General features: G+C 43.8%; 12 protein-coding genes, 1 long non-coding RNA gene and 1 pseudogene across 25 annotated transcripts in view; 9 read left to right on the top strand and 5 right to left on the bottom strand.

Annotated features, from left to right (window-relative positions):
* The first annotated feature begins 1,588 nt into the window (after window positions 1-1,588).
* On the top strand, window positions 1,589-8,583 carry LOC133915018 (cyclin-dependent kinase F-3-like). 4 transcript variants are annotated; one of them, XM_062358011.1, is made up of 18 exons: window positions 1,589-1,747; window positions 2,783-3,053; window positions 3,139-3,217; window positions 3,484-3,552; window positions 3,649-3,738; window positions 4,150-4,288; window positions 4,371-4,473; window positions 4,554-4,606; window positions 5,021-5,087; window positions 6,360-6,468; window positions 6,541-6,606; window positions 6,779-6,847; window positions 6,927-6,987; window positions 7,119-7,223; window positions 7,455-7,489; window positions 7,628-7,679; window positions 7,869-7,953; window positions 8,060-8,583. In XM_062358011.1, the coding sequence occupies exons 2-18, from the start codon at window positions 3,046-3,048 to the stop codon at window positions 8,166-8,168; spliced, it is 1,299 nt and encodes a 432-aa protein (XP_062213995.1). In that variant the 5' UTR covers window positions 1,589-1,747; window positions 2,783-3,045; the 3' UTR covers window positions 8,169-8,583. The 4 variants fall into 4 exon arrangements, 3 of the variants coding, with proteins under 3 accessions (XP_062213995.1, XP_062213996.1, XP_062213994.1); XM_062358012.1 differs by having other exon boundaries at window positions 1,593-1,747; window positions 2,946-3,053; XM_062358010.1 differs by having other exon boundaries at window positions 1,593-1,747; window positions 2,715-3,053.
* A 3,734-nt stretch (window positions 8,584-12,317) lies between these two features.
* On the top strand, window positions 12,318-18,281 carry LOC133915017 (uncharacterized). Of its 2 annotated transcripts, none has more exons than XM_062358008.1 (3): window positions 12,318-12,850; window positions 15,618-17,046; window positions 17,158-18,281. In XM_062358008.1, the coding sequence occupies exons 1-3, from the start codon at window positions 12,764-12,766 to the stop codon at window positions 17,643-17,645; spliced, it is 2,004 nt and encodes a 667-aa protein (XP_062213992.1). In that variant the 5' UTR covers window positions 12,318-12,763; the 3' UTR covers window positions 17,646-18,281. The 2 variants fall into 2 exon arrangements, with proteins under 2 accessions (XP_062213992.1, XP_062213993.1); XM_062358009.1 differs by having other exon boundaries at window positions 17,184-17,422.
* A 3,513-nt stretch (window positions 18,282-21,794) lies between these two features.
* Window positions 21,795-22,804, top strand: LOC133914052 (CRIB domain-containing protein RIC4-like). Its single transcript, XM_062357210.1, has 2 exons — window positions 21,795-22,287; window positions 22,374-22,804. Exons 1-2 carry the CDS (start codon window positions 22,119-22,121, stop codon window positions 22,703-22,705), a joined length of 501 nt encoding a protein of 166 aa, XP_062213194.1. The 5' UTR covers window positions 21,795-22,118; the 3' UTR covers window positions 22,706-22,804.
* Window positions 22,805-26,376: 3,572 nt separating this feature from the next.
* LOC133913980 (uncharacterized) lies at window positions 26,377-28,393 on the bottom strand (annotated as a pseudogene).
* A 2,044-nt stretch (window positions 28,394-30,437) lies between these two features.
* LOC133915015 (purple acid phosphatase 15) lies at window positions 30,438-33,188 on the bottom strand. Its single transcript, XM_062358006.1, has 7 exons — window positions 32,806-33,188; window positions 32,512-32,703; window positions 32,080-32,419; window positions 31,730-31,947; window positions 31,281-31,471; window positions 30,823-31,107; window positions 30,438-30,757 (listed from the first exon to the last, which is right to left on the bottom strand). The coding sequence occupies exons 1-7, from the start codon at window positions 33,044-33,046 to the stop codon at window positions 30,626-30,628; spliced, it is 1,599 nt and encodes a 532-aa protein (XP_062213990.1). The 5' UTR covers window positions 33,047-33,188; the 3' UTR covers window positions 30,438-30,625.
* Window positions 33,189-34,682: 1,494 nt separating this feature from the next.
* On the top strand, window positions 34,683-38,805 carry LOC133915016 (kinetochore protein NUF2 homolog). Its single transcript, XM_062358007.1, has 10 exons — window positions 34,683-34,968; window positions 35,039-35,348; window positions 35,466-35,645; window positions 36,878-36,967; window positions 37,090-37,197; window positions 37,462-37,515; window positions 37,606-37,720; window positions 37,825-37,982; window positions 38,228-38,323; window positions 38,409-38,805. The coding sequence occupies exons 1-10, from the start codon at window positions 34,802-34,804 to the stop codon at window positions 38,493-38,495; spliced, it is 1,365 nt and encodes a 454-aa protein (XP_062213991.1). The 5' UTR covers window positions 34,683-34,801; the 3' UTR covers window positions 38,496-38,805.
* A 2,919-nt stretch (window positions 38,806-41,724) lies between these two features.
* On the bottom strand, window positions 41,725-45,260 carry LOC133915014 (uncharacterized). Its single transcript, XM_062358005.1, has 3 exons — window positions 44,725-45,260; window positions 44,088-44,626; window positions 41,725-42,291 (listed from the first exon to the last, which is right to left on the bottom strand). Exons 2-3 carry the CDS (start codon window positions 44,371-44,373, stop codon window positions 41,924-41,926), a joined length of 654 nt encoding a protein of 217 aa, XP_062213989.1. The 5' UTR covers window positions 44,374-44,626; window positions 44,725-45,260; the 3' UTR covers window positions 41,725-41,923.
* Window positions 45,261-48,890: 3,630 nt separating this feature from the next.
* LOC133915013 (RPM1-interacting protein 4-like) lies at window positions 48,891-54,205 on the top strand. 3 transcript variants are annotated; one of them, XM_062358000.1, is made up of 5 exons: window positions 48,891-49,100; window positions 49,271-49,375; window positions 52,445-52,954; window positions 53,107-53,295; window positions 53,837-54,205. In XM_062358000.1, exons 2-5 carry the CDS (start codon window positions 49,370-49,372, stop codon window positions 53,909-53,911), a joined length of 780 nt encoding a protein of 259 aa, XP_062213984.1. In that variant the 5' UTR covers window positions 48,891-49,100; window positions 49,271-49,369; the 3' UTR covers window positions 53,912-54,205. The 3 variants fall into 3 exon arrangements, with proteins under 3 accessions (XP_062213984.1, XP_062213985.1, XP_062213986.1); XM_062358001.1 differs by having other exon boundaries at window positions 48,891-49,176; XM_062358002.1 differs by lacking the exon at window positions 48,891-49,100 and having other exon boundaries at window positions 49,130-49,375; window positions 53,850-54,205.
* Window positions 54,206-54,430: 225 nt separating this feature from the next.
* On the bottom strand, window positions 54,431-60,577 carry LOC133915012 (conserved oligomeric Golgi complex subunit 2-like). Its single transcript, XM_062357999.1, has 12 exons — window positions 59,993-60,577; window positions 59,208-59,414; window positions 58,456-58,792; window positions 58,179-58,340; window positions 57,712-57,811; window positions 57,182-57,391; window positions 56,982-57,096; window positions 56,192-56,398; window positions 55,815-55,916; window positions 55,218-55,340; window positions 55,003-55,137; window positions 54,431-54,797 (listed from the first exon to the last, which is right to left on the bottom strand). Exons 1-12 carry the CDS (start codon window positions 60,461-60,463, stop codon window positions 54,684-54,686), a joined length of 2,283 nt encoding a protein of 760 aa, XP_062213983.1. The 5' UTR covers window positions 60,464-60,577; the 3' UTR covers window positions 54,431-54,683.
* A 5,305-nt stretch (window positions 60,578-65,882) lies between these two features.
* LOC133915011 (uncharacterized protein At4g15970-like) lies at window positions 65,883-69,646 on the top strand. The gene is made up of 3 exons (XM_062357998.1): window positions 65,883-66,509; window positions 68,139-68,513; window positions 68,826-69,646. Exons 1-3 carry the CDS (start codon window positions 66,228-66,230, stop codon window positions 69,309-69,311), a joined length of 1,143 nt encoding a protein of 380 aa, XP_062213982.1. The 5' UTR covers window positions 65,883-66,227; the 3' UTR covers window positions 69,312-69,646.
* Window positions 69,647-84,151: 14,505 nt separating this feature from the next.
* LOC133914051 (uncharacterized protein At4g15970-like) lies at window positions 84,152-86,091 on the top strand. Its single transcript, XM_062357209.1, has 3 exons — window positions 84,152-84,714; window positions 84,969-85,355; window positions 85,437-86,091. The coding sequence occupies exons 1-3, from the start codon at window positions 84,370-84,372 to the stop codon at window positions 85,914-85,916; spliced, it is 1,212 nt and encodes a 403-aa protein (XP_062213193.1). The 5' UTR covers window positions 84,152-84,369; the 3' UTR covers window positions 85,917-86,091.
* Window positions 86,092-88,279: 2,188 nt separating this feature from the next.
* Window positions 88,280-89,709, top strand: LOC133915010 (uncharacterized). 7 transcript variants are annotated; one of them, XR_009909278.1, is made up of 6 exons: window positions 88,284-88,346; window positions 88,494-88,560; window positions 88,743-88,825; window positions 89,080-89,149; window positions 89,244-89,290; window positions 89,419-89,709. It is a non-coding gene; the product is annotated as an uncharacterized LOC133915010 (long non-coding RNA). The 7 variants fall into 7 exon arrangements; XR_009909281.1 differs by having other exon boundaries at window positions 88,729-88,825; XR_009909279.1 differs by having other exon boundaries at window positions 88,494-88,611.
* Window positions 89,710-90,224: 515 nt separating this feature from the next.
* Window positions 90,225-92,111, bottom strand: LOC133915009 (tyrosine N-monooxygenase-like). Its single transcript, XM_062357996.1, has 2 exons — window positions 91,031-92,111; window positions 90,225-90,890 (listed from the first exon to the last, which is right to left on the bottom strand). The coding sequence occupies exons 1-2, from the start codon at window positions 91,994-91,996 to the stop codon at window positions 90,249-90,251; spliced, it is 1,608 nt and encodes a 535-aa protein (XP_062213980.1). The 5' UTR covers window positions 91,997-92,111; the 3' UTR covers window positions 90,225-90,248.
* Window positions 92,112-119,928: 27,817 nt separating this feature from the next.
* LOC133915008 (4-hydroxyphenylacetaldehyde oxime monooxygenase-like) overlaps window positions 119,929-121,896 on the top strand; it is a 2,236-nt gene continuing 268 nt past the window's right edge. Inside the window, exons 1-3 of the mRNA XM_062357995.1 lie at window positions 119,929-120,523; window positions 120,820-121,260; window positions 121,343-121,896. The exon at window positions 121,343-121,896 is cut by the window's right edge and continues 268 nt beyond it. Coding sequence (XP_062213979.1) covers window positions 120,002-120,523; window positions 120,820-121,260; window positions 121,343-121,896 — 1,517 coding nt within the window. The 5' untranslated portion in view covers window positions 119,929-120,001. The remainder of the gene's footprint in view (window positions 120,524-120,819; window positions 121,261-121,342) is intronic.

Raw genomic sequence — 121,896 nt, 5'->3', positions numbered from 1 at the left:
TGTGAAATTTATGTAACTTTACAGATGTAATGCGTGGATCAATATAACTAGGCAATAAAACAAGTGATTGTGGTGTACTACCTTTAATCTCAAATATAAGTTCATTTAGATTCGTCTTAAATCAAACCCTGTTAGTTTTAACCATAAAAAGCTAAAAAAATCATATATAATGACAACACAAGATTGTTGTTATTAGATTTATCATGAAAAATAAATTTATAATATATAACTCTTCCCATTTAAAATAATATATATTATTAATCAAAATATCATATTAGTAACCGTGTCGATATCCGGACAAACTTATATTTAGGATCACAGGAAGAATCCACTTTTCTGATGGTGTATTCTCTTCTTTTTAAATGATTGGCAGAGCTTGGATTTAGAAAACAAGTGATTCTTTTGTCCATGTTGTTAGGTATTGTAAACACTTAAATGGTGCTATAAACGCTTTTTGGTCCCTTGCAATATTATGAGATCGGGTCTTAGTCCCCTGGACTTAAAAACATTGCGATTTTTTGGAGACGAGACCCAGAAACAAGGTCCATGAAACTTGAATGAAACTGCTTCGTAATTGTGACATACCCTCTTTGAAACTTGCAAACAAATAATTTAGGCTTTTTGGATGAAAGCTGATATGAAACTTCAACCGAGCTGCCATATGGATCCAGTGGCTAGTTCGTTTGTTTATGCAATTATCCTATTTTTCTTTATAAGTCATAACTATTTTCATGGACATTTGGAAAAACAAAAATCTAACCTTGGGTAGCGTATCAAATAAACCGCATTAAGGCATAAGTGGGATGGGTACGTAGAGATAAAATAGAACTCTGTGCTAGGCCGATCAAATCATTTTATCTTAAAATTATAATGAAATTAAAAAAAAGATGATGTTTAGCATTACATGTAAAACCTAAAGATCTTTTCATTACACGAAGTTCATAATAATACTAGCTAAATGCCTATACATTGCAACGAAAATAAAAATATTAAATACAGTGGCATCAATTACAAACTTAAGGGGCGATGCCGTAATTTGACTTTTGATTAGATCTGAAAAAGAAAAAGATTCTCCACTATTTTCTATTTTCTTCATTTATTTTCATCAGTAAAGCATGTCACATACGAGAGTAAAACGTCAGAGGATGAGGGTAAATAACAAAAGTAGATAAAGTATTTAAATTTTAGAGATTTTATCAGATAAGGGAAAAATAGAAGAACAAATAACACAAAAATCAACTCATATTTTGTAAAATAGAGAAAGAGATTATTTCCACCGTCTATGACAATAAATCCAACGGGAGGTATACCGGGTCAAGTTTTCAAACGTTCCACTGTTCCTCCTCGCGAGAAAGGTTCAACACTCACACCAAAAGAAAAGCCAGGCGTACCACGGTGGTTGTACCTAGCGGGCAGCGCGACGCCGTTACGCGCTCAAATGACCAAACCACCCTCTTGGACCTTATCCATTCGAGAGCATCCTAGCCACAACCCTCCCGGCTCCCTTCGTAACTTTCCCTCACCTCTGGGGGTAATACCGTAATAACGTCCCCCGTCCCCACCATTGCTTCGCCGCCCGCCCATATCTTTTCGTCTCGTCTCGTCCGTCTCCTCCTCCTTGGCTCAATTTCTCGTCGCGCTCCTTCCAAAATATCGCCCACGATCCCCACCTCTCCTCCTTCCTGCACCCCTTCGCCGGCGCGCAGTGGAGATCCATCCGGGCGTGGATCGGCGCCTTCCTTCTCCGGTAAGGAAGCCCTGTCTCGGTTGGATGAGTTGTGGATTGGTCGTTTTGTTATGCGGTATGCTTTCGTTGCCGCGAGGACTTGAATCCAAGCAATTTCGTCCTGCCGTCGATGCGCCAATCCGTCCAGTCCTTGGAGGATTATAATTGTTGCGCGGCGGAGTGCTAATTGCTGCCTGTTTGTTCTCCATTTTTTTGAACCCCCATCCCCCGTTAAGCAGTCCCTGTTTCAAGCAATCTAATCGAATCAGGAAGCAGTTAATCTCGTCGCATTTCACGAAAAATATTTTCCCTCTGTTATTTAAACATTTCAACCGATCGCGCGTGGTGTTCGTCTTTGTTTGCTATTTGCGGGTGCCGCTTCGTTCGCGAATTCGAATCTTCTAGAGTAAGTTCTATGCGTCTTGTGCCGCACGGCCTGTCTGTGTCGCGTTAGATTTGTTCCCATGTACGCGTCATCACTTTCATTTTTTTTTTTTTTACTTTGTTTGATAGCTGTTACTGTTCGAGCACCTTTTTGCATTGTTCACGTGTTTGGAACCCTGCTGCATGTAGACTTGTATGCGATGCATATTGGGAAAATTGCACATGCTTCTAAATTCTAATATTCCCCCCTTCTTACCGAATTTGTAATTAACCAAACCTGGTAAACCTCTTGATAATGTCCAGTTATGGGGGAATCGGATTATCTGGAACAGGCTAGAAAAGTAAGTCGATTGCTGTTCGTGGCTGGTAAAGTAGTAAGTTGTAATGGAATGTAGAAAGCAACGCATTTCAGGGGTCCCAAAAAGGCTGTTAGTGTTTTGTTATGCTCAGTAGAGCTACTGTCTTGTTTGCATTTGTCGCACGAAATGATAAACTGATGCATATGTTCATATACGACCCATTGTTAGTCTGTTGCGTTACTGTTTTGAGGGTAACATCATCGGCACTGGCAAGTTTTGAAGCAAAGTTTTCTTTTCCATTGCAGATTTTCAATGTACGTTAGGCTAAAAATGCTTTGGTCTGAAACCTACCTGCTCTTTTTTCTCACCAAAGATGGTCTCAGCCAACATATATCAACACTTGTGATGATACGTCACTGAAGCTGCAATAAGCATGCCTGTTGTGCAAATAATGATGCTTAACTATTCATGCTGTGACACCCTCGAATGGAACTTTCTTCTGATGCAACCGTGTACGACCAAACTGTGTATTGAAGTGCCTGCGATGAGTTTTAGTGGTGGTGAGGGATCAAAGGTGTGGAGTTCTATTTGTGTTCAGTGATTCTTGGCAAAAGCTCTTTGGCAAAGCTTACAATCATGGAAAGGTAAGTAGTAATTATTTTGAATATTCTATATTATATGGTGTGCTGTGTGCGCGCTTAATTTTGACATGCTTCCTATTTCTTGTAGGTATAAATTGATAAGGGAGATAGGTGATGGAACATGTGGAAATGTTTTCATGGCTTATAATATAGAAACAAATGAAACTGTAAGTGCAAGGACTCACCAATGAAAACATATTTCTGTCATTTGGTATTTCTATGCTCAAGTATTTCAAATTGGAACTTTCTAGCATTGTACATCTGTGAATTATGTACAGTTTTCAACTGGTGCATGATTTTAAGGGCTCATTATCACCAACAACTCATTCAACCTATTTAAGTGAAGACTCATTTTTATTAAACTTAGCTGACACGTATGGGTATGACCACTTTTGTTGACTAACTATTTTAATGTTTTCTTGACTTCATCCAGGTTGCTGTTAAAAAAATGAAGAGACAGTTTTACCAATGGGAAGAATGCATTAGTCTGCGAGAAGTGAAGGTATTTTGTTTCGTTGTTACTGGATGTATCATATATGTATTCAACAGGCGCTGTTTTGCTACTTGTTTTCCTTATCAAAGAACCATCCCTCTGCAGGCTCTTCAGAAGCTAATTCACCCTAACATTGTGAAGCTGAAGGAGGTGACGATGGAAAACCATGAGCTGTTCTTCATCTTTGAACACATGGTTAGTCCTTTACTAATGGCATATTTTTTACCTGCGTTATGGAAAGACATTTAAATCAAAGGATAATTTACTATGCTATTGCTGCACACTGCTGAGATGATGTAGGTTTTTGTGCTGGCTAGCACCAGAATGATACTACATAGCAACATGAACATATTGTTCGCCAATGTAGTGTGTATTCACATTGGTGTATATTAACCACAAAATCAATTTGCATATGTTTCTTCACTAAATGTTGAACCGCTGTTATTTCCTTAGATTGTGATATATTATGGCTTATTCGGTGAGATATGTAAGCTTTCTGTCAGCTGGAGCTTTGGATATTTCTAAGCTGCTTTTCCTACCTGGAACTATGTGTTTTTTCCCTGTAGTGTGTCAGGTACTGAAGTGTCAACTTGTTTTCCTTTTCAGGAATGTAATTTATACGATGTCATTAGAGAAAGGCAAGCTGCATTTTCTGAAGGGGATATTCGGAGTTTTATGGTCCAAATATTGCAAGGTCTTGCATATATGCATAATAATGGATATTTCCACCGTGATTTGAAACCTGGTAATATGGCTGGCCTATATTATGTTGACTTATGCCATCTCCATACCTACAAAAAGTAATTGGAAATTTTCTGGTTGCTTAGAAAATTTGTTGGTGACAAATGGTATTGTTAAAATTGCTGACTTCGGGTTAGCAAGAGAAGTATTCTCCAGTCCTCCTTACACTGATTATGTTTCTACCAGATGGTGAGTTCTTGTATGAAATGTGCTACTTTTAGATCCATTGAACATGTGACTAACACGTCAAGATTATCTTTATTCTTTAGGTATCGGGCTCCAGAAGTTCTGCTGCAATCGTCAGCTTACACACCTGCTATTGGTGATTTCCTTTTTTTCCCATGCCCTGCCTGTTGTTGTTCTATTAACTTTCCATTTTCTTTCTCTGTGAAGCCTGTTTGATTTGCATTACCGCGATATGCATAAAAAAGGACTCCTCTTTTGCTGCAAATGATCATTAGAAAGGATTCGACGTGGGTTGCAAATCATTAGCCTGTCATACTTGTTGGTCGTTGTAAATCACGAGCCTGTCATACTCGTACCTTACTACTTCTCGTATTCATTTGATTTTACCCAGTATTGCATAAATTTCATCGCAACAAGGAAAAACGACATTTTGGTTCTTCCCATCTCGAAATGCATATAAAAACATTTGTTTATTTGTGTTTAATTAGCTTCCCCTGATGAACATTTACAATGGAGTGATATTGTCATTAATAGATGTGCAATTTCACAGACATGTGGGCCGTCGGTGCAATTTTGGCTGAGCTTTTCACATTGTCTCCGCTTTTTCCTGGTGAAAGGTTAGACTGTAATGCTGATGTTTTGTGTACTATTGCTCTATTTCTTATATATATATATTAGGCATCACATATTTATTGTAACAATGTCTTAATGCATATATGCTTCCAGCATGGCCATGTTTTCTGTTATGATCCTACGGGGATAAACATATGTCGGGAAGCGTCAGCTGCTAGGGTAGGGATTCGACTATAGATTAGGGAGACTTAGATTAATTCTCATTGCTTTATTACAATGATGCGCGGTTGCCCTTTATATAAAGAGGGGAAATTACAATCCTAAATCTACTCCAATTCATAACTTACCAAACTTATCTCCTATTGAATTGGAAACCAAATCAAATTTCTCCTAACCAAATAAAATCTAATTCTTACGAAACTTATCTCCTAATTAAACGGCAAGCCTTCGAAGCCCCACGTCGACGAAGGGTTGCAGCGTCATCGTCCCATCACAGGAGAGCACCAAATTGTCCAGATTCCATTGCCCGTGTTGTTGCTAATGATTGTTGATGAAGGCTGTAGCACCACGGTCGGTTCCGGTGGTGTCGCCCATGGAGATAGAGGTTGACGTTGGCACAGTCGCACCAAGGATGGTCTCGATGGCATCCCCCATGGAGATAGCGGCAACGAGACCATCGGTGGCACCAGCGTTGAAGGCAATTGGCGATGGACAACGAGGTGGTGTAATCAACATCACTGTTGGCCCTATTGGCGTCACCCATAGGGATGGTGATGGCGAAACCAACAGCAACGATGAAGATGAGAGCGTAGCTGAAGCCATGGGTCGGGATCAGCTGTCTCTGATACCAAATGTTATAGTCCTAAGATCATTAGGGGATAAATATCCGCCGGGAGGATAGCCGAATGGCATCGGCTGCTAGGGCAGAGATTAGACTATAGATTGGGAAGACTTAGATTATTGGTGGATACTTAGATTAATTCTCATTGCTTGATTACAATGATGCGCTGTTGCCCTTTATATAGAGAGGGGAAACTACAATCCTAAATAAACTCCAAATCATAACTTACCAGACTTATCTCCTATTGAATTGGAAACCAAATCAAACTTATCTCCTAACCAAATAAAATCCAACTCCTACAAAACTTATCTCCTAATTAAACGGCGAACCTTGATCTCCTGCCCATAACATTTTCATTGAATAATCACCCGTTTAATTTCTGCTGCAGTGAATCAGGCCATGTTTACATTGATTTCCCTTGATATTATACTATCACAGTGGTTCGGATTGCTTCTAATGTTCTATTTTATCACAGTGAGACAGATCAGCTTTACAAAATATGCACTGTGCTTGGGACTCCAGATTGTACCGTCTGGCCAGAGGGAATGAACCTTCCTCGTTCAAGTAGCTTTAAGTTTTTTCAGGTGAAACGAGTTCCATCTGCAGTCATTGGATTAATTGTTTTCCAGGCACTGATGGATTTTTCTTTTTGACAGATTCCTCCAAGAAATTTATGGGAGCTTATTCCTAATGCTTCTTTGGAAGCTGTTGACTTGATTCAGGTTCATTGATAACTTTGCTTTTATTTGTTTCTTGATGGGAAGAAATTGAGGTTTACCTAAGCATAAATTCCCAGTTTATATTCTGTGGATAATCTAGTTTTGTTGCTTATGTTATTTGTCCAATGATATTTCTCAATACTAACATGGTACCCTTTTGTTGTCATTTTGATAGCAACTTTGTTCCTGGGATCCACGAAGGAGGCCAACTGCTGAGCAAGCACTACAGCATCCCTTCTTTAATGTACTAATTTACACATGGGTTGCCTTTGGGGTACCTTTATTTGCATTTCTAGTGTACCTGACACTTGTGAGTTGTCTAGGTGTGCAACTGGGTGCCAAGACCTCTCCATGATGCTTCCCGTACAATAACAAATGAATATAGTGAGTCTTTTTTTTTATCACAGCTAATATTTGATATGTCTTAAGAATATCTGTGAAATATGAAATGTAACTTTTTGTAAATCAATGAAACATAACTGTTTTTATACTGAGCTCCCATTTCAACTTTACAGAAGCACATCCGAAATTGGAACTGAACCTGTGGGATTTCAGCACAGAACCTGATGACTGTTTCCTTGATTTGACTCTCAGTCTGAAGCCAAGTTTTCCTGGAACAGGTACATGAATATTTTGTCCCTGTCAGGTTCCTCCACAGTTTTTATCTACTGTCTACTATTGGTTGGAACAACATACTAAGGTTCAAAAATAGAAATTGGTTATGGAATGTCAACTTTTAATCTGATTGTCTTTAATGGTTTGGAGACGGGTTTCCACCACTTTCCTCGTCATTGCTAGCATGTTAACTTGCCTGCTGTGGCCTGCTGTTTTACATCTCTTTTTGGTTGCAGACCTTGCTAACCATGTTCCTCAACATACAGAAGAGGTGAGATATGATTTGAGTATTTGTGTAGACGATATGGACACAAAATTTGCAATAGAAATTTGTGTAGACGATATGGACACAAAATTTGCAATAGAATCCTATGGATGTTATACTGATGTTTGCTATGTTAACATGCAGGAAATTCTACTATACCCAGGATTTGAGAATACCCCAATCCCAGGGAAGTCGGGTATGTCCAAAAGTATATAATGTAGGATTGTTAGTTGCTTCCCCCAGAGAGTGTAAAATGGCAAAGTGATAACTGAATTTCTATGACTGATATTTGTCACATGTTACTTTGAACTAACTGGCACACGTATTTAGATGCCATTTTCAACGAAATGAAGATCACGTGGCTTCTTTGTACAACCTGTAACAGGTCTTTGGCCTCTCGTGTCATCAGATCGTCCCATTGGTGATGTTCCAGCCATGCCATCCTGGCCACAGGCATACATGGTTGACAGGTAAGCATGGCCACATTTATCGTTTGTCCTTTGCTAATTAATCTAAACTCTTTCGAAGCCAGAGTTATATACAATAATCACTGTGAATACTGTTTCTGTATTTCAGCCAAGCCTCATTGTCAGGATTATCCGGTTCTCCATTCGGCCTGTCCTTACAGCCGAACCTGTTGGAGAACCATTCACTAGCACCTATCCGGCAGGTCAATTTCTTCTGACCGAAAACACAATTAACAGATTGAGCATTCATACGATTCTTCCCTTCTCCATACGTCCAGCTTCTTGCTTTATACACTAGACTCAAATAAGTTGCGGCAGTAGAGGAAATGTATATACTATTCGTAGCTCTTGAATTTTTCTTCTTCTGGTTATTCCATATTATGTACATAACATGAGCATCTCCCAAACAGTTTTGTATGACGTTATTCCAGTGATCTGGATGAGTGATGCCTGACGAGTTCGTGAGCATCTATCTATGTGGAGTATTTTTCCTTTGTTTATGCTACTATACTGTTATAGTGGTGCTATCGAGATAGGAGTATTTCCCGGCGCAGTAAGCGAACGTCACGTCGGAGTCTTTGAGTATCATGTATGATATGACCTGACAGTTTTGATGCTACTGTATTTGGGTTAGTTTAAGGGTATTTTTAGCATTTTCTATTTAAAGTTGGTATTACTTTGTTAGGGCAACTCCAGCAGAATGTGCAAATCCAGTGGTACAGTAATTTTTTTGCGGGCTACTGTAGCGTCAGGAGCATGTTTATCCGTTGCTACAGTACTGCTACAGTATTTCGAGATAGCGCGGGTACTGCAGCAGTACACAGGGTTTGGGTCGAGAAAAATACTGTGGCAGTACTGTTTACAGAGGCTGTTAGTGGGTTCGGAGTGAGAAAAAGAGTAGTAGAAATAAGTAAATAGGGTAGTTGTTGGAGATAAAAAAATAAAGAATGTTGTAATAGTGATAAGGGATATTGTAATAATATTTTTTAGATAAAAATTTAAGATAAATGCTGGAGATGATCATAATAAAAGTGAAGTATTGAAAAGCGGAGGGAGTACGATTTTATTATCATGACCCACCCACCTGACATGTATTGGCAGCAGCAACATGCGGCGAAGGATGGACGGATCGCGGGGGTGCAGTGCAGGAGGCCGGGCGTGGTCCGCGCTGCGTGCGGCTCACCTGGCAGCTGTAGCCCGCAGCCGGGAACCCTGGCTGCGGGCAACGGCCATTGAGTATTCGATTCGATTCCACTGGCACTGGAAGCAAGAGACGCACGGCGCATCACATGGCCGAGAAGCCTTGGCAGATGCTCGGGCCAGGTAGATGCACGAGGTGAGCTGCCACGGGAAAAGCCGTGTCTTGCCCCGTCGTGTTTCTGAGCTGGCCTGGCGTAGAGAGTCTGATCAAAGTTGACACTGGAAGCCCAGGGGCGACTGACAGTAAGTAACTCTAGAGTGAAGAGCACTGACTTGAGATAAGAGTGGACGTGAATGCGTATTTCGGTATTTCCCAAAAGAAAATGAGAAAAACAGATGAATTTTGCTGCCTCCCTGGGACAGAATCTTCCCCATAAAAACACAACAGTGCTTACTAGTACGACTATTTTGCAAGGAAAATTCAGAGACGAAGGGAAAAAATTGGATGTTTTCTGGCTGGTATCATGTGGTGCGGATACAGTATCAAATTGCAATTTTTTACGAGCCTGACACGGCAAAATCTCTGAATGAATTTGATAATCGTGTTTGGTACGACGCGGATCCGCAGCAGACCAGTGCTCTCTCTCGAGCCAACAAACATGTGTTCAATGCGGTCTGAAAGACCTGCACCCGTACCCTTGACCAAGTCAGCTTGTAATCTGTCACACGCCAAGCATGCAGGCAAGCGTCTCTCTCCTTTTGTGTTCAATGTGTAGTTGTGTTGCTTCTTAAACTTTTCATCTCTAATTATATTTCTTTTATTTTATTTTCTTTCTAATTCCTCTTCCAATTCACATGAGAGAAAATCCCTTTATAAAAATAATCATAAAAAAATCGTTATAGTACTAAAAAGAACAAGAATCTTTTAGTGAAAATAACGAGGCTCGCGAAAACAAACTAATAAAGATAACCTAAACAGAGCTCAACTATCTGTCCCAAAAAACACACACACAGCTCAACACACGAAGCGTGTCACTTCACACGTGCTACATATCACCGTTGGTTTTGGCAGTACTACTTTGCTAAGATGCAGCAAAGTTGAAACACATTTTAAGTGAAAACAGACGTTTCGATGGAAAAAGGAAAAAATCTAAAGAGTTATGCCACGGAACACCCGGTTCACAAATACGTTGAAAACTGGTCGAAAACCTAGTCAATTCAGTCCACATCGAATTTTGAATTCGACCAGTTTTCGGATTTAAATTAAAAAAATAAAAAAATCACAAAAAATCTAAAAATTCTAGAGACATTCTAAAACCTTCTGTGAAAAAAATAATAATGTCCTTTGCATCACATTTCACGAAGAGGAAGTTTGGGGAAAAAAGAAAAAAAAACATGATTTAAATATTAACCTGCAAACATTTTTTTAAGGTGTACTTTAAGATGATCTATAAAATTAGTTTCACTTCATTTAGAGTTTATTAATTTCCCCATAATTTTTACAAAGTTCACAAGCATAAAGTGAACATGTTAAGAAAAAACACTATAATTAACTTTTTCATGTTTACCACTATTTTTCCAACACAAAGCATTTTTTAAGTAAACTAATAAAAGTGGTTTCACTAATTTTGGGGTGTGATGGGTTAGTTATGAATTAATCTAGTTGCAACATATTTACTCAATCCTACATGTCACAATAACTATTTCATGATTTCATGTATTTTTAAAAGATAGAGGATCATGTAATAATACTAAAAAATTGGTTTCATGATTTTTTTATTAGCAAATAATTAACTATGCATTTAACTAAGTTTAGAAAATAATTTTTCTCACAGAAAATATAATTTTTTTCATGATTATAAATACCTTTATCTGGTAGATCATGTTACAAGAAAACCAACAAAATTTGTTTCACTTGATTTGAAACTCAGATGAATTAGTTATCGATTTTACAAAGTTGAGCTATTTTATGTTTTTTCTTGAATTTTACTGAAATTCGATAAAACCGAACGGTTTTTGATGCAATTCGAGCGGTTTTCATAGAAAATCGAATGGTTTTTTACTACAAATGAAATATGAAAAATGCAGTCAGTTTTCGATAAAATTCAGTTAGTTTTCAGCTAAATTCAGTCGATTACCAAATAGCTGATTCCACCGAATTTTGCCTTTGTCAAACCAGTTTGACCGGTTTGAATTCGGCTAAATTCTCTCTAAATTTCCATCGTATTTTCCAATATTCTTAAAAACCATGAATTTGTCATATAGCGAATTCCGACCCTCCACCGTATTTGTGAACCCTGCTAAACACATGCAAGGGAGGGGTGCCAGTGACCGTACATGAAGCTTCGGCTACTTAACTAAAACCATTGGATTACGGTTTCCTTAGAAAAGTTAGTGAAGCAGCCAAGATATTACTTTCTAAAGAATAATAAGACAAAATAGCGCATATATATCTCCGTTTAAAAAAATACACAATGTTTATAGTGCTTCTCTGAGATGACACTTCACTTTAAAAGTAGCAACTTAACTAGTAAGGGTATTACTATTTTCGCACTGAGCGTTGATAGAACCGTAAATCCATTGCGGTGTATCCTATCATGTCGCATTTGCACTCTACTAACTAAATGTGGATGTGAACTATAGTAATAATGTATTCGGAAGGCTTTTACACAACATTGCTGATCAATAAATTTCCTTGTTTTCACTGTCTCTTCTCTTTGTGGCTTTTCCATGTCTTACGCTACCGCTACATCCACATGCATTATAAAAAAAAGAAAAACTACATTCACATACATCCTCCGATCATAAATACTTATAACTTTGATTAAGATTTGATCAAACTTTTAAAATTTTGACTGTCAATAACATTTTAACTATTTAGTTTGGAAAAAATCATATATATATATATATCTTAAAAAATACTTTTATATTATTATATTTTTATTAGATATTATAACTATATTATAATAGAAAATAATGGTCAAATTGAACATAAAGACTAAAAAATAAAAAATAATAAGTATCTATAACTAGAGCAAGTAACATGTTAAGAAATCTTTGTGGCAAGAAAATGGGGAGGCATGAGAAAATGACTAGCACAGAAGGGCTGGAAAAGCATGAAGCTAACAATGGAGCAAACAATAAAATAAAATAAAACCCGAAATAACACCACCATATGTTTGGGTGGGTTCCCCTTCTCCGGCTATATATGCCCCTCCCCGGTGTCCTACCTCCGGTTTCCTCCCCCCTTCCCCCGTCCCTCACCTCGCCCTTGTTGCGGTGGAGTGCCCCCAATCCTCCTCTCGTCTTCCTCCTCAACCCCACTCTCCCTCCAAATCCAACGCCGCGGCGCGGGAAAGGCGGAGCAGAACGAAAATAAGAAACAGGAGACCGGATAACGCTCGAGGTCTCGATTTGATTGGGGTTGCGGCTGGGCCGGATTGGATCCTCGGATCCCCCGCTAGGAGGGGAATTCGGGGCCCAGATCCCCGCGATTCCGGTGGCGGCGGCGGCGGGGATGAGAGGCCGGAGGGCATGGTTGTGGTTGGCCCTGGCGCGGGAGGAGTGAGGCGGCTGCGCCCAGCAGCAGCAGCAGCGGCGGCGGCGGCAGGGGGACAGCCTGTGGTTGAGGCGGTTTGGCGGTGGGTGATCCCGGGCCCGAGACGCCCGTGCCATGTCTCGCTGCTTCCCGTTTCCGCCACCAGGATATGAGAACACCGCGCGCCCCGACGCCCAGCTAGCCTCGCACCTGCTCGACAAGGTGGAAACCCCGCACTTCTCCCGCTCCCCGCACGCCGGCCCCGTCCCTAGCTTGGCTTGCTCATTCACTGATCGCCCCCTTGGGGTCGCCCGCTGCTAATACAGTACAGACTTTTGAAGCATTAGAAATTTAAGATGGTTGCTTATAGAATTTTGGACTTGGCGTTAGCTCACATTTGGTGGGGGAATAGGAAGTTAGGGCAAGTTAGTTAGGGTCTCTGAGAAATTTTAGCACTATTTGAGTTCCTCCAGCTGAGATCGCCACCGTTACAAGATGTCCTAGGCCGTTATATAGGGGATCCTTGTCCGGTGAGCTCAGTGATTGGGGGGGGACTCAGGGAGCGTAGTATTGCTGAATCAATGCTTTCTTAAAGAACATCCCTGATTACACGAACTAGATAATTAGGGCTGCATGTTAGGTAGAGGTGGATGTTTCATCTCGATGAATCAACGGAAGAGTAAGTACTGCTGTGCGGTGGTTTTTTGGTTATTGATTAAGGCTTCGGCCATGCAAGGTTTGATTACGTTGAAGGGGCTAGTAGATTATTTATCATACCAGCTTGGTTTCTGAGATATGCTTTTAAAAAACTGCGACTTAATTGCTTTGCACCGTTCCCATAGTTGGAAAACTGTCTACATGTTGGTAAACAAGGATGTGAATAATGTTATGGAGATGTTATTGCTGGTAGCTAGTGACTACAGTTGAAGATCACATGAAGATCACATATTCGACCCATCAATAACCACCTTGTGTCCATATCTTGCAACTATAGTTGAAGATCACATGAAGAGTTAGATCGGTTAGTTTTTGTAATGTATTGTCATTGCATGACATGATGGCTTATGCTTTAGGCATTTTACCAGTATATTTCCCTTTTTGGATTTGTTATCTGTCCTTGTTTCACCACCAGGGCACCATGGAGGTTAACATGAAGTTGTTGGTGTCATACTACATTCTGAAACAATTGTGACTCTATGCTGTCTAGCGGGTACATCTGCTGGATTCATTGGCTGATGTGCCTTCTTTTTTTACTTGCATATAGGATTCAGTGCTGCTAACCAACTAAGAGAATAACAACTACGGTACTGTAAACACTATGTCCAGTAAGTTCTCAAGGTTCGTAGAGGGAAAAGAAGGGTAAAAAAGGGGTGGTGGTGGAGGGGTATGCTAGAGCCTAGGGACCTTTTTATCATTGTTCTTATCAAGTCGAGTTATGTTTCCTTGCATCATCATGCTTACAGACAGTTCTATCCCCAACAGACAGAAGGCTTGCCACTGGTTTTCTTCTTGTTATATGTGATTTTTATGTGTCGGTGTTCCGGTGATTGGTTAGATTAAAATGAAGTAGAAACATAGTATGCTAGACATAATACTGTCTGGATTGCCTAATGTGAAATACTACGTTTTTTAAAAGCTTAAGAGTGCAAACTTTCCTAGTATAAGAGTTCCTTCGGACACTACAATAGGTAGAGATATTTCCGTCTTTCCTTAGCCATTATTATCATCAAGTTGTCGATTGTTAAGCATTAACTTCCCGGTTCCACTGACGTCACCCTTAGATAGAGTTACTCAATTGATACAGAGATGCGCTTAAAGTGGGGGGTGTGCTATCCCTATCGGGCTGGGCCCTTCCCCATAAGGCCCCTCCGTTGGGGCATAAACGCCCTCCTGCTACCCAAATGCACTTAGGTAGAAGCAGACAGCCGATTTGAACCTTTCTTTATTAGGAGGTTACGGAAAACTGGGCTTTCTGAAACAAATCACTGGAAGCACCCACACAACAAGCCCATGAAATGTAAACATTGCAGGTCTGTAGCACTTAATAAGGGGGATAAGTCTTGGCTGGAGGTCTGGGTCATTAGTTTCTGTTATAAACAGTTCTTTGATCATGTTTATTATTTGTGCTATGATTAGCCTTTGCTGTAAGCTTTATTTAATGTTTCTTTTAAGTTACAATCCGTTCCAGAGTTACGACGCCTACTTCATCTGGTGTATAGAACTTGTCTTTTTCTTGCACAAGTTTAGATGTGTAAAAGTATGCTGCGTTAGACTGTTTAGCCGACTACTCTTTCCTTGTTAAATAGATTGCATGTCCTTCCAACCTTCTTTACACGTTTAATCCTTCCATAAAATCGAGTGCAATTTCACAATAAAAAATTGCGATTCTATTGCCAACTTGATTTGGGATCATGTTTTTGAGCAAACACAGCGGTTAACTTAATGTGCGTCGTTAATCTTAAAGGATATTGACTTGAGAGCGCAGAAAATACTATAATTATCTGGTTCCTCTCAGATTTATCGGCAAAATAAGCTGAAGCTGTGGTCAGAAAGCCAGCTTATTTGCTTATCTGTTTGCAATTTTTGAGCAGTGGGCTCGAAAGTAACATTTCTGGTACAAATATAATAAGGTTAAAACACTAAAAGTGTACCAGTGTTGTTCAGTGATTATATTGGTTTTCGTAGTGTGGGTACAAAAATAACATCTGATAAAAAATTAATGGACATAATTACTACTTACTAGTTAGTAATTTGTCGTTTAGTATGCCTTTAGGCAGCAGTAATCCTGAATAGTTGTGTGACAAGTTTATCTCCTGTGTTCATCCGGGAAGATTACTGTTTATCTACTTGGACATTTTAGTTAATTATTATTTTTTAATTTTGCAATGTATTTCACTAGTACTATGCTCCCTGCATTTCGTTTTTATTCATTTGTTAGCTATTGTATGCTTGAAATTTTCTTGACTTGAAAACAATGTTCTCATTTCAGGAGAAACACAAGGAGAAGAAGCATAAGAAGGACAAAGAGAAAAAAGACGGTAAAGAAAAGAAGGATAAAAAAAGGAGTAAAGATAAGCACAAAGATAAGAAAGATCGAAAAGAAAAACACAAAGACAAGAAAAAGGACAAGAGCAAAGATAAAAGCAGGGAATCAGGAGAAGGAACTGAAAGACATGGTGAGACTCTCCATGATCAGAAGTTTGAAGAGAGCAGCAGGAAGTCCGGAGAAATTAAGGATCCTAAATTCAGGGAGGACTTGGTCAGAAAGTTACAGGATGAGAAAGGGGTGGCGAGTCGACCTGTTGAAAATTTTGCTCTTTCAAATGATCGAAGCCGTGGAGGCTTCAGTGCTTCACCTGCAATGGAGAATGAAAGAACTGCAGTTAATAAAATGCATATTCACTCTAGTAATGCTTCAAGGAAAAATGAGGGATTGGGACAACAGAGGATCAACATCAATCAACAAAAGAATGGGATATCAATGCGACATTGTGAGAACAACACCAGTTCAGCTCAAAGAACTCCTGATGGCTTTGTACCAGGATCTGCGATGGAGAAGGAAAGAGTCAGAGTCGCAAGGCCACCTTCGAATACTGAATCCGCACCCAGGAAAGAGGGGATGGGACAGCGAATCAGTAACATTAGCATACTGGTTCAGAAGAGAACTGAGAATACAAACAAAGAGATTGCGAAGAAAGAAGTTGGCACTGCCTCTCCATTGCTTCCAAACCCTTTTAATGCTATGCATAAGGGAAATGGCAAGGTTGGTAGGCCACTGGAGAACACACCAACATCCACACAGAGTTTTGACAGTCTGTCAACATCTAACCCAGCGGCAGGGATGGATAGAGGACTACCTAGGCCAACAATCCCAAGCCCAAGCATTACAATTCGGAGACCAAATGGGATGGTACAGCCACCTCAAAACCTTTCTGTTTCTGCTAAGAAACCTGACGTGGGAGGCCTTTCACCTGCTACGGGGAAGGAAAAGGAACAAGGTGGAAGGATGCTACAGACTAATATTTCAACTGATCAGAAACTGGTTTTGTCAAAACCTCCAGCTGTGGAGAAAGCTGCAGATGGACGAGCTGAAAGGATGGAGAAAGTCAGAGATGGGGCGCCTGATCTTGCTAAGAAAGGGGACAAAAAGAGTGACCGGCATGAGAAAAAGAAAAGGAAAGAGAAAGATAAACACAAAGAGAAGAAAAAGGAGAAAGAGGCAAAGAAGGAGAAAGAGGAACATAATGACAAAGAGCATGATAAGCTAAGAGAAAACAATATAAATTATCCAATAAATAGTCTTCGCATGAAGCCCTCAGTCCCTCCTTTAGCCCCACCAATTGATGATGGGAAAGCTATTCTACCTGAAGAAAGCCTGAAGAAGAGAAAGAATCATGAGATGAATGGTTACTTACAAAGTGAGTTCCTAGCTTTGCTTTTTTTGCACTTACCAGCATTATGTAGTCTTGTAGGACACCACTATACTTTCCTGCTGTGCTTTATATTATAAGACTTCTGATGCTGTACAGACCATCATGATATGCGGCCTACAAAGTTGCCGAGACCAGCCCTCTCCAACAATCGTGTGGAGAATGGTTCAGCATCTCATGTAGCCGCGCCACTCTCTTCTGTGAAGCCAGATGCCATGAATGTTGAAAAGGCTGAATGGCTCCATAAGAAGGAAGAGAAGATCAATGGCAACCAAGAAGCTCAGCAATCTCCAGTTGATTCAGGGCCATGGGATCCTGTGGTTGCTTATGAGAATGGCACACCTTCTAGGAAGCCGCCTCACCCAGACGGCAAGTATCTTAGCCAGATATACAGCATTCCTGAAGAACCTCAAATGACGGAATGGCCTGAGCATGATGGTGAGGACTGGCTGTTCAACCAAGGTAGCACCCAACCAAGGAAGCCCAATTCAGAGCCTGAGTCTGATGGAGCGCCCCAAGTGTGGGCTCAGGCTCTGAAAATGGACCCGGCTGATGTCATTGCTTTACCATACGTCATCCCTTTTTAGTTAAATGCTGCTCAAACCGCTGGGTGACAATTCTCTGAAGTAGCTGAGCACTGAAACATGAAACCACACCACTGCTTGTTTCTGCTACTGCTGCTTTGCTACAATTTGTGTAGCTCGGCCCGCATGTAGCTGTTCTTATAACTGCATGCACCCTTCTAGGTTGGTGCATGGCACACAGCACTTGTGAGAGTTGACTTGGCAACGAGTGCTGCGTGGAGAAACAGTGTTGGTTGCCACAAGAGGTTGGATTCTGTAACGGAGTGATTAGCTGTTATCGCTGCACAATTTTGATCTGCACGGTGTAAAAGATTTTTAATACCAAAATGTACATTAGAGGGGGGCGAGGAGAGAAGAGGGAGTCTTGAGATTCATTTATAGTAGTCCGATTGATTTGAGTTGCTGACTGAGAAAATCTGCTTCTGCTTGATTTGTTCCAAAGTTGGCACTTCACCGTGACTTGTCTTCCTGTGTATATAGTTCTAGTTTACATAGATGATTTGGTGTCCTGAGGTTGTAACTTTACTTATTCCACGGCATTAATGTTGAAGAGTCATATCACCTCGTGTCACATTGCGAGGCGTGATCAGAAGAGGATGACTTGTGAATTGATTTAGTATACCATTTGACCTTTTCGCATATCATATTGCTTTACATGGTTTGGTTGCCTTGTTCTAAACTGTTTGCATGGTTGGTTGGTCTTATGATATTTGCTCCCCCGGGAATAGTCATTTGATGTAGCCACTGCTGTTCAGATACCAGTTTCCCTTGCCCTCTGCGTCTTTCCTTTTGAACTGCCAATGAAATCGTGCTGAAAGTTGTCGATCTTGCATTTCCCTTGTATAATCAGGAGTTTTTGTCTATATCCTTTCAGTTTGCATTTCTTTTTTGCAAGGAGCGTCTATCATGAACTGAGCCTGGCTTAAATTTTGATGCCTCCGTGTCTTGCAAGTTCATGTGGCACATGACTGCTGCTCTGTACAAGCATCTGTTTCAGATCAAAGAAAATACCAGTATTCTCCAGAGTTCAAAATGAAGTTGCCACTCCCTTCTTCCCCGCACGTCCTGTTCTTCCAATGCTATGTGTATGCGTCGATTTTACCAGGCATCTAATAGTTGATCACATGCGTAACATCAGGAATACCGATACCACGCTCTGCAACATCAGCAGCCACAAGAACATTGAACCGGCTGATCTCTCTCTCTCTCTCTCTCTCTCTCTGGTCTTGTGACTTCCCTCCATGTGTTGCAGAACACAATGGCTGTCTGCTAGCTCGTCTCCCAGATCCCTGAGTATCTTGTTGAACCGTCACATATTCTCTGACTCCTTCACCATGATCACGTTCTGGGTGCGATTAGATCAGTGGCCTTGCCAGGCGTACCGACAACCGGGTTCTGGAGATACTTCCTAGCAACTAAGACGCTCCACAGCAGGCGGCATGGTGGCGCTGAACATATAAGTAGCTCTGCAAATTAATCCTCTTGTCATCAAGTTCCTCGTCTTCGTTCTCAGGTTTCAAGTTACTCGGTGGCATCGCGTCAAGCCGTCATTTTTCAAAACTCATATCAACCATCCTATCAGCCTCGTCAAGGACAACATAGTTGAGCACAACACAACACGCCTCCTCTCCAAGCAAGCAAGAAGCCGACCAGGTGTTGCAATTACAAGCCAAGGCTCGTTATTCCACAGGCCGGCGGCTTGTTTGCTTCCTCGTCTCGTAGCTTGGGATAGCAAGGCAACAACCCAGAACCGATCCATCCGTCTGGCCGCCCACACGTATCTGTCCATCTCTGCATGCCATGATCATGCATGCAGTGGCATGTCCATTTCTGCAGGCGCCAAAAGAAGTAGCAGTACCTTTTTTTCTTTCTTTTTTTTTACCTTGTACTACCGAGAATTCATTGAGTGGACCCTAACCACCGAACCTAGCTTCAAGTGCCGATTTTTGTAGCATTTGTAAATTGACCCACATGTATCATGCAGTATGGTATGCCTACTTTTGCTTTCAGCGGTAGCTAACAAGCTTATAAAGCTAATGTAATATAACCCTCAGCTCCAATCGTCTGTACATGGTTGTCTCTGTCAGTGTTAGCACGCACTGATTAATCAGGAGTGTATATATACTCCCTTTCTATTAGATATTTTGAAGAAGTATGTACATATTAGTATATATATCTCAGAAGAAAAAAATATTTCACTTATAAAGAAATATATACATATCAGAAAATAGCATATATATATATATCATTTCAGTTATAATATGATCAACTATGAATCAAATTAGGAGTATGTACTCTTAGGGGTACAAATTAGTTTTCATAGAGAGAGAGAGTGAGTAGTGACAGTGAGAATCGATCGGTATCTCTGTACGGGATCAGTGTCGACGTGCTCACTGCACCCACCTCCACCAACAACCATGAACCATCTGCAGAGAGAGAGAGTATCACGCTCACACCGCTTTACCCAAGTCTTTTCGTCTTCAGCTCGGCTCCCCTTTTTGCGAGTGCCCCTCCCTGCAGAATCGCTTGCACCCCACTCCAGAAATCAGTGCCCATCTCTCTCCTCCCCTGGGAATTGGAAGCGGTTGGTTCCTGCAACCAAGCCTGCACCTGCAGCAACGCATGCAGCTGCAGTGCAGCCATTATCCATTTTCTGCATGCAGCTGATGCAAGCAAGCGAGATATATGAACAATTGTATGAGCAGGTGTGAAGCGAAGTGAAGCTGCATCGATAGATCTAGCGTGCACGGCTCCAGTGGATGCATACATGAGAGTGCGTGTGAGAGCTTTTTGCCTTGCCCTGATACTGGCTTGGTCCTAAAGGCAAGTGAGAATAATAAGGGGACAAAATGGGTCCATGTGGCCATTTTTCTAATCCTTTTACTTTCCTTGATAGGTTTGTGCAATCAGATTTGGTTTAAGTTCATGCGAACAATCTCTTTCTCATTCCTTTGCTTTCATTTTCTATGGGCAAATGGAAAGCAGGTTGTTGGAGAAGAGACCTATGAACCTCAGCCGAATCCATAGAAATATGAAACTGAAGATTGAAAGAAAAAGGTTTCATGCGCGTGGCCATTTTTCCATCTCTTTTTCTTGCTTAGATTTGGTTTAAGTAGATGCGAGCAATCTCTTTCTCATTCCCTTTGCCTCCTTTTCTTATACGTACCAAATGGAATTGGAAAGCAGGTGGTTGGATTGGAGAAGAGACTCGTGAACCTCAAGCCAAATCCGGTACCAAAAAAAAAAAAATGAAATAGAAGCGTGAAAGATTATGAAATGGAATCTAAAGCAGATGATTCGTGACTTCATGACACTTTTCTCTACACCTGCTTGATCTTACTAGGAACTACTGTGAAGGGTTCATTCTACAACCTACATCTCTGGATGTTACCTACGTAATTAAGCTGATAATATAAACATGGACGCCAGGTATTCATGCATCATGACTCAAAAGATACACTTCTTAAGCTCCCAAGTCCATAAGTATTAGCATGACACGTCGATCGAAACAATGCATTAGGAAGATACTTAAGCATACCCAGTGTTGTCCATCAAAATGTGTGTGTGTATATATACAGAAGTGAGCAAGGCACCACGAGATGAAGATGCAGAGACCACAAAGGGAAAGGAGTAGCAAATGATTCTGTGTCGGTCGGTCAAACCGGCCTAGAGTTAATTAGTGGACCGATTAAGCAAATCCACCTCTTACTCCATTTGGAAGTGGTCAATGCCCCTGTCCTCTGAGCTCCAGCTACTGTGTATAGTTTAGACAGAAATTATATATGTTGACTAGTGTCGAACACAATGAGGTACTCGATTACGTATGCAGATAATTAAGAGGGCATGTTCATATCATCATATCCCAGCAGCAGCAATAAGAATTCCTAATGCCAAGTACAAAGCGTTAAAGGCATGATCCGAAAGGATACTACTGTTACCGTAGAATGCAATTTGGTAGGATTGATGGTTGTAATCTCTCTGACATGTTTTCATCTTATCTCTAGGATCGCTCGTGCGTAAATAAAACCTACCATAACAGATCCTACCCTATAACACGGAGATCATTTGGATCAAGATTGAGAATATCATGTCATGCCAGTCTCTCTCTCTCTCTCTCTCTCTCTCTCTCTCTCTCTCTCTCTCCAGCAGCAGCTACCACTGCACTTCTTTCTGTCTTTCTCTCGCACCAAACATTGCCCTTTCCCATATTTTCTTCTTCCTTCTGGCCCCTCTTTCCATATATACTGTCGACTGTCGTCAATCATGCGTTCTTGGTAGCAAAGCCAAAAACACAAGCCCAACCCCAGCATCCATTAATCTGCAGCCATATAAACAAGAGAGGCAGGTCGGCCACTTGTGCAGCGTCTCTTTGTCTTTCCCTCCTCCTCCTCTCCCTTACTCCTTGCTCTCCTCTCACCCTCTACCATTCATAATCCCCTTCGTGCCGGCGCCTCTGCTACTCCACCTCTGCCTCCCATGAAGGACCGCCGAGGCAGCGGCGACCGCTTCGCCGTCTTCCCCTTCTCCATGGACTGCATGTCGCAGTCCGCCGTCTCCGTCGCCGACCCGCACGAGAAGAAGACACAGAGCGACGACCCCTCGTCGTCCTCCTCCTCCACCACCGCCACCACCAACACAACTCAGAGTAAGTTCTTGGCAATGATCAAGACCAGCTGGAGATGATAGATCGCTCGATTATGTTCATGCTGACAAAGGTGTAACATTCCAAAGGTTCAGAAGGTGGCGGTGAGACCATGAAGGCGAAGGCCGCGACCACGCCGGCGTCACCAGGAATCGTCGCCGCAGGGGTTCAGAGGCTGATCAAGGGGATGAAGAGCCTGTCGCAGATGTTCACGGTGTACGACGACGACGAAGAAGAGGAGCGGGAGATGGTGATAGGGTACCCGACGGACGTGCAGCACGTGGGGCACATCGGGTGGGACGGGCACGGGCTGAACAAGGTCGGCGCCATGGGCATGGTGAACGCCTTCTCCCTGCCATCCTCCCTCTCCCTCCGGCAACTCGAGATGGCCATGGAGCAGGCGGCGCATGCTTCAGCTTGACCGCAACACTTGAAATCAAGTTAGCCTGAGTGATGGTGGTGGTAAAATATTAACATGGGTGGCGATGATTTGCATTGAAAATTACATGCCTTCGTTTTTTTTTTTTAACTTTTGGTGAGCCTGAGATGAGAAGCATATCAATTTGTGTATATATGCATATGCCAAAACCTCTATAGATTGTGAGAGTTCTCATATATCTCCAACAAACACTGGTGTGATGCTGCTTGCTGGAATATATGTTTGCGTTGTGCGCGTGAGTCATATGTGTTTTACTTTTAATTTGGACCCAAAAAAACCAGCTCATGGCTAATTGGCTATGCATGTGAGCAGAGGAGGGATTGAGTATTCTTAGCATGTTCTGCGGGTGTTAACAGGGTTGCCTGTATACGGATACTGGTGTCGGAATTCAATTTAGATTCAGAGTAGTCAATTTTGAAAAAAAATAGATAAAGATATCTAGGTAACACGGGTAGGCAACAGCAGTACATGCCATCAGTGTTGTGATGTTCGTAGTGACGGTAGTAATAAATTTTCTTTCGAGTTTTTTTTTTGGCTTTATGAAAGATTGCAGTAGTACGTTCAAGTGTTTGCTGGCTGGCTCAACAACTTTAGTTAGTGCGCTCATGCGTACACGCATACTGACTGTCAGCTGGACAATGTACGGTGATTAGAATCATTAAGACGGGTTAGGATTATTTAAGCAAGGCCGGTACACGTAGCAACAATTCTAGAAAAAAGGTGACTACCACCGATACTTATGCACGCGTACATGGTGACGGGTAAAGCAACTCCCCTTTTTTTGGTTGCTTATCACGTCAAGAAAATGACAATTGGCAATAGACCACTGTAGTATTAGTACTCAGCTTAAAAAACACATCGCTAATGAGGAAACTCAGCTTAAAAAACACATCGCTAATGAGGAAAAGTATTAGAAATGAAATCCCTAAACTCAAGGTGACAGCTTAAAAAACACATCCCTAAATAGTACGTGCCTTCCTATAGCTAATAGCTTATGTTTTTAAACACGTATTATTAGTCCAATCCTGATAATAACGATGCCAATCTCTTCCCCTGTCGAGCCAATCCTATGTTTTTAAACACGTATTATTAGTCCAACCATGAAGTTATTGATGTTACTTTGTCGGTGCTAGAGTCATCGCTTCTATTATCTGTAGTATGTGTGTTGTGCCTTGCCTAATGTCTGCTTGGCGCGATGGTTTTGAGTTGCACGGTGCTTCTAAATTTATATAAAAATTATGTTACTAACTTTTTTATTTTTTATTTTATTTTATTTCTAAAATTGTATTTGATATGAACCCTTTCTTTTTATATTGTTAATCCTAATTTAACTATTATGAACTGTATGTTACATGACTCTTTATTTTGATATATTTTGCTTTTCAATCCATATCGAGATCAACTACTAATTTTTCATTATTTTTTAATCCAAATTTTAGTTATTAATTAATTATATTTTACATGGACTCTTTATTTAAGTATTTTGCTTCCCAATTTGTATGAAAATCAAACTACTATTTTTTCATAATTTTCATTCCAAATTTAGATATTTATTAATTATATTTGATATGGACTCTTTGATTTAGGTCACGTGTGGCATAGCTTACCAACAGATTTTGCTTCTCAAAAATCATAAGTTGTGCCAAACAGTCTGAGTTTATGCTAACTTTTGAAAAGCTGATAAGCTAGTTTCTGATGAAATGAATTAAAAGCTGATAAGCTGGTTGAGAGTGGTTTTTTCTGAAAAGTTGTGTGCTGGGAGACTAAAAATTAAGGCTATAAGATTATAAGCTAACAATTTTTCTCAGAAGTCATAAGCAGCTTTTTAAAAAAATAGTTTTTCAGCAAAAACCCATAAGTTTCAACTGTGCAAAATAGATTAGTTTGCACTCTCTAATCTGTCTATTATCTTAGTAAAACAGAGTTAAAAAAGACAATACATAAGCTGTTAAAAACTAGAAATTACCATATTAATTGAAAAAAAAGCTGCTTATGGCTTAGAGCTAATAGTGTTCGTCGAATCAAGATATTAGTAGCGTCCCACGACCAACGGATGGTAGCTCAGCAGGGGGGAATCATAGCAATTGTGAATTCTCGTTAATTAATTTATTAATTAGTCTCACCAGCGATGGATTAACAAGATGCAACTGTTTTTTTTAAGTGCAAACTGTCGGTACGTGCCTCTCTACAGCTAATAGCTTATGTTTAGGAATTCAATTCCATTTCAGGTTTCGGACAAATTAGCGCACTTCAGAGATTCTTGATAAATCCATGCAACGAAACAGATTTTTCGATCCGATGCTTCGTTGTTTTCTGTGCTAAGAGTAATAGTTAAGGTAGTGTGATTTGTCTACATTTTTAGAATATGTTGTTCTTTTTCTAAAATCTTTAAAAGAAGATTACTCAGTTGTAGTAATAGACATGATTTACAAAAACAATTAAAAACAAAACTATATCGATGCATCTTTTTCTATAGTGTTTCCACGTCACATACTGGCAGTAGCACCCAACCAGAAACCATTCATTTATCTGCTTATGCCTTATGTGGAGGAATATGACCCCACCTGTCATCCCCTGAGCTGTTTTGTCAGTGGGAATCTTAAGGTTCACCGTACACACATAACTGTATGGTTGTTTATCATAACAGCCTAACAGGATTGGATTAAGTGAGAGTGATTGGTCAAATGTTGTTTTTATGAGCTTAATTAAATGGGAAGGAAACAAATAGCACAGTGGGGGCAGAGGGTTAGCTCTCAAGCCCTTATCGTTTATGGTGAACTTTGTTATGGACAAACACAAAAAGCCAGTCCGTGACAACCTAATTGCATCATCATCACATTACTTCATGGTTGTTGATAGCAATGTATAGGGCATGAAGCTTTAAATAATTCTTGGAACCAGATCTGCTACTATTATTGCCTGTTTTACTTTCCAGGGTTTGGATGGAGGCCTTAATTTGTAAGCGTTGTTAATTTCTTATAGAGAGTAGGAGTACTTGTTCTACAAAATAAAAAAGGTTGTGATTACAATGATGCAGTACATGCCTATATTTTTGTACAACTCGTGGAATATTCGTGAATTCTTGGGTTGATGGATAAACTTACAAGAGCAGCTAGAGAGTACTTGCTAGAGCAGCCCTCCTGGAGAGCCATGAAGGTGTACAAACTTGCAAATCTGATGCTTGAGCTTACAGTCATTTCAGACTGAGCCTTCCATTCTGAAGAGAACCAAAGAGGAAAACTGAAAAGAAAAGGAAGTAAGGAACAAACAGCAACTGTTACTAGCCAATTTAATTGTTTTCTTGAAGAGAGAGATACAGAAAAAGCAGGATATTATTACATTCCAAGGCACGTCAGATGAAAAGGTTGCCTCTTCAGCAGTTCATGCTTCATACTTCAAACTCGCAAGAGATCACATGCCATACCATAGACCCTATTCATACTTTGGCGTATATTGCAGCTTGACAACTCTTACTTCTCCCAAGACGAAATGCAACCTAATTATTTGGCCCAAGTGGTTAGCCATTTGTTTTACACAGCTATTGTTCATATCCATCAAACAGAGCCGATTGTGCTCTGGACTTGGCCTAAACTATAATTCTGATCTCCTACAGTATCTCTGCAACATAGTCTCTTGAAACAACAGAACAATCATCACACGATGCATACCAGAATGGAATTGAGCTCGGCATCGGCTGCTCCACTGATTGTGATGCCATGGTATCTGACATTCATTAAGTAAGACAGTGAATCATTTGTAACTACCTCTTCTGGGATCAGCACTGGGATACCCGGTGGGTAAGGGCAGATTAGCTCACCACAAATAGCGCCTAGGCTGTCCTCAATGCTCACTCTCCTCTTCTTTATAAAGAAGGCTTCTCTTGGAGTCAGATGCACAGAGATCTTCTCTAATGGGCTACAAACATGATTTTGCTTTATTAGTTTAGAGCTATTTGCGAAGAAATACTTTTCTGATAGATGCTCTGCACACTTTACAAGCTTCTGGACATCTTGCAATCTGGTTCCTAAGTTGACTGCAAATGTCACTGCACGTGTGCCAACAAGCTCAGATATGATTTGATGATCTTCACATAAAATGTCATCGGTTTCGTATCCTGATAAAAGTAGATCTGAAGCACTGAGTGTGATACGCAATGGATCAATAGCAGGGAAATCAGAGGCAAAGCATGGCAAGTCCAGAACAGATATCCCTGGGAATATCCTCAGCTGGTCTTTTGTTTTTGATGCTATAGCTGACGGTTCATCAAATATGCTTGCATTCTCGCTCAACTGAGCTCTTGCAGCATCCAAAGATGACAGTAGGAGGTAACTTGGGCTCGAGCTCTGGAGGACTTGGAGGCACTGGCTTACTTTATCTACATCCACAAGATCTCCAGCCATGTGAAGCATTGAGGACTGTGTAAGGGAGCACAGGACCTTGTGCGTGGACTGCACAGCCAGGTCAGCACCTTGCTCAATTGCAGTGCTTGGCAAACTGTCATGGAACCTGAAATGTGCACCATGAGTTTCATCAACTATAACAGGAATGCCTCGCGGGTGACAAACACTGACAATACCTTGCACATTGCTGCATACGCCATGGTAGGTTGGCGAAGTAACAAGAACAGCGCCTATCCTCTTTCCATCCTCCAACTCTTTTACTGCTTTATCCACCTGTAACAGGGTGATACCACTAGCAATGTCCCACCCAGAATTATACTCTGGTATTATGTACTTCGGCACTGCACCGGACAAAACCAGTGTAGAGATCACTGAAATGTGTCAGTTACGTGGTACAACGAGGTAATCACCGGGACAACAGGTAGCCATCACTGAGGCCTGGATTCCACAGGTAGTTCCATTGACAAGGAACCAAGTTTTAGATGATCCAAACAGTTCGGCTGCTCGTCTTTGAGCATCTAAAATCACACCTTTTGGGGAGAAGAGAGCATCGAGTTCAGGTAGCTCGGGTAAGTCATGCAAAAATACCCCCGAGCCAATAAGTTTCGACAAGGAAGATGGAGCAGCTTTTCCTCTATAGTGTCCTGGGAAGTGAAAGCAGGAAACTTCTTGACTGGCAGTTGCTTCAATTGCTTGCAGTGCGTGAACCAGAGGGGCGGTACCTCCTTGTCTACTGAAGACCAGCTGGTGAAACTTTAGTATCGGATATTCTTGGCGTGTTCGATGAAGTGCAACATTGTACAACAGCGTGTTGTCTGGGAGATTCCTAGGAGGAAAGAAACTTCGTATCGTCACATAGAATAAAAATAACTCGACTGAACATATGGTTTAGTTGTCAACAGGCAAATATTCCAAAGTAGATATTCATATTCTAGTTATGGTCTGTTCTGGCAGAGAACTAGAAAGCATCTAATATAAAAGTTTCAGTACAAAGGACAATGAGCATGAGTAAACATTATACGGTAAAAGAAAAAAACGAGACTGAACAAATAGAAGATACTGTACATGGACATACACAGGGGCGGATCTACCACCCGGGGAGGCGCCCGCCAGAGGTGGCCGGCGGAGCGACAACCGCCCCCGCGGTGAGGGAGAAAAACATCAGAAACACACACAGTCTCTCTCTCTCGATCAGCATCAGGGGGTACAAGGGGAGTGTCTGACGTACTGTTGCGACGGAGGAGCTGCGGTAGACGAAGGGCGCCGCCATGGCTGGCCTCGCCTCGTCCCGGCGATCTCTAACGGTGGATGGGCGACGCGTGCGGAAGGCAGAAGCCGTAGAAGCCCGAGAGCGCCGCCGAGATACATATAAATAGGATAATAATAAGTGGAGAGCGGCTAGACCGAGATTTTTTATATGAATGACACATTTCTAGCTCCGAAATCTATATAGGTTTTAGATAAAATAAAGTGATTTAAATATTAATTTTTTAAAATAAAAATAAGATGTCTCGATTAAAAATATTCTTTTTAAACTATAGAGAACCAGTATAAAAAATTTTAGAGCTAGAGTTTTATCAAACATGTTCAAACTAATATATTTAGTACTCCTTCTAGTTATAAATACTTGACGTTCTGTATTGTATTCGGCCAAACTTTAAAAATATTTATCTGAGAAATATAGAAATCATATGAGTAGATTTATTTTAAAAAATACTTTCATAATTTTATATTTTTATTATATACACATATTTAAAAAATATTCTCTATAATTGTAAATGTAGATCGTTTTAGCCTCCTCAACTATTCTCTAAATATAAGTTATTCTCGAACTTATATGCATTTTTTTTTCTCTTTTGTTCCCGTCTTGCCCTTGTTTAATAAATATTACCACTCTCACAAATGAATAAGTTATCTTTTCCAATACAGAATAAATAAAGGGCAACAAAATCATTTGATCTACTTTCTTAATCCTTGTACACAAGTCTAAAACGAACTATATTTACAATCAGAAGGAGTAGTTGTCAAAATTATCCATTAAAAAATATGTCAGTATCCAAAACATGAGCTTGGAACGGTAGTCATAGCTTCAGCAGAATCTGAAGTTACTGGCGTAGTTTAAGCCATATTCTAAAGCCAAATTCCTCGTTACCTTTTTGGGTTACAATAAAAAATTCATTCTAGGAACAGTAAATCTACAAATTTGTAGTCTTTTGGTAGCTATGCTAAGAACAGCTACAGAGCAATTCCGCAAACAGACTATCAACACTCCGCCACTCAGCAAAACAACCTTCCATGACAACGCACCCCAGAAGTACCAATTCTCCCAATAAATAAACCCATGTAAAAGCAAGACTTCAGTACAGGAAACGAAATGCGCACCTCACATGACAACCAAACCCACACTTATCTTCAGTGAAACTATTAAAACCAAGACGAACACACGGGTTCCAAAATAAACTAAAATTAGCGGACGATGCTAATGAGACACAAAGCCTGATGTGAGTAATAGCAGACCTGATCAAATAGATCGTCCGATACTACATTAGCTCGAACCCATTTAGGCACAAGCCCGTTAGACCCATTAGCCAAGCAGGCGTGCTGAGTCTTTGTCCAGCCACGACCCATTTAAAGGCAGGGCGGTATAGTCCGATCGGACTATAGTCTCAATATGGCCTAATCTAACGAGACATGTTATGATTGAACTATATCTATAATAACGGGTCTCATGTCGACTTAGTAGATACAGTTGAGTTGACCAACTTTAAATAGTAGGAGACTACCCAGTGAGGTGGACGGAAGGAGAGTTGCTGCCAGGACGACGACGAACCATGAGCAGAGCGACAAAAAGGGAGCATGGGCAAAACTACTTGGAAGGAAGAGGGTGCGGCACCTAAAAAACAGAAATCACAGCTAAACTCATAATTTTACTTTTAACGCACCCCTCAACTTAAACCCTTGCACCTACTCAATCTAATCTTGTGGGTTACACCTTCCTCTATTTCGTTCTAGCTTCACTACTCGGAGGGAGAGCCGCTGCCGGTAAGGCGATGAGCCATGCTCGCTAGATGTCGCTGCGCTGCACTGGTTTGGCGAGAAACGAGACGACAAGTCGAACCGAAAGGAGGTGAGGTGATTAGACTGATGATGTGTAGGATAGTAATGACCCAAGGAAATGTGGCCCAAAATAACCTGGCTCCATTGGTGAGGTCTACGCTACGCTAACGCAGCATGTTTTCACGCCAGGAGAATAAGATTTGGGAGTCAACAATCTAGCATGTGCAGGTAGAGATATTGCATTGCACACTAGAGCAGGCACAAAATATTACTTATTCAACTTCATGTCGGCACTGGAGATAGACACTACTGTGGGAGTACTACCGTTGGGGAGTACAAGTACAACGTGATGATTTGTAATGTCCTTTGATCTGTAAGGTCAGCTTCCCTCTTGTAACAATCCCGATATCTGAATGCTAACTTAATTTGGTAACTAACCAACTAATCAGTAGGCCAAAATGCTCGACCTGATCAGGCATTTATCCGGCTCACGGACAATGTAAATCTCGTCCCCAACGCTGGCGTACAGATCCTGGTTCCGGTGCCATCTCCACAGTGCATGCGTCTCGTTCTTCACCTGCGAAAAAGATTTCCATTCCATCATGCCAAAATGAGCAGACAGCTGAAGAGTAATTAAAGTACCTCGAGAATGCCGTGGCCGAAGCTGCTCTCCCTGTAGGCGCTGTACTCCGGCTGCCGGTCCCAGCAGAACCTGCCGGCGGCCGGCCCCGACGTGAAGTTGAAGGCGCAGAAACCGCCCATAAAGGGGTCCGGCGTCGACAGCGGGTCCGGGCAGTGGCCCGGCTCGTCGGCGTGGCTCGTCGCCATCTTCTCGCGGTTCCCGCCGTCGCCGACCGAGATGTGCACGGGCCCGCACGGGTCCAGCGTGTAGTTGAACACCCGGTTTGATCGCTCGTACGCATGAACCTGACGACCAAACATTGTTCAGAACTTCAGACAAGTGAAGTTTTCAGAAAAGAGTTCAGAGATCATGACACTACATATGGCAGATTTTAGTTCAGACAAGTGAAGTTTTCAGCCAAGAGTGCGAGACCATCGTGCACTTGTGTCAGTGTAAGAGCCGGCATGGCGAGGCTTACATGGCCGGTGAAGACGACTTCGACGCCGTAGGAGTAGAGGAGCTCCTCCATCTCCACCCTCATGCACTCGGCTTCCCTGTAGTGAGCCTTGTAGGTGCTGTACCAGGGTGCGTGCCAACCGGCTATCAGCCATGGGGTCACTGACCTGTCCACCTTTGCCAAGTCTTTCTCCAACCATCTGTATTGCTCTCCTGAAGTTTTTGTGTGTAAGTACATGTCCTTCTTGGTTTCAAAAGAAATAAGTTCATGTCTTTCTTGCAATATATAGGTGGAATTGTGGAAACAATGATTGACATGGAGATTGACAGTATTCATAAATAAGAAGCAAGAGTTTTGAACAGTGGAATGCTCTCTTTAATTACTGAGTTTTTTTTTCTCTATGATATCCTAACTAAATTCCTCTTTACTTATGAGTTAACAATTGTTCCTATCAGATGGTGAAGCTTGACCTGATTTCTTGTAGTCAACATACGCCGCAAGCATGACGAAATGGATGCCGCCGACGTCAAAAGAGTAGTAAAACGGAGAGAAGGATCCGCTCTCCTCCGACGGGAACGCAAACCTCGCGCTGTAAGATGAAAACGTCTTGTTGTGAATCTGTGGCTCGATCTCATGGTTCCCCTCGACCACCATCATCGGAATGCTCGATGTCACGGGCTCCATGTACCTGCGCAACAATCATTAGGTTCTCGACTCTGAATCCACTCTAAGCATTCGGAACAAACTCTGAATAATTGTTCTGAACAATTGTTCAGAGTTTCAGACAGCTCAAGTGCCTCATTCTTGGTTAACTTCCTACCTTCCCCAGTAGTCCCAGCGCGGCTGGTAGGTCTCATGGATGGGCGTCGACTTGGCGAAGGAGCAGGAGTAGCAATCTGTTCCGGTGCCGTTGGTGAGGTACAGGTTGGCGTAGCTGACGTCGCCAACTAGGACAACCAGGTCGGGCTGGTTGCTCGCCATGTGGTCGATCGTCGAGGTGGTGTTGTACGTGAGGCCAAGGTCCCCGACCACGGCGATCCTCCCCGGGTAGCTCTTCGGCCCAACGGCCGGCATCGTTCGGAACGCGTGGACGTCGCTCATGGCGTCGGGGATGGCCGGGTCGCCGCACTGGTAGTAGTACTTCGTCCCAGGCCGGAGTCCTGGATCGACAGAACGCACAAAAACAGGATAATGATGAGAGATTCAGTCGTCAAATTTGCTTAAAAAAAATGCAAATTTTGCAATGGGGAACCTTGGAGGCGGACGTGGTGGATGATGCCCGAGGTGTAGTTCTGGAGGCCCTCGAATGGGTAAAGCTGGCTGTATATGAGCGACTCGCCGGCGGCCTCGTGGACTAGGGAATCGGCGGCGAGTCCGTAGCGCACGACGCTGCGCACCGTCCTGGGGTCCAGTGGCTTGACGGCGCCGCCCATCTGGAACTCCCCTGCATAATCAGCAGCCATCAAGAACCGCCCCCCGACCGAAGCCCATGCCAAGCTGGTCGTTTCCAAGAATTAGCGAAAGAAATGATTTTTTGGGGGGATACCTGTGACCCAGGAGACCCAGGCGGAGGTGGGCGCGGCGGAGAGCGCGACGGCGATCTGCTCGGGGGCCCAGCCCGTGACGCGGCGCTGCACCCGGGGGTCCGTGTCCGGCAGGTCCACGGCGTGGCCCCTGTCCCCGAGCGGCACCGTCACCGGCCGCGCCGGCCTGGATAGCATCGACCCCGGCTCGGCCACGACCGCCGCCGCCGCCGCAAGCAGCAGCAGCAATGAGCCCCAGCCCATTGCTGCGTTCTTCTCCCTCGCCTTCGGGGTCGGGGACGAGAGTGAGCGACAGATCGGTGGGTGGGGGCGGACGGCGGAATGGAGCAGGATTCGGAGGGAAATTTATAACGATCGAAGAGTGGAGGCCTCGAAGAGGAGACCGGAGCTGGAGCGTAGCCGACTCGGAATGGAAGCAAATTTTATAGTATTTGGTTTTTTTATTTTTTTTATAATAATATATGTATATTTTTTCTCTTAGATAATATGATGAGATTTTACAAAAAAAATCTAAACCGAATCCTAGCCGACCGGTCGGTTAGGAAAAAAAGTTTGTGGAAATGCGTGCCAGCGTCATGGTAATCCCTGCCTCGAAATCGATGCCCTTCTGTTTTTTGATAAACTATGCTGCGCCATTCTTGTGTATCTGGTGTTACTACAATATTATGTTTCTGGTGTTGTAAAACAGGCGTCCTACGGTTAGATGATATGCAGTGCAGCAGTGGTGATGTCAGTCAGCATGCGGGTAGTTTGAAGAAAGCAAACGTGACGTGGGCATTGCTCTTCCTCGTGTGTCTGGATGGCTGTAGCATACGAATATTCCAGCATCGCCACGGAAGATGCCCCGCCGATGAGATTGGCTCTGCCGTCCAGATGATGTTCCAGCAGCCCCCATAAGGCATGGCTAACGGCTTTCCTTTAGGTGAGAAAATATCGTTGTAAAAGATTTTCGTTTCCTTAACGATTTGTTTTTACGGTTTTTCTTAAAATAATTTTTAAAGTTATTTCTTTCAAGACAGGATTTTTTTATTTTTTTAACGATTTTTTTAAAGTAAAACGGTTGAAAATTAGAGAAAATAAAGAAAATAAGAACAGATAAGGGAATCGAGAAGGAAATAAAAAAAAATATAGTTGGAGATGACCTAAAGCGCTGCTCCCTCACATGTCACCACTTTCCAATTTTGGAAAAAAAGTTTTTGAAAACTTTTTCGAATAATTTTTTTAGCAACTTTTCTCATTAATTTTTTTCTCAAATATTTTCGTTTTAATTTTTTTAAAATCTTATTTTGATAATTTTTTTGAAAAACTTTCTAAAAAAGAAAGTTGCGGAGGAAAAAAATTTCTAAAAAAGAAAAGTTACGAGTTATTGTACTAATGCGCGCCCGTAAAATAGCACAACCCCATGGTCTGATCCCTTTACCCATACATAGAGAAGAGACTGGCTTTAGATCATTCCTGTTCGGACAAAGCTCTCCTCGGCGTTTTATGTTAATGTTTTTCCATACTCATCTCAGAGTATGTTTTTGTTCCGAGGTAGGAGCGATGCTTTTCAATAGGCAACAGGTTCCGAGGCCTGTTCACCGTGGCAGGCCATAGACTTGTTGCCTATTAGAAGAGTGATTATCGCATTTTTAACGGACAATAATAGTGTATATTTATAAAATTTCATAATAGATGTATATATTTACAATTTTAAGATTTTAAAAATAAAAAGCAAAAAAACTCCATATCATAATTCATATGCGAGGTCGGCCCGCCGGACGGGAATAGGCAGGTGGGCCTTCCGTTCGTTCGGCCGACGTGCCGGCCGTGACGACGCCGAGAGATGCTCCGTGCGGTGAGCCGGGGGCCCAACTCCATGAACGCCAGCTTAGCCCTGGCCGCGTCCGGATTCCATTTTCCATTTCCATTTCCACGGGCGGGAAAAGGAAAAAACCAAACGCCGCCGCGGAGCAGTGGAAGGGGGCGGAGCGGTCGACGCCGGCATCGCTCGATTCGATGGCGTCCAACTTCTCGTTCCCCGAGATGACGGCGGCGGAGATCGCGGAGGCGCTGCACAGCTACGGCATCGCGCCCAGGGCCAACCTCCGCGCCGAGGACATCGCCAGCCCCCAGCCCAACCTCCTCTCGGCCGTCCTCTCGCTCTTCCTCACCAACATCGCCGGGTACGTCGCTTCCCCTCGCTCTCCACTCTGGATGTGACCTGGATTCGACCTTTGGGTGGGGATTTTGCAGCGACGACCTCGACCAGCAGCTAGGGTTCGAGGCGCTGGGGGCGCTCGACAACCCGGAGTACCACCTCGGTGCCCTACAGGTGATGCGCCTCTACCAGAGGGCGCGGGAATTCCTCGGGTCCATCCAGTTCCGGAGCTTCACGCTCCGCGACCTCCTCCACCCCGACCAGCGCCGAGTCGTCCTCGTGCTCAGCGCCATCATCAACTACCTCCACTTCAGGCAGGATAAGCTCAACCTCCTGGAGCCCATCGTCGACGAGTTCCCCAACTACGATGAACGTCAAATGGAGCTCAAGGCCAGGATCGCCGAGGTCTGGTGGTGATCCTTGTTCGGTGTCTCCTTTGTGCTCTGGGAAATGCTTGGGTGAAGAGACGGTTAATGTTCCTCTTTCTGTTTTCATTTGCTGGGGTATTTTCCCCTCGTGCAGTATCAGAAGACGATTGAAGATCATGAGCGCAAGGAGCAGATGGAGGAGCCCACGGTCCAGCAGCTGGAGGCGGAGGTCAATGGCCTCAAGCAGAAGATTCAGGAATACAACAGGCAGCAGAAGGCACTGCGAGGAAAAGCCAAAGCCATAGACGACAAAAAAGAGGAGATCCTCAGCAAGGTATTGATTGCTATCTTGTGTTGCTTTTTCTTCCTTTCGATGGTGCTTAGGCTGTTCCAGATATGTTAGGAGCCAAAAGTCTGTTGTGCTTAGGTTTTGTGTGATTGATGCACAACGGAGGATCACAAAGATATGTTTTGTATGTGGCGTTGGCATTGGTATTGGTATATGTGTCAACTTTAAACAACATGTTAGCAACCAAATTGTTTTGGCTTCTGTCAGTAAACTTCTCACTTCTAGCTTGCTACGCTGATTAGGACGCTGAGTAGTTTCTTACTACCCACTAGATTGCGTGGGGCATTGCTGACAACCTCTGTCAATCAATTGTTATACATGAAACTGGAAGGCTTTAATATTCTAGTTATTGTCGTCTATAATCCTGTGCTGTCATTTGTTTCCTTGTTTAGAGTTGTTTGAGCTGGCTGATTTACAGTTCAGCGCATTTGTAGAGCTTGACGCATGCGTGTTCATGCGGGGCGCGTCCGGGTCGTCAGGGAGTAATGCGCGGCGTGATCGTGGGCGTGGGATGGCACGTCCGGCTTGAGCGGCATGACGCGCATGACCTGCCATGTTTAGGAGCTAGAGAATCCTTTATATTCCGTAATATACAACAGAAAAGCAGCAAGTATTTGCAGCGCAAAAGTTCTTGAGTTCCAGGTGCTCGCGTGTGTTCTGAGTGCATCCAGGTGATCGCTGACGTCGGGAGCTGACGTCAGCTCGCCGGGTTAGCCAACAGTTATTGCTCCAGAGTCCATCATGTTATGTTATTAGCATATGAAAAGTCCTAGTTGAGAGCAAGTTTCACCTGCATCCTAGCATGTTAGTAAGTCTATGCCTACAACTACAACATGGACAGTATTGGGGGTGGTATTAGGCTAAGTGGAGAAGCTGGAGCTATTAGGCAAGACACCCCTCTTGCTCTGGCTTCATGACTACCGGAAGCCATAACATCGTAGCTCCACTTTCTGTAGGTTATAGGTGTCCCAGGCCAACCAGGTCCTGGAGCTCTGGAAATCTGTTCTGGAAAGTGATCTTTCAGTGTAATTGGAAGATATAACTTTTTTGGCCATTTATTCCTAACAAATTGGTATTCAGCTGCATCAGCTGTACTTTGTGGATGCGGAAATTGACCGTCTGAAATTGCCCTTGTAAAAATTAAACCAGAATTTTGATATTCTATAAAGCAATACTTCATAATGTTGCATTCACTGCTTGTATTTTTCTTGTTGCAGATCTCCCAAGCCGATTTTGAGTTGATGAAACAGACGCAAGAAAATTCCAAGCTATTGTCCAAAGTTGTTCAGTCTCCAGAAAAGCTTCAGGTACGACCTTTCCTCTTCCTTTTTTCATTTTTTTTGGTTGCAGGCACAAAGTTAAGTACGAAACTGAAAATTTTTATCGGTATATGCTGTTTTTCGTTGAATTTCTTTATTTTGTATCAAAGAGGGCCCTTGAGGAGAAGAAAGCAGCTCGTGCTGAGTTAAAGAACTTAGAGAAGATGGCAATGCAAAATGTCCAGGAGAAAATCAATATCCTTGAGATGTATACAAAGGTACTCTTGTTCTATTGTTATGCTTCTTGATGTCAATTGGTGCAACATCTTACGCTTGTTATGAAATTCCAGAAAAAACAGTTTTTTCTAGTACTCTTGAGTTCCCATTTAGTTCTCTACACAACTTTGGATTAAAAAAAAAATCTTACTAATGCTGTTGGACCTTGCTCACAGCACAAAAATCATTCACTGTTGTTCCTTGTGATATCTTAGTCCTGTATAGTCCATTTATGTAGTTGCATACTAAGTACCTCCATTTTGCAGGCTAGTGAGAAACTGTCGAGGCATTCCTCTAAGATCTCTTCTCTACAGGAACAAGTATGAATAGCTGCGAGCTGATTGCATGCTTAAGTTAAATTGGTCTAACAATGAGACTGCACTAACTGTTTTGTTTATTGTACCTACTAGACCACTGCTGCCAAAACTGCTGAGAAGGAAGTTAAAGCACTCAACGCTAAGATTAGTGATGGAACTGTGGAAATGAAGACCCTTGGTGTCAAAACTGCTGAATGGCAAGCTAAAGGTTGTGATTTTGAATGTATCGTTTGTTGTACCACTCAATTACTATTCAGTCAGTTCTTATTTCAAATATTATCACATTACTGTGCATGAATTTCTTCCAACTAGTACATGAAACCGAGCAACGTCTCAAGGCAAAAGAGAAAGAAAGGGATGAAAGAATTGCATATAATAATCGGAAGATGGCTACTTTGAAATCTGAAGTTGAAGGGAAACTTCAGTGCCTTGAAGATAGAGAAAAGAAAGTAGCGGAAAAGATTGCAAAGGTGATGCTTTTATCCTGAATTTTCGGCTGGTGAAGATAAAATCCTTTTGGAATACGTTGCATGAGCTGTTGCATCTGGTGATTCCTTGGAGGGTGATTTAATACCTGTTGGCTTTATAGATCCAGAAACACAGGCTATGCATCTATTTGATTGCTAGAGCCTGTAGATTTTTGTCATCCTATCTCTTTATTGTACGTTCCTCTTTCGGAATTGCTGACATTGTTTTCCTATCTGTCAACACGCAGGATGCTGATTTATGCTCCCAAGTTGAATCCGCAGGTGTTGCTGCCAGAAGAAAACAAGACGAAATTTATGCCAAATTTGTAGTAATTTTTGAGGCGGTATGTTTTAACTAGAAGCCTATTTTCTAATATTATCAATAAGGTTCTTTTTGTTAGCTTCGTTGCTGATATAATCTTCGTACAGGCTAACCACTACATGGATACCATTGACCATTCCCTGGATCAAGTTGAGGAGGCGGAGAAAAATACTTCAGGTCAGAGCGTTGCTTGATGCCTTAACAAGGTTGTGCTGCTGTTGAGTTGAAGTGCCCCAGCTGTCGTGGTTGTAAATGCCATAATGCTCCACTTTTGTACATCCGGAGTGTGGAGAACTTTTGCAGCCCGAGCCATGTACTAGTAACTTTATTTGACAGTGGACCACGTGTATACTTGTTCTAGTGTTCTACTCGTAACGGAGTTGGTGACCTACCGGTGATCAGCAGCGTCCTCTCTTCGAGATTTGTATGATCAAATGGTATTGAGCCGGTAGATGGGGTATGCTCGTAACTTTAATGATTCGATCCTCTATTTTTGATCTCTTAGGTAGTATTTAGTTTGTGAGACGGGATAGGATGGAGTGGATTCATTTTGTTTTTAGTTGTTTGATAGAGAGCGACATGATGAAATGATTTAGAATTCAGGAATATTTTTCAGAGATTCGGAACTGAGTTGTTTAAAAAAATGGTGGAATGCAGCTGTTTCATTTTGAACGTAATACTAATGGTGCGTTCTAGATACTAAAATGAACTTGTTTCATCCTATTTACAAAACAAACATCTATATAATAGAATTATTCTATCATCAAATATATGAATAGAAATATTTCATCCCACCTCGATCTTCAACCAAACACTAACTTAAATTGTGGCCCAGACATTCTGCATCACAGTTTTTTCCTTTTACTGTTTCCCCTTCAACTATCCGTGATGTCAGATGTTCCTTCTTCCGACCTGTTTGAGTCTACTATTGTACCAAAAGAAAATTTGTGAGGTGGTATGTCGGAATGTTGACGACAAAGTATATCAAGGTTACAAATTGCATTCGGACTGGCTTGGGGCACTTGTATGTTTTCCAATTTTCTGTCCAGTGTGGTCTCAAAAAAGGAGAGAAAAAACTAGCCAGTTGGAAGTTAGAACTACTTGTCAGGTCACCTTTCCCTCCCTCTCCTCTTCTAGTCTCGACTTGCCTTCCTCGCCTCCTCCGATGCAGTTCCATCCAACCGCTTCCCCTTGCCTCCCATGTTTCCCCTCCACGCCGGCTATAGCCGACCTCCTCAACCTCAGGCATTCCTCGGTCTCCACCGTCGTCCTCTGCCCCTCCTCTCTCCACATTCCTTTTTCCTCTGCCCCTCCTCTTCTCCACATTCCTTTTTCCTCTGCCCCTCCTCTCTCCACCCAGGACAAAGTCACTAGACCTCCGGACCGATAATTCACATGCGAGGGCGGTTTCCTCGTTGCCCTCAAATCAGCTTCGCTGCCACCCAGAAATCTCACTGGTCTATCTGGCGCCTCCTTGAACCGCCACTTCCTAATCTGCCGCCGTCTCTGTGCGGTCCTCCGGCGACCAACCCCCAAGTCCTTGCCCCCGCGCCGACCATGCTAAACTCTCACCCTGATTCCACTGCCTTCTCGGGTGCAAAGCAGTCTCGCTGATCCGTGAGTTAGATATCGCCGTTTCTTGCTACACACGAGCTGAAGTGAAACATTCCATTACCTGTACGCAGTCCCACACAGACACAGGGTACATGAAACTTTTCGCAATTGGTTTTTGGTGCTCTGGTTCGTACAGTATCAGTTCAGGTTCAGAAAGAAGACGAGATGTTTTCCTTTCCCCAGAAGAACGCCGGGCCGGTGCCCAGTTTCAAAACACACGAAAGACCGTTTCTTCTCAGGATTCCAGGAACGACGGTTTCGTTCTCAATCCTCCAGTAAAAGCTTGTATAAGAATATTAATTGAGAAATCAAGTTGAAATAAATCTTAATTTATATATGATGAGTGATTGGAAAGATTGTTAATTTAATTTGTCTGAGTTTTAGATAGATTGAGCTTGATTTAATTATTTTGATTATAGATTAATTGGAGTTGAAGTTGGAAAAATGTATTTGGTTGTCTTATAGTATGTAGGTGATGGATATAATTTGACAATTGACGACAGGTGATCGGGACTAAGTAGGTGTTTAGTACCGGACGATAAAGGAGGCTGAAAGAGTTAATGGTGATCATAACTGTACAATTGGAGGTCAAGCAAAATATAAAATAGAGAATAAAGACGGTGTGTTGACAAAATCAAGTGAAAAGAATATCAATGCAAGTGACAAGACGGCTCGAGAGATCGAGAGCAGGAGAGACTTGATGACGGTCATGATCGCAAGATGAAGTATATATATCGACATCAAAGCGTTTGCTTAAGGTGCAAATAAGTGACGAGTCACGCTTTGAGAAGCGTGTAGAGGGTTTCATGATTGGACCTCCAACTGTGGAAGGATTGAAAGAGTATATGACACAATCACGAAGCTTGCGTCGAGGCGAAACTAAATCGTGAATGCGTCGTGACTGTTCAATGAACGAAATAAGAAATGTACCCAAATACTCTCGATGGTAGTTAGGATTATATTACAAGAGAGATCTATTTTGGTAACAAACTAGAAAACTTAGAGATAAAATTTGAATAGAGGAGTAGTGCTACGGTAAAGTTTGAATCGGCTACTTAGCTTTTTATATCACCTATTTAAGATCATAGTGTTAGATTTTAAAGGATAGGAAGATGAGTGTTTAGCCTATGTAATAGTTGAGAGTTTGTTTTAGAGAAAAATTCTTGTAATCCGTTTAAAATAGGTCTAACTTATTTGACTAATGAAGTTTATATTTTTATATATGCTTGAATTCTCCTCCTTCTAATCTCTCTATTAGTTTCCTTACAGGTTTGTATTTTTTGGTTGTGATTTTTTTATTAATTTTCGTTTTTATCTTTGAGCTACGATTTTTTAATCTTATGAAGTTATTCTTCTGTTTGCTAGAGATATAAATATTTAAATACTCATACATTTGAAAGGATATTGAACTTATAGAGTTGCTTCTTTCAATGACTGTTTTTTTTACTTTGTTCTTCGTTAAAGTTTAAAGATTTTAAACTTAAAAGACATATAAAATAATCTTAAATAGAGTATATTATTCATATTTCATCCGTAAAATTATATTACTTAAAACTTTCTTTCCCGTTTTATCTCTCTAAAATTTATATTTCCATTTGTATGTTTTTAAAAGCGTTGAATGAACAAAGAGCATATTATCTATTTGGTAAAAAAATTATAAGACGCCTTCACCCTCTCGTTCTCAGTCCTACTAAGCCACTTCAATTTTTTGCAAGCACATTCTGGATGCATATACTACTAAATTCCTCATGCCCAACCCATCGCCCCTGGACCCTGGTTCTTACAGTGCCTCCATACACGAAGGAAACAAGTCCAAAATACACACTACATCTGTGCATCAAGAAGACCATAATTTACGAAGAGCATGGACGCCAAGAAGCACATCGACGAGCCGAAAATTAGAACCGCGGCACATAATCATTCGAAACAGGGCAAGCCCTTGGCTCACTGACGCCATCTGGTAAGAGTCTTGCTAATGAACAACTAAAGTTGCATATACCAGCTTAACCTAGCCTCTGTTAAATAGCTGAGCCTGCAGAATCTGGTTGTCTTCCAGCAACCGGTCATACTCCAGAAGCAGCTCCTCAGACTGCTTTTGCAGGGCGTTGACATGGGCCTCTGCTGTTGATGCCTTCTTCTCGTGTTCTTCAGTCTCGGATTTCAGCTTCTTCATATTCTCATTCAGCTTAGCAATCTCCCGCTGAAGCTTCTTGATTTCGTTGGAGGATTTATCATCCTTTTCACGGAGGGATCGGTTCTCCATTTGAAGTTTCTCGACCTCCTCCCTGGATGTGCTGGATGTTTTCCTCAGTGTGATGAGCTTTCGGAGGTAGTGGTGCAACCGGTCGATTACAAATGCAAGGAATAGAGTATACCCTACAAGGAGCAATAAATTGTTTGAAACTACCATGCCAGATTTAGCTATTAATGTATATTCTATTTGTATCAAACGATAATACTGTGCTTTTGGTTGAAAAAAAATATTAAACTTGGCTAGAAATATGTTTGACACTCCCATCAAAGTATAGGTTTATTAATTTCAAATAACCTGAGCCGACCATTGGAAAAACAATCTGACGAGATCACTTTCCTGGGGCCTACTTTATCATTATAGGTCTCAATCTCCCAATGTGCAAGAAGCAAAAAGGCTAGATTGAACCAACAGCTTCAAACAAGCAGAAGAGTACTTCACTTTAAACATGCTGTCATAATACTTTATTGGTTCCCCTAAAAAATATTTTATTGGTGTCTAGATTATTCATTAGTTATTGGAAACACTCTTGGATATGAACCTTATTTATAAGACTAGTTTGTGAATTCAATCCACTTCTATATAGTTGTGGTCTACAGATCCAACAAATCCTCTGGCCCATATCGACACTGCACCATGACTTATGGATTCCCAAAAAAACATATACAAATTTTATTGTATGCCCTACAACATTGATGTCATATTATAATAACTTTAACAGACCTAAAGCCCAGAAATGTAACAAATCTACAAAACCAACACTAAAAGCATCTTAATTTTTATAAACCTAAACTCTAACCTTTTTAGGTTCTACGTGATTCCTAACCCAAGAGTGGTACACTGGTACTAAACTGAAAGCACTAACCAAAAGCAAATGGTACTAGAGTCGGTGATTACCAAAATCGTAAGTTGCTTCAGGCAAAATATACTGAAGCCCACCTTGATCTACACCAATGTGGATTCCCATATAAATTCTCTGTCATCTCCTTAATATGCCCAAGTAAAACAGTACCCTAGTCATATTTTACATACAAACTCTCTATCCCACCACTTCAAGTTGACTAAAGATAGCTTATTCTCAAGTTCTAAGTCTTATCAGTTATCACATACCACACACACCCAGCATGGCAGCATACTAAGAACACGCAGCAAGCTGAACCCTTGAGTAAGATAAACTTGTACAAAGTTGCTACTTGAAATAGGTAAAGCAGTCAGCAGTGTATGTTGTGTTTCCCATTCAAGGGGTATGTGGTGTTGTATTCTCTTCTTGAATTAATGGCAAAGCTCGTGCCCTTGGTTCCAAGAAAAAATGTGCTAATAAAACAAATCTGCCATGGATAGTTTAATTTCAGTTTCTGCTAAAACAATTATTGTTAAATTCAATGATACCAAACAATCCTTAAAGAGAAAACGATTGCTTGCAACATGCTACCCTCTTTTTTAACACCTAGGGAGAAAGAAAAAAACAAAAGTCTGCAATGTGATAAAATAGGAGGTCTTACTGTATCCTTATAGACCACTATAATCTAGTATTTCTTAACCAGTTGACCAACCAGGTCCACAACAGAGATGACGAATGCTACTAGCAGATAGTGATAAATAAAAACAACATTTCGTAATGATAAAATAAGGCAGCAGTTATCATCAGATTTGACCCTTTGCAAAATCCTGGTCGCAATTAAAAAAATGGAAGCACAACCTGTAATTTCTGAACCCCGTGAATGAACTCTAAATTGGCTATCGGATCCAAAACATTGGGTGTCAGATTGCTAAATCCTCTTAACACCTAAGCAACAATCAACAATCAGCCAATCACTATTGCATCAAAGGATCCATAGCCACTAGTCCATTGTCAATGCCAAGCTGCCGGTATTATGTTTGTCACTAAAGAGAAAACAACGAGAGGGAGACGCATGCTCACCAATGAGGGATGCCTCGAGGAGGTGCGTCCTCCAGAGCACCTGGTCCATGGGGCTGACGGTGCCGAGCTTGAGCCCCCTGTTCTGGATCTTGAGGATGCTGGCGACGCTGGACATGAGGATCACGGAGAGCGTGCATGCCAGCGTCTTCACGGTGGCCGGGCCCTTGCCTGTCTTCACCTGGTCCACGCCGCGCATCGCCAGCTCCCGCAGCGGCCCGACCTTTACCATCAGCAGCAGCGCCACGGCGCCCTCCGCGAACAGAACGAGGAACAGCAGCTGAATCATACCGACTGACTGCCGCGTTCCTCTCTACCAATCTGCTGTTCGACAACCCCACCTTACCCGCGCGCGCGAGAAAGCTGCGATTTTCGGCGAAACAGCCGGCTTCGCTTCGCTCCTTTCTTCAGCGCCAAATTCGGGAATGGCGCAGGAATGGAGGTTGCTCCTCAAGAACTCGTTTCCGCCGGCGGAGAAAACCACAAATTAAATTAAATGGGGGAGAATTGGAGATGGGCAGGAAATCACCACCTTTCTTGGCCTGCAAAAGGGTGACTCATCGGCAATCAGAAGACGCAACAAGAAAAAAGGGGAGGCAAATGGAAATCTTCAAAGGAATGGGGGAAAGAAGAAGCTCACCTTGCCTCTCTTGCCAAGAACCAGCAGAAGAACTCGGAGCAATCAGGAATCTGCGGACTTTGGGCGAGGATTATAGGATGATGCTAAAAGAAAGTGGGGACGGACGGCGGCGAAAGGCGACGGGGAGAGGGGGAGAGAGAGGTGGGGGAGTGGCAGCAGGCAGTGGCAGTGGGAGTGTGGGAGAGCTCTTGGTCCCTGCTCCCACCTCACTAGTTCCCTTCTCTCTCTTTTTTGGCTCTTTCTTTTTGATTAATAATGGCGCTTAACATGCAAACCCGAAAGTTCTCCCGACATGCTTTACTTTCAAGGAATTTAAAAAAGTTGCGGGCACCATTTGGAACTTTATTGAGACAGCCTCTTTTTTTTTGCATGTAATGTAAGCCGATGTAGTTTTAACTGTACCTTTTGCACAAGAAAAGAGAACTAAAAATGTGTTCATCTCGAAAGAAAAGGAAATTTGTTGCATGCTACAAATTAGCCGTTTCACTCAATCTGTCGTTTAGCGTTAAGCTACAGAAGAACTCATTGTTTTTGTTCGATTCTATCAGTGCATGCATTGTCTTTTTGACAAACTGGCGGTTTTTCTATTCGTTTCTGTATTATATTGTTTTTCCCCTGATTCTGTAACGTGCTCGCATCAGAATTTGCAGCGCACGGCCTACGGAATTGATCAATTCATCAGTATTACTCCTGTCTTGTCACTCTATTATCTTAATATTATTATCTTAATATTTGAAGAGAAAAAAATTATCTCTCGAGTCTACAAAATTATCATATTAATTTTAAAAATTCTATACCACTTATTATTATGAATATCTAACTATCTAAATTAAAAAGTCAACATCAAATGCAATTAATAAATAGTTAAATTCAAAATTAAAAATTATAAAAAATCAGTGAAAGGTTTGAGAATCAAAATATATAAATAAAAAATTAATAATAAAAGACTAATTTTAATTAATATTCATCGTGACAAAATATTATAACAAATATAGTTACATTGTTAATGTGAGTCGGCTTGCTAGTTTCATGGTATACACCGTGTACTCGCATGTTCTTCAAATAATGATGGTCCATTATTCTACCCTCATCGAACCGCAAGGTAGGTGCAGTTGGGACCTGATAGTAATATGAGAATACTGACCCCTCATCCTAATTCTTAGCTGGAGAAAACGTGCTTGGTGTCTGTCATTTGGGCTTCAACATGTTTAAGCCAGTGTTAAAATCTGATGCCGGACCAGACACCTACTACTAGTAAAATGGATCTTTGTTGGAGCCTTTGGGGCTCATCATGATAGACAGAGACTTTGAGGTAGGACCATGCCGGATCCTTGTGGTTAACCATTAAGAAAGTTATTAGTATTATACTATGCAACAATGGTAGGTACCCCATCCCTTGTGAGATTTTTCTACGAGACTGGAATCTGTATATTTTCATCTGAAGATGACTGCTGGTACACAGGTCAACATGTAAGACTTTGCCTTCCACCACCTCCAGCAGCTAAGCTCTTGTTACTACTGTTGGACCCTTCCTTCAGATCATCTTATATAGTTTATATCAGTCTCTAGATCAGTAGCTGGTATGTACAAATTTTAATAGAAGTAAATATTACAGACATACATCGATTAAGTATGATAATATGGTACAACACAGAGTTCATTACAATAAAAGCCCGTATGCATAATTTAACAAATCCTCACAGCACAACGAAAACAACGCAAAAACGACCCATACCCTACAGGCAGCTTGATTGCAGATGAAATAAAATCAGTTTTTCTATTCTTCATCTTCCCTTTCAACGAAGTCGGCCTCTGGATCATCTGGATCCACAATTAGCAAGTGTGAGTACATAAGGTACTCAGTAAATCTTACCTCAATGGGGGAATATTAGATGCATATAGGTAGATCAAGGGTAAGGCTGTAGAGTCTTTTAGGTTTTGCAGAAAGTTAGTTTTTGATGCAAGATTTATTTTGCAAAGACTACCTTAAAAAAACATTTCTGAATGGAACACGTAAGTTGAGTTTATGGGGGTTGACGGCCCTAGGGGATATACTTCTATCCTGTCAGTTCTCACAAGTCTTTTGCCGGTGAACACACAGTCTAGGAGCCTTATGGGACGAAGCCAAAACCCTTCTTTTCGAAAGCACGGGCACCCTGCCCACTCACACACTAAGGAGGTACTCACGCCAAAAAGCTAATTATTGTGACCAAACCATAGCATGTCTTTAACCGAGGACATGACTATCCAAATAGGTTTAACACTCTGTAGAGATTGTACACTTTACCCATAAGATATGCACAGGCTCCCACCTTAGCAACTGATGGAGCTGTTGTAACAAGACACAACGACCTCACAACGTAGTCACAATATCCACCTATGGGGCACAAAGATATCAAGGGTCTTAGAAGATTCCATGGGAAAGATCACTTAACAACCCTAAGACATAGCCCTAACAATATCACCAATCGGACCATGGGCTACGTACCACCCAAGTCTTCTCCTGGTCCCTATTGCCACTACCGACCTTCGAGTGGGTACCGAACTAAGTCGGAGGAGTTAGACCAAGTTTTGCCCATTCAGGCTATGTGGTTGTATGAGTGAATACTAAGTAAGATGTCACAGCGAACCGGTCCTTATACGACCGAGGCAAGAGTCTCTCAGCAAGAACACCACAAGAACGAACCTTGCCTCAAGGTAGTTCCCACCTTTATGGGGTACCTTACTCACCCTCGTCAACACTACTCTAGAGATTTCTCCAAGAACACAAGTTTTATCCGCACACGCACCAAGCACACATCACTTCACATTTTAGAAAAAAAAACATGATTAACATATGAAATAATCTAGTTATTTCTTTTGAGCAAAGCAATCCTAAGCATGCTAGTAAACAAGCATTCATTCAAACAATCATTGTAGTTGATGTTGGGGACCTTCTAGGGTTTCAACAGGATAAAGGTAACAATATCAAAGCATGGTATAAACAAGCTAGGTCATAATTATTCTAGCATTTCTTTAAAATCACAACTATTACTTTAATCATGTATATCCCTATTGTTTGAAACAGTGACTCTACGGGTTGTATTTGAAAACATAGGATCAATATGATCAACGGTTGTAGGACTTACCTTCGTTGAAGTCCTCGTCCACTCCTTCTTCAAACTCCGGATCCTCGGGATCTTCCTCGAATGCTCCTTCCTCTAATAACCACAACAACGACAAAGACGCACACAATCAATCAAATAATTAAAATAATGACTAAACAATTTACAAAAATTAAGAAATTTACATGATTGGGTAGATCTCGAATTTAGATGAATATTGGTGGAAGAATCGTTGAAAACGGAGTTAGGACGGAGGAGAAATGAGCTTCGAAAGTTTTGCGAGGAGAGAAATTTAGAAAAAGAAAAGGGAGAATATTCCTGAAATATTCTGTCTGAATTGGCTCGGGGCTCGGCTCATATCGGAGTTGGCTCGGCTCGGGCTCGAGGCTCAGCTCGGTTTTTATCGGTCGGCTTGGCTAGACTGGGGCCCACTTGTCAGCCATAGGAGAGAGAAAGGGATAAGAGAGAGAGAGAGAGAGAGAGAGAGAGAGAGAGAGAGAGAGGGGAAAGAGCTGGCTCGGGCGTTCCTGACGGGGAGAACGTGGGGAGGGGCGAGAGGGAGAGGGAGGGGCGGCGGGCCTCGCCGGCCGGCGGACAGAAGCGGTGGCGGGCAGATCCGGCTGGCGGGGCGGCGGCAGCTTCGGGCGGCGACATGAAGCGGCGGTCGACGGCGACGGGAGGCCCAGGTACGCCTATAGAGGGGGAAAAGAGGGGGAGGAAGAGAGGAGAAAGGGCGACGGTACTCGGAGGGTGGCGGCGGAGGTGTTCGGAGAGGAGAGGTGGAGGTGCTCGGAGAGGAGAAAAATCTGCGCACTGTTCACCCTTTAAATAGGGTCAGCGACAGGTGGACGCGTGAGGCGCGAGGTGGCGGCGTAGAGCGCAAGGGCTTCTGGCGCGGGGCGCGAGGACTACCGGTGCGGCGACGCGGCAACAAGGCGCGGGGCCACGGGGAGGGGAAGAAAGAGGAGGAAGAGAGAGAGGGGAGAAAGGGAAAAAATCAGAGATGTGACAACTGCAGTACTGTTTACAGTTTACCAGGTGGCAAGTGGCCAATCTATCTATCTATCAATCGTTAAGCATGTGGGAACCGAACCGAAGAGCCAAAGCAAAGCGCCATCACCATGATGGCAACCGAGTAAAGGCGACAGGTACAAGCCGTGCAAGAGGGGAGTGACCACCACACCCACCGCATTCAGCAGCGGCAGGAAGCGAGGGGAAGCAAGCGAGCGACGACGAAGCAGCAGCTAGCAGCGAGAATCCGACGCCATAATGGTCAAACATGACTCCTCTTCCTCCTACCTTTTCTTCCTCCCCTGACCCCTGCCCGTCAATTCTTCCCGGCTTCCTGGTCCTCTCGCCGCAGTCTCGTCTCGCCTTCCTAGTTTCCTCCTCTCTTATTGGCGGCATATTTTTCACCCTCTTTTTCCTGTTGTTGGACGCAGCAAGTCTTGCTTCGAATCCAGGCAGGCAGGGGGGAGGTGGCACCCTGAGCCGTAAAGGAGCCGCCTTTTGCAGCCGTTCTTGGAGCCTTCTCTGACGAAATGGCAGTAAGTTCTTGCCCTCGACTGCACCCCCAACTTGCTGCTCCATGCTCGCATGTGGGATTTCTTGGAATTGCCTTTGATTGGCAGAAGTGCTTCGTCGTTTCCCTCTTCTCCTTGCATACCCACTTGCTACTACAAGTTTTGCCTAGGTTGTCTTGTTTTGCTTCGTGATGGAGAGACAGATTGCATATCTGCGGAAGCAATTTCTTGTTGCCTTCTTTGGGGTTATTTTTCTTGGCCCAAGAAATGTACTAATTTGAAATCAAATTGGTTGCGTTGTCTCTTTCGCAGTTGCACAGTCCTTTCGGTTACCAAGATCCTTTTTTTTTTTCGAACGGACGGCATCACCTCTGCCGATTTTGTATTAGTAGAAAAGAATTGGTCTAGTTTACGAGGAAAGTCGGATCCGAAAATCATACAATTACGCAGTTAAATGGAAGGAGAACCGCTACAGCCCTCCTCCCAAACAACAAGATGACAAAGACAACTAAATGGCTCGCCCACCATATAACCTCAACTCTCCTACCACAGGTCACTGTTGCCAAGCTCGCTCTCAGCGTAGCAACTCTGACTTCCCACAATAGATCTTGACCGCTACCTCGTGTCATCGTTGCCGAGCTCCGTCAGACCCTATCGACGTAGTAGCTCTGACTCCACGCAGTGCACCCCTTCCAAGCGCGTCAGCCAACCATCCGAGCACAAAGCGAGGCCGAACGCTGGACCCAAGCCGTCGGCCGCCCAAACACGCGGATGGATCTCCAAGACAACGCCTCCAAGGAGGATGCGACATCGAAGACGCCGCCATCGCCTGTCCAAAATTCCGTACCTGGGTTTTCACCCGGAAAATCCTCTAGGTAGGGGGAGGCACCATGATGACGCCTCAAGGGAGGAAAGCGGCGCCAAATGCGTCACCATCCAGAGCCCCAAAACCCCATCCACCGCGCAACCAAGCCACGCGCGTGTCGCCCGCTAGGCCACCACCAGCTACAGAGCTCCCCACGTGCCGAAACCAAGGGAAGAAGACAGATTGGCAAAGGGAAGGAGCCCTTGGCAATCGGCAGCCACAACAACAACATCGGGACATCAACAGCGACGAGGCAAACGACAACCAAGCATAACTGGGCACCAGCAGAAGAAACGACGGTGAGCACCAACAGACATTGGCAGTGAGCACCAACAGACATTGGCAGCGAGCACCAGCAGCCGTCACCACAACGACGACCCCAGAACCATCGCGGCGTCACGCCTCCACATGCACAGTGCCACCAGCCTCCACGCCGCCAGGCTGCCTCGCCTCCACGCGCACTAAGTCGCGCCTCCACGAGCCACCACTGCGTCGCGCCTCCAGAGCGCCACGCCTCCACGAGCCACCACTATGTCGTGCCTCCACGCACACCGCGCCGAGCCACCACCTACACTGCGCCAAAGGGACGCCGCACCGCCGCACGCACCGCGGCGACGCGGGCCACGCTGCACGCAACCTGACGCACCCCTGGGCCGCCATTGGGCCACCGCCCCCTCGCGCCACCGCACCACTGGGCGACTCGGGCCACTCCACGCCGTCGGGCGATACATGACACACCACGCAGCCACGCCGCAGCCACCACCATCGCTCCGCCTTGGGTGGCCAAAATGTGCTTGTATCTCACAGGAGGCGCACGGATTCGGCAGACCACGCACAGATCCAGCCTTCGGGCACACGGAAGAAGCCGCCAAGGCCGCGCCACGGTCGACAATGACCGAATAAGAAAACGAGAGAGAAGGGGGAGGGAGAGGGAGAGGGAGAGGGATAGGGAGGGGGAAGCCCCGCCGCCGCCGCCATCCTCGCCACTGCACAGGCTTGCGGCAGCCGGCTCAGGTGGCGGCGAGGTAGGAGGGAGGGGAAGAGATGGGGCGGCGGCGTCGGGGGCGTGGAGCCGCTTGAGTCACCCCCAGGGAGCGGCGCCCTGAGGCAGTACCTTTTCACATTGATACCAAGATCCATTTCAAATGTGTGGTTTTGTGGTGTCTTGAGTGTTGCTATAAGCATACCTAGATGACCACTTTCGGTTACCAAGATTCGTTAAGGACGATCAAAGTTATCTCCTTTTTTTCTGATTTGCTTGTGCCCTTCATATTGATGTAGGGAGATTGTAGTGAAAATTATATCACCTTTGTGAATGCGAGATGTGATATAGACATATATGGAGTGTTTGGTTTGAGGGATAAGTTCATCTTAGATGGAATGGTGTATTATGGGTTGTCTCTTGAATTTTAGTGTGATGACACCATCCCTCAAGTTTACACTAATCATGTGCTTGTGAGGAATAAGGTGGTGATGGATCAACCCATTCCATTCCTGAAACCAAACATGTGTGATAGGAATGAGGTGTGATGGATCACCTCGTTCCTCAAACCAAACACCCTAATAGTTTTGTAGCCGTGTGTCTGGGACTTGCCAAGCTCTAGGACAGCTCCATTTAAGTAGGTTTCTATTTATTTATTTATTTTGACACGAAGTAGGCTTCCATTTAATTGTGTTAACCATGACCAAATGCTGGAAGGTATCAAAACTTTATCTTCTGCATTTCAGTGTTATGTCTGGTCATCATCTAAATGTATGTGCACTATGTAGTATTGTTCCTGCAGCCGTGATGAATAAATAGACCTGCTATGGGAATGTGTATATATGATTACAACAAACACTGCATATGAGTCAAGGTCAATTAATTGTGCTTACTTCGGACATACTTAAGTTATATTTAATTGTGCTTGCATATGAGTCAAGGTCAATTATCTTTGAGTTATATTTAAACTGCACTAGACCTGATATGGGAATGTGTATATATGATTACAACAAACACTGCATATGAGTCAAGGTCAATTAATTGTGCTTACTTTTCTGAGAATTCATCAGATGGAGTAACTCTACATCAATTTCCTGTCATATGTGCGGAAAAAACATTCTCCAAGGGACATGCTCAATTAGATTCACCTCATTCTGTTCCTGGACACCACTTAATATGCTAGGTGTTACTTCAATTAGCCAGCCACAGCCTAATAAGAGTTTACTTTTTGGTCCAACTATACCAGCATCAAGGAATTCCTAAATTTGGAAGCTGGGAGGATGAAGGTGATCACCTTTACACACAGTATTTTGAAAATGCTCGGAAGGGTAAATCGCCTGGGAGGTCTGTTAGTCGAAATGACCATAATGGAGATTCGGAGGTGCTCTCAAAGGATCCACCATCAGCTAAAGCCTCTCCTCTGAGAACTGGATCAGATCCAGCATTGCAGAAGCTCAAGGATGAAAGACATACAAACCGAGAAGATGATCTCCGTCGGCATGAGGCCACTGCTCGAAAACCATATGCGGATTCGCCTAATCATAGGTACGGTGATCATACCAACCATGGCGGTGCAGCGAGAAAAACCAGCACGGAACGTTCACCCATTCATCCTCGTCACCAAGCCAGAATTGTGAACAAAGGTGGAGTTTCATCTCCTTGGGAACGAAGGGGTTCATCAGAAGGAAACCGTGGAGCTGCTCCCACCACTCCGGGAAGGTCCAAGATGAGATCAAGCGGTCATGGAGATGAAACGGTATAGTCTTAACTTGTGAGGCGCAATATAAGTAAACTGTGCTTTTTGTTACATTGACTATTGTCAGAAGTGAAATAAATTGTAATTGCACTTTCAGTATTGCTTTTTATATGATTTGTGAAGTGATGTACTGTTACTTTTTCCACATACAGCCTGATAGAGGATCAGCTGTGCCCAAGTTTGGAGAATGGGATGAGAAAGATCCATCTACAGGTGAAGGCTTCACAGACATATTTAACAAAGTGAGGGAAGAGAAACAGTCTGGTTCGGGCAATGCTCCTGTCATCACCAACGATACAAATTATAACCGATCCAATCAAGGCCACAAATATGAATCCTCAGTGAGTCCACTTCAAAATTGTTGTTACGCTACTGGTTTATACTATTTTTTTTTATCAGATATCCTTGAGTTTTCTTGTATTTCGATTTCCTTGTGAAATTGGCTGGCACTTCATGTCAGAAGCTTTGGCCATTGAAGAGCTACATTGTGGACATAATACAATACAGCTGCTTGGTGCACCTTTACCGGTTTGACGAATCTTTGCACCCTGCTTAGTTCTGCCATAATTGAAACTCCACTAAACTCTAGCTACCTCTGATAGGCAAACTCGAAAGCACCTCTGATAGGCAAATTACAGTTCCTGACCACAATCATTGCAACATATTAGATATACTCGTAGCAGTATTACTTTTGGTTATGAACGAAAGCTTAGTACTATAGTAACTTGTCATCACATATTGTGGACGACAATATATGTTAGGATTGTTTCCAAGGGATCTAGTTAGACAGTTGCTTACAGTAGCATTCTTGATTTTTATTATGTTGAATGTGACCCACTTCTTACAGCCATGCATTACAGAATCCTGTTTAAATCGCTGTAGTGCTTACTTGCAGGGTTGTTCATGCTTCAGTTGGTTCAAGAACTGATACTCATCCTGTCCCTGAGAATTACATAAGCCTGTGGCGATTGTAGTATCATTGTGAAATGGTTGCCCCACTGTGTTGTCCTTGCTGTAATATTGTTTGGTCCCAAGACGTGCTAGAACACGACTTTGCAAACTTGAGGTTCAGTAGTTTGCCCTGTTCTTGCGACCTTTGATTCATTTTGTCTGGAAAGAATCCTGCAATCTCGTCTCATTGCTAGATTCAAGTTTTGTGTAAAATCAATTATGGATTCTAGCGGCACTCAAAATGTTACTTGGCATATGAAACGGAATTATTAATGTATGTAGGCAGGGTTATGCACAGAAGATCTTTGTTATGAGAACGGACTGAGCGTTTTAAGCTCACTGCATTTATCAGTACAATAGGTGTGGAGTTATGTATTTCCATTTTCACTTTTCAAAATTTAGGTTAGGCAACCGTAGTTAGCTTTCTCGATAGATGTTTCGTGCAAAATATGCCGGAAAAATTTGAATGAATAATGTTGAATTATGGAACATTGGGTAAATCTTCAGCGATACATGATCAATGGATAGCGCAACCAGGTCACTGAACCATTTCCCAACACAAATTATTTCCTGAAATCAGGTTTTGATACAAATTCTCAAATCTGGGACTATCCCTGTAAAATTCGGAGTGAGCAGATACAAGGACGGTAATCAAAATTCAGTGCTCTATGTGTGTATGAATGGTACGGGCTTCAACCTAAATGAACAACGCCAAACTTGCCTACGCGTATTGAGGGATCTACGGGAAACATTATATATACTGACAACGTCCTTTACATCAAAATTGAATGTTTTCTTGTTTGTCTTTTGGGGCAACACACTGCCATAGAGCTCTGTAGGAATCAATTTCTCTTGCATCAATTCCTATCGAGTGGAGATTCCGTGCATACTCCTGCAAAATAAAACGAGCAAAAGAACATGTCAGAGGCGGTGTAGAGCATTCGATATGACTTTATGCATCTACATCATGCTTAACGAAATCTAAAGACTTTGCCCGATATCTATTCAATTCTTGTAAGTACAAGGAGAATTTCTTACAGCCAACACATAGCATTTATATCTTTATGAGCACAAGGGTAAAAGGACAGCTAGCAAACCTGAATGTCAAGAAATAGCTGCATACAGATCTTGTCTGTATCAGATATGATGTTATCTGAGGCATCAGTACTGGCCCCTACTCGTCTTTGTGCACCTTGGCGCAGCCTTTGCAATGAAGACTCGGTTTTCCTTGCCTTCATATTGAAAGAACTTAATCTAAGTAACAGGTACATAGAAACGAATCCACAGAAGCAGCAAGGCATTCCTTACTTACCACATTGACAACTTCCGAGACCAATTCATAATAAATCGCAGTGATCTTGTCTGTAGATCCACGGCGCAACTTAGTTTTATCATCTTCTGATAAATAGTTAATACGCTCCCCGTCAAAAAACACCTACAGGAACAAAGAAGACAATCTCAGCATAAAATAGCTCAAAATGGAAAATAAAACATATAGACCTAATATAAGAATTTGAATTATTTAGACATCGTCATAGGCATATAAAAGAAATGAAATTGCAGAACATCACTATTCATGCAATATGACCTATTTGATTATAAAAAAAAATAACCTTCAGTTATCCACTCCGGAACTTCAGAATAAAAATAAGAAAACAACATTCAAACTTGATACAAGGATGCCTAAAGAACCAAAAAAAAAAACCCTGTTTGGGTCTCTGTTGTTAACGTTCAGAAATATTTCACTTCCTCAGGTTAATAAAAGGCTTTAAGAGGCAGGACCTCAGTTTCTACTATATTTGATTTTTGTTTTGGCAGACATGCAATTGTAGTCCAGTTCAACTTTGGTGCTTGAATTTAGATGGACATAGATAGCAAAGAAGAGCGGTAAAATGAGAAGTTCATTAACCTTTATTGGATGCAAAATCCCAGATACGTATGGAGAATGCCTCACTGGAAGTTTATTAGTCATCCTATAGGTAGCTGTTATTCCCTTCAGGTGTTTCAGGTCCTACAATCAATCCAAAAAATAGTTGGACAATCAGCAGACAAAGGAACACAGCTTAAAATTGTTGCGTTAGATAAAATAAATTACAAGTGCAGCATTAACCTAATCCAGGAAATATTTCATGCCAAAGCTTAAGACATATGTTTTCTGTTATGTTCTGCCTTCTTTTCTTTGCAAGCATAGAAGCCCTTGTCTAATCTAGTTCGGGAAGAGAAGTGATGAATTGCAAATAAACTAAGAAAATGCTTATAGCCTTTAGCTGCCGGTGGTCTACTCACCTCATTAGACTTTTTAACTATGACTCCAATCATGACATTCATAATGGCAGGCAACAGCTCCTTTAAAGGTTCAACGGCTTGCAGTATACTTTGTTTCACAAGATTAAATACTTCAATGGGGCATGATGATAGCAACTGATTTACATGTCCAATGAAGTTGCCTGATTCTGAAAGCTCGCCAATTACAGCACGTACATCATGCATTATCTGTAAATCAATGAACAAATACAATTTAACACAAAAGATAAAGTATGTCCAAGAGTCATTTCTTCTTATATATGCTTGAATGTAACAAGAACTATGAGAGCTAGAAGCCAGAACATAGGAAAGGTGCACAAAAGTAATACTGACAAGCCTCAATTTCTCCAACCCGGCAAACAATCACAAATTACAAGACAATAAGAACCAAACAGCCCTTTCCATATCAGGAAAACTTAGTGGCCATGCCCTTTCGTTGCCTCATAGTTGCCACAAACTGGGCTACCAGCTGCAGGGTTTTTTTTTCACTATACTTACCCCAGTACATGAGAGTGTGGTTAAAAAAGTGGAAGTAGTGAGCATTGCACTCACTTTTTGAGCACTTCCAGCTTACAATGGAACTAACTAATCATCTTAAGGCCAACTTAACTCCACAAACTTGAAACGAGGCATACACTTCTTGAACAGAGACACACATAATGATGTATTTAAGTCATAATCAGCAAGGTTCACAAGCAGAACGAAAAGCACTAGGTCCTCATGCCTGAAATGTCATTATCAGAATTCGGATGTTACTGTAGATGCGACTTACATATATGAAATCTTCAATAGGTACAGATAGTGACCATTCAGCATCCGCAGGCGAACTAGAGCCCCCATCAGAAGCTTTATGTGCACACACACCAGAAGAAAGCCATGTTGTATACCTTTGTACAGGAACATAGAAAATAGGTCAACTTCCACTTAATCATGGAAACGTAAGGAAAAAGATACCCTTCACAATATTTATACCTTGAAATAAGCTGCAAAGACAAACGGAGGAATTTATCAGAGTGCGAGAAAACAAGAACCTCATCGCTCCAACAGGACTGCAAACTTTCTAAGAGCTTAATACTTTGCTTCAACAGCAATGTCCTTGGCTTCCCTTGATTCTCTTGCATTCCAACAGGATTAATTGTGGCCGTAAGAGCAGAATCAAGGCCACCAGCAATTTCCTGAAATCTTGTGGTGAACAGGTACCAATCAAGTTAAAACACAGTCCTGAATTCCGAAGCGCACCTCACAACAAAATAGTTATACACAATGTTTCAAAAGGCGCTAGGAGGGCGGTCGGGGTCTGCCTAGCACCTAGGCAGTTGTACTTTTGGCATGTTAACAAAGAAAATTAGAGAAAATAGGGTGAAATTGGTAAATTAACATAGAAAAATAGAGAAATAGGGAAAGTCGCCTAGGTGCTAGGCAAAGTGGTTCTGCACCGCCTAGCACCTAGGCGCCGCCTAGAAACGCTTTTTTAAACACTTGTTATACATATTTATGCTTACCTTAATGAAAAGTAAACACCAACATTCCACTGTCGTATGAAATCTGTGTAAGCAGGCTCTGAGCGGAACTTTGTTACAGCAGACTTGGAGGAACAGTAACCTAAAGAATGATAAATCAGTCAATCATAACTCAAAATAGTCATATGCGTCTTTAAAAAATGTAGGTGTAATGCACTCTGTAAGTCTCATGTGATACGAGGAGGAAAAGGATCCATTGCAATGTAGTTTCGTTCCCAACATCACTGGCAGTAGAATCTAGTGCAGGATATATATTAGGTGCTCAAGACATCACTTTCTCAACCAAGGAACAACCCAATATCAAGTCACTGTCTTCTTAGTCAAATATGATGATCAGTCCGTTAATAGTACCAGGTATATCACCCAGCATGCTTTGGCATATAGAAGTATATTACGCAACCCACTTATTCATAACAGAAACAAATAATCAAATGGAAACATTAGAATACCTTCAAGAAAATCAAGGAACCCTAAGCTTGCTTTGTAATTTTTCAGGAACTCTTTAGGTTTTCCAGGAGAAAAGGCCCCAGGTTTGCCTTTTTGGATCGCAGAAAGGACTTCTTTGAGTATTGAATTTGCCAGAAAATCAAAAACATGCAGTCCAGAGTTTGCTGCAAATCAATATAAGATCAAGGTATCTTAGATGATACATGAATCCTTGTCTATTTGTAGCATTTGCGCTTCAACTTATGAAGCATGAAAAGTTTCAGTGGAATCTTTAATTACCTGATGAAGATATTTCCAGAATAAATTTGCAATCCTTTTCTACGCATTGCTTTATCTGCTGATAATCATCCTCCAGTTCATCAGAAGATACCCCAGCGACTGCTTTTGCATAGTTTTGAGGAACAATTTTCTGAATCAAAGGGGACACCACTGTCGTACGGAAAAGTTCTTCAGCTGAAGATGTATTGTCAATAGCAGCATAAGCGCGCAAACAGTTGTATATTACTTTCGCATCACGATGTTCTAGACCATCAACAAAGCAACGCTTCAAGCTACCATCAAGTAGTTTTGTGGCACCTTGGACCCTCTTCTCCATGTTCACAATGAAAGGAAGGTTCTGTACTGCCATAATATGACATAATAAGAATCATAAACTTAAGTTGCAACAAATTTTATATATGCACTGGTTTATATAATACAATGAAATCTACCAATATAAAACTGAAAATTTGGTCGTCCAGCTTAAGATTATCAAACAAAACTTGCAAAAAATGATAGAACTAGAAAATAGAGAGTTAACTACAAAAAACACTTGGCCAATTTTTTTCCTTACTTTATAATCTCAAATTGTATTTCGCATTGCATTATATGGTTATGAATATTGCCATTTCAGTGATGACACAAAAAAAAAGCATATTGTGTGAACTAGTCCTATTTATTTTGCGGTGTGCACCTATCTCCTTATGGATTTTTCTCAGCAACAGAAGCAAATAAAATGTACTTTCAGGTTAAAAGTATATGCTGACACAAACCTGTGCATGACTGATGTAGAATTTAAGCCGATTCATCTCGCTGGCGATTCTTTCTAAGAGAATGCTTTGAGTTTCTCTGACACCTGTCCCAGCCTCCACATTTGGTGTTCCAGTGCCATTGCTTGGGTACCCCTTATCAACTGAAGGAACTTCAACATTCAATGAATCAGATGGAGCGGTTGGTAATTCCTTGATCAATTTCTCAACCTGGATAAGCAAAAAACATCTAAGAACAATAATATGACATGGCACGAAGCTCTACCTACAAGTGCAAACGATAAGAATACACGGTGGCAAACATATCAGATACTTGTTTTAACCTTTAATGGTAGCCTTGAATCAGGCGAATATATCAGTTGACCACTCAGAGTAACTTCTAGAACAGAAAGCAGATTTTGGCATTATGATAGGTAATAGCATGCAAGTTTTTTCACATATATACATCTAAACTAAAAAAATAATCTGCAATGGCATAAAGATAGGTTACAAGTTCTATTCCAACAACGCAAGCAGCCAGGCCAGCATATCCATAAGGTCTGTAATACCGTTCAATTGGTAGGGCTAAATGCAGCACCCCTAAAGTAGTTTCCTAATCTAGAGTGTAGCTAAATCTTCACATAATTCACGAAATATGACAACCAAGTGTACACGATGGAACACTGGAACCCCAGAATTTCAAATTCGAACTTCAGCTGACCGTATACCAATGTCGAGGAAACAAGTAACATTTATAGGAACATGCTACATTGGCACATAACCAGGTCAGGAGCGGTTTCAGAGCGGACCTTGGAGACGACGTGCGAGGTGTCGAGCAGCAGCTCGAGAAGCTCGCGAGCGGCAGTCGCCGCCGCTCTCTGCTCGAGCCCCGCGCGGAGCGCGGCGAGCGCGGCGGCTGCTGCGGCGCGGAACCCGGCGACTTTGTCCCTGAGCTCCGCCAGCGGAGCGCGCATACGCGCCGCGGCCGCATCGACGCCCTTGAGGCGCGCGCTGAGCCCGACGAAGTCTGCGTAGTCGCGGTTGATGAGGCCGACAAGCTCGGCGCGGAGCGCGGCGAGGTGGGCGCGGAGCTCGGCGGCGAGGCTCTCGAGGGGCACGTAGGAGCGAAGCTCGGCAACGTAGGCGTCCGGGTCGAAGTCGGCGCGGAGGAAGGACTCGGGCTTGAACCACGGCGGGTGCGCCTCGATCGGCTCCCCGAAGAGGTCCGTCGGCGGGACCGGGGCCGGCTGCTTAGGGGGCGCCACGGCGAGATCCGCCATGGCGGAGGGTTCAGGCTCGAACCCCGGGCGCGGCTGCTGAGGAGGAGGAGCTGGATCTGAGACAGAGCGCGCGGAGATTGATGGAGATCAGCAGCAGGGGTGGGGAGAAGGGGATTTTTTATATTTATATTTCGAAAATAAAAAATACAAAACTAGATATTTATTTGAAAAAATATATATATAAAAATAGGTGGCATGTCGCTTTTACAACCTGCGATATATTTAAAAATCAAAAAAATATTTCATTCTCTTTCTATAAAAATTAAAAACATTATCGAAATTATTATGAAAAAATCTGAAAAAAGAAGACTCCTTATTTTTATGACTTTTTAAAAAGACGACTACTTTTACAATTTTTTTATTTTCGAAATATAAAAAGGTCGACAAGGGGACTCACTAAACGGTGGTTAGGGGAGTGGCGACGAGGTGGGCCGTTGGATGGCGAAAGGAGAATTTCAGAGTGGCCTGGCCCGGCCCATATTTGGTTGGTCCTCCTGATGGGCCTTGTAATATCCAAATGGGCTCATTTGTCTCTCTCTCTCTCTCTGGAATGATTGAATGGGCTGTGCATGTTGTTTCTCTCTCCAGGTTTTCTTCTTCTTCAGAAAAAAAAATTATGAGCAGTAAGAAGAAAAACAGAGCACTGGAAAAAGGAGAAGAAATACGGCATGACATGGTCTGATTTCAGCCATTTTTAATTCTCTCATGCTGTGAGCTGTAACAAATAGATATATAGATATATAGGGTGTGTTTGGTTTCTCGTACTTTCTTCAACCTGACTTAGCAAATACGTAGAATCCAAAAAAGAGACCGCGAATACGTAGAATCCTCAGGGAGAGAGAGGAGAACTGGTAGAATAGTTTGGGGACCGGACGAGACCTCTTGGACAAATGTAGCCCAGCAAAAGTATAAGGAGCGACCTCGAGTCACAGTGCCCATCATCCATGGAAAAGATGTACCAGTAGATGTGTTTACGACTCGTTCAGTTCAGTTCAGTTCAGTTGAGTCGTCTCCGTGCTTTGCTTTCGCGATGTATATGTGTTGGCACTTGCAGCGTGTAAGGTGGACTTTCGTACTATGTTATTTGTGATTTATATGTAATTCTTGCTTTCACTTTCTCTCTGTCTTTCCTGCTTTCACTTTCAGGTTCGTTGGCTTCGTCTGCACTGCACTTGCACTTGTTGTAGGCACGCGTTCCTTGTAGACTTCATGACACGCCTTCTCACTGGGCCTCTCTACTCTTGCAGCCTCCGAAGAATTACACCGTACGTCATCTTATGAGAGAGAGAGAGAGAGAGAGAGAGAGAGAGAGAGAGAGAGAGAGAGAGAGAGTACTTGTTTTGACTGGACGTCGCCGTCCTGCTGTGTGCTGTGTCTGAACCCAAAAGAAAGGAAGAAAGGAAGAAAGGAAGAAAGAATACATGTGTATTATTAGCAGAATTTGCAGAGCAAAATGGTTGAGCTGTCGGTGGGCAAACGCGGCGGCTCCAATCCAAGCGTAATGAGCAGTCAGCACCGGCACCGGCAACAAAAACAAAAGCCCCGTGTTCTGAAGCTTCCTTTTCTTCCGGTACAACCAACCTTGCATGGCTTAGCTGCTAGCTACCCTGTCCCTGTGCTTTGGATTATTTCTTCTTCTGAGGCTACCAGGAAAAGGCGCTCGGGAACAACGCGTTAGACGACCTTTTCTCTTCCTCTTTTTTTGACTTTGTTAGATCGGAGGACAACAAATCAGAAGCGATCTTCTTCTTCTTCAATCACATTTCAGGGCCCTTCACTGTCTCTCTCGTCTGCATATCGATCGTTGATTGGACGAGCTACAAGGCTGCGTATCCTGCAAAAGAAAATCTGTGGTAGCTGTTGCATTTCGCATGGGCGTAACACCTAAACAGCAGCAGCTCAATTCGTTCTCAACGCGAGCAGTTAGGGCCAAAGCCCCGTGGTTACCTGAAATCCAAATTAAGCTTTTTAATCTGCACTAAAACAAGTTAAGTTGTGTCTACTAAAATCCCAATCAAACTCTAGCAGCTAGGCCTCCAACTCTGCTGCACCCTAAATTTTGACAAAGCTAGGGGTATCTCATAATATAATAATGTGGCTAGGGGCCATGTGCAAACAGCTGCAATCACCATTCCATCATCAGCCCCGTCTCCTTTTCTTCTCGCTTCTTTTGGGGTGATGCATGGTGTGTCCAGTAGTAGCAGCAACTAATCCTCCATCGTTCATGCTTGCTTTCGCCAATAATGACCGTGCAACCACTTTAATCAATCGGCGTCAATAAATTATATATGCCGTGTGTATCTATGTACAGGATCCAACTACTATATGTATATGTATATACTAGTGTATATCAAGTTGCCAGCAAGCCTCATCTATGCTTTCACGTATGAGGTAGGTCACTGAGAATGAAGGAAACATCCAAACCCAACCCAACAGCTTCCATAATCACACATTCTCTGCTCAAACAGTACGTCAATGCAAAGTGCTAGTGATTACTACATTCCAGCGAGATTTACGGTGCAAATCAAACGCCGAGGAAAAGCAGGCAGCTTGCTGCAACTTTTCGATTGATGTAAACCGTCACAAAACGTTGGGACCACCGAACACCACCGGTCGTCCATGCCTAACTCCACGGCACGGCGGCGCCGCCCGGCCCGGGGAAAAGCATGAGGCCAGAGCCCAAGGTTTGGCACAATTAGAGCGAGCTTAGGCCCCTGTAAGATCCGTATCAGCTGGCTATAATAATGTCTAGAGTTATTTTTTTTTACATGGAGTAGAGTTAATACGACGGGAGAGAAAACATAGCTACTAATGTGTATTCGTCATATTTCAAGACACATGCAAATTTCTAATACACAATTACATTTAGATCCATATTAAATCGAAGAAAATGCCATAGCTAGTTAATTGAAATAGTTGTCTCGCCTATTCAGTTACAAATCTAGGTGCTCTTAGTTTATGTGAGCATCCCTTTAAAAGGTTCGGTACTTCTTTCTTTATGGCTCGTCTACACGTCAAACATTTCAAAGTTAGCTCACATCCAATTTCCAGTGTACTAACTTATGATCATCACCGCCACCCCATATAGCCACACCGAAGTTGGAGAAGATGACCCCGAGCATAGATCGCGACAGGTCACATGGCTAAAAATTCGAGTGAGGAGGCCAGCTAAAATGCTCAAGTGTGTTTTAGCTTTTTTTTTTCTCTTAAAAGCAAAGCTAAGGGGACATCTTCTCCCGGTGCTAGAGTTATTGTTTTTTTACCCACGAGGTACCGCTGACGTGTATGAACGCAAAAGAAGAATAACGATAAAATTATCTAAATAGTAGTTTTTTAATTTGATCTAAATTTAAACGGATCAGCCAGGGGCTCAGCCCAAGACTGGTTCCACCCCTAAACTCGTCGTATGCATGCACCGACGAATTAGCACCAGACTGAATTCGAATTCAAAGGTTAGCCGGGTGATGATCCCGGAATTGGCGGCAGGACGACGGGATCGCGTTAACCTTTTGCAGGTGTTTACGGTAGAAATAATAGAAATGGAGAATTTCGTTGCGACACATAAGCTAAGTGAACCTAACACGGCGAGTGGGTAGTGCGCCACTGCGATCGAATTCGTTTCCATGGCCTCCCCTCGCAGACTCGCCATCACGCGTGCATGGTTCACGAGGCAGCAGAAACTGAAAGCGAAGTATCATGCAAATGTTAGGATAAGTTAATCTATGGGCCGGGACGTACTAAGAATGGACACGATACCCAACGAGTGTAGTTACTGCATTCGTAGCAAACCAGAGCACGAACCTGGTAGAAATATCGGCTATTATTTCCACGTCGACCAGGGGCGGATCCTCTTACTTCTTCGCGGTCAGTGGAAGCATCCTGGCTAAATGATTCGGATCTATAACCACGGATTACAGTGCACTAGATCTTATAGCACTTAAGTAACAAAGACATAAATTAGTATTCCATATAAGAAATTCATTATAAAACCTAATACAATTAGATTAACTCTTTGTAAACAAACTTATGGTTTACGAGCTAAGACGACTCAAGATCATAGGACCTTTTTTTTTTATCATACAGGAGAAGATCTTGTATATAATAGACTTTTAAGTATTCACCATTGACGTCAATGACTGGAGTATAATCCCTGCCTAGTATCGTGTATTATTGATGGTCTGTTTGTTTTTTTATTGTGATTCTAACAATTCAGATTTTAATTCTCGCAATCTAGAATTTGTATGGTTAGAATCTAGATTATGCAATCTAAAATAAACAACACTGGATTATTAAAATATCTGCCCTCTCTCCTCCTCCCTTGCGCACAACAGGCACCACTGCTTCCATCATTCCTCCCTCATCACCGGTTGTGCTCCCCAAGCCTCTCGCCATCTTCTCTTGGTGATACCACCACTCCTGCCACTGATTGATTCCACTGCTTTGTGATCCTTCATCGGCAGTTGCTATTTTCCTAGGAGAGTTTCGACTAGATCAATTGTAGGGCGAACCTATGCACCGCCACCAAGTCCGTCACCGCTCGCCTTTGCTCCCCCCGTGCCGCCCTAAAATTTGGTACCCCGCCATCGACACTCCTTCGACTCCGACCGGATCCGCCACCTCCCAACCTTGGTGATCCCAACTTCAACTCGGATGGCGGGAGCTTGGGCGATGGGAGCTCGGATTGGCATTAAGAGGGAAAGAGCAGGGAGAGAGCGTCGGGAGAAAAAAAAGATGTGAAACGTCATGTTTGTAATGGCAATGGTGGGTAAACATACGTCATAATCCACATTCCATAATCCAAAAGCAGCTTTCCCCTAGATTATAGATTATGGTATAATCTATCTGCAGATTGCAGAATATAAATTGTAGAATCGATCTATTTATTTTTAACTCTAATTTTAAAATTAGAATTCTAGAATTATAATAAAAAAACAAATAGATCATGAGAAGAAGATGGGAGAGAGGGAGCAAATGCAGCACGGCTACAGCTCGACACGGACGACATCAACGACCGAACACAAAGCCAAAGCTATAACCTTTTGGCGGCAGGACGACGGGATCGCGTTAACCCTTTGCAGCAAGCTATAGGTTTGTTTACGACAGAAATAGAAATGGAGAATTTTCTTGGCTACATGCTTGATTGGTACCCAGCGGGGCTGATGATTGGTCGACGGTGTGCAGAAAAGAATGGCACAACCAGTTGCAGTTGGACATGATATGATACCCAAGTAGAATAGCTATTAGTAGTAAATCAGGGCACGAACCTTAGGAACATCGCTTATTACGTCCACTTCATTGGCTGGATCATCAATACGTAATCAAAACGGAGCATAATCCCCCAGAGAGAGAGAGAGAGAGAGAGAGAGAGAGAGAGAGTGCAGCACGGCTACAGCTCGACACGGACGGCACCAACGACCGAACCCAAAGCCAACCCAGGTCGCTCGGTCAGCACCTCCTGGAGAGCAGAGGAGAAGAAGAACCGCGGCCGAGTCCTGAGCCCCTGAGAAGACGCGCAGAAACACAACGAAACCCCGTGGAATCGGTGGGGCTCAGATAATCTGTCGCCGCTAACCCTTCCCTTCCATTCCATTCCATCCCTTCCCTCCCAGCCGCGCCGCGCCGCGCCGCGACGGTTGTTCCACCGGCCGGTTTCCTTCCCCACTCCCTTTCCTTTTTAAAAGAAGAGGCTCTGCCTCCTCTCCTGCCAAGAAGACAAGACGAGGGATCGAGACGTCGAGCGTTGCTGGAGAGTAGGGAGGGGTTCATGCTGGGTGCGAAGATGAAGAGCGGGGAGATGAGCAGCATTAGCCCGCTGGTGTCCTTCATGCTGGGCGCCGCCATGGCCACCGTCTGCGTCCTCTTCTTCATGTCCGCCAGCCCCGGCGGGCGCCTCCTCGACATCTCCGCCTTCAGCAACAGGAACGGCACCGCCGACCAGGAGGAGCTGCTCTCCTCCGTACAGCAGGCCGGGGTGGCCGACGGCATCGCCGAGACGACGGCGGCCGAGGCCACTGCAACGCCGGCTCCGACTCCTGCACCCGTCGAGGTACGCTTGCTTTCTTTCGTCCCCCCCCCCCCCTCCGTTTACTGGCAGTGATGATCAGGTTAGATCATAACCCTGGACAACTTCTCAACAAATCCTAACTCTAATTGGTTAGATCATTTCCGAATACTAATACTACTGAACTATAAATTCAAAACAAGGTGATAATTCTAATGTCCATCATTGTTCAAACAAAATGTTGTGTATATTCTTTCCTTCTTCCTCCTGTTGTGAACCCTTTGCCCCTGTTTTTTTTTTTTTTGAGAGAACAAAAGGAACAGAGCAAGCTTTTTTGTGGACCTGGTACCATGCTACTGCAGTAGTATTTATTTAATTTCAAAAAAAAGAAAGATCATCAGAGCCGAGAGATGCCATTTCTATGTGGCTTTCAATCAATAATTAAGTAATAGAGAAATGAATAAACCGATGATAATTCCCTTTGAACAAGTTACGTAGCCTGACGGCGACCGGTTAACCAAAAGCTTGGCTAGTATTAGCCAAAGATTAAATACCAAAAGCCGGCCTACACACCAGCTCACGTTTCTAGGCTAATGGTATGCTTTCTCAGTCTCTCCTTGTACTATTCTGATCATAAATATGTATCGTTTTAAATAAGATATAGACTTTAATATATATATTTGATCACTATTTTTATTAAAGTATATTTATAAATTCTGTTAAATTTATGGTATTATAGAATTATTTTTGAAGACAAATTTACAGGTAATTTTTAAGGCTTTTAAACTAAATATTTTAAAGCTACTGTTTGTTCAAGTTTTAAAATTTTGTTAGAACTTTTTTAAAACGATATGTATTAAACAATATCTATCACCACGATTAAATTTTAAAACCCTGATGATTCGTCACAATTTTTGTTGCCTTCTACACATGTTACCAGAGGATAGGATAAAAAAACTTATTAATGACTGGTTACTAATCCTAGTGGTATCCTCCAAATCTACTGACTATCTTGTACGGCTCATGTAGCTGCTGTCGGCATGGGTTCGGCACTGCCCCCTGCCACGTCCACACGTTTCCGACCACCGTCGCAGTGTGACGGTACACGTGGCGCTTAGTCCCATTCGTGATCGGACGGCCCCCACGCCACTCTGCCTGCCCATGCTCATGTTATGTCATGCATGTACGTTGATGGGGTTGGGAAATTTCCACAATGATACGTGGATGTATGATTTATTAGAAATATTTATTTATATTAATATTTGTGTTAGAAAAATAGTTAAAAATATAAAGTAGATAATAGAATTAATAAATAGATAAATACTAGATAGGAAGGATGTACCATCACGATAGACTATGTACGTATAACACATTACGTAGTTGTATTTTCGCGTACATGGATGGACAGGCGGAGCAGATGCAACTCTTCACCTAATGGGGCGTCGTGTACCGTGAACATACCCGACACTGCGGCCCCATGCATCGACTAACCACCTTTCCTCTTCCAAATTTTTTTTGTCAGATCACGTGCAATGCAATGCAGCACGATCCAGTTTTGCATTGTGATTAACGGAGCAATGAATATGCGCGTGTTGACATCTTAACAAACAGAATTAGCAGCGAGCGATTTTGGAGTACATTAATTCTGATGGATGATGGGATTGATTCCTGCAGGCTCCGTCGCCGTGGGGCGACCTGGAGGAGGTGCTCCGGCGGGCGGCGACCAAGGACCGGACGGTGATCATGACGCAGATCAACGCGGCGTGGACGCGCCCCGGGTCGCTGCTGGACCTCTTCTTCGAGAGCTTCCGGCTGGGCGAGGGCGGCGTGGCACGGCTGCTGGAGCACCTGGTGATCGTGACCATGGACCCGGCGGCGTACGAGGGCTGCCAGGCGGTGCACCGCCACTGCTACTTCCTCCGCACGGCCAACGGCGTCGACTACCGCTCCGAGAAGATGTTCATGAGCAAGGACTACCTCGAGATGATGTGGGGCCGCAACCGCTTCCAGCAGACCGTCCTCGAGCTCGGATACAACTTCCTCTTCACGGTCAGTACCACTCGTGTTCCTCTTCTCCAGTCGTCACCTTCATCGATCATGACGCGTACTCTTCACTTGCCTGGTCCTGCTTGGCCGGCTGCTTAATTGGTTGGCCTGGTTGCATCGGGACTTGTGTTTTGCCATCTAGAGCCGAGGCGACTGCTCAAAGATTCCAGGCACTCACAGGTAGCCGACAGACACGGCCGGCTCCACGGCGATTGCTCCCGCCGGACCCAGCGTGGCCGTGAGGCGCACACACTTGAATATCTACGCCTGGCCGTCGACCTGACTGAATGCAACTTGTTGTAATTGTTGTTGCAGGACGTAGACGTGATGTGGTTCCGGGACCCGTTCCGTCACATCTCCATGGCGGCGGACATCGCCATCTCGAGCGACGTGTTCATCGGCGACCCCTACAGCCTGCACAACTTCCCCAACGGCGGGTTCCTCTTCGTGCGGTCGTCGGAGAAGACGATCGAGTTCTACCGCGGGTGGCAGCAGGGGCGGTGGCGCTTCTTCGGGAAGCACGAGCAGGACGTGTTCAACCTCATCAAGCACGAGATGTCCGCCAAGCTCGACCTCAGCATCCAGTTCCTCGACACCCAGTACATCAGCGGCTTCTGTCAGCTCAGCAAGGACCTCAACAAGATCTGCACCCTCCACGCCAACTGCTGCGTCGGCCTCGGCGCCAAGCTCCACGACCTCCGCGGCGTCCTCGGCGTCTGGAGGAACTACACCACCGGCTCCGCCGACGAGCGCCGCGCCGGGAAGTTCCAGTGGAAGCTCCCAGGCATCTGCATCCACTGATCGAATCGATCGACCTCGTCGTTGAGGCATGCAGCTCTAGCCAGGTCCGATCTCCACTCGCTCGTTCGCTCGTTCAGGTGGCCGGCCGACTGATTACCTGGTCCACTCTTTTCTCGGCTTCTTCGCGTAAAAGCTGAGGAAATCGGGAGGTAGAATTGATTCGTTTAATTTGTGAAAGCTAGATGAGTAGGATCGTTGAGTTATACCGCTCCATATGTATGTACACAGCACAGCCTATCTATGTATCCTTGCTCTACCATGTAAAGATGAATGCAACACCGCTTAATTATTGCTTTCAGGTTTAAAAAATCTCGTGTTGGATGAGAGCAAACAAAGTGTTCAGAGTTAAGTTGGCTCTCCTATGTTCAGGGTTCATGCTGACCAAATGGATCGGTATGGAACTCTGGATTTGATTTGGCACGCAATGCTGCTGCAGCGATGAGTTTGGGATACGTTTTACTAAATACAAGTCAGACGCGCACACACTACAATGTCATCCACTTATGTCTATATAGTGTCCTACACATGTCTAAATAAGATTAGAGGTATAAGCTCACGTATCGTGAGTATACATTTTGATATTGTATCCTAGCACATATCTAAATAAGATTAGAGGTATAAGCTCACTTATCGTGAGTATACATTTTGATCACTAAACACACTCATGTATATATCTACTATTCTTCTTGGGATTTAATTAAAAACTACGTGCATCCCCTAACCAGCTGAGGTGCAAGTAAGCAGTGGAACAGCTCTGTTAAGAAAAGATGAGAGCTGTGGCAGGTTCGCACCAAATTCAGATGAGCCACAGTCGGAGCCGCCCCAGATCTCATGAATGGGCCGAATTGCTGGGCAAAGTTATTGCTTCGCTTAGTAAAGGCACAGGTCCTAAATAAAAGTAATTGCCCAGATTCTGGTGCTGGACAAGTCTCAGGATTTGATGGCCCAAAGCTTACACTAGATCCTTTAAGATGCCGAAATGTCCCTGAAATATACAAATAAAATCTAAGTAGAGGAATTAACAGAATGAACATGGCCCTGCAATACAATTAATCCAAAAGTGCTACTAGCTCTGGTCATAAATACTTGATATTTTGACTAAAATTTGATCAAACTTTTAAAACTTTATCGTCAATAGCTTCTAAAATATTAGTTTAAAAACATAAAAATCATACCTGTAGATTTATATTAAAAATTCTACCTGTAGATTTATATTAAAAATTCTTTCATAATATTGTATTTTTATTAGATATTATAACCATATTAGAATAGTAAATAATAGTAAAAGTTGCACGTCGAAGACCGTGACAAGTTAAAAACATAGTGTATTTTTTACTAGAGAGAGTATTTTGTATTGATGAGTCCTCTAGTTTATCTTATAAATGGGCTGGGCTTGCAAAATTAGGAGCTTCTAACATAGATTAAAAAGAAGTTTAGCATATTCACTAACTCAGACAAATCGATGATACTTTTCTCTCTCTCGCTCTCTCGATGGGATGATAGGTATTGTTCACATAGGGTTTTCAATCTAAGAAGGTATCAACCTATGTACTTTAGTCGCATACTCACATGTTATGTCAATATAAGCCAAAGAATCTATTAGGGAACAGAATGGGTGAAATTTTCTATGCAAACTCATCCCGTCATGCAAACGTGTAAACTAGTGTCGGAGGCCGCCAGATCTGTACCATCCCGTCGCAACCTTTTCATCAAAAAAACCCTTGCATGAATTTGTTTTGTCGCGATTTGGTCCTTCTCATCCCCGCCCGCAGCCGCAACTAGAAAACTCCCAATCCGACGCCGCTCGGTTTGGAGCTCCCCCGTCGGCGTTCTCCTCTGTGGCGTGGATCTCCTGTCGGCCTCCTCCTCCACGGAGTGGCTCCCTCGTCAGCCTCCTCTCTCCTGTCAGCATCCTCCGTTGTGGCGTGGCTTCCTCATTAGCCTCATCTCTTCCGTCGGCGTCCTCCATTGCAGCGTGGCTCCCATGTTGTCCTCCTCCATCACCGCAGATGCCAGAAGACGGCCACACGCTCTTCGATAAGCTCGTTGCGGAAGTCTGAAAGTGCATCTAAGCTCCTATGTGGTTTTTGGATAATTTATGACAAACACTTAAGGGACTAATGAGGTTAAATAAGTTTATTAATAGATATTAGTTCTGTGAAGAATTTATATGACGATAGGAACCCTCAAAAATGGAAAAGAGAAGCGACATAAGAATACCCTATAGATTTAAATTTATTTTACTTTTGAATTTGAGTTTACGAATGTTGTACTAGTAAGAGAAATACGTGTAGATATATTTGGAGATGTCTCCGTGCTCAAAATAACCTTTAGACCAAAAATAAGAGATACAAAACAGCTCACGAACACCAGAAAGTTCTTTGTTACTCTGTGTACCAGGATGTTCTGGGTGCAACTTGGAAGTTCCGAGTTGTCGGAACTTTTGGGTGGAGCTTCGAGCAGGGGTGCTCTGTTTGGTGTTTTAATTCCAACCCAGAAATTCCAGGTAGCTAGAACCTCCAGATTGAGTCCGGGCAGGGGTGCTCGGTTGTAAAGAACCAATCAAATAGTATTCTAATTAATTATTAGGATGATTATTTATTTAATCACAATCACGATGATTAACCAAAATATCATCCTGATAGTTCTGGCACGTGTTTTGTGCATAAGATCGGAACATATGCCTTTCCAACACATAATATCATAATAAAGCTTAAGAAGAGCAAGTAATTATATTATATTATAAGTTCTTAAGCATTTAACTATTTACATAATTTACAATAAAAATAAGCTAGGAGAATAAAGAACAGTTCACCTCCTAAACAAAACTAAAAATTACGCAGCAGAAGATTAACATATATGAACCAACAAAAGCTAGATGAAACTATATGTCCTTAGACTCCATCTAAAAGCCTCGTCATACGAGTAGTTTGCACTACTTATTCCCACCACCTGTATCGACGGGCATGAAGTAGCCAAACACGAGCTCCTCCTCACTGGTAGAACCTGAAAGAGCAAAGTGGGTACAAATATACTCGCAAGACTTAATCCATAATGAGTACATATAATAGCATGATTTCAAAGATTATGTATTGAGTCATTAGCAAGGAGTAGGCCACAATGTTAAGTAAATTTGCATACCTATCATCCAAAACATAATATCATAATCTTTAGCACATATGTGTGTGTCAGGACCCCGAACCCGGGTTCCCCTGTGCCTCCTGTATCAGTCCCTGGATCAAGTAGCTGATACGCACAGAATTCAACAGAATGATATCAAATACATACTTCGAATACAAATAAGTAAAATAAATACCTGAAAAGAGAAAAGATGGTCTGGTGGACAAAAATCCACAGCAGACCAGCCAGGCAGAAGGGCCTACAGCGCAGCGGAGCGAAACGACGATGCAACCCAATGCCACAGGCAACTCGGGTGCGGACGCGACCTTAGACTTCTTCTCTTCGACTTCATCTGGGTTGAGGTTGATCTCCAACTCAACAATCTGAAAGCAACAAGACTGAGTACGGAAGGTACTCAACAAGTCCTATACTACTTCAAAGGGGTTGATAGATGCATAATGAATATTTCAAGGATAAGGCTTTACGGCATAGTTTTAAGCGTAAAGCAGGTTTTATGCAAATATCTAGTTATATTCTCCACTGTTAACCTTTTTGAAATAAATGTAACAAAGCTTTCAAAACGGTTTAGAAGTAAAACGGATCAGGCAACTTCTGTTGGTACTGAGTATCACCTCAAGTCCCCAACGCATTAGAAGGTGACCTGATAGCAAAGCTGTCGAAATAGTTTTTAAAACCAAAACCAAGGTAACAAGTTGTATCTGGGGGTTTTCAGTCCTGGGAGGGGCTATACCTCACTCCGCAGTCCCTTTTATCACATCTGGTGTACCTCTAGTACCACACAGCTTCTGGCGGATCGAGCCAGGAACCACATCACACGGACATCTAGTCCACACACTCACGCATCAAAACACACGCACCCTGAGTCTAGTCAAGCGTGACCATGCCTTCGCATGTTCATGACCGCGGACACGGCTATTCGAATAGGTTTACACTCTGCAGAGGTTGTACAACTTTACCCATACGATATGCTCAGCCTCCAACCGTTGCAAGCGGAGGAGCGAATCATACCGAGACTCTCCAAACACCTTTCCTGCCGGGCTTTTCCACGAGACACGCCAAGTTCCAGAGCTGCATGTTCCGAAGGCCAGCCTCCATTTTTAAGCCTAAGCCGGTCCCTGAACCTCCAAACAGCGGGACAGATAGACCCCTGGCTGCTCGTTGCTCTCAGCCTCCTGGTATGATGCCCAACTCAGTCCAGTGAAGGAAAATCAAGTCCTGCCCATACAGGACGCATGGTTGCACGGGGTGACTAAGCATGACGGCGCAAGACTCGGTCCTTAAGCGGCCGGGCTAGGCATCTTCATGGGCAATGAATACCATCATGTAACTCAAGCCCCCAAGAGCATCCTCCCCGGAGGACCACTCTACCTGCCCGCGCCAAAACAGTTTTCACCCATTTTTACACATCACCTTCCATGTCCCACCCGACATCAAGGATTTCACCACAATCACGGAATTCACAACCATCAAGGAATCATGGTATATGAGTTATTGTTGATAACAGTAAATCTTGTCTCCGAAGAGAAGTGTTTTAAAAGCGACATCTCCGAGGAGACGTATTTTAAAAGCGACATCTCCGAGGAGATGTATTCAATCCTAAGCATGCTAGATATCAAGGCGTCGTCCATCGTTAATATATTTAACAACAGGTATTCCTAGGGTGATATGTATTCTGGATGATGACATGTATGTCATGGCAGTGTTGATAGGGTTAACTACTACAAATAGTTTGAAAGAAAATGCAATATATAGCACATGCGATAATAAGTCCGATTTTAGTTGATCATATATATTATTCGAAAACATAGGTTCAATATGATCAAGGAAATAGGACTTGCCTTCTTGAAGGGTCAATTCACGATTGGTCTTGTCGTTCACATCTTTCGGATTCTTCTTCATCGCTGGATCTTGCCTTCAGTTCCTTTCTCGCATTCTTGCTTAGAACCTTGACTTCGAGTCTACGCAGATTAACGACAAAAAGCGCACAACGACTAAGCAAATGAGCACCAGAACAAAACCAAGAAATGCCAAAACGGAAGAAAAACAACGGAGAAAACGACGAAGGCTAAACCCAGCGAAAAGACAAACGACAACTCTAATCAACACGAAGCTAGTACACAGAGAATAACGGGATAATCTAGCGAAGCTAGGCTAAGCTATTAACCTAGTTGTTTTATCAACTTAAGAGAAAACCTGAACAAATCACAATTAACTAGGTGAACTCTTATTAGATTAACTGTCGAAGGACGACAACTAGAGATTCTACGTGTAGGTGAGTGCACGTGTACATGCATAAATATATGTGTAATACTTATGTCTATATGTATGTGAGCATGTATACATATATGCATAAGTATAACTCTAGACAATTATAAGTGCTTAAGTGTGGAGATTAAATATTCTAATCTATAACACTAAAACATGGTCGTTTAGCAACTAACCTTAATTACCTAGTGTTGTTTAATTACCGCACTAATTAAGTTATACTCTAATGCTATCATAAAAGCATACAAGCAATTAATTAATTAGATTAATCTATCCTTTGAATCTAATTAATTAATTATCAAAAGGTTATTCAATTAATTAACTATTAATGTGTAAATTATTCTATCATATTCTAATGATTAATATCTATTTATCTATCATTTACACGGGTTAATTGATTACCTTAATTGAGCTAAGATTAATTGTAAGCCATCACATGAAATATCACATGAAATCTCAATTTATTCTTAAACACTTAATTGAAACAACATTTAGTTATTCTTATTAATAAAAGGAATTAATCTGCTTAAGCTAGGTTATCATAAGTGACTGATCTATGATTACAACCTAAACATCATTATCGAATTATCTAACTTGACGTTATTCATTAAAGGAGAAAATCTAAATCTAGATCAAATGCCGCAATACAAATAATTACCAAACGAGAAAATTAAACGAACTCCAAAATTTACAAGATTTGGCATGGATGAAGATTATGATTTTAGAGGAATATCGACGAAAGAATCGCCGAAATCGGAGTTGAATTGGAGGAGATATGGCTATCGGAAGATTTACCGAAAAGATAAATCTGGAAATTTAAAAGGACTACTGTTTCGCGAACTCGGTCTACGGGATTCGTGAACCGTGGTCGGCCTCGAGGGTGGTTCACCGTAGACCGGATTTGTGGACTTGGTCTGTGGCTTTTGGTGGACCGGAGGTGGCTCATGTGGATAGTCCACCACGGACCGTGGCCGGTGGACACGCCGGCCTGTGGGCCCACACGGCAGAGGGGCTAAAGGATAAGGCCGGCTGGGCCTTCGGGTTGTGTGGTGGCTCACAGAGAGAAGCGGAGGGAGGGGCGGAGACCGACGGTGGAGAGAGAGAGGGAAGGGAGGAGAGGCGCCGGCCGGGTGAAGGAGGCGGCGCCGGAGAGAGCTTGGCGACGGAGAGAGGGCCGGCGGGGGTTCTCGGCCGGGGAAGCGGGCAGCGCCGGAGGGAGAAGGGGAGCGGAGGGAGGCGATGACCGGCGGGGACGGCGCGGCGGCCAGGCGGCACGGCGCACGCGGGCGGCAGCTGTGCGCAGCGCGGCACAGAGGGCGGCGGCGCGCGTGCGGCAGCGGCCAGGACGGCTTGACGCGGCGTGGGCCGAGCGGCGGCTATGCTTGCACGACGATGGTGCGCACAACGGGGAGGGGTGGCCGGCTACGCGGCGCGACGGCGCGGGTCGGAGGCGGCACGACGCGGCGCGAGCAGGAGTGTGGCGCACACGGCGGCTGCGCTGGGCGGCAGTGCCGAACAGAGGAGGGGGGGAGGCGAACCGAGCAGGGAGCTCACCTGGACGGCGCACGGCGCGACGCGGCTGAGCGACGGCGGCGGTGCGGCACGACGAGGCGCGCGGGCACGACGGTGGCGCGTTCGGCACCGAGCACGGCGACGGTGAGCAGGGTGGCTCGGCGCGACATCGTAGCTGAGTGGCACGGCGTAGCGACGACAGTACGGCTGCGCGCGGATGAACAACGGCGCGGTGGAGTACACGGCGGCGCCACGGCGGAGGAATGCGCAGGCGCATGGGAAGGGAGCTCGGTGGGGTGCCTGTGTGTATGTATGCATGTTTGTGTGTATGTATGCTTGTGCCTGTGTGGGGAAGAGGAGGAGAGCTCCGTGTGCTTGCAGGGAGAGGAGAACGCCGATGGTGTGCTGCTGTGTGGTGTATGTATGGAGGTGCGACTGCTTGCAGGTGAAGCAAGGAGAGGAGGAGGGGAATTCGGTTTTGGCTTGCTCGGTGGAGATCAGGGAGAGATGGCCGGTGCAGAGCATGGGCTGCTGATGGCCGGCGCAGAGCATGGGCTGCTGATTTGGTCGGTGATCACATAGAGAGGACAGAGGGATGGGCTGAGAGAGAAGGAGAGATGAGAGAGAGACAACAGTGTGATGAGAGAAAGAGAGATATTTGTGTATGAATATTGATTCAAATAAATATATTGATTTGCAAAAGATGTATTTGAATTTGTAAATGAAATGTGTGATAATTCAATTAGATGTATTTGAATTGTATTTGTATTTGCAAGGATTCAAATTGAATAATTTGAATTGGTAATAGGATTTGGAAATATTCAAATTGAGATTGAGTGATTCAATTTGAATGCAATCGAATCGAAATGGATTGGTGATAATTCAAAATGAGTTTGAATTGTAAATGGATTTGAGATATATAGGATTAAACTCAAATTGGAGTATTCGAATATGAGTTTGGCATTAATTCAAATAAGGGTATTTGAATTAGGAGAAATATTTGAACTGGAAACCTCGGTATTTGAGAGAGGCTTGAATTCAAAGGAATTGAATTCAATTTGTATTTGAGCTGATAAGAATAAATATTGAGATTCGAATTTGAGAGACATTCAGTTCGAGTCGAACAAAGCTACTTGGGGATAATTCAATGGAATAATTGAATTATAGATTTGAGTTGGATTGGAAGATCGATCTTTACGAATTGATTTGGATTAGGAAATTACCGAGAAGAACTAGAATAGATTTGAACTGAGAAGCATTCAATTCGAATTGCTACGCAAAGAACCATAAGAACCAATAAACCAAAATGCATATGATCAATTCAATGCAATGATTAATTTAGAACTAACTTGGTGCTTTCTGGAATACTTAGCACAAAATAATATATTTGAATATATACATACAAGTATATATACATCAAATATATACTTCCTTGATTTTATACTAGTTTAATAATTAGAAAAAGTTTTAATTTGGAGCAAATTTTGCTATATTTTTATATGCTAAAATTCAGGGTGTTACAGTGTGAGCACCTAAAGTTAACTAAATATGCCTTTCTACTCTATAACCATTAACTTGCATATAAACGTAAATAGAATAATCTCATGAACATAACTGTGAAATGAACCATATTAAATCCCTATCATCCAACCATGCCACGCATCCCACATTCGTAACTCTACAACTGCTGTAAAAAGATTGAAGCATGCTCATAATTGAGAGTGCGGCAGTTTGAATTGTTCTTATACCCTAAGAGGGGTACAACTTTACCCATATTACTCGAGGACCATACGGCTTGAGGTGGATGAATGTACATAAAAACTCCCCCGACGAAGAGGATGAAGGAGATGAGCATGAGGAAGCCTTCAGAGAGCTCAAGGAAGTCCGTCGATCTTCAATCGTCGAGGTGGTCTCTCCCTTTCTCTTGGTGTGGGTGAAGGAGTGAGTGAGAGTGAGTGTGAGAGAGTTGACCTATTTTCTTAAGTGGAGCCTCAGCGCTGTGGCAGTCGCACTGCGAGGAGGGTCGATCAGATGACCGTGGGAAACCACATGGCAAGGCCATGCATTTGCCAATGACGGTTAGACCATGAGGATTCCTGGTTAGACAACAGGAAGGATCTTTTGTTGAAATTTCCTAATTTCCCCCTGTTTCTATTCTTCTTCTTCTCCAAAGTATGTAGGGCTTCCCTAAGGAGCTCTAGACTATCTCTAAAGTATTTGTGAAGCATGTTTAACTAAATTTGATAAATATATATGTAAAACGCAATAACATGATGACTATGTCTGCTTAATTATGTAATTAACATTTTTGGATATGACATCGGTTAGGGCCTCTGAGTTTAACCCGGAAGTTTCGGGTTGACCTGGAAGTTTCGGGTGTTGAAACCTCCGAACTGTTTCCAAGTAGAGGTCATCGGTTACTAAATCTATAGCTAAATTGGAAGTTCTGGATATGTCTAGAAAGTGCTGTAACAGCTAGTTTTTAAGGGTTGAGTATAAATACCTCCTCACCCCCACCTTGCATTTGCTGTTGAACCAACTTTGGACAAAATCATTCATTTAAAGCCCTTTTAGAAGCTCTTCACACTCCTCTTGGTTTTAATACTTGCAAGGATTTGAGAGTTGGGTTGAAATTTTGAGAAAGAGTGATAGTGGGCGTCATTCCTATTTTTGAGTACTCGAGTTCATCGTCAAGCCGTTCGACATGCGTTTGTTGCTCTTGAAGGTTTATCCTTCTAGACAGCTAGACGTCGCCCGATGAGCACTTAAGCTTGTGGTGTGCCTCAGGACGTTTGTGAATATTCATTCTCGCCCCCTAAGGGAAGATGACATTTGAGTAAGCCGCTTGATCTAGGTGGTCGCTTGGTGAGAATTAGGGTTGAAAGAGATCTAGCTCTTTGGAGCTCTTAAATGGAGATGTAGGAACCTCAAGTGGAGGTGTTCGTACTTCGAAAATAAATCTATGTCTCCTTGCTTACTTGAGTTTATATTTGTGATTTGTCCGATCTACTTGATTGTGAGCTTGTGACTGCAGCAGAACTGTGGAAAAGTCTTTAGACATTATTTGTAACATGTGCTAACCATTAGAATTAATTAGACTTGCTTAGTGGTATTTTAATTTTGAATTCATGTTCTGTACTTGGATACTCTAAGTTGAGCTCAGAACTTTCAAAATCCGAAAATTCCGAATTGAACTTGAAAGCTCTAGATTCTATTAATCCACTAGGAGGTTTTATTTTATAGAAATGTCTATTTACCCCTCTAGGGACATCTCGACCTTTCAAAGCCACAAGAGCTACGGTTGAGGCGTTGTTGGCTACTGCCGTTGCTGCCGTGCCTGCATACAGGTGAAGCCGGGGAGGCCGGTGAGCTGCACATCCCACCCAAAATGAGATGGAAACACCCTCATAGTGTTATCCTTCATCCCAGCTTTCAATTTTGCAGATCTCTCAGCCTATATAGAAAATTGAGATGGCCTGGCAACTTGAGAGTTGAACAAATGAAGCCCATGAATTCCTGGTCTGATCAGAGATTCAGAGCTGCTGCTGCTGCTTGGAATGCAACACTTGCTGGTTGTGTGATCTGGTCCGATCGTTGTCGATTTGTTTATGCAAGTCAAAACTTGCTGCTGAGAACGAGTGAAAGGATCACCCAAAGGGCTTGAGTAGAGCTGAAAGAGTATTGATGAGCAAGTAAAGTGTTTGCAGCCAGTGATCTTGTTTGTAAATTGTGGCTACCAGGCAGCTGAAAGCCAGTGATGAGCAAGTAAAGTGTTTGCAGCCAGCTGAAAGCCAAAATGCAAAATTGTTTGTAAATTGTGGCTTAGTGTATTGTGTCTTTTATTTGTAAAATCTGACTATAATCTTGTTTGTAAATTGTGGCTACCAGAATCCAATACAATTTGATTGGCATTCAATACAATTTCAGGCAGTCTCAGTGCATGTTTGTGCATGCATAGCTCCTGCCTCTTTGCCTCCTGGAGCACCAAAAATCATTCCAGATTCCTCTTACCCGAAGCCATTCACAGTGCTGGAGAATTTCGAACACAAATGAACGCACACACGAACTTCCAAACCCCATGTGCTACTGATCTTGCCATCTGCACTCCTCGAGTACATTTCAGATTCTGAAGTGGCAGTAAGTACTGCTGCCTAAGAAGAAAGGCCGAGCACAGGGGCGCCGTCCGTGCCGTGCCCCGCACCTGTAGTCCAGCGTCGGCCACCTCCGGTTGGCACACGCTGGATGCTGTCGCCGTCGAGCATGTCGCCGTCCAGGTCATGGCCGTACAGTATTCGTCAAGGCCGTCGCCGGATCGCCGCATTTGAGGATGTCACCGGCGCTCCACCCTCGCCGTCGCACCGCGCCACCTCGGGAGCTCGACGGCGCCGAATTGGGAGATTTTTAGTTGCGGCTGAGGGTGGGGATGAGAAGGACCAAATCAAACAAATTCACGTTCGGGATTTTTGATGAAAAGACCGCGGCGGGATGGTTGGATGATTTTGGAGGTGGCCTCCGACGCTAGTTTGTATGTTTGCACGTTGGGATGAGTTTGTACAGGAAATTTCACCAACAGAATGAACATCGTGGTAATCCGCACTACATCAATCAGTCATCCTTTTCTGTCGCTCTCATACAGAAGAAAACAAGGACAGTGAATAGTCCTAGTACGGATCATATAGCCTAAATTATTGTGAAGTTACCATCAAATCTTAGTATATATTTTCATGAAAGAGTAGCTTAGTATTTTATGATCCATCTTAAATGCAGTGATGGATGGAACTGGAATATCATATTGAAGAGTACCAGCTGCTTCACTGTTACGTGGATCGAGCTCGAAACAAGCCCCACAGGATGATTGGATTCCTGTTTCCCATATCACGTAATATTGTTTGGAACAACGCATTACTGCGTATGGATTCCGGAGAAATTACACTGTTTTAAACCTAAAGTGAAAAGGAGAAAATGTACTGTTTTTAGTCTAAAATGAGAAAGAAAATACATTGCTTCAATCGAAATTGCTCCGAAGTTCTTGCGCTCGGACCTGTCCCGGCGAGTAACGACGACGACAGGCGTCTCGCGAAGCAAAATTTAGACCCGTCGTCGTTGTCGCGAAAGTGCTGCACAGGTCATCAGGGTTTCCCTCTTTGGAGGTAATAAGCAATGACGAATTGATTGAGCATGGAAGAGCGATTTGCGACCTAACGCTATGCTGTTGGCAGTTTAAAGAAGTCAAGGCCCCGCTTTATTGTGCTCTTCCACTTCAGGTTACTTGGGTTAATCCGTTGCAAACTTAACAGTGGCTGCTGCTTGGTACCGACCATAACTGTCAGTAAATTGTTTGATTCGTATGCAAACATGAATGGCTGGATGTTAGTGAACACTAGACACATAAAAAAACTAGTAGCGCTTCTGCATCTCAACAGAAAAAGTCTGACTGAGTTCTGACTTGTGACTGCTGAGTTGTTGGCTAGTCGTAGTACCTGATATCATGAACAAACAAATATGTTAAGAAAAAAGGGCTCTCTTCTTCCTTCTCCTATTCTCTCTTTTTCTTCTTCCTCCCCTACCGTACCAAAAATTGAAGCCCCGGGAGGATGCAGAGCCCCTCGCCGCTGGTGGATCTACCGCTGGATGCGTGGCATGCACCTCCAGCTACCCCGATTCCTACATTAGTGCAATATTCTCCTAACCAGTACCGGAAGTGAATTAATGGGCCGGCTAAAGTACTGTACTGCATTGCACTGATTAATAGTAAGTACGAACCTTCGGTATGTAGACTGCACTAGCTAAGATGCCGCCACGTAGCACCTGTCACATCGCATGACAAATTAGCAAGTGAGCACTACTGTGGAAGAGTCCAATGTAGGGTTTATAAGAATAGACTAGGATAATATCCGCAGAATTATCATTATAGGTTGTAACTATTAACCGATGATGGTAATAAATTTATCCATGCTAGTTTATGTCTGATAGTAATAATAAGATATTATTGTCGATTGTTAACTGCTGATTTTTTATTCAACGGCGTTGAAATGTTACATGTTTTCTGAATTCGGAGGAGAAACTCCAAACATATATTTTTTCATTCCATCGGTCTCAAATCTAAACACTAACGGTGATCTAGATAGACACTAAACTTACTTGAGCTAAGTTTAGATCGGAGAAGCAAATTCTATATAATCATGTCTTATAAAAGTCTTTCTCCTATGATAATATATGTTCACTCACATATATTCTCTCTTTCAATTCAGCTATTAAGTCACAAGATTAATGATATAAATAAAATATTACAAATATCTTTCTAAATATGATTTCATAGAATTTAATTACTTAGACTAGATACATAGCAGAGAACATGCTAAAACAGTCCTTGTAGAGAGACGTGACCGCGAAAATAGCAGCACACCTGGAAAGCCATCCGGATCTGGCACGCAACGTCACTCGGTGACAGCGATACTACTACGACTTACTGAAGTTCCGAATGGAGTCAGGCTTTGATCCGTGAGCCACGCATGTCAGCATGTGCAGCCGTCCATCGGGATCTCCCCGGCACCAACTCTCAAGGCCACCGATCAGGGCACTAACAAGGGAGCAAGCCAGCTCAAACTATATCTTGAAACACATTTCTTAAAATTTATATAAATATTATTATTTTTAATTTCTTATTTCTCATAAAAGAAAAAGGTGTTGAAATGTGATCTGCTTCGTACTTAAAGCAAAAGATATCTCTTTAAAATTCATCTATATATCTGTAAAATAAGAGTTAGCAACTAACTCTTATCTTTGTCTTCGTTTAATTCTCTCCTCTCTACATCTGCAAAATAAGAACTAATAACTAGGTAAACCATTAGAGCTGTCCTGCCCTCGTACGCCCATGCATGCACAAAAATTAACATATATTAGCCTGAATTCATAGTACATTATATATATGTACGTCAATGCAGTGGACACTACTAATACTAAATACTACTTTATCCGTTTAGAAATAATAGACATATTTTGTTGCTTAGTTTTCGAAGTTAGATTTTGATTAAGATTTTCTCATAAAATATATTATTTATAGTTACAAAACCTATATAGTATTAAAATATTTTGAATTATGAATCTAATTATATAATTCTTATACACTAGATATTCTTATAATTTAATTAAATATTAATTAAAGTACACAAAATTTGACTTTAAAAAATATATACATACTATTTCTAAATGCATGTCTACAAAGAAGCTTCCGAAGCATGGCGTATTCTAGTTCCCATTCACTGCCAATATTTTTGTTTCTTCTGTAGCTGCTGCCGTACCACTATTGCAAATTCCAAGGCGCCGGCGGAATGGCCGGAATAAGGATGTAAGTGGATATTTGATGGGTAATTTTGGATCACTATTAAATTTATTTTTTGTTAGATTATTTAGATGGAGATGAATTTTTAGTTCAATTAAATGAGTTTCAGATCAAACTAGGATATATTTGGTTGGTGTTTGGTTGCATGTATAAGTTTTTTAGAGCTACAGGTACGAATAGAAGCTGATTGAGCGAATGCCAGTAAATCTTAAAAGCAGAGTGTTTAACTATTTACATCTACGGATGCAATGACCCGCACCTACGAATGCAATAAGCATGTGAATATGTTTGGTTATCTACGTGAACGAATGCTGTGATTTTGCATATAAGACTAATGTGTGGGCTCATTGAAGTATTATAGCAGATACAATACACCTACTATTCTAAACTTCATAGAGAATATTGATTCCAACATATCTACCAGACTAAATTTTAATCATATAATTGCGTCTACAAATATAGAGCAGAACAATACATAAAGTTAACTAAACGATATTATCCTTGAGAATATACACATAGCAAGAACCAGAATGAACCTAATACAAACAACCAGATACGCCATAATAAAAAGAAAATCCGAAACTTGCATCCCTGTAACCGTACGTTCTACTCTAGCTGTTCCAGGGAAGCACATCGATGGGCACCTCTCTACACCGCTAGCTAGTATGGGGAGAGTACACGTCTCACTCTAGCTAGCTAGTACTCCCTACTAACGAGCTAGCCATAGTACCGGTGCACAAATTGAAGTGCACTAGGAAGTTAAAGCCCGGCCGTCGTCGTCCATTAAGCAGCGCGTCCATGGCGAACGTCGTCGCGGAGGCCACGGGGCGGCAGGTGGCGTCGTTCGTGCTCGGCTCCGTCGCGACGCTCACCGTGGTTCTGCTCCTGCAGCACCGCCCGGAGGAGCTCAGCCTCCCCAGGGCACCGGTGCAGTTCTTGGGATGGAGAGGCCGGAACGGAACGTCGTCATCGTCACCAGCCACGGCAGCGGCATCAGAGGCAGGTGGGGTCATCATTGGAGCTGGTGAAGAGGCTGATCACCAGGCCAACGTCACGAAGCAGCCCGCTGATACCACCACAACTACTGGTACTACCGCCGCTGATCTAGGCCAGCTGGCCGGCGGCGCCGATCACGAAAAAGAGGTCAGTTTGCTGCTCAATTCGATCAGTTGACCGAGGCACCGAGCTAAACGGCCACCACGGCGCCTGATCTTTTTGTTGCTGCGATCTCAAGTCTACAACTTAATTTCATTCAAAAAATTAAGAATTCCAAGTCCCTTATTAAGCATCATATCGATCCTACGAACAGTCAACATGTCGATCGAAACAACAACTGAGTCCATAACATAGAGTAATCCTAATTCAGTAACTCACGCGCATGGATGAATGAATGGCAGGTTGATGCCGATGCCGAGGACGTGGAGTTCCGGGGCTTGGCGGCCGTGGTGGAGCGCGTGGCGACGTCGGACGACCGGACGGTGATCATCACGTGCGTGAACTACGCGTGGGCGGCGCCTGGGTCGCTGCTGGACCTCTTCCTGGAGAGCTTCCGCATCGGCGACGGCATCGCGCACCTGCTCGACCACGTCCTCATCGTGGCCATGGACCCGACGGCGATGGCGCGGTGCAGCGCCGTGCACCGGCACTGCTACCTCTACACCATGGCCGGCATCGACTTCACCTCCGCCAAATTCTTCCTCTCCAAAGATTACCTCGAGCTCGTCTGGAGCAAGCTCAAGCTCCAGCGCCGCGTCCTCCAGCTCGGATACAACTTCCTCTTCACCGTATATTACGCTCTCGAATATATCATCCTGAATCCTAATCATTTTTTTAACCTAATCAGTAATCATATCGATCGATCGCAGGACGTTGACATCATGTGGTTCCGGAACCCGTTCAAGCACGTGACGGCGTACGCCGACATGGCCATCTCCAGCGACGCCTTCTTCGGCGACCCCGACAACATCAACAACTTCCCCAACACGGGCTTCTTCCACGTCAGGCCGAACAACCGGACGGTCGCCATGACCAGGATCTGGCACGAGGCCAGGAGCAGGTTCCCGGGCAAGAACGAGCAGCCGGTGTTCAACGCGATCAAGAATGAGCTCGTGAAGGACCTCCGGCTGCGGGTGCAGTACATCGACCCGGCGTTCATGGGCGGCTTCTGCAGCTACGGCAAGGACCTGAACAAGATCTGCACCATGCATGCCAACTGCTGCGTCGGGCTGGGAGCTAAGCTCAGGGACCTCAGGAGCGTGCTCCACGACTGGAAGAACTACACCAAGATGCCGCATTGGGCCAAGCACGCCGCCAAGTGGACGGTCCCTGGTGCATGCATCCATTGATGATTGATCGATGAAACGTACATACATCGATCTAGTTGCTGGTTACACGTACACAGTTTTAAAATTTGTTGCTGTAAGCCGATTAGTTTTTGTCCCGAATTTGTCGAACACCTACAGACTTAAAGAGTACTGTACTACTGTATGTTGCTTACTGTATACCGGCCAAAAATATATACTTACTTTGTAAACTTGTGTATTGTTTCAGCGATCAAGGTGAAATTTTTCGGGTTAATTGTTCTCCACCAGCTTGCATGCAGGGTTCAAAAAACCATTGGTAACCGTCCAAAAATCACGGTTACCGACCTTCCCGGTCCGGTCCGGTTTCAAAAACCGAACGGTAACCGAAATTTGAATTCAAAAAATTCGAAAAAAATAAAAAAATTCAAAATAATTTTAAAAAAAATCTTAAAAAAAACTAGACACAATTCTAAGACCTTCTGTGAATTTTTTTTATCAAAAATAATGTCGTTTGCATCATATTCTATAGGGAGAAAGTTTGAAAAAAATGAAAAAAATTGAAGCGTGCGGCTCAATTATTAACTCACGTTAAGGAAAAGTGTAACATGCAAACACATATTTTTCTTGTATAAAAAGTATTTTAAGAGAATCTTTAAAATTGATTTCACTTTATTTAGAGTTTTATTAAATTCTCTATGATTTTTACAAAGTTCACAAGCATAAAGTAAATATGTTAAGAAACAACACTGTAATTAACTTTTTCATGTCTACTATTATTTTTTCTACGTAAATCATAATATAAATAAGCTAACGAAAGTGGTTTCACTAATTTTTGAGGTGTGATGGGTCAGTTATGAATTAATCTAGTCGCAACACATTTACACAATCATGCATGTTACAATAACTAATTCATGAGTTCATATATTTTTAAAAGATATAGGATCATGTAAGAAGACTAAAAAAATTAGTTGCATGATTTTTGGATTAGCAAAGAGTAAACTATGCATTTACCTTGGTTTAACAAATAAAATTTCTCACAGAAAATTTTGAACTTTTTTATGAGTATAAATACTTTTATCATGTAGATCATGTTACAACGAAGCCAAAAAAATTTGTTTCACTTGATTTGAAGCTCAGATGAATTAGTTATTGATTTTACAAGATTGAACCCTTTTTTAGGTTTTTTTTAACTGCGCTGAAATTCGATAAAACCGCTCGATAAATCGAGAAAACCGAGCGGTTACCGACCCAAACCGCTCGGTAACCGACCAAATTAAAAAATACGAGAAAATCGTTCAGTAATCGACCTAAACCGCTCGGTAACCGACCAAAACCGAGCGGTTACCGAGAGGGCAAAAACACGATTTTTTCGCAAAAATTCAAAATTTGCTGAATGAATTTTCTCCGATTTTTTTTGAATTTTGGACCGATAATCACGGTTACCGCGGTTTTTCGGTTACCGGCGGAGGTCGGTAACGTGAACCATGCTTGCATGACGCACGTTCTTGATCATACCCTATGCCAGGAAGGGAATCACCACAATTTTGCTAGTTTCAACGACATACGGAGTATATAGGTGTGCGTCTTGTTTTTTTGTGGGCCCATACCAATTCCGATGATCTACATTGAGGCTGGGATATAAAAATTATTTCTATCCTTCACAAAAAAAACTTATTTCTATTGTATTATTAAAAAACAATTCCGGTTATCTATAGATGTTGAGCCTAGGACATCAAACTTATTTCTATTTTATTATTAAAATTACAAATTATGATTAAACCCGAATGCCACATCAGATAGAGACCTAAGTACCTTTTAATTTACGAAATACTAGCTAACTGTCTGTATATTGTAATAAAAACATAAACATTAGATACAATAACATCAAGTATAAACTCAAGGTATAGAAATATGAATGCATCATAGGAGAGCACGGCCGAATGAATACGTTCGGAGCGATACTGTAGTTTAATTGCAGATGTGATAGAAAAAAATAGGATGCGATTATCCGCTAATTTCTCTCTTATTTTTTTTTTCATTTATCTTCATAGTAAAACAGGTCCTCTATCCGTAGCCGGTGACGAGACGGAAAGACTGAAGGACGAGAATTGATGATAAAATGGGTACATTATTTAAATTTAGGGATTTTGTTAGGTAGGAGGAGAGTAGATGAAGATGTGAGATATATGAATTTTTTGTGTCACCTGGTAAGTATATGGGCTTTTGTTTGTGTGTGCAGGGAGGTCCTGAACTGCATGGGCTGGGCCTAAAGAAGAAAGAAAACGGGCCACGTACATGTAAATGGGCTGTACGGCAAGCAGGTGGCTTCCCATTGCCGTTCTCTCTCCTGATAAAGCGATGATCCCCGAGCTGCTTACCTTCTCATCCCAAATTCTTCACGCCGGCCGCCCCCCCCCCCCCGCCTCTACCGGTACTGGATATCCGGACCCGGACTGATTTCCTCTCTTGCTGGTACGGAATCCCTAATTTGCCTGGATGGATTCTTCTAATAGTTTCTTTTGTTGCGGTTTGTTTGCTGCGCGGTGGAGTCGTAATACCTGTTCATTTTACCAAAGCTTTTTTTTTTTGGGGGTTCAATCGAACCGACGTTCCCCACAGCTGAGTCCGCCCCTGAGCTGCAAACATGGGAGAAGGTGGAGAAGAGAAGTCGTTGAATTTCTTTCAGGTTTTGCGCGGAGCGTCAATTCCTCTCCTACATGTCTGCATTAGTAGTCATGTACTTCGTTTTGCTGCTCCGCAATGCATCCGATTTTCTTGGTTGCTGATGGTCACTGGTGTGAGCTAGGAAGGTGCAGGTCCCACGATAATGTAGCTGTTTTTTGTTTATGGATAGCTTTGTCTTTTCAGAGGGCAGCATAGCTGGAGGAACCGCTGGTGTTGTGGTGGAAACAGCCCTGTACCCAATTGATACAATAAAAACCAGGCTTCAGGTCAATCATTTTTTCGCCGCACAATAGCTATTTTTATAATCTGACATCTTGAGAGAATAAGAGCAGTGATGTGCTAGCTGCAATGCTGACTAAATTCTATTCCACTCATGATAAAAAGAGTGTCTGTCTAGTTTTTTTTAAATTACTGTCTTATGCTTCTATTTCCCTTATGAATCCAGTTTTTTCTGCTCATTGTTTACCGGCATCTTAGAATTGCAACATGCATGTCTGTCTGAACTCTGTGATTTCTTCAGGCTGCTCATGGTGGAAGCCGAATTGAATGGAAAGGCTTGGATTAGCTGGAAATCTCGCTGGCGTTCTCCCGTGAGTACATAATATCTCTGTCATATTGCATCTGTTAGACCGCCACTTGTCATAACTTATAACTTGTATGTGATGCTTGTTTTCATTACTGGAGCTATAACAACACCCCTTGATGTCATGAAGACAAGATTGATGGTTCAGGTGGATACCCTTGCTTGCAATAAAAGCTGAAATCCCCATTTGTGTTCCACAAAAAAATCCACAAAAGAAGAAGAAGAAAAAATCTCCATTTGTATCACTGATCGTTTCCATGTTGGTTGCAATTTCAGGGACAAGGAAACCAGTACTCTGGAATAGTAAGCTGTGCTCAGACAATCCTGAGGTGAGGAAGGCCCTAGGGGATTCTTGAAGGTAAAGTATCACGGATATAAACAGCTTCAATAATTCTAACTACAAAAAAATAAACACTATGTGACCTGATGTGAACCTGAAGCTTTTGGATTAGTTGTCGAATGAGTTCTCGATTCTGACTTGCCAGCACAGTTCAGTTTAAACTATGTTTTGGCCTAGCAAATGATGCGCAGCCTTATCTAGTGCGTATTTTATGACGTTGGTCCTCTTGTGTTGTGCATCTGCGTCCAGGCATTGGCATCAGTTAGCTAGTTACCTCTCATGTCTGAAATTTGCATTGAGTTTTTGAATGTCATATGTGCTCAGAGTCCTGGTGCATTGGAACACTGGATTGATTCTAGTTGAATTTGTTTGAGGCAAAAGAAAGGAATCTTTCATCTATTCGTCGACGAAATGTGGCTAGATGACATGCGATGGAGCACTATCCATTCTGTTATTGATGGAGACGTAATGCAAATGCGATGGAGATACCTTGAGTACTACCGGCAGCTACTTGTAGCACAGCACAGATAAATATTATTGTTGATAATAATATTAACCCGGTACAAGGGTGAATGGTGGTGCCACGACGGTCTGAAGAACACGCACAACCACAGAATTAAGCGCGAAAAAAATGATTATTACAGGTAGCTAGCACAGGTAAGAGAGCCTGACATGGTGATCAGGCTCATTTTATATGCACTAGCTGACACTGGACTTATTTACTCCTTGCTTAGCCGGCCAGTTAGCCGTAGCAACCGGCCATGAATTAATTCGAGATGGCCGGGTAGAGGTACGCCGGCAGCCTCGGCTCGGCGTGCAGCACCAGCGGCTTGGCCATGAAAGTGTCGTGCTTCGACTCGCTGAGGTCGACGGCCGCCACCCCGGCCGGCTTGCTCCAGGTGAACCCCTGCAGGAGCCTGCCGAAGAGCATGATGCTCATGGCGGTGCCGAGGGAGGCGGCGATGCAGCCGCGGCGGCCGGTGCTGAAGGAGATGAAGCGCAGGTCGTTCTCGGTGAGCACGACGTCGGCCTTGGGGTCTGCGACGACGTGGCGGTCGGGGTTGAAGCGGAGCGGGTCGTCCCAGACGCGGGGGTTGCGGCCGAGGCCGGTGCGGCTGATGATGACGTGGCTCCCCTTGGGGACGTGGTAGCCGGCGATGGTGGTGTCGGAGAGCGCGACGTGCGGGACGTTGAAGGGCGCGACGGGGTGCAGGCGGAAGGCCTCGCGGATGCAGGCCTTCACGTAGTTGAGCTGCGGGATGTCGGACTCCTGCACCAGCCGCTCCCGTCCGACGACTCGGTCGATCTCCGCCACCGCCTTCTCCAACACGTCCGGGTTGTTCACCATCTCCGCCAGCGCCCACTCGACGGCGTTCGACGGATTGTCCACGGCCGCGAACGTGATGTCCTGCATTTCATTTGTGGCCGTGCATGCATGCATGTTAATCACTAAAACATTCTTCATGGGCATGTTCATGCAGTACAACGTGTACGACTCCATTATTATTTAAGCCTTAATTTGCTACATGCATGTTTACTAGGACGCACCTGCGACTGTGCTTTGACCTCCTCGATGGTGAGCAGTGGGTTGCCCTGGGCGTCCTTGAGCGTGATGAGCACGTCGAGGAAGTCCTCCAGCTCCTGCCTCTCGCCGCTCTTCCACTGCCTCCACCGCTCGTCGATGACCGTGTCGTGTAGCCTGTTCACCGTCTCGTTGGCCTTTTTGACGATCTTCTCGTGGCCGTCGAGGTCGAGGCCCAGCAGCCAGGGGAGGTAGTCGGAGACGCAGAAGGCGTAGAGGAGCCCCAGGGAGGTGAACACGGACTCCATGTGCTGCACCTCCAGCGGGCCAGGGCCGCCGTCGGGTTGCGGCTCGCCGAAGTAGCGCTTGTTGAAGACGAGACGGCGGATGACGTTGCCGCAGTAGTGGCGCGCAATGTGCCTGACGTCGACGGCGCCGGAGTTGGCGGTGGCGAGGTTGTAGATGTAGCGGGTGAGGTTGTCGGCCTCGTCGGCACGCTTGTCGTGGAGCCACTTGTGGCGGGAGGGGCAGATGATCTCGGAGGTGAGCACGCGGCGCATCTTCTTCCACTGGTCGCCGTAGGGGGAGAGCACGGCGTTCTTGTAGCCGCCGCTGAATGTCTTGGAGGCGAAGGTGAGCGGGCGGGAGACGAAGTTGGCGTCCTGCTTCTTGAGCACCTCCTGTGCGATCTTGGGGCAGGTGATGGGTATGACGTGGACGCCGCCCAGCTTGACGCAGGCGATGTCGGTGCCCATCTCCTTCATCATGAGGTGGATCCACCGGAACGCCGGCTTGTTGAGCATCATCTCGGGCAGATTGCCGATGACGGGCCATGGCACGGGCCCCGGGGGGAGCGGTGCGGTGCACGTGCTCTTCCGGCGCGGCCTAAGGGTTTGGACGAGGTAGACGAGCGTCACCGCGAGCAGCAACAGTTTGAGGATCGCTGAGGAGGTGAGCAAGGAGGCGGCGGCTGGTCCCACCTCCATTGCCATGTTGAAGTTCTTGCAGGGTGGGAGGTACGTAGCGAGCACGTACGTAGTACTGATGTTGAGCTCTTTGGCTTGCTCTAGCTAGCTTGGCCAAGGAAGCTCACTCAGCTCAGCTGCAGTGTGCTGCTTGACGAATGGGGCTGCTAGCCCGAGGTGACTATTTATGGTGTTGGATCCGCACCAACCACGCATGCATACAGACGCGATGCAGGGCCGCAGGGGTGGGCACGCTGCGCATCGACCATGCATGCATACCACCCGACTTGCCTGCGCGGGAAAGTGGAAACCAACTAGCAAGTAATATCTCATTTCTCATTTAGATATTATTTTAGTGTTTAATATACATAATAAGATTATAATAATTTTTTTATATGATAGGTTTAACTCTCTCGATTTATTCAACATTCAATCAATGACACGTACGACATCAATCCACCACAGTAATTAAGTTAAAACTCCACTTTTTAAAAGTCTTTAATATAAATACTCTAATAAAATATCATCTTAAAAACCTAAAATATATTTATTTAATAATAAAATCAAAATTTTAAAACGATTTTATTCTATTTAAGAATAAAATCAAAATATTAAAACGATATATATTTAAGAGGAGAGATCCGCGTGGGACTCGTGACCCACGTACGTGGCCATCTCCATTGGTCCGGTGGCCCATGCATGACTGCTCACAGCGACGTGAATTCAAAGGTCCAGAACAACGGCACGTGTAGTGTGGTGGTTATTGAGCAGCTTGACAGTGTATTGTAGTGCATGCAATACTAATTAGCTGCTGTTAAATCGTCTGGTTCGGTTTCGATCAAGACACCCCTGCCTACTTAGGCTAACTCCAGCAGTAGCTTTAAATTTACAGAATCTAGTATAATACTTTTGCGGAGTGCTACAATCCAGATCTAGTGATACAGTACGATACATTGTTGCTACAGTATTACGGGGAGGATATGGATGTAAATTTGCGGAGCTACTGTAGCATCAACAATACACTGTAACAGTACTGTAGATAAAGGCTGACAGTACGAGGAGGAAAACACAGTCGGGGGTACTGTATCAGTACTGTAGCATACTGTAGTTGTACTGTAGACAAAGGGTGATAGCGGGTTCGAAGAGAGGAAAAGAGTAGTAGAAGTTAAGAAATAGTATAGCTGTTGAAGATGAAAAAATTAAGAGATATTGTAATATTAATAGAAAATAATATATAATATTTTTAAAAATAAAAATTTAAAATAGCTATTAGAGATGACTTTATCTAAGATAAAAAAGAGAGGCATGCATGTACTACTAAGTAGGCGATCCAGCTATGTTGGCACCGGTCAGAGCTACTGTCGTGGCATGGAGAATATATGTATGTATATATTCTAGGGAGCTAGCTGGCTGCTTCTCATCGGATGCCTGAAGTATTTCATCAGTCGATGCTCTCTCTAAGACCATACATTATCAAAGAGTGAGAGTGACTGAAACAACATACATTATGATTGGAGAGAGTATGTACGTATATACTCCCTCTAGAAATAATGAATGATTTTTAAAGGTGCAATAGAATATGCGTGGCAAAAGAAGTAGTTACGGCAGACAGGAATGGACCTTTCTTAGGTTGGCGTTTGTAGACTGAATGCATGTTGTTACTCCCTACCGTCGCAATATAGGGGAAATGTAACTCCGCAAACGTCGTATAGTATACGCACCAGGTTGTTTATCTTTTTTATTTATCTATTAATTCTTTTACCTACCTTATATTTTACCTAACCCTTCAGTATAAATCTCAACGCAAATAGACAATCGAGATAGACGGTGCGTATACATCACATTGTGAAATTCTCTCTTTTACAATAGAGTATCGTTTTGGACATCAACATGATCATCAACGCACTATTTGGACCATAAATTTCTAATATAAACTACATGCAAAACATAGCAAATTTGTAATATTACAAAAACACCATTCAAGACAAATATAACTACACTATTTTTAAAAATTCAATCGAAATATTAAAAAGATATTGATGTTCAAAATTTAAACATGTTGATTGTATGCAGCCGAAAATATTACTTTTTTATGACGAGAGGGAGTACACGTGAGCATGTATAATGGTAGATCGATCTGGTCATCCAAAGATACGGTCACCAAATCTTTGAATGGATATATTATTAATCGTACGTGAATTAATACAGTCGAGTCGACCCTGATCTTCCAGTACCTACAAGAGTACAACTTGCGTATATAAGTTCATATCACATCACACTACTATACAATATGTTATTGTCGGTTCAAAAACTACATTACTATCGGTTTTTAACCGACAATAATTAAACGATAATGATAATCATGGATTATTATTGCTGGCTTAAGAACCAGCACTGATATTAACTATCACTCCCGGTTCGTGACTCCATCTAGTGATGGTGGTTTGTATCATTGCTAGTTTTTAGCTCCAATTTACCAATTAATATCCCTTATCACTGCTGGTTCCAGCTACTAACTAAAAATAGAGATACACAATCTGAAAAAAATTGAAATTCAAACAGGCATGCCATAATTATTTAAGTTTTATATTACTAAACCAAAAACCATTTTTTTTATCACACTAATAAACAACTCTATTGTACACCAAAACAAACGACGATGCTACGCACTCAAAAGAAACCCTAAGACTTTTGATTCGTCATCGTTACAAAAGGAGTATTACACCCACCGCACCTATGCCTACCCTGGTCAGTTAGGATCGGCCACGACAAAGAAGTAGTCATCATCGTCGTCCGCCTCCTCCTTCTCGGTCTCCATCTTGGTGTCTTCCTCCTCTTTATCCAAGCTCCAGCACCTCTTCAGCTTCGGCTTGTCCATGAAGAAGTCCCAAACTTCGTCGTCGTAGGGGACTTTGCCGATCCGGAGTCAGAGGACTATGCCTCATCCGAGCTCTCCGATGGCGCTAGAGCTTCATAGTCGGACGAAGGCGCGAGGTGGGTTGTGTGGCTGGAGATGGTGGTGGTGGAGGGGGCGATGGAGTGACTGGAGCCAAAGATGGTTGTGGAATTTCCATCGTGCGTGACGGCGACGACGGTGGAGGGGAAAGGGTGGAAGAGTGTGTGGGAGCAATCTAGGCTGCGAGCTGAGCGATCCGTTGATGAATTAATTTTGAAGGCTTTTGGGGGAAGCCAAACATATGGAGACTGGAAGTTATACTGGGCTGATTTTTTTTTATTTTTTCTTTTTGCATAAAAACTGGCGCTGAACAATAGCATTTGCCTAGAATTAAGTAATCCGTCTGAACAACGGCTCACGCTCTCGCACTAATACAGAACGATACTTTACAGACGAATAGAAACGTCTTTTCACAAGCGTTTGGCGCACCCGCTTACGACCGAAGGCCTGTGGAAATCACATGCGCAAAAGTGACCGCCTGTGGAAATCGATTTTCACAGGCGGTTGACATTAGGAACCGCCTGTGGAAATAGATTTCCACAGGCGGTTGTCTTAATAAACCGCCTGTGGAAATAGTTTTCTACAGGCGGTTTTTTATGTCAACCGCATGTGGAAATCAATTTCTACAAGTGGTCCACATTAGCTGCCGCCTTAGATATAAAGATTTCCACAGGCGGTTCCGTATGAGAACCGCCTGTGCTATGTATTTATTTAAAAAATAATAATTAGAATATATGTTATTCCATCTAGATTTCACACAGTTTCAATAATAATATGAATAGCACCACATATTTCAACATTTAACACAAGTACAACAATATTTACAACATCACAAGCCTATATAGCTAAGAGTCGCTCTCCCACACACAAAGTCTCGGATGGCTAGCTAATTCGCCTTCGCGATCAAAGAATCTACCGTTCTTGTGGATGACTTCGTGCATAATAAACCGGCACATGTCACGTTGAACGTTTTGGATTTCTTTGTCGGTGAGATCTTGGTTGGCACATTGGATCATCCTTGCCACATGCGGTCCTCAGCCGCACAGGGCCGCAGCCACTTTCTCAGACGGTTTTTCCTACGAACCGCCTGTAGAAATCAAACCTAGGTGTCTCGAGAAATAGTTTTTGTAGTAGTGTAGTACAAAATCTAGGACTCTAGCTATCACAGGTTTAATTTAAATTCATCTTAGCAAACAGCACGCATATATGCATTGAAGTGTACTTCTAGATCGATCGAGTGCATTTCAAATTATTTGTGGGTGGTCATTGTTTTTTTAGATATTTCTCATGCGACCGAGGGTATTTTTAGTGTAGTCCAGACATTTCTTGGTGCTGCTAGCATAAAGAAATGAACGGAAAGTCTGTTCTCAGTCACCTGAAAACGAGTGACTTTTAAGTAGTTCGCCATCGTGCGTTTCTTCGTGCGTTTCTTCTTCTAGGGGTCGGGAATCGGGATTAGGGTTTAGAGAGAGAGAGAGAGAGAGTTGATCGTTGTCAGAGGCTGTCTCCGTCTTCGGAGAGAAAGCTAGCCATGCAGATCACAGATCACGAGGCAACCTGTATCAAATATACTACTCCGTTTTTCTATTTGACACCTATTTTTTATTATAGCAATTTTGATCTTACATTTTTTTATAAAAAAATTATAAATAACTAAAGCTTTCGTATTATTAGATTCATCATAAAATATACTTTATTAGTATCAGATACTTTTTTTTAAATATTTGTAAATTTTTCGTAGAAAAAGTAAAGCCAAAATTAGTACAGTAAAAAACAGAGGTAGTACTGTATACCTACCTCGTGCAACACAAGCCAGAGGTAGTACTGTAAAAACAGTAGAAAATTGATAACAAATAAAAAAACAGAGATAGTACTGTATACCTGCAACACGAGCAAGAGAAAGAGAGATCATTACGCTTTTGTTTATCGAAAGAAAAGGACGAACTGAGTTGTCAGTTGTCACAATCTAACTTCAGCATGCACATGGATCGATTCGGGCATTCGGCCATCGACGTGAATTCATATATAGAAATTGATCCGCGTTGTCAGAGGCTGTCTCCGTCTTCGGAGAGAAAGCTAGCCATGCAGATCACCGATCACGAGGCAACATGCATCAAATATACTACCTCCGTTTTTTTACTTAACACCCATCAAATAGAGGTAGTACTATATACCTGCCCTCGTGCAACACGAGCAAGAGAGAGAGATCATTACGCTTTTGTTTATCGAAGGAAAAGGACGAACTGAGTTGTGAGTTGTCACAATATAACTTCAGCATGCACATGGATCGATTCGGCCATCGACCTGAATTCATATATAGAAATTGATCCGCGTTGTCAGAGGCTGTCTCCGTCTTCGGAGAGAAAGCTAGCCATGCAGATCACAGATCACGAGGCAACATGCATCGTGCAACACGAGCAATCGATCAAGCCGCAGCTCGGAGATTTTTCTCCGACACGGAAACCCTTTTCAATTATAGAATAACGGGATTAAGTTTTACAACCAAATCTTACAACATCAGAGAAAAGATACTGGACATAGTAATAACGATGATACAAAAACATTGTCTAGGCCGGTTGATGAACGGCACCAAACGAACAATAGACTAGCAGAACTAATTAAACGAAGACAGATCCTTCAGGTAACAGACGAAGAACGCCGAGAAGCAACGCATCGTATTATTGTAAAATGCCAGAGGCAATCAACATGAAACGAAAAGTCCCAACTTAAAGTTGACGGTACTGTGTTAGAATTAGCAGGTTCATGCTCAGTTAGTTGCGCATGACCGTTTGTGGCGTGCGTGGTGATTGCGGCACGGGCATGGTGACCGCGTCTCGGGTGTTAGTGGCGTGCGTGAGTTGTTACAATCTAATTATTTCGAATTCCACTATTTATACTGATGCTCGATTATAAATACACTATCCAGAATGGATCGGTGTATTGATGCTCGATTATAAATACACTATCCAGAGACTTTAGGGGAGGCATGCCGGCTTGATAGGTGGAGCGATGGAGGACAACTGATGGACTAGTACTACACCAGAACAACATATTAGTGACAGTTACGTCACCCATCACTTTTATTACGTCACTAATAATAAAACATTAGTAACGAGTTCCAACCCGTCACTAATGATAATCACTAGTGATGGACCATAATTGAGACTCGTCACTAAAATACATCTCCTATGACCTGAGCAAGCCTGTTGCCCATCACTATGGCCGTCATTAGTGACAGGTGTATATAACACCCGTCACTAATTATCGATTCCCAGTGACGGGTAGCTTTTCAATCTGTCTCTGGTACTCGATCATTAGTGATGGTTGATAACAACAATCTGTCACTAGTGACCGAGTCATTAGTGACAGGTGTATTTATCACCGGTCACTAATTAACTAGAATCAGTGACGGGTAGCAACAACCCGTCACTGGTGTTATGAGTCATTAGTGACGGGTATCTTTTCAACCCGTCTCTAATGACTGAGTTTCAGAGGGGGGTTGGAAAACTATCTGTCACTGGGACTTGGTTATCAGTGACGGGTGAATTTATCACCCGTCACTAATTGTCTCATTCCCCCGAAGGGATTTACCTATTTTTTGGCTACATCCTGAAGCAATGTCAGGATTTGACAGCCGTCTTCTCCTGCAAATAAGACACATCCAGACACATTCATGCCATAGTCATGAGATATGCAATCACAAATTACATAATCAAAAGTCATCGAAACATATAACGGCGCAAATCCACATCAAGAGCTCGAATTACAGAAGTCAAAAGTGCAACCACAAATTATACATAAATAGTTACAAATTACATAAGTCGAAAGTGCCGCCACAAATTTCATAAGTCAGAGCCCTGCCTCTTTACAATAGAGCTCACTTTTTGAAGAGACGACTTCGGTCATTAAGAACGAGGCGATCCGTGCTCGAATGTTGGAGAGTGCAGAATCCTCGATGTTGCTATCCGGTAAGATGAATTCCTGCTGAATGAAAGTAGTTATGAAAAAAATATGCAATTAACGTGAGCAAAATCATTTTATCATCGGATATTTGTAATGAATAAAAGCAGCTATGAAAAGACTATGCAATTATCTTACATCTGGAGATCTCATATCTTTTGCTGCCATAAATAGCAGCATGTGACATGCAACGTAGAATCCATAGGAATTACCCGGTGGTTGTTGGTGACACTGGGGAGGAAAAAACCGTCAGTTCAAAAGGAAAAAAATAGTATTAGAGTATTTGCAAATATGTCTGCTGGCACTTACCGAGAAGGCGGTCTTATGTGTCAGTGTGTGGGGCTCCTTCGAATCATACTTTGGATCACATCGCATATAAATGTAAAAAGCCCTATATGCGAAGAGGGATCCAATAGTCAACATTTGGTGTAAGTTTGAAAAGTTCAATATGCAACCTAAGCCTTGAAGAATTTACTCGTCGAGGATTTGTTTGATGAACGTATAGTCACATTGTCCCCGTTCACCCGTTAGGTTCCACCACTGATCTTGATGAATCGAGGTACCAGACCAAGTTTCACTTGGGGGCAATGACCAGTAAGATCCAATGGCCACCCGTGTTGTGGGCGACCATCAAGTAGTCCCTCTTCGGAAAGTGACTCGTTGCCATAGCCACATATTCCACAACGAATTCCCTTTGTTGTTCCATCAAAGAAATCGTCAAATTTTGGAGGTCAGGAAATCCGAAGGGCTCCTTCTTCCTCGTTTCTTGTATCAAGTGTCTATAGTGATCTATATGTAGAACCAAATAAAACTTTCTCTATTTGTAGCGCGTATCAACAGGGAAAAGTTCATCAGCTTCCATTTAGCTCTTCTACTCATGTGTCTATTAGCCCTCTAGAATTAGTACACACTTATGTATGGGGACCTACTCATCTTTCAGTCAATGAATTTAGTTATTATGTAAGCTTTGTGGACGATTACAGTAGATTCACCTGGATTTACTTCCTCAAACATATATATGAAGTAGAACATGTCTTTCTGCAATTTAAAAAACATGCTGAGTTCTGGGATGAAGCATTTCATTCAGCATGCTATCTGATCAATAGAATGCTGTCGGTGACACAGGAACCAGGGGTCCCCGAGTCCCGAGGCCGGATCAGCAAGTTGTCACGTGGCGCCCTCCCGTGGGGATCATCTCCCCGAAGCACGAGAAGACTAAGTCCCGGGAGAGGGTACTCGGGGCCATGGATAGTGGTCCTCGAGTGCCCGAGTCCCCCGATGGCCCGAGAAGATCAAGTGCCGGAAAGAGAATGCTCGGGGCTGTGAACAGTGGCCCCTGAGCACTCAAGTCTCCCGACGACCAGAAGAGCCAAGTACCGGGAAGGGGGTGCTCGGGGCGTGAGCAGCGGCCCCCGAGCACCCGAGTACCCCGAAGACCCAAAGTAGTCAGCTCCGGGAGAGAGCGCTCGTGGTCGCGAGCAGTGGCCCCCGAGCACTCGGTTCCCTAAGGACCCGATCAGTCAGATTTTGGGAGAGAATACTCGGGGTCGTGAACAGTGGCCCCCGAGCACTCGGTTTCTCGAGGACCAAGAGAGGGCATATCCGGGAGAGAGTACTCGGGGCTGTGAACAGTGACCTCCGAGCACTCGGTTCCCCGACGGCCTAAGAAGTCCATCACCAGTGGCCCACACAGAGGTCCAGCGGTGAGGTGTCAAACAGTGAAAGGCTCGATGCTGCATTTAAGAGGGCGCGTGGTCTGTCACTTCCAACTGCTTCTGCCACGCTCGGTGTCAGCCCCTGCCACGGCTTGGCAGGGAGGCATAGGGACATTTAATGCACGGGTCCCATCCCGCGTCATCCGGTGCGCCTCGGTATAACATCGCGACGCCCAAAGCGCCTCGCCTGCCGCCCTGCTGTGTCAGACCCGCTCTGACCGAACGGGCACGCCGGGCTGCTCGGTGGCTGCCCGGTGGGCCCTCTTCGCGGCGCCCGTTGCAGAACGACATCATGACGAACGAGATCGGACGGGGGGCGCGTTTTCAACCCTCCTCGTCACTTCGCGCAGCAGCCCATGATGGTTGCTTTCCATTTATGGTGCCTTCGAACTCGTGCCCTCCCTTTCTGGGCACGCTACCGTCGGCGAGTATTTAAGGCAGGACAGGCTCCCCGGAGAGGACAGGCAATAGAAGTTGGAGGAAAGGACCGAGTCAAGGTCTGGACAAGTTCAAGCGCAGAAGCTGAGATCACCGAAAGAACAAGGAGCTCGAATCTCTAGGATAGACAAACATTCTTGTAACCAGCAAACACATTTGAGAGATATTCTCAGAGCATTTATAGCACACACAGGAGTAGGGTATTACGCTCAGTGCGGCCCGAACCTGTCTAAAAACCTCCTGAGTATTTACTGCATTTTGCATTCGACCCTTCCACTCCACCTGGCATCGCATTTACGTCTATTTATTTCATCCGCAAACAGATTCAGAATCATACCCCCGGCCGAATCTCAAAGGGGGTCCCTCTGGATCCCTGCTTGAGGAGTTCACCCTCTGACAAATGCCTAGCCGAGTTATTAACTATGACACTCCTCTTCATAGACTAATAGGTGCTCATCCTGATTACAAATTGCTGAAAGTGTTCGGGTGTATTTGCTGGCCCAACATATGTGCTTATGATTCAAGAAAACTTGATTTCAGAACCGAAGAATGTATCTTTATTGGTTACAATGCTAACCATAAAGGATACAAATGCTTAGGTCACCAAACATGGAGTGTCTACATCTCCAGAGATGTTGTTTTTGGTGAAAGTAAAATTCCCTTTTGCAAACTATCCTAAAACTCCCACTATTGCCTCCACTAAAAATTCACATTATCCCACTATTCTTCCTATTGTTGTGCCACCATCTCAATATTCTGAGGAATTCTTGACAAATACTCATGCAACAACTAAACCAATTCCTACTAGTCCAACAGTAACTAAATTTCCTACTGACAATGAACAGGCTGACTCTGCTGCTGGTCACACCAGCATTAGTTCTCCTTTGGTTGCAGGTCAAGAAGCTGAACAAGTTGGAGATTTAGACTTCGGAGTCTTAGGTTCGACTTCATCTGAACCAATGTCATCCCAACAGTCTAAACCAACTCCATCTCAGCATTCAATGCGTACAAGACTGCAAAGCAACATCAGACGACCAAAGGAGTTCACTAGCGGCACAATCCGCTATTTCGCTCCTGCTTAGAAACTGGTTTCAGTGAAGATTCAGGATATTGTTCATGATCCAACAACAAGTCTTTCTGAACCTTCCTTTCACATTCAAGCAATGCATCAAGCTCAGTGGAGGTAGGCTATGGATGATGAATGCCCTGCTATGCTCAGGAACCAAACATGGACATTGGTGCCACCTAAGAAAGGGATAAATTTAATTGACAGCTGGTGGGTGTTCAAACTGAAAAGAAAGTCTGATGGATCGATCGATATGTTCAAAGCCAGGCTAGTTGCAAAGGGGTACAAGCAATGATTTAGAGTTGATTATCTTGATACATACAGTCCAGTGCTAAAGTCTACAATTGTCAAATTAATTCTATAACTGGCAGTGTCAAAGGGATGGACAATGCATCAAATTGACATCCAAAATGCATCTCCTCATGGAGTGCTTCAAGAAGAGGTCTACATGTGGCAGCCTCCAGTCTATGAAGATCCACGAGTGCCAAATAACTATGTTTGTCTGCTAAAGAAGGCATTGTATGGACTTAAACAAGCTCCACGAGTTTGGCACTCTCAGCTGACAGGGAAACTTCAAGAATTGGGTTTCAATTTCTCCTTTGCAGATCCTTCCTTGTTTGTCTTCAACAACTGACGATGTATATGCTTATATATGTAGATGACATAATAATTGTCAGTTCTTCCTCTAGTGCAACTCAGAAATTGATTCATGAACTAATAAAGGAGTTTGCAGTTAAGGATCTTGGAAAACCAGACTATTTCCGGGGTATAGAGGTGAAGCATGATCAAAGGGGACTTCTGCTGTCTCAACACAGGTATGCACTAGATTTATTGAGGAAGACCAATATGCATAACTGCAAATCCATTTCAACGCCAATGGTGTCAATAGAACAACTGTCAAGAGAGAAGGGCACACAACTATCAGATGCTGAACATTTTCAGTATAGAAGCACTGTCAGAGGATTACAATATCTGATCATTACCTGACCTGACATCTCTTTTGCGGTAAACCTAGTCTCTCAATTCATACAAGCACCTACTGACATTCACTGGGAAGCAGTAAAATGAATTCTTAGATATGTTAAGGGAACAACTAATCAAGGCCCGAGAATACACAAGTCTACATCAATAAACTTACATGCCTTTTCGGATGCCAATTGGGCCGGATGCCCGGAAGATCGAAAGTCAACAAGTGGCGACAATGTCCCGATCGAGCACTGAAGCAGAGTACAAGGCCATAGCTAACGTGACTGCTGAGATGATATGGATTCAATCCTTATTGAAAGAACTTGGAATTTTTGTTGCTAAACCGCCAATATTATGGTGTGATAACTTTGGAACAACCTACCTCACTGCTAATCCAGTATTCCACGCGAGAACCAAACATATAGAGCAAGTGGCACACAAGGCGATGAAGGTTCGTTTCATTTCTTCCAATGATCAAATTGCAGACATACTACAAAGCCATTGCCCAGGACGTCATTCAACTTCAATTCTCGCAATCTCAACATTAGACGACCATGTTGTGATTGAGGGGGCCTGTTAGAATTAGCAGGTTCAGTTAGTTACGCATGACCGCTTGTGGCGTGCGTGGTGATCACGGCGCGTGCATAGTGACCACGTCTCGGGCGGTAGTGGCGTGCGTGAGTTGTTACAATCCAATTATTTCGGATCCCTCTGTTTATACTGATGCTCAATTATAAATAGAACACATCTAGAATGGATCGGTATATTCGTCAGTAACAAATCTTTCATGCTGTACTTGTGCAAAGACAGATTGATCGCAGGTGCATCATATCGATCGATCCATGCATCATGCACGCGCAATATTCTGTCTGCTGGTTCGTGTAGAGATCGCATATTACAATATTACATGCATGCATATATGTGTATTCACGTTGAATATATTCTAACTCAATTCAGAGCCATGTGTATTCACGTGGACTCTGACTCAACTCAGAGACGGGATAATGGTGAACGTACAGTGAGCCGGGATCATGTGTGTACCGGCAGCGACAACTAGTGTGTGTATATATATAGCCACCATCTGTATAGTGCATTAATTCTATCTCCTGTTATAGAAGTTGTCATGCATTCATGCAGTACCGTCGATCGAGCAGCAGGTTTGCATGCAGGAGAACTGATACAAAGAATAATTATATGATCGTATAATCAGGCAAATGATTACACATCAAAACTCAAGGGACCACGAATGACAAGTTGGTTGCATGGGGCAGCTGATGGTAAATGCAACTCTGCAATATTAGGAACGAGGGGAAAGGTCCACCGGAGATTAGGAAGGAGGGGAAAGGTGGCGGCTGGGGGTGGTTGGTAGATAGACAAAGGTGATGGAGGGATAGCTAGGTTGAGACAAGGAGGAGATGTTAGGGTTAGGGGTGTAGTTATGTTGGAGCCTTGATATACCGCCTAGCATGCATTGGTTCAATTACTCATGCGCTCTGTTTTCATAGGCAGACACTTTTTCAGGGTAGGGTTAACGAAGTACTTTCCTTATTATTTTCATATTTTTATAGGAAAAATTGCAAAACCCCACTTACATTACAGAGGTTTTCATTTACCCACTCACAAGAATTTTCAGTTCAGTTTGCTTACACCTACAAATTTGAAATATTTTTAGATACCCCTTAGATCTATATGTCGTTTTGACCGTCACACATGTGCTCCACATGACCGTAGATCATGCTATGTAGCATCTGTTGTCTCGTCCAGTGTGGCAAGGGTGCAAATTGGCTGTCTCCATAGCCCTCACGGCTCGACTCCACTATATCGCTCCCCTCCCAACTCCCGAGCTCATCGCCCCAGTCCTGCTTTGCCCAGTGGTGATCATCTGCCCAGCGTAGAGGGCCTGATCACGGTTGCGCTAATCATGGTGATCGCGCTGATCAGGTCAGCTCGAGCTGATCGTGGTGATCACCATGAGAGCTATGGAGATGAACTAATCCGCACGCCCACCACATTGGACGAGCCAATAGAGGTCACACAACAAGATCCGCGGTCATGTGGCGTACAAATGTGATGATCAAAGCGACATATGGATCCAAGGGGTATCTTAAAACACTTTAAATTATAGGTGTAAAACTTAACTAAAAGTTCTTGTGAATTGGGTAAATAAAAACCCCCTATCATGCAAGTGGGTCTGCAATTTCCCCATTTTTATATAATATTGTCTTTCTCCTATTTATCTTCTATATATGTAAATTGTAGTCATCATACATACAAGTTTTGTACGTATTTGGTATCAGCAGCTTCTATTATTTTTCTTCTTGGCTTTCACTAAAAACGACCAAATACAAATTAAAATCTGTATAGCCCCGGGAAGCAGGGACCATCCCGCTGAAAACTGACGTTCGCGACGATCCGGAGTTGACAGCCACTTGATCGATCACCCGTATCAAGGTTCAGTAGTAGTAAAACACAGCAAGCCGCGACGAGTACACAAGTGAGCCAGGGGCAGGTAATCTTTCGTTTTTCAAAGATTTATCATATGTACCAAGTTTATAAAATATTTTTTACTTAATAAATAGTATACCTAAATCTTTAGTGTAACAAATGGGACATCAGATCATTTTTAATATTCTGATTCCATCACAAGTGAGCCATGCATTCGTCGCCTGTTAATATAAATCGGATTATCGGAGCAAGGAGGACACGGTATCTGGCCCAGTATATGCCATGCATGGCACGTTCCATCTGTGAGAGATCGAGCAAGATCCGACAAGCGCCAATGAGATGGGATCTGGCCAGTCGATTTGACAATGATACTGCATGCTGATACACTAATCACGAACGTACGTGCATATATGCATGGACGTTGCATTGAACGAGCCCGTGACGAGGCTGGGCCCGGCGCTGATCATGACTGACACGGCCGTATCATATTAACCAAATATAGTTTATTTATAGATCCTCCCGATCATAGCTACGGACCTACCACTATAGAATATTCATAGATTCTATTAATCGGTGCAGAGATATAGATCCAGAGGAAGTAATAAACAAACATGCATGGAACTGTGGCCGTTGCCAGGCGTGCAGGGACAGCCATGCACGAGTCGAGCACGGCCACGAGGGAGGACACGGCATGTTGCGCACGTACCACTTGCTACTGTTATAAATTAAAATCTATACGCGTGGAACACACGCGGGCGCCCGGCCGATCGAGGAGATGAAGAGGGAGATTCGCGCTCGGCCCGGCATGCAGATCGAGCCAGAGAACTAGCTCCATCGTAGCGGCCTGATCGAAATATATGTAATGCCTAAGTACATCGTGTAGCTATTATTACCACGTGTCCTTGGGATTTCATTCGATTTCCTGACCCGGCCCTGTGCCTGCAGATTCTTCGTCCACACTCTCCAATAAGGCAATAATCTCCTACTCCGCCTGTACGTACGCATGCAATACTAGTGCCAGATCTACCACCTCCACCATCGATCGATTGCTAGATCTACTTTCTTTTACGCTGGTGCTGACAGATTACGGGGAAGCCATGGATCGACGTCGCAATGGAGGACTAGCTCAGATGACGCGCGCGCGCGCGGTAGTGGATCCGAAGGCGATGGATCGAGCTGCAGGAGCAACAATAACTAGAGGGTGTGGGTTGTGGTGCAAGTTCGATTTTTTTCTTTGGAACCACAGCACCTACGTACTCCACCCAACTCATTTCTACTTGATTTTTAGTTTATTTTCTTGCTTGGATTGGTAGGACAAATGAACTAGAGTGGGTTAGTGGACACCGATTTAATTTGTGTCACCACTTGCATATATCCCTAGGGGTGAGCGTCGCTACATTTAGTAGATGTGTGAGCATACTGTGTGCGAGGGTGGCGCGCAGCACTTCGTTTCAACACTACAAAAATATCCATTTTCCCGGAAGTGATTAAAACATGTTCACATATGGACAACCTTTCTAACGGGTCGACGTTTATGCTATCTTTAATTAGCATTTTATTGCCTACAATATGGAATACGTGAAAGAACGTGGTCGGTCCCAACATGTGTGTGATAAATGTTTTGGTTAATCTTTGGTAAAAGATTATGAAGTTTGAATATTACATTGCTTGAGTGCCTTATAAAACGAAATGAATGGAGTATATTTCTAAATAAATGTCATGTTAGGATGCATGCAGTGCTCCGCCGATCGCCACCGCAAGCTCACCCACCTCGCCGACGAACTCTAAGCCATGAGCCGCCTCTGCCCGAGACGAACGCATGGTGAGCTTCACCGTGGTCCAGGGAACCTCGTCGCTCCCTTCCCTTCCACTCTCTCCATCTGCAACGCGCCACCACCGTCAGCCTAGCTCTGATGCCCGCCATGGTCGCCACCGGTCGTGCTTGCCACCATACATGCCACTGCCGACCCCTCAAACGAGTTTGCCACAGTACGTTGAGCATTTTTGTACCCCTCCCTGACCAAGCTCCGCCGCCGTTCGCCGCCAGCAACTGGTCAAACTCGAAAAATTCAGAAAATGCCGAAAGAAATTTTAGTTGTATTGATAAATCGGCTAAAATATCCTATAATTTATAGACAAATATCTAGAGCTCACAAAAATATGAAAACCAAGTTTGTTAGTTTTGTTTTGTCATGATCTACCTGATAAAAATACATGCATGAATGAAATGTCCACCGAAATACCTCTATTTTATTAAATATGTTGTAACTGGTTAATCCATAATTAAATCTTGAAATATTCAAAATTGATCAATCCAACTTTCTTAATCTTATTTTGTCGTGCTCTGTATAGGAACAATATATTTCAAGCACGAAATGCTTGTTTAGCACTAATTCTTTATTAATCTTGATTAAGCCTTTTAAACTTGATTAATTTCTACATAAATTAATAAAAATCATAAAACATGAAACCATTTTTCTAAGGTCTTCTCTATGTATACCTTATACAGTAAAAATATATTTTGCCATGTTGAGTACTTCCCTCGTGTGATTTAAAAATAGCAAGCATGTAATTTGGTTAATTAAGTGGGAAAATAAACTCCAATTCATGTGATTCTTCCTCTACTACATTCATAACCTCATGCACTACATTTCTACTAAATTTCATGTGATTTGGATCACATCTCATGACATTTCATTCATTCTCATTTCTATGCACTTTATTGCTCCTTAGAGAACAACGTCGCGGAGTGTCATGAGGTTGATCCCGAGGGTGAATGTGTTGTTTAATTTTGATAAGTTATCATTATATGTATATGATGCATGTAAGGGTTGAATAATAAAGAAATTTTTTAGGGATGGCATCAACAAAAACTCATCAAACCGGGCAAACAAGGAGGAACGTCACGTGGTTTTTCAAGAAAAAAGAAGGATTATCGGAGTGGAGAATGTCGTTGATAAGGAAGACTACAATCAATTCGACGCGCTACCTCTTTTCGGAGAGGACGTCGACCTAGGTCCCATAAAAGACACTGACGAACCTCCATATGTACGTCGTGATCATAAAAAAGGATGAATCGTTAATACAAAGTAGCTAATTTGTATTAATTACTATGTATGAATTTATTTTAGATGCAATTATATCTCACTTATATTATGGAAGCTTCAATTTGTAGTTTATGGTGGAAGATGCCTTTATTATTGAGCATATTGATTTTTCAATAAATTGTATTAATTACTATGTATGAAAATTGAATAATGAAATTTAGGTATATACAAAACTTAATTTTGGCATATAGCAAGTTCAAATTTATGTATTTGGATTTTAGGTCAATGGAATGTTAATAAACATAGATAGTACAAACTCATTCGAAAACACTTTAGTAGCACAACAGTTTAATTGTTCGGTCTTACTTGGGGCAGATCACGGGTTCGAGTCTCGGAGGGCGTGCGCGCGCAGCAAAAACAATTTTTTTGCACCCGGAACCTACAATGAAAGGGGTTTCACTGCTGGTGAACATATTCGACTGACATTGAAAGTTGTTTCACTGCAGTTGGATTTCATGGCCTGACAGTGAAATATGTTTCACTGCTAGTTGTCTTATTGAGCCGACAGTGAATATCACCTTTCAATGCCAGTCTTCATCTTGAGCCAGCAGTGAAATTCCTCCCCTATAGAAGTGCTCGACTCATGGGCCCTCTGACACTTAGATTTTTTTTCTCTTTCCTAGCATGTGCCCGACATCGAGGAGCCTCCCAACATCGAGGAGCCCACACTGTCGTGCCCTGTGCCGTCGTCCATCGCCACCGTCGCTGAGGACTACCACCCCGACGCCGAGGAGCAGGCCGCCTCCTCCCCGACGCCAAGGGGCCCGTGTTGTCATGCACCGCGCCCTCGTCCATCGCTGCCACCGCCGAGGACCACCACCCTGACGCCGAGGAGCTCGTCACCTCCATCCCGATGAGCTCCCCGACACTGAGGAGCCCGCTCTGCCATGCCCCCGCACGCTCATCAACTGTCGCCGTCACTGTGGACAACCACCCCGACGTAGATATAGGCCTCCCGGCTCCTCCTCCATCTCCTTCTCCCCTCTGATTCCTAGGGTTTTAGCGCAAGTTCGTATTGATTCATGGTCGGCTGCTTGTGTGTTCAAATGATAAGAATAGATGCTTGTGTGCTGGTCCTTTTGCGTGTTAAAATGATAAGAATAGATATTGCTTGTGGTCCTTTTGTGTGTTCAAATGATAAGAATAGATGCTGCTCGTGATCCTTTTGTGGTCCCTGCAGAGACAAATATGGACGTAGTTAAGCGTAACATGCTAATGATTACAGGTCATTCATTTAAGAATTGGAATTGCACACTGAACATAACCTATGTACATAAAGGCAGAATGTCAGATTTTAGCAAATGGTCATAACTGAAAGATCATTGGCAAGCCCTTGCAGAGTATAAGTTGTCAGAAGAAGCACAGATGTTGAGTGAGGTGAACAAAACAAACTCGAAGAAGAACCTCTACCCCTACAAAGTCGATAGTTGTGGGTACATGAGGAAAGAATGGCAGTGGCAACAACATCTAGATGAACTACGAGAGAGAGGTGTCACGCCTAAGATGGAGGGCTGGAGTGAACGATCGACACACTTCCTTCTTGGAAGGGGAGGTTCTTACTCGTATGATGGAAGCTTATAATTTACGACCTTCAAAAACCAAGAAGTAACGCAAACTCTTACAAAAAATCCTGCGGAAGCCCACGAGCAGTCTACATGAGGCTCTTTCAAGTCAGACAGGGATAGGCACAAGCTCACATTGGCACTTGAAAATAAAGAGCACGGTGGTCGCACACGAGGTGTTGGGGTAATGGGTTGGAAATATGGACTCCCAAGTGACATCGATAGTTACAAGAGTCAAAAGAGATCCCAAGCAGAACGAGATGCAAAATGAGAGGCACAACAAGCTAGGATGATAGAAATGCTTGAACAAGCGCTACAAAAAGAGAGAGAACATACAGAGAAAAAGACAGCACAAGCAGTATAGCAAGCCCTCATGCGTCAATGGGATGCCATTGTGAGCGAACAGAAATAGCCGACATCGTCTCCTAATGTCACGCTCTAGCCCTGATGGTCGTCAGAGTAGCTGTGCGTCCGCAGGAGTTCTGGGAGCTAACTCCATCACTTATCCCATGGAACTCATCACAGCACGGACATCGTGTGGACTACACATTAGTGCTAGAAACATTACCATCAAGGTGGCTTCTGGTATAGCTTATCCCCACGGCTCCCATGAACATTTGCACGGATATCCGATACCGAAGGGCTACGCCATGGTCGAAGTAAATGAGACAGTTGACCAATACCATCATCTTGAGGTGGACTACCCTGCAGAGGAGTGGGCGAACACTATAGGAGTGAGTGATCACATATTCATCGCGTGGGAGAAGGCCTACATAGTATTTCTATCACGGACATATATCAAGAACCTTTACTCTCCACGACACCATGGGCCGCCGTCGCCTCAAAGATCTCCCTCTCCTTAGCTATCTCCTAGAAGAAGTCCACCTCCCCAGCCATCGTCTCGAAGAAGCCATAGTAGAAGTGCACCCGTTGTCTGTGCACCTGGTCCGGAGGATTCTGTTGTGGCCTTCGATCAGCTTTCGGAGTTGGTACCGTCAGATGACTCTTCGACAGAATAGCCTTCCAATGATGATGTGAACGAGGAGCAAGAAGCAATAGCTCGTAAGCGTGCACAGAAGGAGAAGGATGAGAGGCTGGCCTATCAGCTGTGCGTTTCGAATGAGCAAGAAGCAGCGTCACGTAAGAGTGCTTAGGAGGAGGGGGACAAGAGGTTGTCCCGTCAGTGTGACATGGATGAGCATGAGAGGGTGGCCCATCAGTGCGTTGCGGAGGGGCCGAAGGCTCAAATCATAGTGGCGTTTAGGCATCCAACTTCGACATCTTTGACACGTCAGCAAGCTTGGAGCATAGGCGACACTGCAGTCGATCAGGTGTGGCCCTCGCTTCGTATACGGAATCAAGGGCTTCGCGGCCGGGTCCTCCGCTCCACCACCATCGGCCCCCCGGTGTCCCCGGACGTACACACACCATTAGCCATCCGTGCGGAGATGCAATCCTCATCCTGGGAAAGGTAGAGGGATACTGGATTGGCTCAACTTGACCGACTTTTTGGAAGGTGACCTGTGAGAACTATTATACATGTGTGTGTGTTTGTCGATGCCTATCACCTTCATTGTATGACATGGATAACTATGTATTAGTGAAGGTGTCTTTATTATTGATTTACATTAAATATATGTCTCATTGTATGCATGCATTGAGAGGTAGAGAGATGGAGAGATCGAGAAGAGAGAGGGAGAATAGGGGAGGGAGGCCGGAGAGGCAAAACATTGTCGGTTGAAGGCTCCAGTCGGCAGTGATGTCTTGGGAATCACTGCTAGCTGAAGTGCAGTGAAAATAGTTTCACTGTTGACCCTCCACGCCAGCAGTGATAGTTCTCAATTATCTCTACCCGTTACCCACTGTCGGCACTAAAACTGGCAGTGAAGGAGGTTTTAGAGCCGGCAGTGATAGGGGGTTCTACAACAGTGTCTTGGAGCCCTAGTCGGATGAATCCACCGTGGCATGACAATGTCACGGATGTTTGCTAGGTGTCTCTGGCTTCTACCCAACCATGCTTGCTCTCTTTCAATTGGCCTTGTCCTTGGCGTACGCTTGATCGAGTCATGCGCTACTTGCTAGGTACTACAAATTTTGAACTTTACAATATTATGTACCCATCAGTATTGGAGGGTTATAGTGATTCAAATTGAATATCCGATATTGATGAGATCAAGGACACAAGTGGATATGTATTCACTCTTGGTGGTGCTGTTGTCTCACGGACTTCTTGCAAACCATATTGACGAGGTCAACTATGGAAGCAGAACTCACAATGTTAGACACAGCCACTGTTGAGGCAGAATGGTTGCATGAGCTCTTGATGGATTTACCAGTGGTCAAAAAACCGATACCGGCTATCCTTATGAACTATGATAATTAAACGGTTGTTGCCAAAGAGAACAATTCTAAAGACAATATGAAATCCTCAAGACATGTAAAGAGAATATTGAAATCTGTCAGGAAATTGAGAAACTTCGGAGTGATAGTATTGGATTATATCCAAAAGGCTAAAAAATCGGCAGATCAATTTACAAAGGGAATATCACGAAATGTGATAGATAATGCATTGAAGGAGATGGGTATGAGACCCATGCGAGATATACAGTAGTGGTAACCCAACCTATATGATTGGAGATCCTATGAATTAGGACCTGGAAAGAAATTGCTATTAGTGAACTGAAGGAGAGTGCCACACAACCCACTCAAGTAAAGATGCAAGACTCTCGAAATCTGTAAGACAGGTTGACTATTGCCTTAATGTATTCTGTTGGCTTTAATTAGTGAAGATGCTAACCTATAAGGCATTTTGAAAGAACATATACCCATATGAGTCTGATTGTTGGTCGCAGTATATGAGACTTAGATGGTCTCTAATCAACTCATGAAGAGACCATGGAGTACAACTTATATGCTCTACCCATGGGGCAACCTACTAGTAGCCAAGTATTAGTTATGACTTCAAGTGAAACTTATTTGCACAAGATTTGCAACTCAAGGCTTAGTCCATTGTCTAAATTATGAATGAGTGTAACTTGATGTTTTAGGTGGATGTTCAACTTGACAGTCTCCACTAAAATACTGGTATATCAAACAGTATTGAGAAAAAGACATATCTTTGTGGGGGGGGGGGGGGGATTGTTAGAATATATGGTCTTAGTCCATTATATTTGTATACATCCAAATAAATCTCAAAGGTCCAACCATATGAGGGAGGTATGTATCTTTAGTCCTACACCTTACCAGTGGATGTGGATGGAGACTAACTTAAAAGAGCTTTTCTCTTCCACCCACTTAGCATGCGTGGATGAGAGAACTAGAAGAACGCACGCGCTCACTAGCTCGCCACCCCGTGTCATGTCATGGTCGGGGCGGGAGTGAAGGGCACGGGCACATAGCACCTACGTGAATGGTCTGCCGAAATTGAGTACAGTTCCTTGCGCAGATGCGGCCTTCTTTTGCAGTTTCATTCTTTTTGTTGTGTGGGCAAATAGATAAATATATGAAAATCTTGTTGGTTAAGACTCCAATCGTGGCAGTGTAACCGACTCTGATCGTGGCACGTCTCAACCACGTGACTCTCTCTCTATATATATCTACTAGCCGTCGTCACAAAAAAGAGAGGCCATACACAATTAAGGTGTTGTCAATTTCTCTCTGTTGCGCTGTCACACATAGTCTACCTCACCCCGTTGGGCCGACGTGCACCGACGAATGGGAGAGCAGGTCTTTGAAACCTGTCGCACTTAGGATCCTATACTGGGAGAAGGCGAATAAGATTCTTGGGAAACACTCGAAGCAACTGCTCACGATCTACTTTCTCGACATCCTCGTGTGCTACTTCCTCTACATTGTCGTCGTTGTCGCCATCTGCTACACCGTTATCAACTTTGACTAGTTCATTTTTGTCATCGTTTGCTGCATCGACATCACGGGGGTCTCTGCATCTCACGTCATCATCGGGTACATACACTACAATCTCTACTAGAGTATCTAGTCGAGATCTACTCCGGTGATAATCCATCTAGTTGAGGCTTGTTGGAGTAAATCAAAATCTTGCTCGAGTATCTAGTCGAGACTCGTCAGAAATAGTCGAAGTTCTACTCTAGTATCTAATCGAGACTCGTTCGAGCAATTCGAATCTTAGTTGATTTTAATTATTTGCATATGTTCTTGTTCACATTATATTAGAAATTTAATTAAGTGAAATACGAAAGTGTTATTATTTCTAGCACGTAGTACGTGTGGAGAAGTCATGGAAGCCTCTCACATGGTTCACTTCTCCCTTGAAGTTCCCAAGCCTCTGTAGAAGTCGAGCTTATTCTCCGGAACTGACACCAAGTCTTGCCTGTTTGGTCAAGTAGTTCTAGAAAATCCTTGACTCTGCAGCCCATCAAACTAGGTCTATTTGTTTCAGTTTAGTATTGTGAATTTTAGCTTTTAGAATCCTAAGCTAAAACAAATAGTTAGTTTTTTTTAGCAGATTATAACAATCTGATTATTGAATTGTTACAATCCAACAATCTGATTTCACTTAGCTTTTTCACATATTGTGCATCAAAATTACCCGCCTCACCCAGCTTTTTCACGCCCCTGGGCGGCCCGTAGTCGCCTCCCCGCCGACCTGCTACTGCTGGTCACCATCACCCACGCCACCACACCGCTCCTGTGCAGCTGCTTCGCTATCGCCCCTATGAGGCCTACCGTCGATCAACGTCGTCTACAACGCCGCCCTCTCCACCTCGCCTCCGGATGTGAAGCTCGGTGAACTCAGGAACGAGCGGTACATCGGCGTGAGGAGGGACAAACGATGAGCTCCACCAGCGGCTTGGCTCCCCGCGTGGGCACGTGTTGCATGCGAGGTTCACCGACGGCTTTCCCATCGGCTGGTGGTGTTCTTTCGACACCACCGCCTCCCTGCCAGCCCGCTTCTGCCGATCACCGTCGCCCACGCCATCACGCCTCGCCTCCCCATCCCGTTGCACCACCTCTTTGCATCGCGCTGCCACCGCTCCTGTGCAGCCACGTTGCCGCCGCCAGTTGGGGTTGTTGCAGCGCCACCCTACCCCCTTTCGCGCTCTCGCAGCGTCGCTTCGGCCTCCCCTGCCGCCGCCACCCTCTTCCTCCCCTCCAACCTCCTCTCTCCCTCGGGCGTCTCTTCCTCTCTGTGAGCCACACAGGCAAAAGCCTAGCCGACCTTATCCACACGCACCCCTACCCTCTCTCACACTACCGAGTGGGCCCCACCTCTCTGGGAGCTGCAATCCAACCTATCACAATCTAGGTTGCCAAACAGTCCTTAGTTTTTTAGTCCTTCAACTTTTCACAATCTAATTTTTCACAATCTACAATGCAAAAGTTGTTTTTCACAATCCAAAACTGAAACAAACAGTCCCTTAAACGAAACCAACATTGCTGACCATGTAGCTGCAACCAGGTTAATCTATTATCTTAATATTTAAAAAAGTAAAAGAAGCCAACATTTTCACTTTTAAGGTCACAAAATTATCGCATTAATATATAAAAAATAATAATTTAGACCACTCATTATTATGAACATCTAATGATATAAATTAAACTAAAAAGTTCATATCAAATATAATTAATAAATAGGTAAATTCGGAATTAAAAGATATGAAAAATTATCAGTTTCATTTCCATACGGTTTGGGATGCAAAACATCTAAATAAAGGGTCCAAATAAAATAAAATTAATAATAATTTAAATTAGGGTTTGAATAGACAAAAAAATATCCATATCAAATATAATCTTAGAAAGAAAATCAAATCATTATAAAAATTAAATACCTAAATAAAGAGTTCAGGTAAAATACAATTAATCAATAGCTAAAATTCATAATAAAAATTAAAAAACAATTTTTTATTAAGATAATATATTAAGGAACAATGTGTAGCTCAAGGTCATCCCATCAGGCAAGCAACAGCCAAGGCAAATCTATTCTGATTTTTGTTAGGATGTTTACATCTGACGTACAATTATGGCAGATGATCAAAATATATATGAATCGAACCAATACATGTATACAATTCAGATACAAGTTTAGAGTATAAATAATTTTATCTTCCAATAATATAATTTTTATCTCTTATTCTTATTTTTATGTATTTAGTTAATTAATCTTGTAAAAAAGCTAAAGATACTATTTTTTTAATCAAAATGTACGGTGGTATTTTGCCACGGATAATTGCAATCCCCCGTATACGCATACGTGCATGTATACATACATATATAAAAATAATAAGAAGAAATTAAAAAAAGAGAGGAGGAAGGCAGGCTGGCCTTTTGCCTTTGGGCCGGCCCAGTCCTTTTCCTCCCTTCCCGTGCAGCCCGGCCCAGCCGGCTGCCTTACCTCCTCACGCCGCTGCCCTAAGGGCCGGGGGGACCCTGTACCCCTTTCTTCTCCCCGCCGCCTCTCTCCTCGCGCCGCCTTGCTCGCCTGCGCTCCCAAGCCGCCCCGCCGCCTCTGCGCGCGCCTGGCCAAGCCGGCCCGCTCTTCCCCCACTCTCTCCTCTCCCCTTTCCTCTCTCTACCCTCGGGCCCTCGCACCAGAGCAGGCCGCGCCTCAGATGCGCTCCCAAGCCGCGCCGCCGCCACGCCTGAGCCATTCCTCTTCGTGCTTATCCTCTCCCAACCCTATCTCTTGCCCCCAACTGCCCGATCCGGATTCTTCGTGGTAGGAGACCCCGGGCCGCCGCTATAAAGGTTGGGAGGGGGTGCCCCGCGACGAAAAAAAACAAAAAAAAGGGGGGGCCGGATCTGCAAGAAAGAGAGAGATAGAGAGAAGAGAGAAAGAGATTGCCACGTCTAGCCATCGCTTTGCCATCGCCGTCCTGTTCGCCGGAGCGCCATGGCTCTCATCGCCTGTGCGGGTAGGTCTTGGCAGTGATCTCTCCCCCTCTCCCCTCCATGGGTGCTACAGGTGTTAGCCGGCCATGCCCTCGGGCTGTGCCGTGCATACAGGTGGTCGTTAGTGTGCCCTCGGGTCATGCCGTGCGCATACAGGTTGGCCGGCCGGCCTTCGCGCCGCGTCCGTACAGTGAGCAGGTGAAGCCGGCTGGCGCTTGAGCCGCCGTGCGAGCAGGTATTCCGTATGGTTTGGCCGGCCTTCGCGCCGCGTCCGTGCAGTGAGCAGGTGAAGCCGGCTGGCGCTTGAGCCGCCGTGCGAGCAGGTATTCCGTATGGTTTGGCCGGTCGGTGCACTGTCGCCGCGTCCGTATGAGTGCCGTGCTGTGTTTGTTGACGGCCGGCGGTGGTTTCAGTGATTTGGCCGATGATCGGTTGTGAGGCCCTAAACTCTTCTGCTGTTTCTACCATTTCTTGCTGAGACAGCGGTGCTGGTATCACTCACGTAGTGGTGCCGCTCGTTAGTCGATGATGATCTCCGGATTTCGATCACGGATGTGTTGATCGACTTGTGGCTTCTGTTCATCCAGGATATGAGGGGTGCTATGGATATATAGGAGGTGTCATTGATTATTCGTGTTGGCCGAATGCTAGCCGAGGATGATTAGTGTCGGTCTGGATGAATTACAGGGCTGTTGGTTGCCCCTTTGTCATTGAAGTGGTGAAATTTTGTATGAGGGCTTCTCTTGTTGATACCCCTGCTGTTCTTTCTGTATTATGCGCCCATAAGTCTGCTACTCGTTCTCTGATCGTCATATGATTGACTTGGGGTTTGCTAGTTTAGTCCTGTTAAGTGATATGGTCATTTGTGAAGGCGCCATTTGGTGGCCCTGGTATTTGATAAATCGGTCGGGCTACTGTGATGTGTATGCCGCCCTGATGTTGGCCAAAGCTTCTATGTGATTCCTGTCATTGCCCCTCCCTGTTCCTGATCAAGAGAGGATTTTATCATGCTCTTTCTGTTGTTAATAGCTGAGCTGCCATTGTAATCCATCACCTTGTTATCAAGTGGCTTGATGCATCTAGTTATGTGTCTATTTTGCTGCTAATTAGAATAGTGATGTCACTAGAGTTGGGTGATATCGCTAGATTTGTCTTGCTTGGGCCAATGACTGGTGTTGCCAACCCTCTGGCTGTACTGTTGCCATTCACTTGTGTTGGCTAGGATCCCTGTTGCCAGTTACTTCGGTAACTTGATGTATATGTTGAGTATCCTCTCTGTTGTTGGTGACTCGATGATGATGGGTTTTGTGGCTTGCGCTTGCTTGCCCTGAGCTGATGGCTGTTGGTGCCTGTTGCCTTGGGTTAAAGGCTGATGACTTTGTGAGGCCTTTGTGGGGTTGCAACTGAGATTCGGATGCGGGTTAAGGGGTAGAGGTTGTAGCTTAAAGTTTAGATGTTGCGCAGTTCGTCGGACTCCCTTCGGGTTGTAGCTGGAAGACTGCTAGTCATCTAAACTCTCGCTCCCCCTATTCCCTTGCAGTGCCTGAGGCTACGGCCGATGATGACCCGGGATGTATAAACAGTCCATAAAGCTCACGCTAGGCTGTTTGTCCCGTATTTTGCATTTTATTTATTGTCTAACGCTCACTTTTCTTTGTCTGTGATGCGTGTGACTATAGCTTTGTCGATTCAGAGACGACTTGATGACGACCAGTGCAGTGCAGCTTAATCGGAGGTTGTCCGGGAAGCCGGACGTAATTAACCGGGGGCCCTGCGAGGCCACGGGAACCAGGACAAGCAATCGCAAGATGTAGAAGTTAGTCAGATAGTGTGTGTACGTGTACATGGAGCAGAGTGTTGTACTTGATGAAACTTGGACTCTATGAACTCAATAATGAATGAATAAAGTTTAGTGTTTCAGTTACTTTGCTCTGTTGTTTCTCTTGTATACTGGATGTATACTGGCACGCTTGCAATATTACATACATGGTTTCAAATACAATTCGAACGCGAGATGTTTCGAATCTGCGAAACACAAAAACTATCTTGCTAGTTTGTTCCTAAACAACAAAGAGATTAAGGGACGCAACCATATCTTCCAGGAATACTATTCATGGCCACGCAAAACAAGGTAAGTGCAGTCAATGTACCCAACTACCAATGTGCATGTGTCTTCCAGGGACTTACAGACCAGGATCATTGTGTTAAAATTCGTGTTGAAAAGTAAGTGAAGAAATCATAAGTTATGATCAACAGCTATCTTAAATTTTCATTTTTAAAAATATTATTACAGTATCCCCTATCACTATTACAGTATTACTTATTTTTTTATCTCCAACAGCTACCCTATTTCTTACCTTCTACTACTCTTTTCATCCCTGGATCCACGGTCAGCTTTTGTCTACAGTGTTGCTCCAGTACTGCTACAATACCTGACAGCGTTTTTCTCCCTCTGGACTCACTGTCATCCTTTGTAAACAGTACTGCTACAGCATTGCTACAGTATTGCGGATTCTACCGCACTTCGGCAAATTCACAACACCGTGCTCTCTCCGTAACACTGTAGCACAATGTGGCACTAGATAAGGGATCTATTGGAGATTAATTTCCAATACTACGGTACTTTGCATAGTACTGTAGCACTGGATAGGAGATCGGTTGGAGTTGGCCTAAGATTAATAGAAGAATTAAGATAGATAAATATTATATAATAATATTAACAAATGAGATAATTCATGTATCTATATCTCGGCGCGCAATTGCCTTCCCGTTTTCCAGGAATAAGATCCATGGTATCCACTGTGCTAAAGCTAGTACAAAATGCCTCCAGTGTCAATCACCCACGAATCAACCAACACGAGCCACCAACCCCAATGCTGCAAGGTTTCCCTTATATTATGCCCACCGATCACCACTCCACAGTCCACACCACACCACACCAAGACGAACAATGGCCATCCCACTGCTGCCCCCCTCCCAGCTCCTTTCCAGCCTGCCGCAGCAATGGCAGCTCGGCCTCCTGGCCCTCCTCCCTCTCCTGGCGCTGTCGTCCTTCCTCCTCCTGACGAGCAGGAGCAGTGGCAGCTCTGCCACGGCCAAGAAAGGGGAGCGGCTGCCGCCGGGCCCCGTGCAGCTGCCGGTCCTGGGCAGCCTGCACCTGCTGGGCCCGCTGCCGCACCGGAGCTTCGGCGAGCTGGCGCGGCAGCACGGGCCCGTGATGCTGCTGCGGCTGGGCACGGTGCCGACGGTGGTGGTGTCGAGCGCGGAGGCGGCGCAGGAGGTGATGAAGGCGCACGACGTCGACTGCTGCAGCCGGCCCGTGTCGCCGGGGCCCAAGCGCCTGTCCTACGACCTCAAGAACGTGGCCTTCGCGCCCTACGACGAGTACTGGCGCGAGATGCGCAAGCTCTTCATCGTCGAGCTCCTCAGCATGCGCCGCGTCAAGGCCGGGTGGTACGCGCGCGAGCAGCAGGTAATCTCAATCGGTTCCTACTTCATTCACCTGGTCACATCCTCTGTTTCGTACTGTAACAAATACAAATCTCGCTTGCCTTTCTCCGTTTTAAGAATGGATGGGGTCCTGACAGCCACAACTAGCATGCATGCATCTTGTCAAGATTTTTTTTTTTTGTTTCGTTGTCAACGATGGCCTCGCCACACATCACATATGCCGATCACTTGTCAACATCTGCTAATAATTGGCTACAGGGATATGATACAATGTTTTGTTAACACCGTAGCATTAATTGTGGTCCGTCGACGTCTCAGGTGGACAAGCTGATCGGCAACCTGACGCGGTCGGGGCCGAAGCCGGTGGCGCTGAACGAGCACATCTTCGGCCTGGCCGACGGCATCATCGGCACGGTGGCGTTCGGTAACATCTACGGCTCGGAGCAGTTCGCGCACAAGCAGCACTTCCAGCACGTGCTCGACGAGGCCATGGACATGATGGCCAGCTTCTCCGCCGAGGACTTCTTCCCCAACGCCGCCGGCTGGCTTGTCGACCGCCTCACGGGCCTCGTCGCCCGCCGCGAGCGCATCTTCAAGGACCTCGACGCCTTCTTCGAGAGTGTCATCGACCAGCACATGGACCCCGCGCGCGCCAAGCCTGAGAACGGCGGCGACCTCGTCGACGTCCTCATCAACCTTTGGAAGGAGCACCGTGGCACGCTCCGCTTCACCAGGGACCACGTCAAGGGCATCATCTTGGTACGTTCCCGATCACGGTCGTTTACATATGCAGTCGACCAGTCCCGTCTGATATATTGACGAAAACTGTTATTTAATCCAGGACACGTTCCTTGGTGGGATCGACACGAGCTCGGTGACGATGCTGTGGGCGATGTCGGAGCTGATCCGGAAGCCGCGGGTGCTGAAGAAGGCGCAGGACGAGGTCAGGGCCGTTGTGGGCGACAAGGTGCGGGTGGAGCCGGGCGACGTGCCCAAGCTCACGTACCTCAAGATGGTCGTGAAGGAGACCCTGCGTCTGCACCCGCCGGCGACGCTGCTCCTGCCGAGGGAGACCATGCGGCACATCAAGATCTGCGGGTACGACGTGCCGGCGAAGACGCGCATCTTCGTGAACGCGTGGGCCATCGGCAGGGATCCGGCGAGCTGGACCGACGCCGAGGAGTTCAACCCGGACAGGTTCGAGGCGAGCGACGTGGACTACAACGGGGCGCACTTCGAGCTGGTGCCGTTCGGGGCCGGGCGGCGCATATGCCCGGGGCTGGCCATGGGCGAGACCAACGTGCAGTTCACGCTGGCCAACCTGCTCTACTGCTTCGACTGGGCGCTTCCGGAGGGGATGGCGGCGGAGGACGTGAGCATGGAGGAGGCCGGCGG

The sequence above is a fragment of the Phragmites australis genome, chromosome 4 (assembly GCF_958298935.1).
Source record: "Phragmites australis chromosome 4, lpPhrAust1.1, whole genome shotgun sequence".
In the NCBI taxonomy this organism is placed as follows: domain Eukaryota; kingdom Viridiplantae; phylum Streptophyta; class Magnoliopsida; order Poales; family Poaceae; genus Phragmites; species Phragmites australis.
The sequence above is the reverse complement of the archived record's forward strand: the minus strand, read 5'-3'. Positions and strand labels throughout refer to the sequence as shown.

What these genes read in the sequence shown, in the direction of transcription:
- LOC133915018 (XM_062358011.1), top strand. An exon ending in TTAGTCTGCGAGAAGTGAAG is followed by an intron (nt 3,553 to 3,648) that starts GTATTTTGTTTC and finishes ATCCCTCTGCAG; the next exon opens with GCTCTTCAGAAGCTAATTCA. An exon ending in AAGCTGTTGACTTGATTCAG is followed by an intron (nt 6,607 to 6,778) that starts GTTCATTGATAA and finishes TCATTTTGATAG; the next exon opens with CAACTTTGTTCCTGGGATCC.
- LOC133915017 (XM_062358008.1), top strand. Translation starts at nt 12,764, where the DNA reads ATGTCTCGCTGCTTCCCGTTTCCGCCACCAGGATATGAGAACACCGCG. An exon ending in CCTCGCACCTGCTCGACAAG is followed by an intron (nt 12,851 to 15,617) that starts GTGGAAACCCCG and finishes TTCTCATTTCAG; the next exon opens with GAGAAACACAAGGAGAAGAA. An exon ending in GATGAATGGTTACTTACAAA is followed by an intron (nt 17,047 to 17,157) that starts GTGAGTTCCTAG and finishes GATGCTGTACAG; the next exon opens with ACCATCATGATATGCGGCCT.
- LOC133914052 (XM_062357210.1), top strand. Translation starts at nt 22,119, where the DNA reads ATGAAGGACCGCCGAGGCAGCGGCGACCGCTTCGCCGTCTTCCCCTTC. An exon ending in CACCACCAACACAACTCAGA is followed by an intron (nt 22,288 to 22,373) that starts GTAAGTTCTTGG and finishes AACATTCCAAAG; the next exon opens with GTTCAGAAGGTGGCGGTGAG.
- LOC133915015 (XM_062358006.1), bottom strand. Translation starts at nt 33,046, where the DNA reads ATGGGCTGGGGCTCATTGCTGCTGCTGCTTGCGGCGGCGGCGGCGGTC. An exon ending in CGCTGGGACTACTGGGGAAG is followed by an intron (nt 31,948 to 32,079) that starts GTAGGAAGTTAA and finishes ATTGTTGCGCAG; the next exon opens with GTACATGGAGCCCGTGACAT. An exon ending in TCGGCCACGGCATTCTCGAG is followed by an intron (nt 30,758 to 30,822) that starts GTACTTTAATTA and finishes TCTTTTTCGCAG; the next exon opens with GTGAAGAACGAGACGCATGC.
- LOC133915016 (XM_062358007.1), top strand. Translation starts at nt 34,802, where the DNA reads ATGGCGTCCAACTTCTCGTTCCCCGAGATGACGGCGGCGGAGATCGCG. An exon ending in TTCCTCACCAACATCGCCGG is followed by an intron (nt 34,969 to 35,038) that starts GTACGTCGCTTC and finishes GGGATTTTGCAG; the next exon opens with CGACGACCTCGACCAGCAGC. An exon ending in TCTCTTCTCTACAGGAACAA is followed by an intron (nt 37,516 to 37,605) that starts GTATGAATAGCT and finishes TGTACCTACTAG; the next exon opens with ACCACTGCTGCCAAAACTGC.
- LOC133915014 (XM_062358005.1), bottom strand. Translation starts at nt 44,373, where the DNA reads ATGATTCAGCTGCTGTTCCTCGTTCTGTTCGCGGAGGGCGCCGTGGCG. An exon ending in CCTCGAGGCATCCCTCATTG is followed by an intron (nt 42,292 to 44,087) that starts GTGAGCATGCGT and finishes TGCTCCTTGTAG; the next exon opens with GGTATACTCTATTCCTTGCA.
- LOC133915013 (XM_062358000.1), top strand. An exon ending in GCGGTCATGGAGATGAAACG is followed by an intron (nt 52,955 to 53,106) that starts GTATAGTCTTAA and finishes TTCCACATACAG; the next exon opens with CCTGATAGAGGATCAGCTGT. An exon ending in GCCACAAATATGAATCCTCA is followed by an intron (nt 53,296 to 53,836) that starts GTGAGTCCACTT and finishes AAATCGCTGTAG; the next exon opens with TGCTTACTTGCAGGGTTGTT.
- LOC133915012 (XM_062357999.1), bottom strand. Translation starts at nt 60,463, where the DNA reads ATGGCGGATCTCGCCGTGGCGCCCCCTAAGCAGCCGGCCCCGGTCCCG. An exon ending in TCTGGAAATATCTTCATCAG is followed by an intron (nt 58,341 to 58,455) that starts GTAATTAAAGAT and finishes ATTGATTTGCAG; the next exon opens with CAAACTCTGGACTGCATGTT. An exon ending in GGTGTTTACTTTTCATTAAG is followed by an intron (nt 57,392 to 57,711) that starts GTAAGCATAAAT and finishes GTTCACCACAAG; the next exon opens with ATTTCAGGAAATTGCTGGTG.
- LOC133915011 (XM_062357998.1), top strand. Translation starts at nt 66,228, where the DNA reads ATGCTGGGTGCGAAGATGAAGAGCGGGGAGATGAGCAGCATTAGCCCG. An exon ending in CGACTCCTGCACCCGTCGAG is followed by an intron (nt 66,510 to 68,138) that starts GTACGCTTGCTT and finishes TGATTCCTGCAG; the next exon opens with GCTCCGTCGCCGTGGGGCGA. An exon ending in GATACAACTTCCTCTTCACG is followed by an intron (nt 68,514 to 68,825) that starts GTCAGTACCACT and finishes TTGTTGTTGCAG; the next exon opens with GACGTAGACGTGATGTGGTT.
- LOC133914051 (XM_062357209.1), top strand. Translation starts at nt 84,370, where the DNA reads ATGGCGAACGTCGTCGCGGAGGCCACGGGGCGGCAGGTGGCGTCGTTC. An exon ending in GCGCCGATCACGAAAAAGAG is followed by an intron (nt 84,715 to 84,968) that starts GTCAGTTTGCTG and finishes AATGAATGGCAG; the next exon opens with GTTGATGCCGATGCCGAGGA. An exon ending in GATACAACTTCCTCTTCACC is followed by an intron (nt 85,356 to 85,436) that starts GTATATTACGCT and finishes GATCGATCGCAG; the next exon opens with GACGTTGACATCATGTGGTT.
- LOC133915009 (XM_062357996.1), bottom strand. Translation starts at nt 91,996, where the DNA reads ATGGCAATGGAGGTGGGACCAGCCGCCGCCTCCTTGCTCACCTCCTCA. An exon ending in AGGTCAAAGCACAGTCGCAG is followed by an intron (nt 90,891 to 91,030) that starts GTGCGTCCTAGT and finishes AATGAAATGCAG; the next exon opens with GACATCACGTTCGCGGCCGT.